Here is a 117,154-nt window from a genome sequence, read left to right on the forward strand (position 1 = left end):
ACTGCATATTGCATGTAAATTCAGGTGATCGTTTAGTTGGTCAGCGTACACTTTAAATAGCAGTTGTAATCATACATTTTTTTTCTTTTCGGATTAAATCATAAACCTCAATCTATTTACTTACTCCTTTTGCATGCCAAATTTCTCAAGAAGTTGAAGGCAGGAATTTGTTACATTTCACAGCAAAAGATTTACGAGCAAAGTGGTTTCCAGTGAAACATGAATCAGTTATTTTCTGTCTCTATCAAGAGTTTGCAAAAGCTTTACTTAGATAAGTGAGATGAAGAGAGAGAAGACTACATACGTGTTTTCAATGCCTAAGCAATATTTTCTGTGTCCAGTGTAATGTGGGAATGGAGCCCTTATGCACTGTCCTGTCCTGTATTTGCAACAGTATGTGTTTGCCTAAGTCTCAAGAAATCAGTTGCAGAATTGTTATTTATTGGGTTTTCTTATAAAGAACAGTTTTCCTCCCTGAGAAATAGCTTTTCATTACAGAAGGTCTAAGTAAGTAGATGCAATCGTGTTTTCAGAACGTATTATTTCTCAGGGAAAACATTTTATTAGGACTTCTAGTCTGTGAAAAATGTTGAATGGGAATTCTAAAAGAGTTGTGTTTGTTTGCTGAAGCGTGCTTAATTTAAGCTTAACCATTGGCCACGACTTCTTCATTACCATTCCCAGTAATGGACTTGAATATGTTAACATTCATTTCTACATTCCAAAGAAGATTTTCAGAAAAAAAAATGAGCGTTGCATTAAATACCCTATTTTCCACAAGAAGAAAAAGTTATAGTCAATTTAACATGCAAACTCCTTGTTCCCAGTCATTGCAGAGACTGAGGCAAAAAGAAAACACTTTATTTGACATTCCTCTCAAATAACTTGCCATTTCTGCTTTGTTTCTTTCTATGAATAACCTGAAATCGCCTTAATTTTTTAATTCAATTAGTAGTCAGCTAATTACCTCTGCAGAAAAGCAACTAATGAATGTAAAGGAGAAGGTTTTGAAGCCTCTTGTGGGAAAGTTCAAGTATTTCTGATGAGCTCTGAAGTGTGGAACTCGGCTCTGTGCTGGGGTGAGCACAGCTCATGCCCCCCTTCCTCCAGAAGCCTTGGAGACCAAATTGTAGTCGTTGCCCAACTGGTCTGCACGTATACAGAGCACACGGGACCACTGCAAGGGATCTTAGAGAGTTTCTCTGTTAAACGTGTGCTGTTGCCCACACCATGTGTAAGGGGTTGAGATTAAGGGACGACGTAGGAGGGTGGAACTTCCTCATGCAGGGGGCTGGAGGACTGGTGCCAGCTGCCTTGTAGCTTGGTGTTAGTTGCCTGCAGGTCCTGGGCTATGGAGAATAGTTTGCCATTCCTTGTGCCGAGGGCTGCTTTTCCTTGGAAATGTGAACAGGGCTTTTGCTATGCAGAAATGAAGGTCTGTAGGTTGTGTGAATCGATATAGCTTCTATGGATTGTAATGGCAGTCCTGATTTACCCCTTCTGGATGAGCTTGGACACGGAGGTAGTCCTTGAGCCACGTGATAGGTGAGCTGGGGAAGGAAGCTATAAAACCTAGCAGCACATGGAGCTTGGGTTCACTGTGGTACCAGCATCACAGAATTTCAATGTTTGCAACACTAATTCCTGGGGTGTGTATGAACCCAGCTAAAACACGCTCCTGTTTGCAGATTGTGCTTAATTAGGGATAGTGACACCTTAATGTACTACATAGGAGTTATGCTCTTGGTATTCTCTACTTGGAAATCATTCATTTTTGCCACATGTGAGACTTTCTGTCTTGCAGTTCAGCAGTCTTTTCTAACAAAAGGTAGAGAATATTTAGGCCTAGATAAAGTGGAACTTTTGGGTAAGCTTACTGGGGCTTTGGTCAGTGTGATTGGGATAGAAGAGCAATGTTTTATTTCTACTTCTGTTATTGATTTAATTTCACAATGAGCTCTCAGCATCTCATTTTCTTGACTTGTAAGATACAGGTCTGCTACGTTTCAGGGTGCTTGGAGTTATAGTAGGGGAAAGTGAGGTTTCTGTTTGAAGCTGCATGAAGGAGCAGTCGCACGCATCAATAAAGAGATGTACCTCCTGTGTGAAGCCATCTGTATGCACATAAAGTTACACCAAAGCCAGCAGGGAGGGCTGGGGAGGTGGGTTTGCTTCAGAATGATGTTATTCACACACATTTCACAGTGTGTTTAATTGTCTTTGTTTATTTTCTTACCTGGGGTTACTGATCCCCCAAAAAACTGAGTCAAACACTCTCACTTGCAAGGGGCAAAATTCTATTAGGGTTCAAAAAAGAAGCTTGAAAAGTCATTAGCCTTTGGAAGAGAGCTTCAGCCCTCTGAGTCACTTGCAGAGGAGAGTTTGAGGGTTCAGCCAAGGGAATCCAGTGCTGGGAGACAAACACATTGTTCAGCACAGAAGGCTCTGGAAAGAGTGTGAGCTGAAGAGCTGAGACTTCTTTAATTGCCCTTTTTCATATGTTTGGGTTTTGCTTTAGTGCTTATAAGAGGAGCTGGGTCAGACAGCTGCTGGTGCAGGTTCTCACCATCACACTGGCACAGGCAGCGTGAGCCTGAGCCAGGTCAGTTCATGCAACCCACCTAATGCAAGTTAATTTCTAAGCCATGCTGTAATATCTGTGGTGCACATCTGGTAATGACAAATGGTTCTAGCTCACTAGACAAGCAAAATAACTGTTGGCTCTGTTTTCCTCTGAGGCAGCTTTTATGGACGAGGCATCATTTTTCTGTAATTAATGTTTTACAGGATTTTAGAGCAGCATGTTTGCAATTCATTGAGGACACAGTCTTGCCCAGGCACAGGGACAGCTCATGCCTGCTGTCTTGCATAGTAACAAAGAATCATGGTTCGTGTTAATTTTTATACATCTGAGAAAGAACTGTTCTAAGCATGGCTTAGAGTCTGTTCTCTTTAAATGCAGCAACCTATACATGTTCAAGTTTTGTCTAAATCATACAGAAGCTGCAATGTGACTTAGACATGAGTCCACAAGTAATAAATTAAAGGTATTAATATCAGACAGAATAGAAAGGCTTCCAGCTTCCCTTCACTGACATGAATTTATTGGAAGAGTAAGGCTTTCCATCTCGTTTGAAAGACAAGATCCTATAAAAATCCCCAGATGGAATGAGGAAAGTATTTGGAAATTAGCCTTACTCCTTCATCACCAGTCTCTCACCCATGCAGGTGCTGGGAGCCGTCCAAATCTTCTCTTTGTCCCAGCAGCATCAATCATCAGCTGTTCCTCACCTGGTCCTTCAGATTATGATGCCAACAGTGCTGGTAAATCTGCATCAGCAGATGCTGCCTTATTCACAAATGAATTACAAGAATTGTTCACAATGCAGTCTTGCCCAAATACGGATCCACCAACAGTTTTGTAGTGCTTTAAATACAATGCCAAAAGGTTTGGGGACTTAGTTTATGAAGATAACCAAGTGAGTATCAGTTCCATGTTCTGTGTATCAGGAGTTAATTCCAGCAAAAAGACACTCGCAGGAATAAATATCAGGAGAAAATCTGTAGCTCTGTGATATAAAACTTGGCAAAAAACCAGTGCATCTGATGCATGAAGGGAAACAGGAAGCTATCTGAATTCAAGAGCAACTCTGGGCTTCAGACAAAGGCTAGAGTCTCATCTTCTTTGTGCTGCTTCCTGGGGGTACAAAACATTGCTTTTTAAGTAAACAGTTTCAAACTAAAAGAGGGCAGATTTAGACTGGATATAAGAAAAAAGCTGTTTTTGATAAGAGTAGTGAAGCACTGCACAGGCTGCTCGGAGAGCTGGTGGTGCCCATCCCTGCAGACATCCGAAGTCAGGGGATGGGCTCTGAGCACTGATGAAGCTGTGGGTGTCCCTGTGCATTGCAGGGGCCTTTAGAGATCCCTTCCATCTCAAATGATGCTTTGATGCTATGAAATACTGATGTGTACAAGACTTCAACCTAACTAAGCAGACTTGAGGCCATTGCCTTTCTCTGCAGATTGCTTGCCAGTGCAAAACTATTTCTGATCGAAAATGTATGCTCATTTCTAGCTAATTTTAAGCCACATTTACCCAACTGGAAACAAAACTAATCTGATTTCAAAACCAAAGAAATTTGTTACTGTTTCAGGAAAAAAGCTTGGTGCTTTTTGTTCAGAAAGAATGTCCCATTAAAAGAAGCAGCCTGCATTGCTATTGAAGGTGAACAAGAGAAGTGTTTACACAATGTTAAAGTCCATACGCAGTTTTGGTTTGGACAGAAGGTTTCCTTTCTACCTATCACACAACTACAAAATCCATTATTATTTCACCCCTCTATTTTACTGGCATTAGAGCCAATTATTAAAGTCTAAGCTGATAATTACAAAACAATGCACGTAATGAAAATACGTCCTTAAATATTTGCACATCACAGTGCTCGACTCCATCAGCATCTTGGGGCATACACAGAACAGAGAACACATTGATTTAATATTCACAGATGTCTGAGGGCAAGATTTTACACACAGCAGGAGAAAAGGAGAAGCATTTCACATGCAGCTCATAATTCATTTAACTTACAGGAATGATATATTTAGGGAAGCCAGGTCAGTGTCCCCACTGCTGCCAACCCTCTTCAGTGTGAACCAGGCTGCTGTGTTTCTTCTCAATGAGGAAAGCATGCTCATGGGAAAATGACAGCATGGCTATTGAATGGTTTGACCCTGTGGTCTCTACTGGCCAGGCCCATGTGGTGTTTAAAGGATTCTTTCCCTGGATGATGCACTTCAGATGATCTCAGACTCACCAGATAATGCACACACATCTGCAGTTGGACCCACATGGCTTCGTGAAGTGAAGCCTCTGTACTGGATTCACATCGCCTGAAGCTGAGGGAAAGATGGGAGAGAAAGGATGAGAGGGGAAACCCTTCCATCTGCATCCATCCGGCTGAATGGTGTGATGGGAGGCTCTGTTATCTTCCACACATCTCCACTGTTTTGCTGCAGGCAGAGAGGCATTTATTTTTATTATCTGAGGTAAACATATTGGAAGGAAAAAGGGAAATGTTGCCAATGTTTATTTAGCCTTACTGACTGATATCCTGCTACTATTGCACAGGGATTTACACGATGTGCCAAGACTTGATGAGGATGATGTTTCAAGATCAACTCAGAGAGTGGGTGGATCCAGCCCCAAGACATATTTGATTCTTCCTTGAACTACAATTTACTTTTTGGCGTGTCTCCTTGCACCGCCAGTAAATTCTGTGCTTGGAGGACAAGGTTAAAGTCAATGTTGTGAGGACCAGAGACGTGCCTGGGCAATCACTTTAGTAGCAGTGACATTTCTGGGTCAACTTGGGAGCCGATCACATCAGAGCAATAATGAGCTTCCTATGACTTATGGTAAAGTATTTGATGTCAGTGCAACACGTAAGGCAGCTATGAGAGACAGCTCTCTGTTATCACAAGCTGCAAAATATGTGTGGTCAAACTTGAGATAGCCGTTGTGCTGGATTTGTCAAGTAGATGTCGTCAGATACCACTGGTGCAAAAAAAATTCCCATCCTTCCACCACATCTGTGATGAGTTAATGCCATGTGGTATTTGCCTCACATGTCCAGTCACAGCACAGCTCTGCTGAGCTCAACCCACAACACAGCAGTTCGTTTTTGAGGATCATTCAATCATCTTAAATATTTGCTGAGAAGCCACCACAACCCCACCTACGTGGGAGAGCTCTGCAGCTGCACGGCTTTCACGTGGCAATGGAAGGGAGCAATGCCCCGTGGTATTAGGAAGCCCAGCTCTCAAACAGACACAGGACTTTGTTTTTGGGTGCAGGAAAGCTTTTCTGCACTTGACGTGTATGGAAAAGTGATGGGAAAATGGAAACCCACCCTGATAGAAACAATAGTTCTAGGGTGATTGTAAGTGATTGCTTTAAAAGCTGTGTACAATTAGTCTTTCCTTCTCTGGCAGTTCCCTCGAGGTTAATTAGTGCAATACTTTTGGTTAATCTTGTGACAGGGAGGAAATTTGGGAGAGGTAGCCAATAACGACCTCGAATTCGTGGGTTCTTAGAAACAAATAAAGAATATAAATATTCTAAAAATTATAAATATTATAAAGAATATAAATATTATAAAAAATGCTTTCCTTGTTCTGCTGTTTTCCTGAGTTGGAAAGTAACCTTTGAAGAGTGCTGAACAAGACGACCAATCTTGGAAATGGTTTGTCAAAAAAATATCATGCTGAAACACTAAAAAAGGCTGCCTTAGGATACCTATGCTAAAGCGTTTACATGGGAGGAGTACATAGACTGACTCAAGTGCTATTTTTCACTATTCCAGGGCTGATATATAAGAAAAATGCAGCACAGTGATGTATCTCCCAGCTGGCATCTGAGGAAAGCCGGACAAAAATAAATGGTATGCAGATAAATATGGAGATGCTAACTACAGGAGTCTGTTATTGGGCCTCGGTAGCTGTTGGTTGCAACAGAGAAAATCACAGTGTAGACCCAATGTTTTAACACTGTGCTGTTTCATCCCAAGTACTGAAATTGCCAAGTATTTTTAGAAGCTACTTTGCACCACAAGTGGCCCATTAGAAGCAAGGTGTTTGCAATAATGCCAGCTAAAGGAGCCTGACCTGAGCCCCTCCTTAGAGGGGCAAGTTATCAGGTTTGTATCCAGGGGTTGTTTGTGGGGAGTGCCCTGGCCAAAATATGAGCAACGAGTTGTGAGTTGTGAGCACATGATGCCCTTGTCACCGTGCACTGTGTTCATCCCATTTCCAAAATGGGCTGTAGCAATTTCTGAGGCCTAAAACTATTAGGAAGGAATGCTTTTGGTCACTTCTGATTCTGGGGCCATATGTTTTGTTTGCCATGATTCTCTCTGTACAAGGCTTGGAAAAAAACCCTATAAAATATATGGAAATGACCCTCAAGGCTTTTCAGAATGTTAGAGTTAATAGTGAAATTTAACATCTTGGACTTAACCAGAAGTGGATCTTTTCTCCCCAGAGAGTCTTGATCTCTATCCCTATACACAGTTGCTAGGTAGTTGCTTTGGTTTAGTCCATGATTGAGGCAGAATACAGCCAAGAGATGCCCAGTGTCTCCTTTAACATGCTTTTCACACCAGTGGGAGTTCAGGTTCCTTTCATTTTCAGAAGAAAAAAAAAAAACAAACCAACAGATTTCTGCAGTGTTCCATTTCTTGTTTTTCTAATGTCTGCAGTTTGGTATCTCAGCGGGGGTTGGTTCATGCACACTCACAGCATCAGTGTCTGCAGAGCCTACTCGGATGGCAATTGAAGGACACAGCTTTGGAGACCAGCCACTCTTCAGCCTCTGAGTTGTCCTCTCCAGTTTCACAGCCTCGCAGGTCATTTAGAGACAAACACCAAAATTCACCCCCTATTTTATAATGAATTACAAACATAGTTATGACTAGACCACTGCAAAGATAAGATTGTGTGATTATAATTTTTTAGATACAGCTTGCTTTAATGAAATCCATTAGCTTTCTGAGATCCAACATAGACAGCTAGGGATGATTACAAGGGATGTTGTGAATTAAAATCAGCAATTGTCTTAAAAATATCCTGTAGGAAACACTCTTTTGGGTTCCAGAGAAGCTAGGAAAACCTAATTACTTCCAGCAGTTCAAAAAAGATTTTCTGGTAGTCACCAGAGATGCAAGAAGTTTTAAACAATTCAGCATGGTTCCTCTCTGAAGCTGGACTTGATGATCTTTATGGGTCCTTTCCAACACGGGATATTCTGTGATTCTATGATTCTGTGGCTCACAGACACAACGCCAAGTGACAGAGACACATCATCAGCCTGAAGATTACAGCTGGAAGCTCTTCCCTTAGAGTTCCAAAAACTATAGAAGAGCACCAGAGTGCTTTAATCAATGAGTCGGACAAGGAGGAATATTGGAAGAATTTGCTTACCTCCATTGGTGATTGCTGCCCTTGGAGTTTCCTTCAGAGGAGGCAATTTCAGACTGGAGGATTATGAATAGCACGTGGAACCATAACACTAGGTAATGTTATTTAATTACAGAGCTGTAACAATACCCAGTGTTTCAGCAACCTTCAATCGTCTTAGTTCAGTAACCTTTAAGATCTGTTATTCTTCGCCTTATCATTGAGTCGTAACATCATCAAGGTGGTTATCTCTAAAAGGTTTAAATTTCCAATCTATTAAAGTAATTTTAGCAATCTATTATTTCTAGGCCATTGAGAAAAGGTTAAAATGAAAATTATACTGGAGGGAATAAGTCCTGTTCCAAGTGCAGGTTGAAAACATTTCAGTTGCAGAAAGAAGTAAGGTTTCAGGGGAAGAAGCACTTATCAAGGGAAATGAAATGGCTGATAACTATTGATTAAAGCAGCTTGAGTAAGGCATTGTGAAAGGATTTTTTCACCTCTAATGTAACAAAGAATTTGCAGTGCATGATTTAGAAGGCTTCTACCTCAGCGGTGCTTTTGAACAACTGAGTTAGACTTTAGCACTATATTACAGGAATGAAAAATTTCATTTTCAGGAGTAGGCAGAAAGACCAGCATCCAGCCACTCATCCATTTTAAATAAAACTGCGTGGTGCAGGAGAAGCTATAAATAATGATGTCTGAGAGCAGGAAGCAGGAGTGAACCCAGAGACTCTTTGGCACGAAGACCTCGTGTGTCTCAGCTGGACAAATAGTCTTCACCACTTAAACCTATGATGTGCAGAAATGGCAATGCTGTACCTTAGCCAAGTAGAGTGCCTTTAGGTCATGGCTTAATGCCTGCTCAGAGTGTGCCTATGGCAGCACTGGCCATTGCTTGTGGCTTTGGTGTCTCCTCCTGCCCCTCAGCCCACGGTCAGCTTTGCTGCGAGGCTTTGAAGGGAGCCAAGTGCATCCAGCACTCAGCCGTGCTTTGCAAATGAGTCTGAGATGAGGGAACAGAAACCATTTGTTCCCATGTGCAGAAACAGCAGCAGCAGCAAAACCTTGGAGAAAACCTGGTTCTTAATGCTAACTATGTTTACTTTTTAGTACAATAGCAGCAGTTGATTTTATTAATTTTTTACTGCACTGTTGGGAAATTTAATAGTCCTATAAAATCTAGTTTTAAACTCCCGTAATTGTCTTATCTCTTCAAATAAATGCATACTCTGGGAATTTAAAAAATAGAGGCTATCAACTGGATAGGCCCATTACTATGAATAATTTCCCTCTTAAACAAATACTGAGTCCTGACACAATAGACAATAGCCCTTCAATAACACCACTAAAAGGGGCGTTTTGTTCATTGACCCCCGTCTGCTGAGGGGTCCTTTTGAGCTGCCATGTGTGCAGAGTAAATTACGGAGCACCAAGGATTCTTGTTCAATGTGTGATTGCACAGCCCGTTGTTTGAAAACAAATAATTCAGTCATTTAATGTATTTTTACATAGTAAAACTGTGTAGTCTCTGGTACGGATGAATGGCATGTTCAGAAAAAGGAACGACCCACTTGGGGCCACTGGAGGTAAGTCTCCAGGAGGTGCTGGTATGGCAGACTTTACAGGAGGACACAGATTTTTAAGATGCAGAGTCACATTTTAAGCAGAGGAAAGAGGAAAGTGGATACTTTCCAAGAAACACTCAAACCCATGTTTTTCCTGATGACTCCAGAAGGTGGATGTAACCGATTGTCGCTTTTCCTTTTTCACCAATCAGATTAGTGTGTCTTTACGTAGTTGTTGTGTGGCTGTGAATACAAGAAGAACCTGGAAGACATGGACAGTCAATTCCTATCTATTTCCTCCCGTACAAAAGTCATTTCTCCAGCTGCACACACATGCAAACACAAATGTGTGCTCTGTGCATTGCCTACCTCCACTCACTTTCCAGGAGCTCTACTTTTATGGCTCTGCATGTTTTCAGGAGATGACCGAGCCCTTCTAGCTTGTGCTGTCCCACTGCTCACCCCATCAGCCTGGTCCAGCTTTATTCTGATGTGTAGCCCACTGCCCCCAGCCCATCACTATAGCTTGGGGCTTACCCTGAGCATCCTACAGATGGGACTTGTCCTGCAGATCACCAGGTTTTTTTCTTGTAGGTTGTGTTCCCATTAAATTATTCCTGCTTCTGATATTGCTTTCCACAGCTGCATTTTTTGTTTTTGTTTTTCTGAGACGAAAAGACTTTTGAGGCAGTGACTATAATGGGGTTTTGCCTTCAGGAACCATCTCTTCCACTGACAGAAGCTGTAAAATGTTTTATGCTCTGCAAAAGGAAGAATGTTAAAAGAATGAGAGCAGCAGATCTGGAGGGATGTTTCTGTCTTTCTTCACCTGATCACTTTTCTTCCCTTGCTGTGCTTGCAGGCAGGGACTGCAAGGGTGCAGAGCACACAGGTGACATGTTGTGCTTTGAAAGAGGATATCCCAGGCTCTCCCAAGGCCCCCAGGTGCTCTGCTCTTCTGAAGCCCTTGCAAAAGACCTTATCTTACGTATATCCCAAATTTGCACCAGATGGGAATGCTGTTTTTTAATTGTTACCTAATTGTGAGAATGGCAGGGATGCTACACGCTGTCCTCCTTCCCCTCTGCATGCAGAAAACCCAATAGCAGACGCACACCACACATTTTATTTTCAGAATGAAAGCTGCCATCTGCAGCATATCCCCCTGTTTATGTCTGCTGCATCTCCCTAGACTGAAAGCTGTTGTGTGTGTCAAAGTGGAGTCTCTCCAGTTGATGAACTTTTTTTTTCAGGGATGACTCACACCATAACGACTTGAGAAAGCCATTTCCAACCACAAGGCTATTTCTGAAAGAGTGCTTGGCACCGGTGTGGGAATCTTGGCTACGAGTGGTTGGTTGTAGTGGCACATGCAATACCCAACGGCAGACATCCTGATGAATTTTTGACAGAGCAGGGTGGGAGATAATTCATCCGGCAGCTCAAGGAGGACTCTGTACCTCTCTTCCAGATAATTGAACTTTAATTTATTTAAATTTAATGGAAAACCATATGGAGAGGAACAGAAAGCTAATTTAAAGCAGTGCTCAAAGCAATCAATATGTTAACAGATTCCTTCAACTTTTCACACTTGGTTGCTGAAAAATGTTTAAAATGTGTGCTCTTTTTTTTTTTTTTTTAGTGGTATTATGAAAACACAGGGTTTCTGGCGGGTTGTATTCCAAACTCAAGAGCCAAAATGAGCCTCTGTTGTGGAAATGAAAATGTACTTTGAAAGGACAAGTCTTACTAGAACTGAAAATGACAACTAAGCCATCTTATATCAAAAAATATGCATCTCTGAAGTCTTCTAGGAAGACAGATATGAATCCTAAAAGGTTCAAATCGCTGGTCTTCACAGGGCTCAGAATAAAAGCAATGACGTTGTTATATGGATTACATTAATATAATGAAATTGGCCGCAGAGCACAGTAAGGAATGCTTGATTATTAATGGAGTACATATGGATTGTTGCAGGAGACTGTAAAATCACCAAGTACGCACATCAAGGACAAGAGATAAATTTTACTAATGTTCATGCTTTGGTCCAACTCGTGGTCAATTCTTTCCACACTGACTTTTGAAAACAGACTTTCAACAGATATTCAACTGCAGGATATCTACTAATGTGTATCTCCTCTTAGATGTTGATCTTCTAAGATGTTGACTCAGATGTTGACTCTCCCATCTGTGGTTAAATGCTAATGCCATTTTGCTTGCAGCAAGTTACAAACTGATTTGATTTCATTATATATTAAACAAAATATAGGCGATATCCTAGAAAATGATAAATATTCTAATTATACATTCATAAAGATGCAATGGCTTAGTAATGTCAACAAGCTTTATAGACATTGTTTGCCATTTACATCATGGTTTCAGGCTTGAAGATTACAGGCTGGAGAAGAGTTGAAGCCTACACTTTCCTCAAGTTTATTAGCTTGAGATTGTTAACAAGGCTGGAAGCTGAAAAGGGCAGATACAACTCGCAATGAACTTTCAGCAACCCCTAAAAAGTCTTCTGGAAACTCTATAAATAGTCTTCAGTCGAACCTCTCTGAGGGCAGGTCCAACTTCTCTGTGGCTTTTTTAAGACAAGTTATTCTAAATAACATTTTGGACACTATTTTTTTGCAAGCAAATGATCCTTGCAACTTTTTTCATTATCTCAGGCCTGGAATTCATTTCAGATTTGGCAAGTCCTCTCCTCAAATTCATGACCGTGGTGGTAGAGCTCCACAGACATAGCTCCAAAGGAAAATGAGCAAATAATGCTACAGTGGCTTTTTATTTTTATTTTTATTTTATTTTACTTCTTCTTTATTTATTTATTTATTGTTAATATAAGATTATGTTTCTTCTATTCATTTGCATCTTTTCCTTCTGGATTTGTTCTGTGCTGGCATGGTCTCAACTATAGATAGAGCAACAGATAATTAAAATTCGGAGTTCCTGCAAATGCTGTATGTTTCTTGTAAATCAAGATAATAGTAAATCCCCTGGATACCAAATGAAAATTAGAGTCTTTTGAATAAAATGCATCATAAAATTGCTATAATTAAAATGTTTGTCTTCCAGTGGATAGTCTGCTGAAAGCAATTTCACCTGCAGTGGAGCACAGAGGAGCTGGAAATTATCCTTCCTATGACTTCTTAAGTCCTTATGAAAAAATCCATTGTGGTCAGTGCAAAAAGACTTAAAGATCCACCCTCAGAGGGTGAAGCCCACGTCAGTGTTCTGGGATGCCCACGACAGCTGAGCAGTTGTAGTTTGATGCCCATTTGATAAACAACACTCAAAGTGTTGTTCAATCTCTGCTGATCTGGCAGAAAATGTGCAAAACCCCTTCCCACCAAAAAGTCCTGGTGGTCTTTCAGAGTCGTAGGTCAGCAAAATGGAATTAATTACTAGCATAAATATGGTGTGATCAAAATTAATTTAGAACTACTCAACAGATCTCCTTTCAGTCCCTCACAAGGGAAACTACAATTCAAAGCCGTTACTTTCTAACTTAAGGATTCCTTTTGTTCTGGTACCAATCCCATCCATTCATCTGCTAAGATCCATCCTGAATTCCTCCTTCCTTTATGGAATTTTGATGGAGGGTTTCAGAATTTCAATGCAGTGAATAGAAACATTTCAATTCCACCCCTGAAGTTATTCAAGACCTATATACATCCACTTGATCTTGAACTACCCTTCCCGTCAAATAATTCTGATAGTTTTCCCCAGCTGATTTTTACAGAAAAGTGTCCTATTCCTTTTAATCTTTAATCTCCTGGCTTTCTTGGTGATACCTGAGCAGTTCAGTTGGTTAAGCCACTGTCCGCAAGGCGTAAGCCTGCTGATTTTACTTTACACTTCCTTACAGAAAGCAGCTCTGCTTGACCACTGCCCACTTATACCACTTCCTCAACTAGCTGAGACTGTGTTTTTGGGAGGAAGTGGTAATGGACAATCAGTGGGAGGACACTGTTTTATTTGCTAAGCAGAAACTCTGTGACAGCAAGGATGATGGCTTTATGAAATTAATGTTGCAACCAGCTTAAATTGTGAAATTGGGAAGTACAGAAACGAGTGGGCAACAAGGAGATCTTGAACAACAGGCATGGGATATCAAGGCCTTGCTCATGGGGTAAATTGTTATTTGTATTGTCAACTGGTGAGTAGTGCAGTGGTTTCTTTTATTCAACCCTCAATTAGAGGCCTATACTCTAACAGTGACATGTCTGGTAATCTAAGAAACCCATGCTTAGAAATTATTTCACAGCAGGAACACCATTTGGGATTGTCACTCAAGTGTTCTGAAATACTGTAGGTTTCCTGCCCATTATTTTTAAGCCTTCTCTCAGCTTGGCTGTACAAGTGTGCCATTGGCACTGGTAATTGACATGGAGGAAGTACAAGGGGAGAGAAGATGTAGAATCCTCATGTTTTCCTGACCTCCCCTGGAAGCCTCCCTCTTCCTCTAAGGGGTTTCTTATTCAGACTCTTAAAAACCAATGGTGAATATTATTAAAGTGATGAAGATATAATTGTTTTTCTATAAGTGGGCATCCATTCTGTAGTGACTGACTACATTTACATAATTAAAACAAACAACTCATTAATGACTCCCTTCATCCTTTGCAACCAGGCACCACCTGTCATTTATAAAGGAAGTTGGCTTTCCAACTGATTTCACCCTTTATTAGAATCTATTATTTTTTATTTCCATGGCAGAAAGTATTTTCTAGTTCCCAAGACAATTTGTGATGTGCAAATCAAGTAGTACAGAAAAATGTTAGATGTCTGTTATAATAATGAGTGTCGCTTCCATGTGCCTGGAAAAAGGTGCAGAAGTTTTGCAGAGCACAACACCTGGAAATCCCAGCCCTATATGATGCTCCATCTATCACCTCACTTGGATTGCCTGCATGGAGCCAGTCCTTTCCTCCTGTGGGACTTCCTTCTCATGTTCTGAACCTCCACTCATACCTGGAACTCACCTCAACTTCTGCATTCTTTAAGAAGCTCTTTGGAAATAATTCCTACTTCCAAATAATAATTTCCTATTTTTGCTGTTATTTCAACAGTAGTCCCTTCAGACTTTTCCAATCTGTGTGGAAAGACTGATTGGTTCCCTGTGACTCACTGTTGTTATTTTTGTGCATTTCTTCCTTGGCATGGGCGTGTGTTGGACATTACCTGGCACAGAGGCAGGGACAGAATGGGAAGGGGTTGGGCAGTGGGTCCAAACTGGGAGCAGAGTGAGACTCTGTACATGGCATAGGAACAATATTCATATCTGGAGCTCACTATTCATCACTTCTGGCTCTCTGTGGGGGAAAGAAAGGGGGAGAAATGCCTGTTCTCTCTGAGGATGGCATATTTTCAGTCCTTTCTCTTTGAATTTTCTGGGAACAAAGCAAGCCCAGCAAAAATAGCATTTGTCCTCAAAACAGTCAACGTGAAGAATGCTCTCCTAACAAAGATGGTAGAGTGATGGTTTCATCAGGAGATGAAGCTGGAGGTCATGGAACCCCCCTCCCACTTTAACAAAGAAAACTACCCTAATAATTCCTTTGGTCCTTCACTCTATCTATAGCTTTTTCAATTGTGCTCCCTCAGTGCCACAGGCTCCTAATTTATTTCTTGTCACATTGCTGCTTGTGCTCGTTTTGTGGACGAGGAGCAAACAGCAGAGACACTGAAATTTGACCTGTGAGACATGTGGGGATCACTTTGCTGGCCTGGATGTGGGTGACACGCAGAGGACAGAGAGCAGGGAATCAGAGCTGCTCTTTCCAAGTCTCTACAACCATGGCTGTGGATGTGGCAGATCAGCCACATCATTCCTACACCCTTTTGATCTGAAGAGTGTGCTAATACGGGTTGACATGAGTACTCCTCCATCACTTGGTGCAGAGTGGTTGCTTCCAAAGCTCTGCCTGTGAATGCAGCTTTTCCATTCCTCCTTGAAATACCGGAGTCCTTTGCAGCCTTCAGTCTCTCTGCACAAAGAGACCAGTTCTTGTAACACACAGCAAGAAATTCCTGTGGTGATGTTTCAAAGTGCCAGCACATGTGGACTGCTCTCTGGGCACATATTTTTACTGTTTCCATTTCAACATGATTTAAGGCTTTGGGAAAATAGCTACAAAGGGGCTAAAAACAAAACCCCAAACTCTCCGAGACGGCTGAGGTTGGGCAGCTTAATTTCATACTTAGCAATCATGATCTGCAGCAAGATAATTAGACTCAAACATGGCAAGAAAAGAGCCAGATGTTTTACGACCTGTTCAGCAGAGATTCTGCCTTTGATTGTGACAATTTACCATATGAAATAAAACTATCTATAGTTGGAACTGGAGTTTAAATTCTAAGGAAAAAATCCTGCTTCCTGATAGGAAGCTATCTCAAAAAGGAGTAAATAGCTTGTGAACTCTAGCAAGATAAAAGGCACAGTTAAGTCAAAAATTAATGAGTTATTTGCCCTTTGTAGAGCTTAAGCCCAGGCTACAACAGAGAGGCCATTGGAGTATATGACAAACTATGACTGCACACAGAGATAAGAATTTTAAAAACTCTCCTTTTGATCTGCTTTCATAACAGTAATTATGAAAAACAAAAGATGTGCATAGGAACATCCATGCCACGCCAGAAGAATAAAAGGAATATGTATGGAAAAGTCATGATGCTTTCAGTTTTTGAGTTTAGTTTTCCAAATTTTTATTTTAATACTGGGCTAGAACGAAGTCAGCAGTTGCACTTTGAATGAAAATCTCCACCCATTTAATATATTTTTTTGTGGCCCAGTGCAACCAAAGAGTTTGTTGGAGGATTGAAGTAGAAAAAAAGGTAATTATGACAGCAGAAGCTAATTAGGATTCTGGAGCATTGGAAAGACCCCATGTACACAGACTGTGAAAGGTCAGGTAACTAAGAGACAGTCCAATTAAATTTACTTTCCCCTTCAGCTTTCCAAGAAAACCTCCTCAGCCACTGAACATTTCAGACTCAAAGGAAAATTGCATGGAAATATTAGATGCACTTTAGAGAAAGGGCTTATTTAAGAGCTTTCTCAAGAGCACTGGAATATTGCTGTAAGCCAGACAGATCTTTGAATTGCAAGAATAGAAATTGGTAGGAAACCAGCACATGTAGTAATTATCTGGTTGCCCATCCTTACACAGACATGTAACAAAAGCAGAGTTGCTCAGAATCCACTCCGTGGCTGACCCTTCACACTGCAGAGCTGTAATCCAATAACTTCCAATAGCTAATGTGAAACGTGTGGTCATGAATGAAATCTCTCTGGACTGACCAGGAAGAAGAATGACTGTACTTTTGCCAAGAGGAATCTATGGCCTCACGTTGTGCCAGGGGAGATTCAGATTGGAAACGAGGAAAAACAATTTCTCCAAAAGAGTGCTCAGGAGCTGAGGTGGGCTGCTCAGGGAGTGGTGGAGTCACTGACTCTGGAGGTGTTCAAGGAGTGTTTAGATGCTGTACTGAAGAACATGGTTTAGTGGGTGCAGCAGAATTGCCAGGTCACAGCCTGAACCTATCACTGAGCACCAGGCTAACCCAGAGAGTTCAGGTGCAAGCAATGCACCTAAGTGACTGCAAGAGGTAGAGCATAGATCCATCCCTCCTCACCCTCATTTAAGGGTCAGCAGCTGAGGGTGTAGTGTCTTTTTGGATAGAGATTGTACTCTTCTTGAATTACTGCTGGTTGTTGGAAGGGGTGAGTCAATTTTCCTTCTTTTTTACCCGCTGTTGGTCTGTGGGGTTTGCATCCTGCTGGAAGGCTTAGTTATTGCTTTCTTTTGCCATACAACAGGAAATACCTGGTGATAGGTGGATTATCTTGGAGGTCCTTTCCAACCTTGGTGATTCTATGATGTACCACACTGGCTGGCTTGGGGAGCCAGCCATGTTGCATGCAGTACTTTTGGTGTTGGAGCTCATCCTTCAGCCTTCAGGCATTGAGACTGGTGACCATGTGTGTGAGCTGTGATGATTGCTTCCCAGTGGGATAATTGACTGAGGAAACACAATCCATTACTTCATAGTAGAATTGCATATGATAATGTGATTTCCTTTCTAGTAACATCTGCAATTCAGAGGCAATTTGTATTCAGTATTACTGTTTCCTGATACAATATCCTACTGAGCAGTTTCTACATAAGGTCAAAGATACAGAGAAGGATTTTTGTAATAAACTATTGCCAAATAGCATAAATATTTCTTGCAGCTACAATTAACCTGGATAGGTCAGCGTCTTCAAGCAATTCTTCCCAAGCTGTTCCTATTCTCCAGCTTCCTCTTATAAAGCATGCATAACTGATTTCAATGCACATACTAGGGAAGTCCACCTAAGGTCAATTCTTTTCCTAAGCAAAATGGAGCACTGCTCCTACAGAGCAGGATGTAGGTGGCACACCTTATGGATCGCTGCAGTTTCTGGATCAAAGGCAGCTAAGACAGACTGATAGATGAGAATTCTTTTTTCACAGATAGCTGAATGAAGCCATGAAAGTAGCCCAAATTTTCTTTCAAGGCTTATGAATAAGCCTTTTAAAATGTGAATCATGGAATACAAAGTATCTGCGGAGGATATTCTCTTCAGACCCTTGAAAAATGATCAGCATTTTATGAGCCTATATCATCTGCTGACATGTGTGCAGTTCTCTGCTTTCGCAAACAGAAATTTCCTTTCTGTATTTCTTAGATATTGAGGTCAACACCGAGTTTTCCCCGAGTCTGAGGAATGGAATTTGTTCTTTTATGGTACCTCTTTGCTGTTCAAAGTGATATCTTTTCACTCTATTTGGTTAGAGATCACAACTTCCTGTGAGCTAGGAGGGAACTGTCTTCATTTTTCAATTAGGATGTCTCTGTTTTGGAGGTTGACTTACGTATGGTCACACAGTGTGGCAGCAGCCGTGCAGAGGCAGACTCAGACCACTTAATGTTCAGACCAATGTTGAAGCTGTTAGGTGGGGACAGCAGTTGGATTCTCACCTGCAGGATATCCTGTTTTATTGTGGGTCAACTGACATAGAAAAATACAGTCAGAGAAAATTAATATTTAATAAATTAGTAAGAAGAGAAGTTGATTTTAAAAAATACTTTTAGTTCCATTTATAGTAGGAGAGAAAGATTTAGGCTTACTAAAAAAAATAAAGAAAAAAAAATGTTTTTCATGTGGCTTGAACCGCAACAGAACTCAGGTCTGATAAGAATCTAGCCAGAGATTAGGCACGTCTTATTTATGTTATTTATTTTAATACAGACTTTCAAATTCTTGGGAACCTGTCTTCCTAACCATATGTTTCCAAAAAGAATCCATGTAAAAATGCATCCATTCATCTGTATAACTCTGGTAGCATGTGATTTCTAGTTTTCACTGGTCTTACAGGCAAAAAGTAATTGGATAAAAAACCTTCCCAGTTTGACGGGTACGAAAATACAGTCTCTGTATAATTCTTCTTTTTGGAAGAATGCGTTTAAAAATGTTTCACTGCTGGACAGAGGAGAGTGTCATTTCTGATAGTCCAAATCTTTTAGTGAAATTCAATAAACATGTATTTACGTCACGCATGGCTGTACAGGAATCTTCTTAGTAGGACTGCTGGGATGCAAGTTCTGACATTCAAAATTCTAGGGATCAAAGTCATTGTGGATGTACAACCTAAGGCTTTCATGGGTGAGGATGAAGGAAATGGGTTTAAGTTGAAGAAGGAAAGATTTTGACTGGGTATCAGGGGGAAGCTCTTCACAGAGAGAGTGGTGAGGTACTGGAACAGGCTGCTCAGAGAGGCTGTGGATGCCCCGTCCCTGTGGGTGTTCAAGGCCAGGTTGAATGGGGCCCTGGGCAACCTGGGCTAGTATCAGATATGGAGGTTGGTGGCCTTGCATGTGGCAGGTGGGTTGGAGCTTGATGATGTTTGAGGTCCCTTCCAACCCAAGCCGTTCTATGGTTCTATTTCATGATTCTATACCTATGGGGCAGCCACCATGTTGTAGCCTGAATGAGATCTGAAGGATGGCTCCAGAGGTCACCTGTGGTCAGGTCAGAAGCAGCTTTTCTGGCAGCTGGCTTACACAATTGCACAATCTCCTGGTGATGAGTATTTGTCTCTGACGAAGGAAAGTAGATGCAAGAGAGGACTCGTCACAGGAAGCTCGCGCAGTCACCCAGGGGACCAGCAGCTACTGAGGGTTGTTATCATGAGAGATGAAAAAACAAAACAAAACCCACAAATCCAAACCCAAGCTCCTATGCTGCCTGAGTGCAGTGTGCTGCAATGTGCCCATCTGCTTGGGGAACAGCAGTGCTCACGTTTGCTCCTCTAGCAGCCACCACTTGGCAGGCGAACAGGAGAGCAGAAGCTGCACAGAGCAGCCTACTTCCTCTGCTCATTTTTCTCTCCCTCTCTCTCTGCAAGTTTTCATTTTGCTCTTGCAATTGCTTTTTGCAATTGCTTTTTGTAATATTTCACTTTAATTTTACAAGCGTTGATTTCTTCATCTCTCTTTCTCTACTCTCAAGCACATTAGCATCCAGCATCCTGGAACTTAATTCTCTCTGAATCCTCTTCCCCAGCCCAGATTTGACCTCTTCCTGCATGACTGAAGTTTATTCACAAAATTTGCTATTCCTGGCCAGTTTCTTATTCAGACAGCTGCTCTTCTCTTTCTGTCTGTTTCCCATGCAAAAACAAAACAAAACAAAAAAAAAACACCAACAAAAAACCTCAGACTTCGTGAAGACAGAAACTCTCACAGTTCTGCTTTTTACTTTCATGCTGATCAGCACCTTCTTCAGCAAAGGAAGAAACTCCAGATCCTCCCACCCTTATGGGATCACCCAGTTTATCCCATATATCTTGTGATGAGGTGCTGGAACAGAGAAGCTGTGGGTGCCCCAACTCTGGAGGTGCCCAAGACTGGTTGGGGCCTTGGGCAAACTGAGCTGGTAGGGAGCAACCAGCCCACAGCTGGGCATGGATCTGGTTGGGCTTGAAGCTCCATTCAAAACCAAACCATTCTATGAGTCTATGGTCTATCTAATCTTTCAATTTGAGATTAAAAACAGTCTCTTATCTTGAGAAACATTGGTTCCTTCAATTCAAGAGAGGCATGGCTGAGACGCTGAAGGCTGTAGAATTGTGAGCTGAGCTCTAGCCATGAAATGCACTCATTCTCCTTCCCAGTACCCTTTACTTCACTACAGATATGATCTATGCAAGCAGTTCGTTTTTCAGCAAAAATCTGCTAAACAGGCATTAAACATCCTTCTCAGCTAACAGAGTGCCATCAGCACCGTTTAAAGTAATGAGGTGGGAATGTGTAAGGACATGGCACCAGGCTCCCTGTCGTTATTTGCAGTTAATTGGCTAGTGGGAGCCCTGGCTCAGGTCTGTATCCCTACTTTTTAAATTGGTGCATGGCGAATTAAGCATTAATAGGGAATAGGAGTCATCATGAGGCAGAACAAAAAGCCCCACGTGTTGCTATGAAAATGTAAGTTTAAGTATAGCAGCTGCCAGCAGAGAGATAATTAGGTGCACTTCTGGCCTTATCTGTAAATCCAACTGTACAACAGGCTGTTAAAAGCCATCTCTCAGCAAAGAAGAGCGCCTGCATCGTATTAAGCTGTTTAAATGGTGCACTATAATTATGCTTACAGATGTTTTAAGTGTAGGAAAGTAGAAAATGGCAGGTCTTTAATTATAGGCTGGCTTGCTGTTGGAGAGCCCAGCTCTGCTCAAAGCCAGATGCTACTGCCCAGGGTGGCCTTGGGAGGTGCTTGGGTAGGAGCAGGAGATCGGCCCCTCCTGGCTTTTGGTTTTTCATAGCAAACACAGTTTCCCATAGGCACATCCAGCTCTTGCGGCTTCCCATGGCAAACACAGGACTCGATGCCCCTGGCACCAAAAGAAGGCTGAGTGCTGGAGCTGCCCAAAGTGGGTACCCTTCATTTTCTACCTTTGGGATTCAGCTGCCTCATGCAGGCATTGCCAATGGGCAGCTGAGCAGCATCTGCCAATGGGCTCTCCTGTCCTTCAGTTTGGATATCAGGAAAAATTTCTTCTCAGAAAGAGTGGTAATGCTTAGAACAGGCCACACAGGGAGGTGGCAGGGTCCCCCCTTCCTGGAGGTGTTCAGGAACTGTGCAGATGTGGTACTGAGGGATGTGGTCATGGGCATGGTGGGATGGGTTGGAGTTGGTGATCTTAATAGTCTTTTCCCACCTCAATGATTCTATAATTCCTGTTGTGAGCTTTTACTTTCCCAGCTGCTGGATGAATCCAGCCTGCAGAAACAACAAGCACACTCTAGTGCTGCTAATTACAGGGTACATGACATGATCATTTTTTGCTCGGTTTCCTGGGAAGCACTTTCTCCTTCTCCCTGTCGCCGTTTTGGCTTCCTGTGCCCTTTTCCTGTGAAGAGTGCTTCAGGGCAGTGTCCCTGTCTGTGCACAGATGTGCAAAAAATGTTGTGAGTGAAATTGAAATGCATTGACAATAACTATGCCAGCGTGCTTATAAGCTGCTCAACCAGCAGCAGTGGCTCTATAAAAGTTGGCATCTCACAATGCAAAGTGATGCACCTCTTACACATCCAGTTACAGATCAACAGTCAAATAAGCTGCTGTCCTTCAATTAAATTTTACTTCTACTAGCCTGGCTGAGTGATGCTACCTGAGGATGGGTTCTGTTGTGTGGGAGCCTGGCCAGCTGTGATGATGGGTTTGGAGCTGCAGTACCAGCTCAGCACTGGGTCCTACCATGCTCGTGTACTTTTCATAAAGTGAGATCTTATCTTCACTGTCTTCCTGTTTTCCAGTTATAAACCTATGGGCGTAGCAGTTAATGTCTTTATTAAGACTAAGCACCTTTTTATTAAAATGTTTGAAGACAGCAAATACCAGAGAAGAGAAGCAAGTGAAGTGAGGATCCTGCTCACAGGGCAGCAGGTATAGGCAGTAAAGGTGACATCAGAGGATTTCACATCTACTGAGATAGTGTGAAGCAAGTTGAAGTTCAGAGCAATGTTCTCCTGCTCATAGCAACTCCATTAGAGGCTGAGGGAAGCATCTCAGCAATTCTCATCTTTTCATACAAGAAAGCAAACTAATAAACAGGAAGGAGTCTCATGTGGAGAGACCACAGCAATAGAATGAAAAGGGAGAAAAGGTTAGAGCATACTTAGCAAGCTTAAGTGTGAGTGTTTCCAGACTTTCTTGGAAGTGGATGAAAGACACTGATCTCCTCCAGGCTACTCTCAGAGTTCTTGGTTCACAGCTGAGAGGAGCATTACATAAAAGCATGCTTTCCTGCAACAGTTTCATTGTTTCACCATTTCCTGACCTTGAAGAACAGAATAATTAGACTAGATCCATTGCTTGGACGTAGTGATGCCTGTTGATAACCTGTAGCTCATCCACACTTAAAGCTCACTGGCTATGCTAGCTTTTACCAGCAAATGCTTTTAATGGCAGAGAGATGTCAGACGTTTAATAGTGGGCTCCTTTGTGGAGCAGAGCTGCTGTCTCAGTTCTTGAGGCTTTGCTAAGGAAAGCACACTCATACAGGACAGAGGAAAATCCTATACTTCTCTCTAGTGTAGACAGTCCTAGCAGGGTCCATGCCTCTGTTCCTCACACACTCAGAAATAAAATATTGGTGCCCAAGTACCTGAAGTTCAGGCCCTGTTTCCATTTTTTCCCCCATATGTGTTGCCAATAATTTCAGTTCTTTCCAAAATATTTTGTTTAGTATTGTCCAGAGAGCAGCAAATAATTGAGAGGAAGACCTTGGGGTGGTAAACATGGTTAAATCTTGGAAGGGTAGGACACCTACCATTTGTAACCCATGTGAATTTTGGAAAGGATCCTAAAGTCACAAGTAATCAGGCTGTGTCTTTCATTAATCAGACCATCTTTCTGCCTGGCTCCGGTGCCAGAATAAAGACAAGCTTCAATTTCACAATTTCTGTTGTGAAACTTCTGCATTTTCTGTCACCTCAGTCCTCCATGAGCGCTAATTTTAAGAGGTCAGTGGTGATGCATCCGCCCACAGAGGGTGGTGAGGAGCAAAGCTAAATAGAAAAGCCACAGATGAGGCACAGAACTGCTTAGATAGATATAGGATTCAGATCTGGTTATTATCCTTTTGTCCTAGTCTATTGTGTATGGATAAGAGCCTTTTAATTCATACAGCAATGTTACTCACAGCTTGCTTTAACCTGAGAAAAGTTAACTGCTTTAACCAGACAATCTCAATTTTCTTACTTCCTTGAACTGCAGTTGACGTAGAAAATTATAAGCATGGATCGTGAAAGCAATTGTGCAACAGAGACCTGTGTTCGCCCTCCAGCTCCTGCAGAAAACAGGGACTACAATAGGAAACCAATTCAAGAATAGCATCTATAAAATCTTCCTCCTTGGCTTTTGGGAAGCGAGTCTTTGGGATGACATAGCACACACCAGTGAGGCTGGGTTGCACGTGAAATCAAAGAAGTAGGTGGGCATTTTAACTACCATGTCTTTTAAGATTAAATCTTCTCTTGCAAGTACATGTTTCCTGTGGGTTATGGCTGTGAATAGCTCACTCTCTCTCCCTTTTCCTTCCTCTATCTCTCTCTGGGGTAGGTTTGATTACCAGAATTTCTAAATAAGTCGGGTGTTGCATACCTGGCATTATAGTGAGCCGTAAGTATGTGAGGCTTTTCTTCCTATAGCTGAATGATGGAGATTTGAAAAATAAGTGTTATAAGCCTGCAGACTTTTCTATGCAGGAAGATGCAGTAATGTCAACTTTGCTCATTAAAATATCTATTAATTTATTTATAGAATCATAGAATCACCAAGGTTGGAAAAGACCTAAAAGATCATCCAGTCCAACCGTTCACCTATTCCCAATAGCTCCCACTAAACAATGTCCCTCAACACAACATCCAGCCTTTCCTTGAACACCCCCAGGCTCGGTGACTCCACCACCTCCCTGGGCAGTCCATTCCACTGCCTGACCACCCTTTCTGGGTATATTTCCCTTTCTCAGATATATTAACAGAACTTCTACACATTCCTCAGCAGATAGTGCTCCCACTATTTTCCTTCTTTGGTATCAAGCAGGCATGTTCAGAAGCTTCCAATATTCAAGAGTTTATGAGTACAAAACCATCTGCAGATATCTATAGGTATGATGAACAGCCTGCATGCATCTGCTGCACCAAAGCATCCTTCTAAAGCAGCAACAAGCTGGAGAACTGTCCAAGTTACGCAGTGCGCACTCAAGAATCTCAGCTAGAAGATACCCGTGCTTTATTGGAGGTTTTCCTCTTAGCTTGTGGGTGTGTAGAAGGAAGAAGCTCCACTTGGGAAGTTAGGTAGCTCTTTGGCAGCTCTTCCTGTGGGTGACTTCCCAAACTTTAGATTAGTTAACACTGTAACTAAGCACTGGCTTGAAATGAAAAGTCTAGTCTGGGTCCGCACTCCATCAAAATCAAAGAGCTAGTGCAAAGGGATTTTTAATTTTAACTCCATCTCTAATTTCATCTGTGAATCTGAAGCTCTTGGGTTATGAAATGGCAGAATCATTAAATGCCTGCAGGTCTTCAAGCTTCAACCTGTGTTTTCCAGCACCATGTGAATTTTATTAATTTCACGTCAATTTTCACAAGTGCTGCTTGAACCCTCACTTGAAGTGTTTCTAGAACCATCATAGAAAGACTTGAGCCTAGCAGTGAGAAATCATATCGAGTGAGACAGAAATCAAAGCTCCAATGGAAATTTCAAAGCTGAGGCACCTCCTTCCTGATACCACTTCTTACTGGACTTTTCCTGGAGTTTCCCTCCATCAGAGAATCATTAAGATTGGGAAGACTGCTAAGATCATCAAGTCCAACCATTGACCCATCACCACCACACCACTAAACCATGTCACTCAATGGGACATTGCCCTTTTCTTGGACACCTCCTGGGATGGTGACCCAACCACCTCCCTGGGCGCCCTGTTCCAATACCTCACCATCACTCTCATGCAGGCTGGAGAAGCTGAAGTGAAGACTACAGGTGATGCAGTAGAACCATTGTATTAAACAAAATGATGGGAAAAGTTAGTCTCTTTGTTTAAACAAATTCCCCTCTTTTTGTCTCAGTCATGGTATTTCAAGCATGATCATCTAGAGTTCAAGTGAAGCAATAGCTTTTTTGGAGCAGAAAGTTTATCTTATGTTGGATCAGCGTAAGACAACAGATAAGCACCCAGGCATGCAAGGCCAGACATCCTGAAAGGAATGGCTTATTTGAAAAGCTTGCCCTCTCTCTCCAGTTTAGTTAGTTTGTGTACAGAGAGTACTTCTCCCTGCAAAAAAGCCTTGGCCACCCTTGAAATGCTAAGAGGAGTTCAGGACATGGCAGTTTGGATTCCCTGTCAGGAAGTGCTGCTGGACAGTTTTTGAAGAGCTGGAATGCCAGCTGTAAACATGAGTTGTACAGAGGTCTCAGGAACTTGGATGGGAGCAAATCTGTGTTTTGCGCTGTGGATGCTCAAGGCCATTCCTTGGCCATGTTACAGGAGCAATATTTATGCAAGGATGAAATGCAGCATTGTCAAAGCATTTGGACAAATTGAAAACTTTGTTTTTCCTCACTATTATTTATAATAGTGCTCTTAAAAAAAAAAAAAAAAAAAGAAAAAGTTTTTCGATGAAGGAATTTTAATTGGTTTTCGTAGCAGGACTGAGTGACATTGTGGCCCTTTCTCAAGAGCATAGGGTCTGGGTTTCTTCATCCCCAGTGAGAAGGGAAGTAGACTGTTACGAGTTTTATCAGTGGAAAAACAGCACTAAAGAGAGGTCAGTCCTGAGACCTAGCATGCTTCACTGCCTTGCTCTAGCTTCTTGGACACTGTCCTTCCCATCTCTGTGGTACTGCAGTCCCTCATATGCTTCTTCAGACCCAGTGATGAAGACACTCTTTTGATGGCAAGGTTGATAAGCTCTATGGCATCACCCTCTCAATGGGGAGGCAACTGGTTCATCAACTGTAGAACCAAGGAACCTGTATGGCCCAGGGAAAGTGGAGGCTATCAGTGGACTACTATGGTCTGAATGAAGTCATGCCACTGCTGAGTTCTGTGGTATCAGACATACTAGAACTTCAATACAAAACTGGAGCCAAAGGCAGTCAAGCACTATGCCACAAATGATAGTGCCAGCTTGACTTCTTTGAGAGAGGTGTCCAGTACATCTGGAACTGACTGCTCCAAGGGTGGAAACACAGCCCTGCCTGGCATTCTTCTGTGAACTGAGGTAGCACACCAACATTCATAAGCTGTTTTTGGTAACCTGCAGGTGACTCTTTTTGAGTTGCTAGGGAGTAAAAGATATGTGTATGATATTAAGGTGTGATCCTGTCACTGAATTCATTCCTCCCTTTTGACTTGGTTCTGTCTTTGATAAATCATCTGTTCTTGAAACCAAACTGCTCAGACTCTTTCCCTGTCTGTAGCTTTGCTTTGTAGGCAAATACTGGAATTTCTTCTTTTCTTTTTTATTCCAAAATAAAACAAAAAGTTATCATTCGGTGATGCAATTGTAATCAAGAAAAGCTGTTGTGGTGCTGTTGAAAAAAGAAGAAACAACAAAGTTAGCAGCTTATCAAAATAAAATAGTGTTAGTTTCATTAGGAACCCAATAGATGTAGTAAGAATTGATGCATTATCTCAGATTGTTGCTACAAAACTGAACTTATTCTGGTCCTGTTGCACACCTTTACTAGCAAAAGCTATGGAAGCCACACAGTATAGAGCTGTCCTGCAGCTTACTTTTCTCATGTGTTAACAGTGGAGTAAGAATTTTCCAAGAATACTATTGAATCTGCTGGCATCAGATGCTCTTGTGTTACGGTATGCTATGTACGGGCAGTTATGACTGAGCAGGCAGAAGCTCTTTCTGCCCCAACACTGTCTACCACAGGATATACTACACTGTCACCTTTGCGCTGACATGTTTTACTCATGATAAAGCCTATTTCTTGGAGTCTGGGCTATTTATGTATCTTTCTAATCCTAACCTCACTGTCTTCTGCAAAAGGCAGCTCTCAGATTTGCAAACTTCTGATCTCAGCTCAAGTTATACCTTCTGCTGCAATGAAGCAGTAGTAGGAATGGGGGGGGGAAATGTTAGAGAATAAAGTCTGGTATAGAGAAGGGTGAGCCAGGTCCCAGAAAGTCTATTTTGCTCCAGAGCTCTTTTAAGTGAAAAGCTTCATGCATTTGTTCTTGCTGACAGAGTTAGAAATGTATGAGGCTGTCAGAAACAAACTCAGAAGCAATGTTATGTCTGTCACCATGTTGGTGGAGTTTAGATATGACTGAGAAAAAGAATTTGTTTCCTTGGTAGCAGAAAATTGCTTATTTTACAAGATGCCTTGGAGAGTGTTATCTAGTTGGGATTTATGGCGTAGAGGCTTTAATAATGTATTTCAGCAGGAAAGGAATATTTGTTTTATGACATGCTTCCCAGTGTGGTGGTTGGCTTTTAGACACACTGAGTCTTGAAAATTAATAATGCACATTTCAGAGAGTTGGGAAATCACTTGCCCCAGGGGCAGGAAGGATTTGTGAAGGGGCTGGCAGCTCCCAAATGAAGGTCCTCAAGGCTGAGGGCACCATGGCCACTGGGCACCCTGGTGGGACACAGCCAGGAGCAGAGCATGAGTGCTAGCAGAAAGTACAGCTCGTTATTTTGGCCAGCACCTTCTGGTGTAGAAATGCCATTAGCAAGGGTGGTGGTGTTTGAGCCATAAAATTATTTCTGCATGGTAATACTGGGATCTGGTCCCGTGGTACACAGCTCGGTAACATCTGAAAGTTGTTGAGAGATGAGATAGCAGATGAGATAGCAGAAGATTTCAAGCTAAATTCACTGAGGATTAAAATGGTGCTGTTTTTTTTCATACTAAAGCCAGAGCATCAGAAGGCATAACGTGATTTACAGTTATTAGACATGCATTGGTTCTGTCAGCTGAGTGGAACTGCCACACCAGGCTGGGAAGGGAACAAGGCAGGCACGTTGTGTGACAAACACCAAGTAGGGGCTGAGAGTTATTTGTTGCTTAATGAAGAGCTTCCTGAGGTTAAAAATGGATGGTTCTTACACTGTTCTGTTCTGTGAGAGTGCACAATAAAAATAACCATTGACTAGACTGTGGGGATGGCTCAATGCACAGGGGAAGTACTGCAGACCTTGAAGACCTATGGCATAAAGTTATATTGACGAGAGGAGGCAGACTTGGAAGATGAGCATTACTGAGTTCCCTCAGACCAATCTGCCTCATGATTTCTACCACCTTCTCCACCTTCCTTGAGGGAAAGGGCCCGGTTGAATAATAGGAATCTAAACTGGATTTTGGTGAATGTGTTCCAGGCAGGAATGCAGCACCACTCTTTCAATTCTTTGAAAGGGTAGATAATAGTAGGACAAGGGGAACTGGTTTAAGTTGAAGGAGGGAAGATTGAGGTTGGATATCAGGGGGAAGCTCTTTCCTATGAGAGTGGTGAGGTGCTGGAACAGCTGCCCAGAGAGGCTGTGGATGCCCCGTCCATCCCTGGAGTTGTTCAAGGCCAAGTTGGATGTAGTCCTGGGCAGCCTGGTCTAGTATTAGATATGGAGGTTGGTGGCCCTGCATGTGGCATGGAGGGTTGGAACTTCATGATCCTTGAGGTCCCTTCCAACCCAAGCCATCCTGTGATTCTGTGACCACCTCTCTACACCATGTTGTAGCTCCGGAGAGGTAAATTACAAAGAAAACCAGGTCCCCTGTGGTTCGAGAAGCAAAACTTATGTCCTACTGACAGCTGAACTTGATTTTCTGAGGTGGCTGGAGTAGCAGCAGAGTCACATTATCGGCCTGTGTTTGGCTTCATCCCGACCCCCTCTCCAGGCCAAATTTATAAATAACGCTCATTTCATTATACTTTTCATTTCCTGGACTAGCAGATCAATAGTCCAGGCACATAGAAATATAATCCAAATCTTCTCTTCATTCCATTTCAGTTCTTATCACAAAAATGGCTTACCCTGAAAAGAACTTATACAAAAGATTGTTGATTCTGCCAGGATGGATGAAAGCTAAATCTGTAATATGAAGAGATGAGAGAATTCGAATAGTCAGGAAAAGGTAAAGGCATCTGGGGTACAAAATAATTGTGCAATTTTAGCGGTAGCTCTTTCACCTCTGTTTTCTTGTGTTCATATTATTATTATTATTATTATTATTATTATTATTATTATTATTATTATTATTCTAAGTAACATCTCAGACACAAAATGAGCATAGTACCTGAAATGGGAAAAAGATCAGAAAAGCTACTCAGAACCCTAAAAGAAACATTAGTATAATTTAGAAACTATTTACTGGATCAGTGTTTTTAAGGTACATGTGAAAATAGTGTGAGTTGAAGTGCTGAAAATGAAGTTGTGATTGATGTACTGGCTTGGTGCTGTGTCCCATTTCAATTGCAGCCTTAGGAAGATCTTTCAACCCCTCTGGAAAGAGTTCCCTACAGAGAAATTGTACTCCAAAAAAAGAGACTGGTCAGTGGGGCTTCTCTGGTTGCATCTTCCAAAAAGTTCAGCCACTTTTGTCAGAGAATCATAGAATTATTCAGGTTGGAAGGACCACTAAGGTCATCTAGTCCAACTATCAGCCCATCCCCACTGTACTGCTAAGCCATGTCACTCAGTGTGACTTCTGCCTTTGTTTTGAAAACCTCAGGGATGGTGACCCCCATCACCAATAAAAAGATTGCATCTAAATCTGCTAACATCATATTAAGACCAAATAAGGCCAGTTATTGTTGTCCTTAACACTTTTTCTGGAGACTTTGAAGAAGAGAGGTCATCTGGAGCAGCTGATAACCAAGCTGCACTCCTCAGTTCCAGCCCAAAGTTGCAGCAAGAGCAAGATGGTGTTTGCCTGAAAAATTGGCTAGAAGTCACTTTTTCATCTGTCTCACAGCAGAAAGCACCAGGAGCCCCAGCTCAGCTGTGACCAGTAGGAAAGGAAATCAGAACAGGCAGTAGGAAGTCTCCAGCCATGCAGTGGGGACACAGTGTGACTGTTTGTGTCCTTTTGTGTTGGGAACATCAAACCTTTCTGTCGCTATGAGCTGTAGGGGAAACATCTGAGCACATGGTTGGCCACTGCTGAAATAGAAAAGTGCAGAGATCAAACCAAGCACTGGGTGCAGAACCAATGGGAAGGGGTTGCAGGAAGGGGAATGAGGAAGAAGGGCTGCAAGGCTGTGCCTGGGCCACTCACCAGCAGTGGAGTCTCCATTTCTGGCAGCATCCTGCTACAGGAAGCACTTGCTGAGTCAACAGGAAATGACAGACAAACATGAAGTATTGGAGAGGAAAGCAATGTTGCAACTTGGGATGCAGACAGCAATGTTTTTGTCAACGCCGTCACGTTGGCTGCAAATTGCTTTTATTGAAAGAAGGTTGGAAGATGGAGAGTTGATCCTGCTTCACACCTCCCACCTCCAAGAGATGTGCACAGAGTGAGTTTGCAATGCCCTGGTGACTGCACGGTGCCCCATGAAGTTCAGCATCAGTACTTCTCTGTTGCTTGCAGGTCATAATTGACAGCAGAGGTTTAATTAAATAAAAACAGCACAGCCGTTTCTTGCTAAAGCAGCAGACCCTAATCATCTGCTAGAAATGGATGCCTCCCGCTCTCACTGAGGATAAACACTTGGAGCACTTGCAAATTCTGATAAGTGAGTTCAAGCCTTCATTGTTATCTTGCTTTTTTTATACTGCAGAGTTGTTGGGAGGAATAAAAAGAGCCAGAAATCTTTATTATTCTTCCTTAGGGATTCATTGCATTCTACTTTACAGTGCATTGTTATATTACCAATTGTGACTGTACATGTTCTTAATAAATACGTAGTGTTACAAAGATAATAACACTCTTATCTCATTAATGACTTTGCACTAGTGTAAATGAAAATGATTATTAAGTTAACAGTAACCTTGATGCAGGGAAAAAAAGATTCGATGGTTATTTCCTTTCACAGATCAGTGTCGTTTCTCTTACTAAAAATATCTTCTCAGCCCCAATTCTTTCCCGAGACAGTTCTGCTGCCTATCAGCACTGCAATGAATGAAGACACCATATGTGCATTCCTTCCAGCAAGTACACAGGTCTTTAGGGGTTCGGTGTGAATACTAGCATATGGGTCAGACTGATATTTCTCTTTTTTGATCCAGAATCAAAAAAGAAATGGTGTTACAGCAGACTTCCGAGACAGTTCTGCGTTGTCTCGTCCAAACAGCTTTTCCTCTCTGATTGCTCATTCCTCAGGGTCATGGGCCAGTAGTGCATGCAGCCACCTTTGCTGCTGCCTGGATGTGTCAGACCACCTTCATTGCCCCGGTTTTGGTTCTGCTCTGTAAAATAGAGCAAAGCTGGGGTCATGTCCTGGGGAAGTGCAAGCTTCCCAGGCGGGCTCAGACGTTGTGTCAGAGGGGGATCTGAGAGCACACAGCCAGCTCAGGTGGTGTGGGGTATGTCCAACTGGTTGCATCGCTCCATCCCATCTGTTCAAGACACAAGCACTTGGCCTGGCACAGCCTGGAGAGACTGAGGTTGCTGCGATGTTCTTTTGATCTCCATGACTGCAGGAGCCATTCTGTGAGTTCCAGAGGTCATGTTGCTTGGCATGAGTCACTGGGAGCTGTGCTGAAGGGGACAACACCCTGCAATTGCAACCCATCAGAACAGAAAATTTTGTGGAAGCAAATGCATCGTGGCACTATTTAAGTGAGTCAAACAGATCATTAGGTCATCCCATGTTCTTTAAAAATAGTCACCTCCAAGTAAAGAATCAAATGCAGAGATTTTTGCATCCCTGTATATATTTCTCAAACATTTTTTTTCTGTTCAGGAGACAGCTGAATTTGGCATTGAGAGCACGTCAAGCTGAGTACCAAAGCTTTTTGCATGACTTTACTCCACTGTAGACTGCGCTGACCTAAAAACCTCCTATAGGAGCAATTAATACCAAGCAGTAGTATGTTCTACAGCAGAGAGAATAATCTATTCTCCACAAATTGCTCTCAAACATATGGTACCTCCTTAGTCTGAAATGAGAGTTAAGCCGAAGTGCTGAATGTGCAGTCAAAAGGAAAAAAGATATTGCAAGATTTCAAACGCTGAGCATGGATATCCTAAACTTAAAAACCAAGAGCTTATGTAAGCTTAAACCTTGAGATTTTTAAGTCTGCAAAATCTGATAATTTTAAAGTTATTGTCCTTCCTACGCTGAACCCTGTCACATTGCTCATTTGCTTTTATAGTTGGTGGACATTTTTATACACTAAGGCATAAATTTAACAGAATAAACACTGGTGTGATATACTACAGATGGCAACTGCAAAACAACCAAGCATTGGTTCTCGCAGTGAATTTAGCTTCAGAGTTTCCTGGTTTAACAGATGGCAAATGTCAAGGCTGATGTTGCACTAATGTAGACTTGTTCAGTGTAAACTTTTGAGGGAGGGAACTTGTGGTCAAATTCACAGAAAATCTGCATTAAGTGGTGTCAGTACGTTACCCAAAATATTCACTTGTGGTAACAGCATCTCAACTAAGAGTATATTTGCATGGATGTGCAACTCATCTCAGATATTTGGGCTTGGCTTTCCAGTTTGGTGCTTTCTGGGATTTATAGTGGGATGGAGACTATCTACAAGCACCTGGTGGCAAGCATTAGGAGAGATTCAAAATGGAGAATAACTGATTGAACCTGACAGCCTGGAATAGTGTGTTTCTCTATTTCTGATTTGTAAATGTAAAGAAGATGGTAAGAAGATGTGGCTGTATCACTATGGGATCCTGCAGTAATTCAATCAGTGATCCCTGGAGAGCTTCATGAATGACATGAGAGCTTGACTGAGCTATCAGCAAAGCCCTGTTTCTTGCACTATTATGACAGTGTTACTAGACTTGGGTATAAATGAAATGTAGCTGAGTTTTACAGAAAAACATGGATTGTTTGTTCACCTTTCCACACTGGCATTGCTGATCTGTCTTTCTTCACCACTCTGATTTACAGCACTCCATAAAGTGTCTACTAAGGCCTCCCATGATTGTTATCTCAAAGTCTTTTTTTTTTTTTTTTTAATTTTGTCTTGCTTTCAAGCCACCAGAAGCTGACAGTTTTAAGTATAAGAATGGATTGAATAAATTTATAATGGTCAGAGGGTACCGTGACATTCAGAGGTGTGGAGGAAAGTGGCCAGGTTCCCAAACACTGTGAGTAAATATGGCAATATAACCTTGGCAAGTTAATGCAGCATCAGTTGCCCATATCCAACATGATAATTTTACTATTCAGAAATACTCTGGGGAACTAAACATACCTCATGATTGCCATTCAGAAACAGAATGGTGATGAAATGCTGAAAGTCTTGGTTCTTGAGCAAAGCGCATCGGTATCTGGGACATAAAGCTAATTTGTAATGCGATTTTAATTCATATAATCAACAGAAAGACTCTGAATACCAAAGTGAAGGTTTTCTGAAGTGAAGATTGAGTTCTGTGCCAGTCCTTCTGTGTGAAACCAACAGAAACTGTAATTATTGTGGTCAAGAGTGAATATTTTGATGCCTTAATATCCAGTAGTGTTTAACAATGGACAGTTTGCCAATGCAACAAGAAATAAGCAGTAGAGATGCAGGTTTTCCAAATCTGATCTCTCCAGTGGTGCTCCTCTGCTCTCACTTTGAGGAGTGCCGGCTCAGTGTGCATCTCTGTCCTCAGTACTTTTGGGTAAGAGTCAGAAAATCATTAAGGCTGGAAAAGACCTTTCAGATCCCCACGTCCAACCCCCCACCATGCTCACTAACCATATCCCTCAGTGCCACATCTCCATGCTTCCTGAACACCTCCCAGCATGGGCACTCCATCACCTCCCTGGGCATCCACACGTTTCATGCAATCTGCGTAGTAAAGCTTGACGTTAATATTTCATTTTTCACCAGAAGCTCTCAAAGCTCTTTTCAAAGCTAATTAAGATTCACCTTACCTTTAAGAATGGGGCAGATATCCTCATGGCAAGAAGAATAAGGATGGGAGAGGCAAAGTGACCTACTCAATGTCACACAGTTTCAGTCTTGAGCCTGAAACACAAAGAGCTCAATTCTTGGTAGTTTGCTGTAACCACTAATGAATAGTAATGACTGACCATATTGATAATTAATAGCACTTTCACCATGCTTAGCACAGTTAAAGTGCTGCTGAAATACTAATTCATTCACCCTCTCTGAACACTGAGGGTATGTAAGAGCTTCATCCTTCAACTCGCTCAGCTTTGCACACATGGGAGACCGCTGACTTAATCAGTGGAAAGCAGAGTGTGGAAGTGATTGAAGGATGAGAAATGAGAGAGGATGCTCACATTGTTTGGCACCGACGGAAGAGTCTGATGTTGGAGTGCTTGAGTTAAGAACTTACCATCAGCAGAGAGAAGCAGGCCCCATCAGATGGCCATTCAAGTCATCTAAATGAGGAGCTATTTCTCTCCGTGGAGCCACTGGAGAGCCCAGCATTAGAAGTCTCGAGCAAGATGTGTGAATACTCTCCCTTAAGTGCTGATTATTGTTCCCAATTTGCAGGTGGGTGAACTGGAAAGGACGGGACTGTGCCAGGTGAGGTGAACTGCCTGCAGTGGGGAGGCTCCCTCCTACCCCTGGAAATGTGGATGAGAAAAAAGAACACAGAGATGAACAAACCTCAAGGGAACACGTTCAGGCTGTAAAAATACTGAGGCAGTACCAAGATATCTGGAAGCTCTGTTGGCATACCCTGTGAGTCATGGGCGCTGTATATTACATGCTCAATGCTTATTCAACAGAAGTAATTTCTCATGCGAGACCACGGGAGTCAGAGAAATTGGCTTTGCACCAAGGTGCCTGATTCAGCAAGATGTTACCAGCACGGAGGCTCTGCTGCTTCTAAACACCGGGAGAGGGGAAGCAATCATCATGAAGAGAAAACAGGAGATCCCTTACGGCTTTGAGCATGGCAGTGTTTTAACTGTGTGAGTATAAACTCATCAGTGAAAAATATGCAGTAAGAATAGGCAATATACACACGGGATTCATCCCTCCCGTGCTGCTTCTTTGTATGATGCAGACTGAATGCTGCCTCCCTGTTTTCTGCCACCTCTGGCACTCCCCCTGAAGTCAAAATTCTGTTGCAGTGACGGCAGTCATTAAAAATGATGAGATAAGAAAGTGTTTACCAGTTTTATTATTGCAGATGTACTGGAAGAATGATTGCACCTCAAAATGTCTCTGTAATGAAGCCTGACTTAGCGGGGAAAAAGGCAGAAAAAAAGGCAGAAAACAAAAGGAATATTCTTTTTTTTCTGAAATTAGCAGAGAGAATTACACTTGGAGAAAACATTTATCAGTATGTCAGCAAGGAGGTATGTGGTTTATCTTCATAATAATGGTTTTCATAACTTTGAAGGTAAAGACAGCCTATCCAGCTCAATGTTTTTCACATCACATCTAGCAAGTTAAATGACTTTATTTGTGTACACAAAACAAAGGCAAACACAGCAAAGCGTGCTAGCAGCATCACCCTGCAGCTGGATAGGGTCAGGGTTCCTCACCCGGCCTGGAGGGAAGGAAGCATGGCATGAATTGTTGTTGCACAACCAAACCCTCTTCTAAAGGGTCTGACCTCACGCACTAACCTCATCGTGACTTCAGGCCTACGGGAACTGCACTGACCATGCCGTTCCCTGCACCCAGCACCATCAGGGGATGCTGCCTGAGGATGAAACCAGAGCCTACAAAAGCATTGAGAGGCCTCAGCCTGTGGTTGGGCTCTACATTTTGGCCCCTCTAACCTCATTGCAGCCAGTTAGCAGAGTCTTGCCAGCTCTGAGCACCTCCTGGATCCCCTCTCATACAGGCACTGGATTTGCTCTTCGTATATGGGATTTCTATTGCAGCAAATGGCAAGTCCATAGAGTGACCATCATCCCTAAGTACTCCAGTAAAAAAAACAACCCTGGTAATTGAAATATTTACACATCATGGCTAAAAGAAACAGTCTTTTTCATTTCATTATTACCTTTTTCCCCAAGCAATATAAAGTGTTTATTCAGAATGTGAATGTGAATAATTCTTAAGATGCATGGCCTGCATGGCCTGATTTTTGGGTGGTCCTGTGTGGAGCTGGGAGTTGGACTCAATGATTCTTACAGGTCTCTTCCAACTGGAGATATTCTGTAATTCTATGATTCTATCACTGCATGTTTATTAAATGTGCATGAGATTCATGCAGTCTTTTTTCAGTGCTGAAGGTGCTGTTGAAGTTTGGGGTTTGGATGGAAATTACCTTTAGGCATGAACAGATGGCAAAGGGGGAAAAAACAGGGTATGCAAACTTACATTTATAAGATGTATAACTTTTTATAAAACACAGTCAGTCTGATTTTTCTTGAGGCAAAATTGTCAACATGATAAGAGATGCAGAATCCAAGTATTGCTTAGAACATGTACCTGATCAAATTTTAAATGTTTCATTTTGAATCCAGGAGATGAAGGGTAATAATGTATCACATGGAAGGAGAAATGCTGGGCAGTGGAGTGCACACAGAATGTCCCAGTGACCTACAATTCCCTGCCAAAGGCACAGGGGTAAAGGATGTGGATTTTATAATGTTCCTGGAGATGTTTTAAATACACGACGCAGAGGAGAAAAGATTACTGCAGCACAGAGCAACACTCTTCCCTCCTCACTCACAAAAGCAATAGGCAATAATTGAGCTGTGCACGTGGGGAGACTTATTTTCTTCATGAAAACAAATAATTTAAATAAGAGCCAAAACCAGCCAAATGTTGAGCCTCTTGGCTGCCAGCTCATGCATATACCACGGCTGTGAAGAGCCCTTGGTTGGTGCCACACTCTTGAGAGGAGGAGCAATGCAAATCGGCACACGTGAGCTCTTTGTGGTGCCAATTGGAACCCATCTCCACTTTCTTCTCAATCCAACTCCTAGCTCGTATTCTTTTAGAGGATCACAGAGCACTGAGCTGAAAATTTCACCTGCTCTAGGAGCTAAAGGCGCATATTTCCAAAAGCAGCAGGCTTCAACCAGCTCCAAGCCTTCTCGTTGCATGCGGAGACACAAAAGCATTATGATAATTCTGAGCGCTGAACCATTTAAAATCTATTCTAATTGATTCCTGGCTATTCGTGATTCCAGCATGCTGTTCAATGAGTGGTAGATAAAAGTAGCAGGAGGTAACATCTTCTGTACTGCTGCAGGGAGATCACGCCTAAAATACAGCGTTCAACTCTGGGCACCTCATTGCCAGAGAGATGCAGACAAATTGGAAGGAATTCATAGAAGAGCATTAAAAATGATTAAGGGTCTGAAGAGACTGAGTTATGAGCGAAGATTAAAGGAACTTAATATGAATCACTTGGCTAAACGATGACTAAGAGGGAAACGATACCCTTCAACAAGTACTTGGAGGGCATAAATATCACAAATAAAAAGGAATTATTTAGGGCGCTGAAGGACGTGCCACTTGGGATAAAAGGATGGTGTTAGGCAAAGGGAAACTGGCTCTGAATGTACATCGTTAAAGTCTAACAGACCATTTAAGGGAAATCCCGACACATTTGTCTAACTCTGCTGCAGTATTAATTTTTGCCTATGATAGTAAAAAATATCCCATTATCTTCAGTTGAAGATTGAGAGAGGACTCCTAAATGCAGTCCAGGGATGTATGGGAAACAGGCATCACTCCCAATGGCAAGTTGGGAAAACAGCAAAGAAATGTTCAGAGCTTGATATACCCTTTACCCAGCACCAAAGGATGTATAAGACATGAAACCAGTGATCTGAATTTTAAGAATGTGTCTGTTGCCAGGATACCATGGGGAAAATAAAAGTAATAACGCATTTCTTTACAACATACACATTCCATTAATTCTGGTGAGAGCTGTACCAATATTTTAATGGGAAAACAGTTCACAAGGAAGAATAAATCTTTCTCTAATTTTCTCCTAGAGCCATTGTGCGGCTGAAAGAAGTGCCAAAAGGGAAGAAATGCCATGGTGTGGCAGCCCTGACCCCGGCCTGTCTTAGAAAGCAACTGTGCATTGAACAGGATTGAATATCAGCATGAAATCAGACTTGGGCCATGCCTTGATCAGCAGAGCGGATCAGCGGCGCAGCGCTGTGATTCCTAAAACTGCTACCACGTATATCTACATACATCACCTTGTGGTTCTTTGGGCTTACTGCATGGAAACTGCCCGGCTGCAGCCAGAAGTCCCCAGCCAGGGGGCAATCCCAACCTGATAGCTCCTGCAGATCGGGGGGCTTTCGGTCTTTCTCATTGCACTGACACCCAAGGTCAGGGGATGGGCTCTGAGCGCCTGATGGAGCTGTGGGCATCCCTGTGCATTGCAGGGGGTTGGACCAGATGGCCTTTAGAGGTCCCTTCCAACTCCAACCAAGCCTTGAGAAAGGCTTTGGAAACAGTGCCTGGGAGGTCATGGGAAAAGGGCTCCCCAGAGCAGCAGGAACAGGAAGCAAAAGCCTCTGGGGTGGTTATGGGCAATGAACTTCTCCATTCAGTGCATGAGGCACAGAGCAGAAACATCAGCATTTCCACCTCTCTTTGCAAGGGTAACCTAAAAATGCTGACACTATAGTGCAGTCCATTTCCCCAGATTAGCATCCCATCAAAACTGTGCTCTGAGGACACATTCCTACTAGTTTATCACAGAGTTACATCTGGCTGTAAGTGTGCAGCTCTATGGGCAAACCCAGCCAGTGAGCCTCTCCTCCAGGCCTCTGCCCCCAGCATGGTCAGCAGCTTGAGACGACAAGGGCGAAGGACTGGCTTACCTTTAAAAAATCACCTTTCACCTTCATACTTGTGCACTCCCAGTTGTACTTTTCAATGGGAAAGAAGGCTGTCCCACCTTTTTCTGCTAGATAAACTTGCCCAGCACAAAGGAATATGTTCAAACTTGTTTGAGCAATGGGGTGATCCTCTGTGTTGCAGGGTGAGCTTGGAAAGCAGCAGAACATGAACAGAGGTGGAGGTCAGGAGGTTTTGTTTTGTGAAAACCAACCTTGATGGAGACAACGTTCCTATGATTTCTCTGTTGAAATCTGTATTGAAATTGAAGGGAGAATGCGGCATTGAGTGTCATGGTGAGTGGGCATGGTGGGGATGGGTTGGGGATGGGCTTGATGGTCTGAGATGTCTTTTCCAACCTCTTTTGTGGTTCAGAAGAACTGTAGTGCTTCTATGATTCTACAATCTTGAATCACTAGAATCAAAGCCCAAACTTGGCTGTATAAGTGATTTATTCTGATTGCTCTTTTTTTCCCCCGAGTATAATTGTCCACAATAACATAATTAGTTGCTGGAAAGTGACTCATGATGCCCACACATGTTGGATTTCCCTCTCCACCTCACCAGATAGCACTGAAAATACACAGTGAAGAGACAACCTTCGGGGACCATCTGGGACATTGTGGATGCTGCAGAGAAACATTGACTCCAGGTGTCTGTTGGTAGAGAACAGCGCTACAGGTCATTCCCCAAGGAGCAAAGATTTTGTTTTCCTGGCGTTTCTTTGAAATTGTTTAAAATACATTAAAAGGAAGGAAGGGAGTATAATTATGTAGTGATATGACTGCACGTAATTGCAGTTCAGAGCATCTCACGAGGCCTAAAAAGGCCATGAAGGGCAGCATGTTTAACCCAGGGCAGGAACATGGGGTGTGTGTGAATATTCCCAAAGTCACAGGTTTCCCTCAGTCAGCTGTTCTGCTCTGGGAGGATTTTGCAATGAAAAATCAGTGAGATTCCAACGTGACCCGAGCAGAGGTTCTCTAATCCATCCTGAGCTCACTCACACCACAGGGAAGGAAATCTGTGGATGCGTGTTTTTAAGTCCAACCCTTCATTACCTACATGTGGTCTCACAGGTGTATAATCAATCACCCATTGGAAATTCTTAACCTGCTTGGCTCCAAATCCTTAGTTTGGAAGGCTCTGTTTTGTATTTTACTATTTCATCATTTGTGGTTTCTTATACTATTAAATTTGTATTTTACTGTGGTTTCACTTCAAAGGATATTCCCACAAATGGATGTTTTAGATGCTTCTGAAAGGGAAAACCTTGTCCCAAAATGCAGTATCTTCACGTTTAGCTCATGCTTCATTACATCAACTTGTTGGCAGTAACACTGCTGAGCTTTAAGCGTGTGGATTGAAGCCCATCCGAGGCTTCATGCAGTGACTGGAGGGCAGCGTGGAGGGCTGCACACACTGGGATAAGAAGCAGCACGTTGTGTCCCAGAAGGTACGTGCACAGGTTGTGTGGATGCGTTAATAAACGGCTGTGCATTCACATAAACATGTATACATACACACGGCAGGGTACTAATGAAAACGTTGTACTTATTGAGTACTGGCTTCTGGCTTCTTAGTCAGTGTTTGTGAGCATTTCATTACAAAACTGACGATGGCGGTACCGCGAGGAGGGATGGGGACCCGACACGAGCCGCGTCCCTCCTCGGCTCTACCTCCCCCCTATTTCCCCCCCGCCATGCTCTGCGATGCTCTGCGACGCTCTGTTCGCTCGGGAGGGACGGAATTTCCTGCGGGATCCCTCGGGAAAAGCCCATCTCCTTCGGAACGCTTCCTCCTCGGAGCGCGTATATGTGTGTGTATATTTGGAGGGGGGAGGCACTGCTGGGGACCTCCTCCCCCGCGGAGCAAAGCACGCCTCCTAATGGGCTGCGCAGCGCGGCCGAGGAGTGGCGCGGGGCCTCTCCCTCCCTCCCTCCCTCTTTTTCTTCCTCCTCCTCCCCCTCCCGCAGGGCAGAGGCGGCGGGTGCAGCGCGGATGGGCGGCCGGAGCGAGCTGCGGGCGCGCCTCCCGGCTGCAGGGAGAAGCAGGAGGTAAGAGATCACCGCCGGGTTTGGGGCTCCCTGGGTCGCCTCTCCTCAAGTTTGGGAGGCCAGCGGGGACTTTGCGGGAAGTTGGAAGCACGCACTCCCCGCATCGCGGAGCCCGGAGGGGGCGGCCACGGGGGTGCGATGCTGCTGCTGCCGTCGCCAGCCGGAGGAACCGCGGGTTCGGAGAGAAGCGTGCCGGTACCCCCGTAACCCTCGCCTTGGAAAGCGGGGTCTGGGAGCTCCCCTCCCGCGGGTGGGTGCTGGGAGAAGCCGGGGGGATGTGCCCACACGTGGGGCGCGGGGAATGGGGTTTGCCGAAGGGATGGTGATGGGGATAATGGGATTTGTTTTGGGGACGGTGACAAAGATTCGCTGTCGGCTCCTCGCTGGCCGTGCCGATTAGGGGAAGCGCTGTGCCGGTTGCTGAGATTTGGGAGAGCGGCTGCATGAGGGTTGCATCCCATTCGGGCAGCGCGTCTCTGGAATGAAGCTGTGGATGGATGTTGCCATTCTCCGCTGCGTATTTTTAGGTGAAGAGGGGTATTTCTTAAACGCGAGCTGTTAGCTGGTAAAAATAGCTTCCTGCGCGCATCTGCCGAGAGTGCTGTCAGGGTTTGGGGATGGGTTTTTATGGGTGAGAGGATCTTCAGCAGCAATTCTCCACCTGAACTTTGTCGGTGTCATAAAGTGAGTTGTTGGGGGGTGGGTTGGTCGGTTGTGTTTGTTGTAACACTACTCTGCAGTGCCCTGGGATGACAGAGCAGGATGACAGAGTTCAGTTCTTAGATGGCACATCTCAACACTGACCAAACTTTCAGATATGGAAATATAAGTTTTTTGGGGTTTTTTTTTTTTTTTTCATTGTATTCTATGGTTTTGGGCCCAAAGGTGTCTTCCTATTGATTTATTTGCATGTGACATAAGGAAAGTTTCGCTTCTTGAAAACTGTGAGCATCCAGAGAACCAGCGTGTGCCGTTTGTGTGTGGTGAGCAAGAAAAGGGCAGAGCGCTCAGCTGAGCACATTGCAGGTTAGAACTCCAAGTTTGCTGGAGCTGTTCGTGAAGGGTAAATATTTTTAAGGTCTTACTGAAAACTTTGTGCTCACAGGTGTAAACAGGTGCCTAAATGAACAGCATTGCACTTCAGGCTAACTGGGGAATGCCTGATCTCTGGCAAGAAGGGAAATTTCCATTAGTGAGATGTCACAGCATCTCTGTGAATCTGTGTGTACGTTTATATCGTTGATACTCATATAAATTGATACAAGTATTTCATATATAGAGACACATACACGTGCATACACATATATATACTCACACTTGAACAGTAAATACTGATGGAATAGGTGTCCTGGAGCTTCTCTTTGATAGCAATCAAAATGTTGTCCCACATCTCTTGACTTGAGAGCTCCTCTGCTGCTGATGCCACCCCACTGTGTTGGGCACTGAGTCAAAGTATTCATCTGGCTCTTCGTGTGCCACCAGGAGCAAAATCAATTTGAATGCAGAAAGGATGAAACTACCTCTGTGGTGATTTAGTAGGGAAACTAATTTGTGGTTTTTTTTCCCCTTTAAATGGCACTTAGATCCTGTGCCTCCAAGTGCAGCCAGCATGCAGTTCTGACATCAATAACAAAACAGTTTTATGGTTCAAATTTTGTAATAGGAAGACTAATCTCAAATTCAGAGAGCTTTATTTGAGGGTCTGGAATGGGAACATGATGAAACAGTGGAGATTTGCATGACAAAACACTTAATTCCACTAATGCAGTGGAAGACAGTAATGGATTTTATCTTTGCTAAACAAAAAGGAGTTATCTGGGAACTCCAAATGAGCAGGTTGGAGCAGGCTCTGGTGTTTGGATAATTTCGTGTGGCTGAAGTGGAAGGATAAAGTTATATAATCCACTCGCAGCATTAGCAAGGATGGGATTATGTGGGCATAATCAAAGAGAGGCAAATAAGATCCTGCTGATATTTTAAAGCTATTTTAAGCAACGCAGACATTGTGCTATTTGTACCTGGAGGCAGCGAGATTTGGGAGCTGTCGTCTTAAAGTATAGAACATTGCTCTGTAGTTACTGGCTGGAATGGGTTGATTTGCTAGAAGCAGGCTGGTAACTGTCAAATGAATATAATCTGAGACACATGGCAGGTTTTTATGGTGGGAAAAATGGAAATAGCCAGAAAGTCATAGGCCCGCTGGACAAAGTAAATACGCCTGTGCCAGAAATGGTCACAAATTGGGATGAACAATTCTAATAGTGATTGATAAATCATTATTTTTGTGATTTATCGTGATGCTAATGACCTCACAGTGCCTGCCAGCACTCCGTAACAGTCTCAGACTTTGCTGAATTGTCATGGAGGGTGATTTTAGCTTTTGTGGGCTGGTAGCAGATGTCTGTGGCAGGAGCTGCATGAGAACCAAGTGCTTCAATAGGCAGAGATGGCAGCCCAGGTGATTTCAGTGGGTGTTATTTTCAATAATGGAACATGTCCCAGCATTTTTGCCCAACTGTCATTTAGTTAGGTGGATGGCAGTGAGCTCCAACATTCACGGGGCGTTGTTAATTATGACAGTACATCCCCATCACCATGTAAGGGTTTCTTTTTTATTAAAGTCTATCTGCTGCCTGGATGGGGGATCCTTCTCATTATTAAAAAAATTCCATTGTTCAAAGATGCAGCATATTATTTGGGTTTATATTTATTTATATATATATATATATATGTATATTTGGGTTTATTACATGTTTACATGGGTTGATAGTGATAGGACAAGGGGGAATGGTTTAAACTGAGACAAGGGAGGTTTAGATTAGATATTAGGAGGAAGTTTTTCACACAGAAAAGGTGGTGAAGCATTGGACCAGGTTGCCCAAGGAGGTTATGGATGCCCCATCCCTGGAGGCATTCAAGGCCAGGCTGGATGCGGCTCTGAGCAGCCTGGTCCAGTGGTTGGCAATCCTGCACACAGCAGGGGGTTGGAACTGGATGAGCCTTTTCAACCCAGGCCATTTTGTAATATTAAGAAGCTATAACTCAATATTGTGTTACTTCTACGTTTTGGGTTCTAAATGTTGTTCAGACACTTCCCATAGGGAGAGAGGCAGCAGCAAGCATTGCCCAAATGGCATACTGACTCAGGGAGCTGCAACATCCAGCTGTGTTGCTGTTTCAGTACCGATGCATCGCTCAGGCAAAGAGAGCCATGACTTAAATAGGTGCCAATATACTCCTTCTACCTCCTAGGTCTTAATTACACCTGCAGTTACTCTGTCCTTAAGGGCTATGTATCCTGCTACTAGAAACTGCAAGGAAATGTGCTGTTAAATCGCTCAGTGCTGCTCTGAAAATTCAGGTGATGTGAATTGCCCCATTTCCAACAGCTCAGAGTTTACAGGAGCCTCCCCTGGCTTGAGCTGGGCTCTCTTCAGGCTCAGTCCTCCCCCACCTCACCCATTTTCCTCCTTACCTTGCATTCCCACCACACTTCTTGGCTGAAGAATGCAAACCACGATGGAAAAAATAAGGTACATTTCCAATAAAAGAACAAATTTTTCAGTGTTTTCCCCCCACAAATTAGTATTATTTATTTAAGCAATTAGTGAAGTGCAGTGTTGCTTTTTAACTGAAGAGCTGTGGTGCCAGATCGGAGTCTAAATACAGCTATTCACACGAGGGGACGGGATCTGTAAGCTCCCACAAGCTCTTACCTCAAAGCAGCCTGAATTACACTGATCTCTCCACTTTTACTGCCATCTCACTAAAGCTGCCTGGTTATGTGTAGCATTGTTGACCCGCTCCCTTAAAAATATGTTGGGCTGCCTGTGTGTATCTAGCAGAAAGCACACTGTGTGCTCAGCCACACTGGCTGTTTGTCTGTACGACCTTTCCATTTGTGTTTCTGATCCGAAGGACGTGATTACGATTCTACCCCAGTTGCTTGATTTGGTTTTTACATGCGAGGGAGAAGGGAAGGCTCGCGAGGAGCTGGAGAGCAGCAGACTTACTGCAATGGGAGCTCTGTAATCCTTTGATTACACAGCTGTGCCCGACATGCCACTAAATAGCACTTTAGGGGCAAGCAGTTAATGTAGCTTTGCTGTGCAGTATTTATTGATTTATGTTACACCTGGCTTCCAGCAGCTGTTGGATGTGGCTTGCAAACACACCTTAGTGGGGCATGGCATCCTTGTTAGAGAGGTAAACAGGTGAGGTGCTTTGTGCTTTGCAAGAAGAAACACTTGAAATGAAGTCTAGTTGGGTAGCAATGGGTGACTGTGTCTTCTGTGTCCTCCTGTGGCTGCACACTGGAGTCACTGGTTGGACAACACCAGCCCATTGCCTCTTCCTGTTTCTGGACCCAGATGAGGGTAGTAGTAGAGAAAAGCCACAGGCCTTGGAATTTCATGCTAAGATGGAAGTGAAAGATTGAAAGACACAATTTCTAATATGGCACCCGCAATCTGGTAGAACCTAGGGAGCCTACAAACAGGAGGGGAATCAACTCTATGAAAGGGTAGATAACTGCAGGACAAGGGGAAATGGTTTGAAGTTGAGGGAAGGAGGATTTGTTTGCTTAATGAAGAGCTTCCTGAGGTTAAAAATGGATGGTTCTTGCACTGTTCCGTTCTGTCAGAGTGCACAATAAAAATAACCATTGACTAGACTGTGGGGATGGCTCAATGCACAGGGGAAGTACTGCAGACCTTGAAGACCTATGGCACAAAGTTATATTGACAAGAGGAGGCAGACTTGGAAGATGAGCATTACTGAGTTCCCTCAGACCAATCTGCCTCATGATTTCTACCACCTTCTCCACCTTCCTTGAGGGAAAGGGCCCGGTTGAATAATAGGAATCTAAACTGGATTTTGGTGAATGTGTTCCAGGCAGGAATGCAGCACCACTCTTTCAATTCTTTGAAAGGGTGGATAATAGTAGGACGAGGGGAACTGGTTTAAGTTGAAGGAGGGAAGATTGAGGTTGGATATCAGGGGGAAGCTCTTTCCTATGAGAGTGGTGAGGTGCTGGAACAGCTGCCCAGAGAGGCTGTGGATGCCCCGTCCATCCCTGGAGGTGTTCAAGGCCAGGTTGGATGGGGCACTGTGCAACCTGGTCTAGTATTAGACATGGAGGTTGGTGGCCCTGCATGTGGCAGGGGGTTGGAGCTTGATGATCCTTGAGGTCCCTTCCAACCCTGTCCATTCTGTGAGAATAAAGCATTGTGGCCCTTCCCTGGACTGAAACTTCTCTGCAGTGTCCTTCTGGCAGCCCCAATCCAAGTGCAGCTTTGGGCTTTCATTCCATCCTCTGGAAGCAATCTAAAATGCAGGAGTCAGTGTAGGTCCTGGGTTGTAGATCCTTAAGTTGTGCATTTGAGTGCAGTGTTAACTGTGTGGTGCCTAAGCTAGGATGTAGTGACCTGTGAATACCAGAATTTATTCTTTCAATGAAGAAAAACTGGTATAGCCAGAAGGTCTGACTGTAAAGCAAGGAATGGGAGGAAACCGAGAGGGATCATTTAACATTAGGAATATTTATCATATAATGTGATTGGTTTGCCTGCAAGGCCAGCTCTTCCCTAGGAAGCTTCATTCTTTGAAAACTCTTTAAAAAGTCTTAAAGCCAACACTTCTTTTGGAAGGCCCTCACATGGCTTACCTCGAACTCCTTTCCAACCTCTTGGACTTTGGCTACTTGTTAGATCAGAAATCTATCTTCCAACAGACATGTAAAGATATAAAACAGATCATGCGATGCAGACATTGTTAATGTTAAATAAGTAGAACATCTAAAATTTCTGAGACTGTTAAGGAACATCTGTGAAGAACTGAGGTTTAGATCTGTTTTCACAGTGGGATGCCAAGGGTTGTGCTTTTCTTCCCTCTGCAGTCGTGGTTAGCACGTCAGTAAACTGCTGCTGTGTAGAGTTGATCCTTTTGCCTTGATTGCTGAGACTTTAGAGAATTGCTTGGGGTCATTTCTGTAAAGCATTTTGGATGCTATTTTGTTGAAGTGGAAGAGGGGCAGGCTGCACGTGTACATCAGGCTTTGAGCTCATGCAGAGCTGATGGCAAGTCAGCTCCACAAAGCAGGATGGGTTCACGCTCTGCAGCTTTGCTTCAGGAACTCCTTGCTAGTTCACTGGCTCTCTGGAATCTTAACCACGATATTTGGATAGTAGTTTTGGATTTGTTGAAAATGCAGAGCTCAGATAAAGTGAGTTTCTCTGGGTGAGAAGCTACCAGGAGCAATTGCTGCATGAGCTGTGGTTGTCTCCCTGTATAAAAGGACAAAAACTTGTTCTTGAGCACTTCAGCATTGACTATTACAGCTTCAGGCCTTGAGCAACTCGTTGGACCTATTCATAAGGAAAATAACTTAGATGAGAAAAGAAATCATAAATTATAGAGCTATGAAAACAGTATCTCAGGTTGAGGATTAACTTGCCTGAGGAAGAGATAAGAATAAATCAGAATGAAACCACTCTTGCTCTTGACATTCAGTATTAGAATTACTTTGCAAAGCTATTTATGTCAGCTTTAAAACAGTTTGAACAAGAAATGAGATGTGAGAGGTGAGCAGAAGGGATCAGTGGATCCTAAACTCATTGCTCTCATTACAAGAGGGAGGAAAAATTGATTTGTCTAACATCAGGCTATTTAAATACCGAAGCATCTAGTTCTTCAGAGGAGATACTCGGAACATTACTAAGGAAAGCAGCCAAATTAAAAATATTCAGTGTAATAAAAAGGAATGTGTATATATATTGGTATCCATGGAAATCCCACATGGGTTTCTCTTGCATTGGGGTTGGTCAGGAGCAGCTCAACTCTTGGTGTTCATTGAGGGGCATGATGTTAGTGGGCATGGTAGTGATGAGCTGATGTTTGGGCTTGGTGGTCTTTTCCAAACTTTATGGTTCTGTGATGTAAGGTAAACCAGTATTTGGCTCTTCCAATCTGTGTGCAACGGAAATATTTTCCAGTTGTTTTGGAGATGCTCAATATTGACTATGTGAATCAGGAGTGGATTGGAGCATTCTCTGGTGCCTTTAATGCTGCTAGACAGTGACAGCAAGGAATCTAAGTCTCCACTGCCTTTTTTCTTTATTATTATTTTTCCTTTTTTATACAGGTTTCAGTAACTCTTTGGATAAGGTATCCTTCCTAGGTGGCTTCAAGTCATCTGCTGCTTATTTCTGCCTCCAGCTTCAAAAATAGAGAAATAAAAAAATAAAAATCAGTATTCTTGCTGCTTGAAATAACAGTTTGTGTGCTGCAATAACTTGTTTTTGGTCTAATACAGTGGAATGCATAAAAAGCTTCTGCTGTGATTTAATAGCTTTGTCTTTTAATGGTAGCCATTAAGTGGGTGTAGTAATCTCTCCAGTTATGTAGGTTTTCATCTTGCTATACTGCTACGTTGGATAATAAATGACAGAAATACTGAAAAATGTACTTTGAAAATACATGTAACTATGTAAATACCAAAGCCATGTAAATGGCTTTTGTTGGGCTATTGTAATTCCTACGTATTTTGCCAAGGCTTTTCAGTATTAGAAACTGAAGTGAAATTTTATGACAACTTATGCATTAAACCCACTTGCTTGTCACTGAAACAAGACTCTCCCAACCATAATCCCTAAAAATGTTACATTGCAATAGTTTAATAACTTTATTTGTGCATCTTGAAGGTAAGAAATAATTTTGCAATAGGCAGTATCATTAAGCTGCATTTACCAACAAATTGCAGGGTTTCAAATTAGGTAATATAAATGCTGTGCTCATTCCAGCACAGCAGTTCTCAGGATAAACTTCTGGCTTCATCAAAATCAATGAAAACTCTTCCTGCTGACTTAAGCATGCCAGGATTTAAAAAATAAAAATAAATTGAAATGAGATCTTAAAGTTTTCTTGATGAGTTGCTGAAGCTGGAGTCATGCAGCTGTGGATTTCTGTGCGCGTGTTCCTGAGTTCAGCTGGGAAGTCTGAAGGTGGAAGTGATGTCTGCTGGGGTTGAGAGCATGTGGAAGGGGATGATGCTTTCATTTGACAGCACCACTACTGCTCTGTTATTTCACAGAGCATAGGGAATGTCCTCAGCTGGGAGGCATCTGTAAGGGTCATTGTGTCCAATCACTGGCTTCAAACATGACCACCCAAAATCCAAACCCTGTGTCTGAGAACATTGTCCCAGTGTTCCCTGAGTTCTAGCAGCAAGGGGCTGTGCCCTTTGCCCTGTTCTGTGCCCACTGCTCTGGGACACAGCTTTTCCCCATCCCTCAGTTTTACTCTCTCCTGATGCAGCTCCATGCCAGGGGTCCCCTTTTTTAATGCACCTTGGAGTTGTGAAGGTTTCAGGGCTAAGGGAAGCTGAGTGGTGTTCAGGTGGACTTCTCTGCTATGGATATTTAGGTCCTAAAGGTGATGGCAACCCCCAGAATCCACTTCTTTATTTAGACAATTGCATTGCGTGGATGGGAGTTCAGCCTTTTACATTGGGGCAGCGTTCAGGAACAGTCTTAGGGCCATTTTTAGTGCTGTCCTTTTGGTACCAAGGATTTTTTAGGCAACAATTGAATAGAAGGAAGGAATTAATTTGATTTAGTGATGTCAAACTGAGAACAGAGTTCCTCCTAGCACATCCATCGAAGAACGCTTAGTGGCTCTGGATTTAGCCTGCCATCCGCTTTACTTCACAGAGATAATTTTGCACTTCCTTTGCTGATAAATATTTAGACTCTGTTTATATTCCGTCTGATTTTCTGCTAGATAGCGCTTACTGACTTTTTTCTTCCTGTAAATACTTATTACTGTGGAGATTGGTATCACAAGATTTGAAAGTGTGCTGATGGCAGTTTTGTAATTTTAACCGTAGCTGGCCACATCTTTGCTGATTATCCAAGAGAGGCTTATTATTTTCTAAAAGGAAACGATGTTTCTGGCTGCAGGAGTTGGAAGGGCAGCTCTAATTGCTTCGCTCACAGTGCAGGTGTAGGTGCAGAGGGCATGAATGGATTAGATGGGACCATTGCTGAGGATTGAGAAGGGATGAAAAGAGTGAAGACTTCCAGGTTTGTTAAAGGTTTAGTTATCAGCATGTTGCTGAACCCAGCATTCTTTCTTTCAGTTTTAAAGTTAGCAATCTAAAATCTAACAACGTGGAGAAATCCAAGTTAATATTCAATAATTTGAGTGCCTGAAGGATTTCCTTCTCAAAACTGTGCGTGCAGCCTTTCCTTATGCCCTGGCTCTGCAATGTGCACCGGCGTAGCTTGGCTAAACCTCAGTGCTGTTTTGCTATGCTTTGCTGATTCCTTCTTGGAATCCTGTTTTTTTTTTTTTTTTTTCCCCCAATGCAAATGTGACAACCCCACTTTAATTAGCTCACAGCAGTTGTCACTATTGCTGGGGATCACAGTAAATGACAGTCTTAGAAGTATCTATGTCAAAATAAATAAATAAAACATCTAAGAAGCTTCAGGGCTTTACTAGGAAGCAATAAACTTAACCAAAATGGTTAACAGCCTTGTGGTGACTTGCTGACTTATATTACAGCCTGTAGCCACCAGATGTCACTTAGTTTGCGCGCTGTGCTGGGGAGAAATACGTCCCTGTGTATAGAACATTACAAAAAGAAAAATAGCAGCTTGCTCTAAATGAATTTGTTCCTGTTTGTACTCATAATTGGCAAGTTGCCTTCCTTAATAAATATTTTCATCTTAAAATAGATTGTATGGTTCTGTTTCTCACAGGCAAGAAAGACATTGCATTTTTTATGAGCCTTAAATGTCAGCAGTGACACTTTGAATTCCAATCCTTAAAAGCATAATTAATAGGCTTACTGAATTTTCAGAAGGATGAATGTACATTTTATGGAAAGGGCATGTTCTTTTATTATGAACTACACAATCATTAAAGATGCTTAAGCAGGACTTTACATCAGTGGTCAATTTAAAAACAGGGAGATGAATCAAAAACTCAAGGAGGACTGAAAGCAACGTGGAAGGATGCAAAGATGGGAAGGGCCACTTCTAAACTGGAGAACAGCATCCACTCATCCTCTGGTTTTAAAGTCTTTAAAGCAGAATGTAAATATGGATAGATATATTCTAAACTGTAGAAGAAGCGCTTGGTGCCTAATGTGAAACTGCTTCTTCCATCCCCAGTGAGCATAACCTGTCTCCGTGAGTAGAGTAGGATGTGATGGCTGATTGGTTATTCTCACTGGTGGGAGAAGAGGCTTCATTTTTGCACACTAGAAAGTCTTTATCTATTGGGTGCTCCACTTGTGTTAGTGCCAGAAGGTGGAGAGTTCTGGGTCCTTGTGTTAAGCAGTGTTTCTTCTCTCCCATTACCGGTGATGCTAAATCTCTGCTGCATACTTGGTCTTTTTCCAAAGGCAGTACTGTGAGAAAGTAGAAACTGAATTTACTGGACTTGATGCAAATAGACTGAAAAGAGGATTTTTTTTTTGGGGGGGCGGCGGGCGGGCCGGGAAGTAGGGTTAGGGTTAGGCTTTTCTGATTTTGTTTCTTTGCTGTTGTTTGTTTTGAATGTTTTAAATGTTTCTACCATAGATTTCATTTTGGGTTGGTGTTGTAATTGTTTTGTGTATCTCGTGCAGATTGGAGGGCACAAACCCATTGTTTGACGTGAACAGGGTTGTTTCTCTCCCATCTTTTCCTTTGAGGTTCTCATGAATAGCTGTTTTGAAAGACTACCTACTTTCATTTTTCATCCATGGTGAAAAATGTGCTCTAGTGTGGCATCCAGTAACTTGAGGCAAGAGTATATGACGCAGACCTTTCTTTTTTTTTTTTTTTTTTAGTGCTTGAGCAAAACCGGAGAACAGCACATAATTTAAGAGAAACGGCGTTGACTAATAAATGGGGCAAACTGGTGTTTTAGCAGCTAATACGAAACTGATTATACTAATGAGGGCTCCAGTGTATTAACTGACTGCTATTTACGAGCCCAAGGGTTTCACTTCCTAGCTGCAGGGCTCGCCGCAGTAGCTCCGAAATGCCACCTGCGACCGCGACCGGGGCGAGGGGCGGCCCAGCGCGGGCAGGGCGGGCCGGGGGGCGGCGCTCCGCTATGCCCGGTGACCCCATGGAGCGCTCCGTGCTGCCGGAGGCGGTGCGTCCCGTCGGTCGCTTAATATGAACGATCTGCTTATTCTTTGAAGCTCGCAGCGAGACTGGTATTTGCCCAGTTTAGTGTGGCTGCTAGGGGGAATTAAGATTCAGTGCTGCTTTAGATGGTTTATTTAGAGTTTGGTTTGCCAGCGCTTGTACGGTGCTTATCTGATTTTTGGGTAGTGTCCCTCAATCCCTGAGTAATGGGTTTCTGGTTGGTAAGGATATCTAGGTTGTTCTTGGACTTCCACCATTTTACACCACATGGCAATATAGGTAACATATATCAGTACTCAGTCATTTTGTCATCCACAAACCAGAGTACCTCTGCAGTGCATCTGGCATCTGCCACTGGGTGATGCTCCATGGAAAACAAACAAAAAAAAAGTCTGTACCATGAGGATCCGATCAAACCTCTGAGTACGCGTGAGTGCACTCTATCATCCTCCCAAGTCTGCTGCTTAGTCATAAGTGTTTGCAGCTAAGAATATTGTCTTTACGTTTTTAATTGTTCATGTCTGGAGAATGCATTTTGTCTTTTCCGTATTGGTTTTGCTGGTGTAGCTTAGCCCTGTACAAGCAGCCTCTTCGAGGAAAACACAGGGGTGACTTTCAAAGGAAGGAAAAATTTAGAATTGTATGGCTTTGTTTTGATCAACTTTTATTATCAAAGTCTAATTTATGATACTTAGTTATGCAATAAATAAAATGAGGAACATTATCAGCATGTAACTTTTTTCATGTAGTGAGGATAGCTGTGAAATTGTCTGGGTTTATGGATTATTCAGAACCTGTGGAGGCACTTAGTTTGAAAGTTTTAGATAGCGAAGGCATTTTCCAGGATTTAAACAAGTGAGAGAATTATAAATTAAATTGAATGGCAAATGACGAGGCTCTCGTTTCTGCTGTGCCACTAGGATGGTTTTCTAGCTTATTTCTCCACTGGTTAGGTGCTGTAGAAGCAGGAGGTGAGTGACTTTCACAACAGGCGTCACTTTTGCACACTAGAAAGTCGTTATCCATCGTGTGTACCACTAGTGTTAGTGCCAGAAGGTGGAGAGTTCTCATGAGCAGAAGACCAAAGCAAAATGATTTAATAATCATAACTAACCAGTTTGGCTGACAGCCTCACTGCTTGGACTAGAGACCCCCACATGTGGGTGATGATGTTCTGGCTGCCCTGATGATGGAGGTGCTTGTAGACACAGAGGGATGACATAGTTAGCTTTACACCTCTGTGCTGCAGGGCTGCTCCATCTGAGAGGGCTCTTGCTGGCTGCTGAGTCACTCCTGGGGCTGTGATGAGAGATGTGGCATTTAGCAGCACTTTATTGCATGTTGCTGACTTTGGGTGTGGGCGTGGAGTGATCTTTGCAGGAGACAATGATTGATATGACCTTCTGCAGCACACGGTGTGTTTTGTTAACAGCATTCTTGAGGGTGGAAAGCATTAAAGGAAACAAAGCGCAGACCGAGTTGTACAATGCCATATTTCTGAAACCATAAAACTCCTTCTGGTGCCCTTAATAAAGCTGGAGGCGTAATTCAATAGCATTATTTATAGAGCAGGTCAGCACGGAGCCCTTTTTTCACATTTCTCTGGTCTTGAGGCACTAAAACAAGGGCCATCCGTGGAGCTGCAGTTTGATGCATCAGCTATAGCTTGCGCTTCCACTGCCAAGTGCACCATAACAGAAGCATATTTCCACACTGTCATCTGCCTAACACACACACATTTTATTTGTCCTTGCTTTGTAGCAATGAGTATCACTCTTGAGAAATGAACCCTGCTTTCCTAGAATGCTTGTGTTGTCATTTACTGACAGTATTTTAGGGATTTTTTTTAATGATGTCATTATTTATATCATAGTAGTGCTTAGAAACCATAAGTGGGCTTGGAAGCCACCTCTTCTAGCCCTAAGACACCCTTTTAAGCTTTTATTTCAGTGTAGACCTTTCTGCAGACATATATTAAGGAATTCACAGTTTATTTCACATTAAAAAAAAAAAGAAATATCCCCTCCAAAAGCATCTGTATGCTCCTGGTGCCTGAGTCTCCTGGGTGTCTGAAGGCCTCGAACACATTAACAACCTAAATTAAGTTATTGCATTAAGCTCATAAAATCAAAGAATTGTGTTTTTAATTCGAGGTAAAGTAAACACTATTGGAAAAGGAGAAATCTAGCAGATGGAAATGCATTTCAACACTTCAGAGGTGCTTTTGCTGGAGCTTGTTTTGATTAGATACGTTAATTTGGCTAAAGTTGAAGTTTATAGGTCCGCACAAAACATTTCTCAAGGTGTTTTTTCTGTAGGTGCTTCTTGTTCTTTGTGGAGTTTTATAACGCCTATACTCTAATGACAGAAAATTTGAGATAGAAACTAAGCTTTTTATGCTCTCATTACAGTCAGGCATCTGTTCTGGAGAAACTGGCCGCCAACTGTAGTTGCTAGAACTTCTCACTTTCCATTTTACTGTGAATTGCTTCAGTAAACGATTCATTACAAGATGAGGAACCCGCGCTTGGTAACTACTGTGGGTCTAGATTTCAGCTGCAGTTTCCCAAGGAAGATCTGTCCTCCTCTGAGCTTCCCCCTGGTGCTCAATTAGAGGTGCCTTAAGGGTGAGATTTTTGTCTTTCATGTTCTCAATGCAAAGGTTTTAAGAAAGGAGTTTTGAGCCCTTCCTATGTGACTTAATTACTTAACATCTCCATTGGGAAAAGATTCTCTTTGAGAGCTTGCCTTGGCTGACTTCTGCGCCACAGATAAAGACTGTCTGGATTGCTGTGCTAAATGCTGCCTTTATGTTAGAGAAAACTTTACAGAAGAGGAAAGGTGGGGAGAATGCATGCCAAGTTTCTCTTGGTGCATTCATCCATAAGCAGAGGTGGAGGTTGTTCTCTCTCTTTTTTTTTTTTTTAACCTGGTTTTCAAATTTTTATTGTTTGTTCACAATCTGCAATCTGGCTAAGTGTGACATAAAGCACACAGAAACATTTGTGCTTATATTCTTTCCAAGAGGAAAATAAATACAGCAAAACCAAACATGGGCGAAATCTATAGGTGCACACGGCCAAGTCCAAGGAACCAGTGACCCTGTGAATGAGGAACAGATTTATGGTATTGTTGTTCTGGGTATTATGGTGCGTGCTTGCTGGGAACAGGTTGGTCCCATACATGGCATAGCTTTATTTGTTGTTCCATTGCAAACTGGGATCTTTGTGCTGTTAAAAGATCACTGGGCTAGTTTTCTGAGCTATGAAAGCCTCATGAAGAGCAGTGAATTTGTGAGAGGCTGATGAAAGACTGTTTTCTTTGCAGTAGTAGTAAGTATCAGCAAATGAAGGTATTTGAATTTCCTCTTCAGATTGTGGTCTGAATGTTGTCCTTTAACTGTGGTTATCTGAAGAAATGAGAGGACGATAAGCGTTAAAGCCATTATCAAATGGCATTAGGTTCCATATCTATCACGTGCTCTGCCTCTGAAGATACAGATTGCTATCAACAGGTAACAGAGTGCAGTCATGCTGTCTTCATCAGAAAGATAGCATCTTGCAGGCTGGTTGGTAAAAATTAGTATCACTTTTGTGTAGTTAAAGCACGTGTGGTATGGATGAAAGCATGGGATTTGGTGAAGTGCTTAGGAGGATCAGTAGAAGGCCTTGGAAGTAAATGGTGTTTGACATATGCAAGGATAAACATTTTCTAAGATGCTGAAAGCTATGAATTTCAACAAAAAAAACCTATTTCCTAGTTAGCTGTAGCTGCAAGTTACCTGGAGGGATTTTAGGTAGAATCACAGAATCACCAAGGTTGGAAAAGACCTACGAGATCATGCAGTCCAACTGTCCATATTATGGGGATAACTAATTAGCAAGTACTGGATGATACTTGGACTTTCTCAGGCTCTGAACTGTCCTTACTTTGGAGCAGATGTGTACTTTCATGGTACTTTAGCTGGCTGAGACTTATCTGCTGTATCATTACTTAAAGAATGCAAGTTATTGAGCGTTTACAGAAGTTACTGCTGCTCTTGGAACGCTTATTTCTTTTCTTTATGTATTGAGACAAAGCCACAGTTGTGATCTGATATCAATGAGTAGTTTCTGTTGACTAATTTTTGTTTGAATTTACAAGAAACTGTAATGACAGACTCCAATACTCTGTCTCTTCAGGATGCAGCTGTGTATGTTTCCTTTCACGCACTCAGCACTAGATGAGAGATGAAATGCCCTATTCATGAAGAAGTACTTACATGGTACTTATGTACAGATGAGATATGTTTTTCCATCCGTTTTAATGCATGTCTCATGGAGAAGGTACCATACATGAGTCACTATGGCAAATTTCAGATGACAGGGTTAAGATAACAAAGTTCATGGAGAAAATTCAGTTTGGAGGTGGAGGAAAATCCCTTTTCCAGTCAGAAAATCAGTGAGCAACTGCTAGCATATACTCTAGAGTTGTCAGAGCAATATTGTGTTTAACTATTGCATCATAGAATCATAGAATGGCCTGGGTTGAAAAGGACCACAATGATCATGTAGTTTCAAACCCCTGCAGTGTGCAGGGTTGCCAGCCAGCAGACCAGGCTGCACAGAGCCACATCCAGCCTGGCCTTGAATGCCTGCAGGGATGGGGCATCCACAACCTCCTTGGGCAACCTGTTTCAGTGCATCAACAAATCCCCTTCAGAAAGGCTGCCTATTTATTGCAGCGTGAAGGTGTATCAAATGGATTCTAGTAGATGCCTTTTTGTAGTACTATTGTAAGCAGATAAATTTCACCATAAGATGAACGGGTACTGAAGGCATCATATTATGCATATTCTATTTATTCCATATAATGTCATTCATCCCTCAAAAGCATCCTTAAATAAGCAGCTGATTTCTCACAGCCCACAAGTTTTAGCCATTTCTACTGCCTACCATTTGCAAAGTGACAGAAAGTATTAGATTTCAGATGGTGGAAAGAATATGTTTCTCACTTTAAATCAACTTGAGGTAGCAGCTGCTACAATCAAGTAAAATCAAATGTGTAAAAAGAACAAGATGGTAATCAGAGCAACATAACTGTGAATGTCAGAGTAACATAACTGTGAGTGCCCACTGTTTGGCAGCATGCTGAGGCTAAAAATGCTTGGCAAGTCCACTGGAAATACTCTGGGAACATTTATCTCCCACGTGTTGGTTCTGGACCCGTAATCAATGCAGGAGACAAAGACCCATGCTGAAAATAACTCTTCAGCATTGAAAGATCTCTTCCTGCAAATTCAGCTGTGTTATACTCTGTCTGCATCTCTTTCTTGAATAAGAGTCGTCAGATGCTCTGAATGTGAAGATTTATTTCTCTTCATCCTGGTGAAGCTTTGGTGTGCATCTCACCTTAGGGGTGTGAACGGTGTAAGCCTAAATCTGAGACAGCCACTCGACTTTCATGTTGCAACCAATGCTAGGAAAAAGGCTTTCCAAGGATTTGGCTTTGCTTTTCGCTGCTCCCAACAGGTCCATTGTGATTGGATTGTGTATAGGTTTGTGGCATTTACTTTCCTGATGAATTTCATCTCTTGATTTTTGGTTCTCTGAAGTGGATCTTTAGGTGTGAGTGCATGCTTAGGCTGGATGTGGCTCTGGGCAGCCTGGTCTGGTGGTTGGTGACCCTGCTTGTGGCAGAGAGGTTGAAACTAGATGATCATTATGATAGTTTCCAACCCAGGCCATTCTATGATTCCATGACTTTCAGCTCAAAAACAAATTTGTCAATGTTTTTGAGGAAAACTAAAGTATGGAATTGCCAGATGGATACTCGGTTTGGCTTGCCACCCAGTGTAAATTTATAAAGCTGCTAGGTTAAAATTAGATGGGTTGAACACACCCAGGAAACGTTTATTTTTTTTGAATGAGTTCTGGATTGTGCAGGCAGATACAAGCAGCGTTGCTTCTGTAGGTTAACGCTCTAATAATGTACATTTCAGAGATGTTATTTTTACTAAAGCTTGGAGAACAGACTTTTACTTGCTTCTCTGCATTAATCATGCTCTTGTTTATACAGTTTGGTAAATGGCGTGAGACTGCTGCACTATAATCTAAATTTATGTATCTCTGATGTTAGGGTGTCTGTATTTAACACATTAGATCTTGGAAGGAAGTAGAATGCTTGAATATTAGGAAGACTTTATTCTCTGAAAGAGTGGTGATGCAGTGGCATAGCTACCCAGGGACTGGTGGGGTCACCATCCCTGGAGGTGTTCCAGAGCCATGGGGATGTGGGCAGGGGTGGGCTGGGGTTGGACTTGGGGATTTGAGAGGTCTTTTGCAAGCCATGGGGAAATCCTATTTGTCTCAGCAATAACAAGACAGTGCTGGGGATATCTTCTCCTTCCAGGTTATCTTTGTTGTGGGTTACGTGTACTGCAGTTTTAAGATTGGTGCTTGCCCAGTGCTCAAGAAGAGCTGTTATCTGCCCAGGGTCTTGCTGTGTGCTGTCTGACTGCCTTGAAGGCTGTGCAGCCACGCAGTCTTGTTCTTTGGTGAAAGAAAGAGCTTGACCCAAGCTCACTGCTGAGCTTTACTCTTCGTGGCTTGGAAGCAATCACTGCTGTAGTATCTGTGTGTTCTGTACTCACCGTATCAGGACTATTTGGTGTCCTGCTGTGAGCATGGAGAACAATTTTCACGTGGTCAGATAAGATGATGGAAACAAGCACACTGCCCTCACCAAAGCCAGCTTTGCAGGAATGCAAAAGGCGTATCTCTGTTGAGCAAGTTGCTCCAGCAGAGCATTTTTAAGTGAATCACAGCTATGCCTGTCCAGGGACTCAGACAAGAGAGCAGGCTTTGGAGTCTGAAAAGAAAGTGAGATGGACCGCAGCCAGAAAGAAGTGCATGATAAAAAATAGCCTGAACTTAGTAAGTGAATTCTTCCAGTACTACAGCAGCTCTTTGCCTCTGGAGCTTTCTGAAGATAAGTACTTATTTGTTTTTGATTACAGCTCAACTACGGGGTGTATGGAAGCTGTATTTAGATATGAAAGCTTTTCCTACCTGTCTCTTCCCACCTCCTGGATTTTGGTGATTAAAAATAGTTGGAGTGGAAAAATCCTGTATCAGATTAAACCCTTGTTTCATGTTTCTGTGTTTAATTAGTGCTTTTAGAGGGAATACCATTGATTTGCAGGGTAACGGTGTGATTTATTCCTTGAAAGTGCATGTAGGCAAGAAGTTTTGTCATTGTGAAGTACTATGATAATCCTGTACTGAAAATGAAACTTCAAGGGCTGTTTAATCTTATTAAATACATAACAAAGACGCTTGTGGCACAGTCAGGCTTATCACTTCTGCTGTGCCTAAAAATGTATTTTGGGTGTTCTCTCTGCTTCTACCATGAGTTCCTTGATTCTTTTCTTTTGCTTCATAACAAAAGAAAATGCATATGGCAAATCCATCCTTAAGAAGAATTTTCAGTGATATTAAACTGCTGAGTGGTTTAACCTCCTGTCTGTTCTGATCATATAGTTTATACTGGATGTTTTTCTGGAGATTTAAGAAAACATGGCTTTTTTTCCAGAAAGGGATGAAAGTTAATTGACATTAACGCTGGTACTTTGCATCACCTCTGGCTTGTGGTGATTTGGTCGCATTCAGTGAGGGGCCAGCTGCTTTGATAGCTGTTAAATAGATCTGATTTCTGCTTGTATACTGAATGCCACGACTTTTAAATCTGGTTCCTTATTTTTGGGAAAGGAATCTGTGAGCCATACAGAATGGATGCATCACTTTCTCTGTTTTTGTGGAGTGACCTCAAGAACTGTGTAGGCTGTATCAGGAGGTTGCTTACTGTAACCAGTGAGTAATAATAATAAAAAAGAATACTGAACTTTGACCACGCGTGATGTTCTAAGCCAGATTCAGAGTTAAAATGGCACTTCTGTGAGAAGGCATGCACTGCTGTAATTAATGTAAAGATGAAGTTTTTATACAGTGCACGACTTTTTCCATATGCAGTATAAATCCATTAGTGTTTTTCTAGCAATCCGCTATGTGAGATGAATAGAAAGTAAGTGAGGCAAAAGATGAATTGCTGGAGATGTTGCACATCACAGCAATGTGCTTTGATCAAGTGCTGAGCACCCAGTGAGCACTGTAGGCAAAATTGTGCTCTGAGATATCCTTATAAATACGTCAGCACAACATTTTGCTCCATACTTGGGGAGGAGGAGTGTCTTAAACACAGTGGTGTGAGCTCCATCTGGATGTGGATTCTCAGTGCATGGGACATGTGGGGCTAGCAGCGTGGTGGCTGGACGTGGTGGTTTTTGTTCTTTTAGGATAAGTGTTCTTTACAGATAATGCCCCACAGAATCACAGAACGGCCAGGTTTGGAAGGGACCTCAAGGATCATCAAACTTCAACCCCCTGCCACATGCAGGGCCACCAACCTCCATATCTAATACTAGACCAGGTTGCACAGTGCCCCATCCAACTTGGCCTTGAACACCTCCAGGGATGGACGGGGCATCACAGCCTCTCTGGGCAGCCTGTTCCATGCCCCATGACTCTACTCTTTGCTTCAGCTCTAATCTTTGATATAAATCTTGCATGGGAATTGTTTTTAGAAAATGCCCTTGTGTGGATCTGCGGCAACTACTGACTGGGCCTTGCTCCCTGCTTCAAATGTGGAGGAATGCAGCCCTTGTCTTCTAAACCTTAATTCTAGTTTAGGTCTAACTGAGAGCCCATGATGAGCTTTGGTGTTTATCAGTAGGACAGAGGCTGGCTGTCCTCAGATCTGTTTGGTTTTTCTGTCTGGACATTTTGATTTGCACTGAACTCAAAGAAATGATGGGCCTGATTCTAGGTCAAGGTAAAACAAGTGAATTGTTAAGATACAGGATTTTTTTTTGTTGTTGTGAAAACTTTTAGTGATGTGTCTTCTACTGGAAAATAATTTGACTTAAAAGTGGACAATATCAGGCTGAACAGTTATTTTCACAGCAGCAAGAAGCCTACATCATTTCCAGGAACCTGCAGGAGACTTCAAATGTAGTGATGGATTACTGCGGAAGACATTGCTCCTCTTTCCACATCTCCCTTTTTCTCCTTGCTTCCAATAATCCCTTTACTCCGACAGTGTTGATGCCCTAATTAAGTGGTGACTCAAACTTAGTAACAATTTCCTGAGTGCTGCTGGACAAATAATAGGAGTGGGTCCTTATGTGATTGAAAATACTGCTGTTGCTATGATTTTAGAGAGTTTGCAGGTTTTCTGCAAATAGAGGGTTTTGCTTGTTGCCATTTTCTAGGGAAGTCCCTTGATGAGTCAGGAGCAGAGTCTGTTTGGTTTAGATCTTGAGGAAGAAACCATCTGGGTTAGGGAAGAAGCCGCAGTTACGATTTTGGCAAGATTGCCAATTTTAATTGGCAATTAGTGTTGATTCAGGAGGTTTGCTTTGGCTCTGAAGGCTTTAGGACTGTATGCCTTGAAGAGTATTGTGCTCTTGAACAAGTGTTCAGCAGTTGTTCAACAGACTGAGTGTATAAGCATGGGTTATGACCACTATATTCTGGCTTTTAAACTGCAACCAATTGTCAAGTGATTGCCTTAAAAACATCTGTGGTGGCTTGATGTCATTTCTTGGCAGTTGCATTTATTTTTTTTTAATATATATAAATGTATATACATTAATGCTTTTGAGCAAATGGGGGAACTACACAACTTCAATCTGCAAGAGACTGCTGTGCTTTTCTAAAACCTCTGCAGGAGCATTTTTGGATTATTCTTTTATTTTACACTTATTTGTGTATCTTGCAGGGAGGCTGCAGAGATCACTGAATCAAGATCCTCATTTTATTGACTTATCATTTTTTTTGGCAGCTGCTTGATTTCTTTGAGGTAAATAGGGGAGAGTTCAGGCAAAGTTTATTTCCAGAAGTGCTAACTTGAGCAGCCAAATGTGTACAATAAGCAGAACAGAGCAAATCCACAATTATTCCTCTCCTTTCCTGAGCTTGTTTTTTTTCCTATAGACCCATTTTTTATTACTCATACTTACTGTTTGTTTATAGAATGGGTGCCTCCTGCCCACTGACAGGATGAACTTCCTTGCACTGCTTGCACAAATACCTTGGCTTGCCCTGATGAGACTGTGTGTTTGAGAGCAGAACCTTTGTGCAGCTTCTAATCTTGGCCAGTCCTTGTCTTTTTCAGTAAGCTTGTATGGGGGGAAAAAACTAGTGGGTCAACAGGCGATGTGGGAAAGGGAAATGAATGGTGCAACTGTGCTGCAGTGCTTGGAGTATCAATTATTTTTCTTATATGAAACTTTCATGATGATTTCATGGTACTAGCCTTCTTTTCTTCCTTTCTCTTTTCACGTGAGTCGTGGAAGTTGATCAGAGAATCACCAAGGTTGGAAAAGACCTTCAAACATCATCCAGTCCAACTGTCTACATACCATCAATATTTGCCTGTTAAACCATGCCCCTCAGTACAGCACCTATCTGTTTCTTCAGCACTTCCAGGAAGAATGGCTCAACCACCTCTGTGGGCAGCTTGTTACAGCTCCTCACTGCTCCTTGTCATGATATAGTTGTGAGCTGTTTTGCTTAAAGCCCCACATCTTCTTGTGGCTGCACAGGAGCTTTGGGCTTGAGCTGTCACTAGAGGTGAACTCATGTCTGGAGCTTTCCTGGAGGATGTGGGATCAGCTTTGCTCTGAGATCCCAAAAAGCCTTAAAAGCACAAACTGTGAATGTGAATTGCACTGATTTTCTGCAAGGAAAGTACTTAGGCAGACAGTATTTATCCAGGCTGTTGAAAGCAATCAGAAAACTGTAGATAGAACAGTATTGCCTGCTAACCATGCCCCTCTGTGCCACATCTCCACAGCTCTGAAATGCCTCCAGGGATGTAGACTCCTACAATTCCCTGGGCAGCCTGTTCCAATGCATTGCACTCTTTTGTCCTAATACCCAACCCAAAATTAAGAAGATTCATTAGGGAAAAAACCTTTCTTTCTCTTGTGTTTAAAAACAAAACAAAAAAAATCCACACACAAAAAAACCAAAAACGCACATCAGCAGACAAAACCTTAGCATGCCTGGCATGGGTGGTGATTAGATAAATGGAAAATGGACTGGGAGAAAAGAGAAAATCTCAAATCTCAATTGCTGAGACTGCAGAGCCCATCTGTGGAAGGTATGTGAGAGGTGTGCTTTGGCTGGATTTCCTCTCATCTGGCCTGTGAGTTGGTGGATGGTTTTGTAATTTGTCTTAGACATTTTCAGGTTGTGACTTGCCTAACATGACAACCTTCCCAGGTTGCATCTTCTAATGGTACTGATGTCTCTGGCCATGGCCATTAGTGAGCATGGCCTTACTCAGTGAAAGAATGGTATGAGCAGATATTTATAGATTACTCCCAGCCCCAACTCTTCAAGCTTGTGGGAACTGGGGATAGCAACCATCAATATATTAATTGTTTAGTGTCTTCTAAATGCTTTCTAACTTTTGGCCTTGCTGAGATCCATGTTTTAATTATACTGTGTGAAGAAACAAAGTGATGTGGCTCCATTGATATCAAAGAGGGAAAAACTGTTATACGTCAATTTGGAAATATGTTTCTGGTCTACTTGAGGTGTGTTTACTATGGGTTTGTAGCACGCCACTCTTTGATGTGGCAGCAGGAAAAGCTGAGCATATCTAAAGGATAACAAGGCTAATAGAAAATGCAGAACTAAGCGTACTAGCAAAAATTTGTCTTCCTTTTAAAAAAAAATGGGAGAAAAGAACAGTACATTAAAAATTAAGGACGGTGACCTGAAAAGTAGAAGCTGTATGCTGAGATGTCCGGAAGATGTGTGTCCATGTTTAAAATCTATTCCATCTGGTTTGTGTTATTCTCAAGGAAGGGGATTTTGGTTATATGACTGAGCATATGAAAGTAACTTCTTTTCATAGTCATTTTGATTAGTCTTCCCTTACAATCCTTTAAAAGAGAGGAGGAAGATTATATGAAGTTTTATTTAAAATAAATAAAAGGAAATTTCAAGTATTTTCTAGATGGCATTTGAAAATATACGAGTATTTGTTTATTCTTGGTGGTATCTATCTTTTTATCCTATCTAGCTGCCCTCTGGGCGAGAATTAAAATATGATGGATACTCCATATTCAGTCTACTGGCTGCCCAGCCAGCACAGTATGGGGCAGTTTTACATAAAGAAGGAGTTGTACAGAAAAACTAGCAATACAAAATCTGGTTTTAACAGTCCTATTAAATCCTCTGTTATCTTAGCTGGACTCTGCTTCAGTTTAAAGAAATAATGTGGGACCCGTTGTCTTCAGCAGGATTTTATTGAAATTTGAGGTAGAGGTTCTTTTTTTTTTTTTTTCCATTCTGATGTGTTGTCTCTCTATTATATTTATGTCTCCTACTTAGGAGATTCCCCCAGATATTTTCATTTTTAAGAGGAGAGTTGATTTGGCTAAGGCACTTGAAAAGGCTTCTGTGGATTCCTGCTTCGTCAGCTGGTATATATTTATTTACATGCATAGACATGATCATAAATAATTCACCATTCATCTCAACAAGAGGAAATTACATGCTACATTATTCAAGAATGTACAAAGACGCTGCCTGTTGTGTAAAGAGTGTAAGATTCTGCCAGTGAACCAACAGCAGTTTCGCAGCTAAAATAAAAAGACATAAATGGTTTATTATCAACTCAAGTCTCATAGATTTTTCTTCTGTCTGCAGTTTGCTTCCTACTTCAGTCAGTACTGAAATACAAAAAAGGTAAACTGTGTCTGTGATTACAACTGCTGGAAATGCTGAATGAGAGGAGTGACAAAGAGATGCTTTGGATTGCTTGCTTTTGTGGCATGAATGAGGAAAGCTTGGGCTGCTTACGCTGGGGAAAATCCTGGCGTGCATCCTGCACTGCACAGTGAAAGAATGGGGAATGAATTTAATTAAAACCTCTGGGTGAAAAAAGGGAGTGGCTGTAGGGAATTATGTTCTGGCTTTCGTGTGTTTATTACAGTGGGGTTTTATGGCATGAACATGACAGTGGGAAATCATATTAAATGTAAGCCTGCAACTAACACTTACAGATCCACCTCTCTGTGTTCTGTTAGCTGAGTGCTGCCATACTGCCCTGTGGTAGGTCTTCATAGATCATCTATTGAAGCAGCTTGTTGCAGTGTGTAAGCTGGCAGAGTTATGGTTGCTGGTGAACTGCAAATTCTCCCTTCTGACTGGTGTGATTAAGATCTCATTTATGCTGTAGCCTAAGCATATTTCTTTTTTCTTTTGCCCTTGTATGACCTTTCCCATAAAACATTTTCCTCAGCTTCCAAAGATGTAGTTAGTAAGACTTTTCTTTGAGTTTATAATATATTCACTGCACCTGACGAGGGTTCAATAAATTCCAGTCCATTTTATTAACATGCAAACGGACATAAAATTGTATGGAGAAGCTTATGCAGCATTTGTATAATCCTGTACTCTGGTTCCATTAATGCATCTCAGATGGCTCTTTTAAGAAGTTTAAGAATTAATGTCAAGTACCCAAACCTTGGATTGATTGTGTGGGAGTGTCTCAGATCAATCTGTTCAGCCACTAACACCAAGTGAGTTTTAGGTCCCAATTAGAGGAGGACTGGAATATGAAAATAGATTTTTCTTTTAGCAGTGCATAGTAACTGGTCCCTCTGAGATGCGGGTGGATTGTCAGAGTGGAGGAGCTTAGGGAGGAAGGACTGCTCAGAAGTACATGTGTATCACCTAGTATGTTTAATTGTACTGATCACACAGAATCACAGAATCACCCGGGTTGGAAGGGACCTCAAGGATCATGTAGTTCCAACCCCCTGCCTAGCAGGGCCACCAAACACACATTCAGATCAGGTTGCCCAGGACCCCGTCCAACCTGGCCTTGAACACGTCCAAGGACGGGGCATCCACAACCTCCCTGGGCAGCCCATTCCAGGGCCTAACCACTCTCCTTGTAAAGAACTTCCCCCTAACATCCAACCTCAATCTTCCCTCCCTCAACTTGGATCCATTTCCCCTAGTCCTGCTGTTGTCAGCCCTTTTGAAGAGTTTACTCCCCTCCTGGGTGTAGGTTCCCTTCAGGTATTGATAGGCTGCAATGAGGTCACCCCGCAGCCTTCTCTTCTCCAGGCTGAACAAGCCCAACTCCCTCAGCCTGTCCTCATAGGGGAGGTGTTCCAGCCCCCTGATCATCTTAGTCGCCCTCCTCTGGACCCTTTCCAAAATCTCTCTGTCTTTCTTGTACTGAGGACTCCACACCTGGACACAGTACTCCAGATGGGGCCTCACAAGAGCCGAGTAGAGAGGGACGATCACCTCCCTGTCCCTGCTGACCACCCCTCTCCTGATGGAGCCCAGGATCCCATTTGCCTTTTGAGCTGCCAGAGCGCACTGCTGGCTCATGTTAAGATGCTGTATAGTTTTTAGATATATGTGATGAATATTATAGATGCTGTATATACTGATGCTATATATATATTTTATATACATTTTTCTAGCTACCCAGATGTTATAACTACCAGCATAACCTGCTGTCTGTTCTTTGTGCACTTTTTTTCCAAGAGGTTGCTGCTTTCACCTCCGTTTTCTTACTGAGGCCCTTGTTTGCATCTCCTCTTTATGGGCAGTGTTGTTTGTTTGTTTGCCTTCTAATGGAAGGATTTCTGTTTTCATGATTTCTCCTCTTGGAACCTCTATTCCATCCTCCATGAATGATATCCAAATCAGTCTTCCTTCAGTCTCCTCCCACCAACCTTTTTTCCTCGGTGAAATTATCTGCTCAGGTGCCATATTGCTGCCAGAACAGTTGACTGACAAAGTGGAGACTTCTTTCTTATTGCCAAAACCTCCCTTCCTTGTCCTCCCGCTCTCCAGCAATAAGGACTGTCCATGTCATGGTGTTGGACTAGGTGATCTCCCTGATGAGAGAACTGCTGACCTTTTTCCCCACTTCAATCTTGTATCCTCCTCTCTCCTTGCCATTATGTTGGTGCTGAAGAATGGAGGTGTTGGGGGAAGCGGGTGGCTGCTCTCACAGATGTCCACTTGGGGACAGACAAAGGGTGTCAAAGTGATGGAACCATTCTATCAAAATCAAGTGACAAAAGCCAAAATAAATGTTGACCTTCAAAGGCATACATTACAACTTCTTTTTTTTTTTTGGCTTCTATTATTTTCCTTTTCAGGTTTTCTTAAGTTTGCTACTTCATTTTTTGGGTTTTGAAAATTGCTTTAAAATATTTCCTGTCTTTAGTTCTCAAACCAAAGTAATTCTTAGGATTCTTAGAAATACAAAATGTAAGTATTACCTGGAATATTGAAGCACATGTATCATCTGTCAGCTTTTGTATTCGATCATTTGTCTTCTCCAAACAGAGATTTGCTTTTGACCTGAAAAACTGGGTATTCCCAATAAGGGATTTAATACACTCCAAAACCAGAAAGTCTAGAGGAACTACACCTTAACATGTGCTTTAATTATGACCATCCCTTGGAAGGCTGATCACTTGGTAGTGCATTTAAGTGTCTGCTCTGAGTTCTGCGTGCAATCACAGAATTGCTCAGGTTGGAAAAGACCTTAAAGATCATCAAGTCCAACCGCAACCTAACCATACTACCCTAACAATGCCAAATATAAGCACAAACAACTCTGAACGCCTCTGGCCACTCTTTGGTTGTAAGCAACCGTGGTGCTTATTAGAGGCACATGCCTTTTGCAGCATGGTCCTTCAGCCTGAATGTGGCACCCACAAGTGCTCGGAATGACGAAACATCCACTTGAGGGGCTCCTGCACAACCTCACCTGCACTGAAGTGCTGGCATTTGAGAGGGTTTGCTGGGTCAAGGCTTTGTCTTGGATTTGCTGTGCTGATGGTACATTTCATTTGACTAACACATCTTGACGTTTTTTATTGAGCGGTATGTTTTCAAGATATATTTGACAAGAAATGCTGAAAGCATCTTGCTGACTTTTCTCTGTGTTACTGGTAGTTGCTCTTGTCCCAGAGCCATTAGGTACAGAAGCCAGAGATCCTGATGTGAGTTTTTCATTACATCTGTATTTCTGCCCTTCAATTTACTGAATGCTTTCCTTGTGGCTTCTTTGGTTAGCTGTTGTTTGACCTTCTTCCCTATGGTCTTGAAAGCAGGCTGTTGCCTTTTCCCTGCCTCATCTTCTGACCTGAGTTCCTGCCTCATTTCAAGGAAGTTAATGTAAGGCTGTCGTGCACAGAAGGTGGGAATTTAACTTGTGTTACTGGCTGCTACCCAAAAAGAACAGATTAAAAGCTGTTACAGAGGTCAGTGACCAGATGAAGGAGAGACAGTGGTGTTAACTGTGGCTGCCACAACTATTTGATGTGGGCAGGAGCGTGGGTGGAAAAAAAAAAAAACAGCAACCCATTGTAGACCTGAAGCCAAGCACTTCCCAGGTTTAATATCGTGAGTACTGTAATTAACATCCTTAGCATGCAGGAGACATCTTTCAAATGCTAGCGTGAAATTGCTGGTGATGAATTGTAGTTCTGCCATAACCTCAAATGAAGGTGAACATGAGTATTTCTCAGTTTGCTCTTCTGGTTGATGGTATATATGGCTTTGTTTCTTTAGGTTACACGGCGCGGATCCTTGAGAGCATCTCTGGGATGATGAAGCTTCCAGGAACAGCAGCCTGGTTTGGAATCTGAGTGCTTTAAGACTATCTGGGAATTTCTACCCACATTTGCCTATTCCAGTGTAAATCAGAGGACAATGAATTCATTTCATTTTTTGCATATTGTCACACTACATAACAATTTTTCTTCTTTCCCATTTTGTTCAATGGGAAAAACTTGAGCCAATGGTGCAACTTTGCCGCGTTCGTCCTTCTGAGCCAAATTCCTGGAAACCACGTCTGCAGTGCATCTATTTTTGAAGCTGATGTTCTTTTTTCTGCATATGCCACACGTGGCTTTTGGAGTGTTAACTATTCTGGGTTGAACCTGCCCTTTTATGTTGAAGAGAATTCATAGAATCACTCGAGGAATTCAATAATTTCAGTCTTTCAGAAAATGACTCATGCTTCAGAAATGTTTTTGTGGCTGTCCTTGGCTTGTTAATGCAGGAGTTTAACAGTATTAATATGAGGCATTGCATTAATTGTTGCATACACTTATTACCAAATGACTTGAACAGACAGTGTTTCAGATGTCGTGGCCATAGCCACAATAACCAGAAGTGTCCTGTTTGCAAAGGAGAGAACGGAATCCCTTTGTACGCTGATAGCAAGCAGATGAAGTTGCTTGCAGTTTTGGAAGTAAGGACTGATCACAGTGAAAGCTGGAATGGATTTTTCTGCTTGAAGAAGGGGAAGCTATGCAGCTTAATATTTGGGTTGGTTATAATGACTCTAGTGATGGCATCCTATGTACTGACTGGAGCCAAGCACAGCCTGTTGTTAATACCATCTCCCTTCCATTACGGAGCTTTTACTAGCAATCCAAGTTTAATGGACAATGAAAGCCTTACTGACATGAAAGATCATTACCAGCCTTCTAAAATTAATATTTCATATGTAAAGGATTATCCAAGCATTAAATTAATTATTGACACTATTACTTCAAAGATAGAGTTTATAACGAGACAGCGCCCTGGTTTAGAGGAGCTGAGGAAACAAGAGCCACATGTAAGTATGAATTAAAGCATCTGAAACTGCTGCGTGTTGGTTTGTTTCGAGGATTTGGGGTTGATCTTCTGAGATCAAAACTGTGCAGCTACTCTGATGTATGCATTGTGATTCACACCACCCAGAGCCTCCTGATTTATGCCTGTTGAAAAGCTGATATTACAGACCACATCCTTCTGAGTCACAGGCAAAATGGATGGGCTGTCTAAACGTTCTTGACACCTGAAACAGAAAATCAGGCAGTCTTCCGACGGCTGTACAATCTAATTGAATTGAGAACCTTGCCTCACTCAAAGTCATTCTGAGTTAGTCACATTTGCCAGCAACCTGAAATGATAAATAAGAAAGCAGCCTTTCTGTCAGCAGTATGCATTCCTGAAAAAAATGGACATTGCAGACTTTGTGTAGTTCAGATTGGAAGTTAATCTGAGCATTACAACTCTGACTTGATAAGTTAATTCCTGGGGTGGCAGTGAGGTGGGGAAGTATGGATTCTGGCCTTAAAATCAAAGCCTTTCCCATTGTATTCCTCTCCCACTCCAACTGTTTGTACTGGATTTGGTTCCAATGCCACTAGAAGAAAAAAAGTTGTTTTTTTAAAAAGCTAAAGAGTTATGTCCAAATATGTTTCTATTGTTTGCTTACTGTGCTATGTTAGAAAAATAGAGTTGCCATTTTCTTGCTGCCTGTACTGAAATTGTTGTTCTTTATGTTGCAGATGTTTTCAGTAATTCCTAATAAATTCCTTCCAAATAGCAAGAATCCTTGTTGGTATGAAGAGTACAGAGGAAACACAACCACAGACCCTTATACAACAAACTCCTATGCACTCTATTCAAAGCGTTTTCGAACCATATTCGATTACCTCAGGAAGGTGTTTTGGAACCACTTGTACCATTACAAGGACAAACACTACCGGCTGCGCTGTCTCCCCCATTTCTACATCATTGGGCAGCCCAAGTGTGGGACGACGGATCTGTACGACAGGCTTCGGCTGCACCCCGACGTTCGGTTCTCTGCCATCAAAGAGCCTCACTGGTGGACGAGGAAGCGCTTTGGTGAGTCAACGTGCTTTGTGGTATTCAGGAGAGCTGCCTCTATGAAGCTTTGATGCTTCTTGTGTGTATGCGGGATTAATTTGCTGGATTTGTTGCATACTGATTTACCTTGTTTAAAAAAATGTATATCCAGGTGACAGATGCTTTTGTTTGGTGATATTTTGGGTTAAACCTTTGGAGATGATGCACATGAGGGAATGAAGGGTCTGGAGCACAAGTCTTAGGAAGAGCAGAGATTGTTCAGTCTGGAGAAGAGGAGGCTCAGGGAAGACCTCATTGCACTCTACAACTTCCTGAAAGGAGGTTGTGCTGAGGAGGGTTTGGCCTCCTCTCCCAGCCATCAAACAGGACCCAAGGAAATGGCTGCAAGTTGCGCCATGGAAGATTTAGATTAGATATAAGGAAAAGCTTTTTCTCTCAAAGAGTGGTCAGGCACAGGAAGGGGCTGCCAAGGGAGGTGGTGGAGTCACTGTCCCTGGTGGTGTTTGAGAGGAGTCTGGATGAGGTGCTTCAAGATATGGTTTAGTAGCTTAGTGGGTAGCATTGGTGATATTGGGATGGTTGGACTGGATGATCTTGTAGGTTGTTTCCAGCCTTGTGATTCTATGACTTTACTTTTCATCTGGTTTGTTAGCAGTGGTTTGGAAAATCTAAGGAAAAAAAAAAAAAATTAAAATCCTGGATAAAACTGATGCTGTTTTGTAAAAGCAGGAAGAATAATAGATGGGTTGTGATAGGAGATTTTAAAGAATAGCAATAACTGTTTTACTTTGCAACGTTTTTCTATAAAGCCTTTTTTAAACGAATAGTGCTGGGTTGGTATTTGATACATGGATTTCTTCAGTCCTTCTGATTCAGTAAAGTACAGCTGGTTTTGGTAGCTGCTTTGCTAGACAGCTCTCTCCCACCGAGGAACCTGGACGTATTTCTAATGCTTTTCCTCCTGAGTGGTATCAATATTTCATGACGTGACTCTTCATCTCTAGAGGCAGGCAGCAGCTGAGGTTATGGTGTGCTGGAGCAAGGCACATCCATCTCTTGTGGTCGCTTTTTCAAAGGGTGGCTGAGAGCCATGGGCCTGACTGCATCATTTTATCCAACTGAAGTGTTTATGTCCTTTGTGTTCTCTTTCCCCTGGGTGCCAGCACAGGTCAGTCTTGTGGTTAAAGACGAGATGAGACTCAGCAGCTCCAGTTTTAGATCCTGGCTTTGTTTTGTGCTTAGTGCTTTCCTTAGTACTCAGTTTATTCCATCCAGGAACACTCTGTGTCTTCCCACTGTAATGGAGGTGGGGTCCAGCTGCTCGGAGCTGGGACACTGATATCAGAGTTCACAGGCTTTTCAGTGATATAACCATTTCCAGAAGGAAGATGCTGGTTATCTATGCTTCTATTATAGGAGTTTTGATCTTCACTGCTTGCTGGGGTGGGCTCAGCCATGGATCTGGGATTTCTAACCTATACACAAATGGCTTTGTTTTCTTCTCTGGATATGTATTTTCTTTCTTGGCAAGTGCTGTGAGAAAGTGGTTCATTTCAAACTCTGAGTGGTAGCTCGTATGTAGCATAGCACAGAAATAGCTCAGAAGCAGTGAGCTTGGCTTTCTTTGTTTTGAATACAACTAACCCTCTTCAAAGTATTTTAGACATTGTTATAAATTAAGAGCTAAATGATGAAAACAGTTTTGCTTTTGACGTAACTAGCTCCAGTTCTGGAGATGCTGGAGGTACCAGTGTGCAGTACCAGGGCTACTTGAGAACTCAAACAAGAGCCATCATGGTTACCAGGGAGCCTCATGGGAAGGAGGTCATTTTGCACAGGCAGAGGCTGGCTGAAGAGGAATTGATAAGAACTGCCTTCTGGACTGAGGGAGGAAAGTCAGATCAGTGAGGAAAGTGGATTTGAGAGTTGGATGCTGTGAGTGCCACACTGCTTCTCTGTGGGTCTGAAGGTGCAGGGTCCATCAGCAAAGCCATCTGTAGAAGTTTGTTCCTTCCATGAGAGTATCTTGTCCACGACAACTTTCTTTTCTTTTTTTTTTTTTTTTTTTTTTTAAAGTTTTTAATTTTTTTAAAGCTGAAGAATGAGGAAAGCTTGCAGAACTCAGGATCTGGTGGGAGGGAGATCAGTAGAACTGACCTGTTCATCATTTCAGGCTGTCTGCCATTTGGGAAGACGAAATTTTTGTTTCCTCAGCAGTACTTTATCTGGTGGCTGCTATTTGGATGGGGAGGTGCATAAAACAAATAGTCCAAGCTGTGAAACTGAGTCAGCACCATTTAAAAGCCAGCTTGTGGGTATGACTCCTATGCTGCTGGCTATTAAGTCGTTTAGTTTCTAACACTTATCTGGAGAAGAAAGTCTCTTTGTTCCATGGCATTCTCTAATTCAGTGATTTTTACAAGACTGACTAATTTCAGCTAAAGCCAAATAACCCTCCTGGGAAGGTCTCATTTCACAAATCATAGCTTTCCTGTTCTGCTGGGATGGCTGATGCTTGGCAGGACTTTGTCCCAGCTTGACTGTCTCTCTTTCCTGGCCCTTAGCCACAGCTTCTACTCACAGGTGACAATAAATGACACTGTGCATGCAGGGAGAAGGCTGGTGTCATTGAACGTGCCCTGGAGAGTGAGGTGAGAGAGGAGAAGTGAGGTGCCAATGTGTAGCCTTGCTTTCCTTCTTCTGAAAGAGGAGCACATAAATGATTTCCCAGTTCTGATTTTGCTGAGTGCGGGTTGGTTTGCATATTTGTCGTTAGAGTCTGGTTTTAGTCTCAATACAGTAACTCTAGTGGGAGTCCATATTACTCCGGTTTATACTGTTGTAAATGTAAGCAGAATCTGGTCTTTCATATTCATTCTTAAAGCTAAATTCAGAAGAAAATAAATACAAGCTATTCATGCAGGAGCTGTAAAACATATTACTTAAGATATCTGCTATCATTGTGAATGTATGGCTTAATCGTATAGTGTCTTGCATCTCTGCTACTTCATTATTGGCACTTCTGAGTGTTACACTTCATGGCTCTAATTTTGTGCTGCCGTTAGCTGGATCAGATCCAGAAATGTTAACGAGGCTGTCTTCATCTACCCAGCAGTTAATCTTGCGCTGCTATATATGTATATGTATATATTTAACTTCTTTCTTTTCACTGTTTCTAGGAATCATTCGTCTCAGGGATGGATTTCACGATCGCTACCCAGTGGAAGATTACCTTGATCTGTTTGACTTAGCAGCTCATCAAATTCAGGGTGTGCTGCAGAGCGAGGCAGCAAAAGAGCACAGCGAGATGAATAACATCATAATTGGTAGGGCAGATACAGCTTCTAAAATATTTGTATCTGTGGGCTTGTAGCATCTGGAATTGACTGGAGAGGGGCACTTTTAAGTGTGACTGATGCACTGCATGGGGCTGCTGATATTGGTTTCCTCTGCTGTGTGTGCATAGTGTGGAAGTTGTTATAAGATGCCCTAGAAAGCAGAGCATGCCTGATGAACATCAGCGTTTAATTATATAATACAATAAAAAGAGAACAAGGGAATTTCGTTACTCCTTCCAACATAGTTTGTGTTTTGTTATTGTTACAAAGGGTTTGCCTGTAGCTTCAGGTTCAAACACTGCAGTGGTATATGTTTCCCCCAGGCATAGCAAACAAATTATGCCATTTGTTTTTACAGTCCCGTAGAAATCCTGAGCAACGCTTTCCATGATAGCAACACAACTCCAGTTGGTTCTTCTCAGGCTCCATCATAAGAGATGTGTAGGAAGGGGCCGCCCTTTTGTGTGCCATCGTCCCTATGTAGCCTATGGTGGACTGAAAGAAACTTAGTGAAACCCTTGAGCTGTCTTGTTACCAGCAGAGATAACACAAGTTCCTAGCAGGAAAACATAGGGTCAAGCTGAGGCTATCTAAGAACTAAGAAGCACGATACAGGATCCAATCACAAGATAATTTTATGGCTCCAGTTGATATTAACTTAGCATTAGAAATGTAAAGGTCCAGTTCAGAAGTGCAATTGTGTTGCCCTGTGTGGAAGCTTGCGATCAGATCCAGGCTCCATGAAGTGTGCCTGGATTTGCTCTCCACAACACGTGGTAGCCAATGCACTATTGTGCAACTGGATTATGGTGCCTGTGACGAAAGTCAGCAGGTATTCTTAAGTTCTGGTTTTGCTTTCTGCTAGAAGCAGAAAACCAAAGGGAAGACACTTTGGCCTCAAAATCAACCAGGGAAACTGGATGTTTCCACGAAAAGGCTGGTTTGTTGAAAAGAGACTTTTGAAGTAAGCTGAAGTCCTACAGAAATTGGGGTTTTTGCTTCCCTCCCTTCAAGGGAACACCCTCAGAATCTTCATCACGTTCTGACGCAAGAATAATGAACCTGTTGTTGACTTGATGAAATGGTGACATTGTCTTCCATTGCCCAGCCTTGGCTGCAGTCATGTCTGTGTGACACCACCTCAGCTTCTGTTGAAGTCTGCCATCTGAACTGTCAAATATTTGGTGCTGAGCAAAACTCGTAGGACTAAGAAATATTGCCATCAAGGACATCTGCAGATTTTCCTCCTACTTACTCCTCCTGCCCTTTTATGGGTGAAGTGTTTATACTAATTATATTCCCTAATCTAATCAGCACTGTACATCTTTGATTACTTACCTCCTGTTGTAGCTTTTTCTGGAGCTCAATTGTGTTTCTTTTTCCTGTAGTCTCATTTCTTGTTTCGTTAAGGTTTCTGTTCACCTTTCTTATTAAGTTTACAGCAAAAGTCTTGAATGATTATTCTCATTAAGTCATTTTTTTATTACCTTGGTTCAAAAAAAAAAAACCAACAAAACCAAAACACACAACCCACAATACTGAAACAAGGCTAGCTTGTCTAACTTGAATTTGTGTGAATATCAGGTTTGCTTAGAATCCTCCTCTTTCTTATTTTGAATGATTGGTAACAAAAATCTAATTAAAGCTGTGAGCATTTCAGTTGTTCATCATGCTACATGATTTTGAGAACTTCAGCTTTGTTGGATATTATTGGGTAATAATTGCATTTTTGCAAATAGAATGATGTCTGCTGAGAGATGAACCAGAGCGGATGGTGCTGCTCTAGCTTGAGGCATTCTGAGCAGGGCTTGTTTATCTGTGATCATTAATAGGATGAGTTCACAAGATTGTCTTTAGAAAACATAATATGATTATAATCCATTAGTGACCAAATACAGAAGTTATACATTTATTCTTTAGGCAGCTTATTAATTCATATTTTCTTTAAGTCCATAAGAAAAGATAATTTTTTTGGTTGCTGTGCAATAATGAGATGTAATTGCCAGCAGTGTTTAATTTATCTCATGTCTAGTATGGCTCACTCTTTGCAGATATTAAATCTGTATTATTACACAGCAGAGAATACTGTCAAATTACTAGGAGGTGGGTTTTTTTTTTGTTTTTTTTTTGGATGTATCAGAAAACTAAAATTATAAGAGTCAGGAGAGACCAGAATTATTTTATTTATTCATTTTTCCCCCTTTTTTAATTCCTGATGGCCATCTTGTTTTGAGAAGAGTTGCCTTGTGGAACCCAAGCTCTCCAGGGCTGCATGCATTAGGGCAGCACCTTTAAGCTTCTGTTAATGCTTCAGCATTGTTTGGTGTCTCTAATTGTCCTTTGCTTCTGCCCCACTTGTGGATGCTGGTAGTGGCAGCTGATCCAGCTGAGATTATTTCTGTGGAGTGTTTTGGTCTGTGGCAAGAATAACATCCCATTTATGACTAAGTGCAATGACTTTATTTGGTTCTGCTAGCATCTGTGTATGCAGATGTGTTCAGCTTTGTTCACTCTACGTGAGCTAATTAGGGAAAATCCTATAGAGAGCATCAAATATGATCAGAAGTCTTTGGAGCAGTGGAGTATGAAGGAAGATCAGAAAAAAACAGAGAGGAAGAGACTGCGTTATAAGAGGATGTGGAGATGGTGGGGGTCTACAGTGCAGCCAGACACTTATTGTGCAGAATGCTTCCCATTGTAAGGACCACCAAGCACAGGCTCTTAATGAGGTTCTAGACTTCAATTATCAGCATGATTGAGACAAGTATTGCTTAGGAAGTGTTTTCAGCTCAGCCCTTGCTATTGGGGAGATGTCGTGGTGACTGTCCAAGGCCCTTCCATCCCTGCAGCACCTTATTCTGTTGCTCTGGGCATGCCTCGTGTCCTTCTCTGCTGGCACAGGTACAGCTGTGCAATGCTTCTTGGCCTGGCCATCTCCTCTTGCCTTCTCTTGGGTCTTTTATGCTTCTGCTTCGCTCAGCGTGAGATCTGGGCTGAGTGCATTTTAATTGACAAGTCAAAGCATGCTGGTGATCAGGCAGTGCCTTGGTTAATTAATTTAGAGCGGAAAAGCAGAGCTGTTGTGGACACCCAGCTTTAGCCAACAGACCTGATCTCCCTTTGAAATGAGGCAAAGTGAACATGACAGAAGATTAATGTGTTTTCTAACGACTCCGAGACTTTACTAATGAATCACATTATGCTAAGCTGGTTTGGAACAAATACCTAATTCACTTTGTATTTTGGCAATCTTTTAAAGTCTTTATTGGACTTTCCCAAGAGATGAAAACAAGGAAAATCATGTGAAAGTCTACAGGTCTGCAACACTGTTATTTTTTTTCATCTCATTACCTTTGATTGAAGGGAAAAAAAAAAAAAAAAATAATGAAAAATCTCTTTAACAAGAATTAGCTTTCATTAAGCTTTCAAAGTCTGGAAGTTGCCAAAAGGTTTTTATATATGTTTTGTTAACATATCCATGCCACGTGAATGCCAGTATGACTTCAAAAGAATGGGAAGGTTGAACCATTCAAAGCATCATACCAGATCATTTATTCTAGTTGGAGCATCACACACCTTGCTCTGGCAGGGATGCTGCTGTTTGTGCTTCTCCCTGTAGCACTGCTTTGAGAGTAAGTAGCTTAAGAATCTAAGAATGTAAGAATCTGGCACTTAACCGTGTGCTAATCTTTAATACTTGACTTCTTTCATAAAGGGATGCTTCAAATTGCAGCGACTGAATTCAGTGCCAGTGCTTTTTTTCGTTCTGTATTTCCCACGTGCTCTCCAGCTTTCCTGTTTCTGTTCTAAGCAATACTGATCCACTGAAGTGCTGGTTTCCACTTCTTGCACTGGTTTGTTGCAAGCTGTAGCTTGCAGTGTTCTGTCACTGGGGAGCAGCAGCCAGAGCAGCCTGCAAGAACCAGTAAAGTGTGCTGGAGTTTGCAGCTTTTAAATGGTTTATAACAGCAATCAAAATTCCACTCTGATACAAGAAATGAAATGACTTACCAGGAGAGATGCTTTCTATTTCCAGGGGAAGCCAGTGCTTCCACCATGTGGGACAACAATGCGTGGATTTTCTTCTACGACAACAGTAGCGAAGGAGAACCTCCCTTCTTAATCCAGGATTTTATCCATGCCTTCCAGCCAAATGCCAAACTTATCATCATGCTGAGAGATCCTGTTGAAAGGTGAGCAAGGGTTGTGTTGTAAAAGTATGCGAGAACATTTACATGCCTCGGTGTAAGTAATCCTGTGAAGTGTTTCACTTCATATTAAATAATAAGCTTGATGCCTTTGAGGACATACCACTGCAAATAAATAAGATTGCAGAGAGCTCCAGGATCAGCAAGTGATAAACTTCTTCAGTAATAAAATGCTTAATGCACCACTCAAAGCTCACTTAAGACGATGTTATCCTGCTGAACTAACAACTACCCAGGAGCTCACCCTCTGCCTTTCCTGTCTTTGTGAAGGAAGGGCTCTATCTTTGCAAAAGTGTAAGCTGCTTTTAAATGGCTTTCCATAGTTTTGGCCACAAATGTCCTTTCCATCTGCATTTTACTTCTCTCTCCCGTCTTCCTCCAGTCTTTTAGGGGACTTCTTTCTGCTGTGTCCTCTGCAGGAGGAGGAGGATAGATATTGGGGAGGGTGGAGGAGGCCTTTTCAGGTGCCTATTCAGGTAACTTGGGCCAGGTCACGGGGGTCCTTGTCCCTGGAGGTGTTCAAGAACTGTAGAGATGTGGTACTGAGGGACGTGGTCAGTGGGCATGGTGGGGGTGGGCTGGGCTTGGTGATCTTAGTGGTCTTTTCCAACCTATGACAGAGGCAAGCAGCATGCAGATGTCAGCAGGCACCTACACATGAGTTGCAGAGCTGTGCAAGTGCTTCCCATCTCCCATGGCAGCAAATACAGATCTCAGCTTTCAACTGCTTCTCCTGACGTCAGGATTGAGCAGATGATAATGCTATGCAGGAGAAGTAGTTGAAGTGGCTCCCTCATGTAAATTAGCAACAAATTCCCTGATTGCTTCATCCTCCATAATGTGTTTGCCATCTATAATAAGGATGAGATGGAAAGTGAGCTTCACCTCCCTTATTGTCTTCACAATCAATGGCTTCTGTTTGTTTACAATTCCCAGTGCCCTTGTTGGTGACTGCTCACCTGAATGGCAGAAGGGGCACCTGGGGACAGTCATCTTGCAATATTTGGGAGGGTGAAGGAGCTGCACAGAGCCTGGTGCATGAGAGGCCCCCCCAGAACGGGGGATGTTTGAACAACCTCAAGGTTTGGGGCGGTGAGCATCTATATCCCATTGTAATGGATGGGTATAGAGGGTAATGACTTTAAGGAGCTGGAACAGCTGAAATCCCAATCAGTGAAGGTTTTATTTCCAAGCAGATGTCCCCAGAATCAAAAACAGATGGGAAGAAATATAGAAAAACTCTTGCTCTGCAGAGAGAGAGAGAGAGAGAGCTTGTCTTCAATATTGTAGCTTTCCGTAAGATGTCAGCAAGTCTTTAACAATCTGGGCTTATTTTAATGGATGACTAGAAATACTGAGTACTCCTATTAAGCCTTTCAAACAAGTGACGTCCTGCCCATGCTGTATGTGATGCCTGCTCTGCCCCATATCTCTGTCCCAGCTCATAGTTGGAATCCTCAGGCACTGCTGGGCCTCAGTGTCTTCAGCACTGCATAGTCTGCATACTGTGCTTAGTACTGTCCCTCTGCTCTGAAACAGAGCCCTTCCATTTAAATACATTTTTTTCCCCCTCCTTTTATTGCTCATGAAACAGGACCAATCCTTAACTTTTGTGGTAATTTTTCCAAAATATGAAGCAAACTGCCAGTAAGATATTTCAATTTTTTTTTTTTTTTCAGGCAATCAGCATTAAATTAGTATCTGTAGGATATCACTGATGCAAACAGTCTGCTGAGGTGTTTCTCCAAGCAGTTCTCAAAGCACCATGATCAAACACAACATGCAGTGCATGGTATGGCAGAATAGTGTTAATTCTGTAAATGGAGAAACCTTTGGGAATTTTCTGCTTATAGCACAGAGAACAAAGGTGGGATGCAGTGGCTGGAGCTGTGCACTGCCTGTGCAGCTGGGTGTTCTGCAGGCTGATGCCAGGCAGTATCACCTAAGCACTGAGTTGGTATCTGCTGGTTGGAAAGGACTGGGCAAAGATCAGGATTGTCATCCTTAATAGTTGTGGCATTGGGTGCTACTGCTTCTTTTTTATAGTTTGCCATGACTTGTATTTTAAAGGGTGCAAAAAATTAAATGAAAGCCAGTCTGCAACATATGCATCTCTTTTCTTCCTTTTTAAGTGAACAGATAGTTTTCATTTATGTCATGTGGGAATTAAGATCCTGTTGTTGCAAAACACCAAAACAAATAAGTGCAAAGGGGGGCTATTCCTGTGCTTAAGTGCTTTGCTGGATTAGAGCTGAATCTTTCCAAATAAAGTGATGGATTTTAAAGCACCTGTGGCAATCTAGGGAAGTTTAAAAATAAATAAAGCTAGTGCAGTACAAAAGGCTGCCACAGCAATAAAGGGAGCCTGTGTCTTTTGAATGAGGCTGATAGGATCAATGGACTTGTGTTGAGGGGTGGTGCTGTGGAGCTGTGATATGCTGCAAACACAATGGGAAAGCAACTCCTTCTCAGGTGTTTCAAGGTTGACTAAATAAGAAAGAAAATGAAAACACCGTGTTCCACAGATGGCTCACTGTCTTAACATTGATGCCACGCTACAGCGTCTGCCTTGTCTCTTTCAACCAAGTGTTGTTGGAAGAGTTTAATCAAGTTCTTAAGGATTAACACACAAGTCGATCCGTTGTTTGGATCTAGGTTCTAGACTGTTTTCCATTCCACTTTCCCCCCAGGGACAAGATTTTTGGTGATCTTTTCTGAGCAATGTTAAACAACCATAAAGCATGTGCTAAGAGTTATGCCATGAGGGGATACCTCCTGAGTTTAGAGGAATTCTGCTGCTGGTGGCTGACACAAGGCTCTGCTCCTGCCAAGAGATAGGGCCATGTCCTGCTGTCCTCAGAAATGGAGTGGGACTGGTAATTTGGGGGGAATTTTGAGAAGTTGATGTGGAAACTATTTGGGATTTAAGGTGGAGTAACTGCAATAACTGGAATTTTTCCTATTTTTGATTTTTGTTAGTACCAGTTTGGTCATTACAGAAAAATCACTGTTTCTAACTCATCCCATTCCTCTTTTGGTCTCAGCTGTAAGCTGTTTCTATCCATAGCAGTGTAGAGCATGTGGTACAGAGGGGTACTAATATCACCTGAGATCAGTTCTAACATACACGTAAACTATGTATGTTCACTGGAACAGGCTGGCACTTGAGCATCCCCTGAGATGGGACGCCCGCAGCACATTTGGATAACTTGCTCAAGGCCAGACTGGATGGGGCTCTGGACAGCCTCAGCTGTTGGATGGCAACCCTGTACAAAGCAGGCACTTGGAACTGAATGTTCTGTAACGTTCCCTCCGACCTAAGCCATTCTACATGACCAAAATGATGCATTTAGAAGGAAATACTTGCTCATGCAATTTACTAGGGTGTGGATTTCATATGGTGCTGACCTTGCAATCAGGGATGAGGGTGAGCAGCTCCCTGGAGTAACTGCCATTCTGAGCCAAAACCCATCAAAATGAGTACAAAACGTGCTGTTGCTGCGCAGTGCAGGTGGGGCAGTGCTACTCACACGTGGCTCTTCTCTCAATTCATGCCACTGATTGCAATTGTTCTGTAAATAGATGGTCTTTCATTTCCTTTCTCATTTACTCGCGCATATTTCATTCGCAGATTGTACTCCGATTATCTGTACTTTGCAAGTGCTAATAAATCTGTGGAAGATTTTCATGAAAAAGTGGCGGAATCGCTGCAGCTGTTTGAGAATTGCATGCTGGATTACTCCCTGAGAGCCTGTGTCTACAACAACACCCTTAACAATGCCATGCCTGTACGTATTCCCAAAGCCATTGGATTCCTTGCTTGTGTAACAACATGCTGTGTCGAGGTTATTAAAATGCCCAAACTGTGCCTATAAGCATCAAGAAGTAAAACTCTCTTTTCATTTGTAAAGTGGATGACATAAATATACATGCAGGCATGTAAAAGCTGATGTATCGGCTCAGCTGTCTCACCAGTCTGTTCCCTGATGAATGCCAACAGCAATAATATGGTTGTTCTATTGTGCAGGCATATGGAGAGCACATCTAGTGAAGATTGCAGTTTAATGTGTATGCTTTTTGCAGAACTCTCAAAAAGTAGCTCTGGCAAGGATATTCGTGATATGAAATTGCCTCAAAATCAGAAAAAAAACTGTGTATTCTTTTTCAAGGAAAGGCTAGCAGTAACTAGATAAAACTTTCTTTTTAGAATTGTGGACATCCAAAAATGATGAGAAGTACAGAAACTGCTGCCAGGAGATCAGAATGCTGAGCCTGTTGTACCAGAATTCACATGTTTAGTGTAGAACTGGTTTCAAATTTTGCTTGAGGATGAGGAGAAAGGCTTTGTAGAATAATATGGAAGAGATTGGCTTGAAGTATCAAGTCTTACTAGTTTGCCATTCAATCCTGTTTTATTTGCTGAGACTTCAAAGGGCTTGGACGGAATACTGCTTTCTTTTGTCACCAGGGTGAAGCTATTGCCTCCTCCAGTCAATAAAATAACCATAAATAGCATACCACAGAGTTGTTTGCCAAACTGCTGTAGGAGCTGCAGGATATTCCTCTTCCTTACTTCAGCAGGTAGATGGGAGCTGCCAGGCTTGGATGGAAGCCTCCAGGACCTCACAGATATGAGCTGCTGCCAGGCAGCATTATGATACTTCCTAGCCATCTGATTGCACAGATGTCTTCTAGTGCAGGGAAAGAACCATTTTTTCTCTCTTCTTCTGAAGCACGCTTCATTTGTTGTCTTAGGCAGCCCACAGAAAATGATATGAACACAGGCAGGTGTTTGTAATAAAACACAGATGCTAACGGTTCCTTGATGGACCTCAGCCTCTTCTTCAGCCAAGTTAATGGGCTCTTTTATGTGCATCGTTTGCTGCAGGCGTAGGGATTATTTTCCCCTAAGAGCTCATTCGATTGCCAATTTTGACTTCTTGCTAATTGTTGTAACAGAAAAGTTTTGTTCTGCTACTGGTTAATATGTTCCTGAAAGAAGAGAGGCGAATGTCATAGATGTTGTCACTGTGAGTGATGGGTGCCAACGTGTACAGAAAGGGATGCTTGTTGGCTTGTCCTTGTGGAGAATCAGTGAAAAATACGTGAATTGGAAAAAGGCATGCAGGGCCACAGTGATCAAATAAAATGTGCAGATGCAGATGTTATGGGAGGGAGAATGGCTTGGGAAACTAATGCCTTTTGATGTGCAGGACTGGGACTGGAACACTGGGACTTAGGAAAGGATGTAACGTTCTGAAAGGGTAATGGTGAAAAAGAAGTCAGTACAACATACTACAGGATAGAAAATTAAGATTCTATAGCCAGGAAAGCACATTATGATAATAATGACTTTGCAGTAATTCAAAATATGGATTATTTTGCTGGAATTCAGATGTCAGTGTAGGTTTCATGAGTCAATGTAAGAAACAGAAGAGACTTGTTACCTGCTTTCATCAGTTCCGTGGAAATGTGACTTGAAGTTAAGTATCTTTTACAAAAAGCACTTATGATTTGGGAATTGTGTTCCTCTCTCTTAAGCCTGAAGAGATTTGGAAAAATATTCATAAGCATAGCCAGAGGCTGGACTTCTAAGAATGTCAGACAACCCTTTTAATACTGCAACTTGTTATGTAAAACCAAGGTGGGGAGACAAAGACCAATTAGGTCAGGACAAGCTTTCCCATCCATTCTTGTCCTCTCTGGTGTGCACAAATTGGTGTGTCTGCCATTTGGAGTGCATGGTCAGGTCGTTTGTAAAATGATTTCTTCACCCTGAGACCATCTGCAAAGATTTCTGTAAGCTGCACTGAAAACAAGAGGAAGATTAAAACATTTTCAGGTGCTGTCTTCTCATGCGAAGACCTTCTAGAGATCAAGTCTGGGAGTTTTGCCCACAAGACACGGGCAAGTGCTGGTTTGTTACTGCTCAAAGTACTGCAAATGAATTCTTTTCCTGTTTTTCTTTCTGTGCTTACAGGTGAGGTTGCAGGTTGGGCTTTATGTTGTGTATCTTTTGGACTGGCTGACCGTTTTTGATAAAGATCAGATACTCGTTCTTCGCTTAGAGGACCACGCATCAAATGTGAAATACACCATGCACAAGGTGTTCCAGTTTCTGGATCTGGGTAGGTGTTCTCTGGCTGCTTGGAGATAAGTACACGCAAAATTGTTGTTGTCCTTCCTCTAGGTCACTTTTGCTTTATCCGCAGACAAAACAAATGTGTGAATCTATCTTGAAGGATACATTAATGTTGTTGTCTTGAGTGAAATAAAATTCCCAAATTCCCATCAAACAATTGGTATTAGGAGAACTTAAGGCTGCATTAAGAAAAAAACCCAAAACTTTGCACAGCATGGAGTGAGTTTACCAGAAAGAAGCCAGCCCTGCTTCTGAAGGCAGGCAGGGCTTGTTTGCCGTGGGCTTACATAGGTGCAAGATCTATCTCATGCAGCTTAAGTAACTTGAAGTGCTACCGGGTTGTGAATGCTGTTGCCAGCTAAAAATGATCCAGCATCTAAATCTGCATATGATGAAAGGTTGTGTTTTTAGCTGGGAAGAATGGGGAAATCATGTTCTTGCTATGTTGACTGAGATACCTGTTGCTAGTCCCTAGGCCAACTGTTGCCCAGTGTTGATTTGATAGTAGCAAGAGGACAAAAATATGGCTGCAAAATAGTCTGGCTGGTCTAGATAATGAGAAAGTTCGAATGTAGCAGATTGAACAGATGAAGAGCTTGGCATCTTCTTGAGAATGGTTTATGTTGGAAAAGCCTATGGGTTCTTATCCTTCTGTCATACATATTCCAGGATTACATCTCAGCCCTTGACTATGTGTATATACAACCATAGCTGTGTGTCAGTTTGATCCCAGTGACAGCCTCAAAAACAACAACAAAGGGCCTTTCATGACACAAGTGAGTCTAATGGAGTTTGTACCAGATATTAGACAACTCACCTCATAAAAAGAAATAACAGCGTGTAAGAAGTTTGTGCAATGGATGGGGATTTATGCTCAATGTCTTCGTTGTTTTCTGAAAACAGATCTTTTCCTTCAGAAGTGATTTATATTGCTGGTTTTAGAGATGATTAATTAATGTGAAAGAAAAAACGTATTATTTCCATATTTACTAAAAGTGATTTATTTTACTAATCTAAGCCTGCACTCAGTATTCTGAAACGTAGGCTCTGCTAACACAAATTCCATTTATCTTCCCTTGGCAAGCCTTCCAAGTTAGTCATTTGTCTTTTTTAGCAAGGGCATTGCTGGTGAAAGATATTAAGATAGTATTCTGTTTTACCACAGGACCTCTGAGTGAGAAACAAGAAGCTCTGATTACAAAAAGTCCTGCGTCAAACACCAGACGACCTGAAGACAGAAGCCTGGGACCTATGCTACCAACAACAAAGGGAATTTTAAGAGATTTCTACAGGCCTTTTAATACAAAACTGGCACAAGTTCTTTTTGATGATGCTTTTTTATGGAAGAGGACATAATCTGTAAATTTAGTGCCACAAATACAGTGCTTAAAGGAGTTTTTATTTTTTTAAATTCTATTTTTGTGCGTGGATATTTACATGTTGTTCCCATTCCAAAGAGATGCTGATTGAGGAGATGAGACTCCTTCAGTCAGCACACTTCACGATGGCTATATCACATTTTTCTCGTGAGAATGTAAAGCATCTTGCTTATCAGTTTCTTGCAACTTCTTTTACCCCAGCAGAAGTATGGAGTGGAAATGCATTAGTACAAAGGTGATGTCTTACACTCTTGGCTGGGATGCTGAAGTGTAACCTTATCTAAGATGCTGCAACACGGAGTTAGCATCATTTTCTTACAATTACACTTATAATCTCATTTTCAATATATGTAATTCATTCTTTTTTTTTTTTCAAACTATCAATGTCATATAGTCATTAAATTTTTTTAATTGAATTCAGCCAAGATTTTGTTGTTTCTTGTTCACCAATGGTCTTCGCTCACACTAGGATTTCTGTATCTCCTTCATTCTGAAAGTAACCTTAATAGATAATCACATTTGCATACACTTCCAATGCTAATTTATATCTTTAGTAAATGGGCTTTCCTAACCACAGTTCTTGTGGCTATCTTAAAAGAAATTTTCTATTCATGTAAGAGTGAATGATTGAAATTTAAGTAACTGGCCATCTTCAAAGTTTAGAGTAACAAATCCATTTGACTTTGTACTTTGTTTATATTAATACAAATATATATAATCTATTCATATCACACATTTTCCCAAGGAACAGCTGTTGGGCTTGATTTTACGTCCAGTGCTGGCCATGGTGAGCTTCTGTGTAGGAACCAGAAGAAAACTTCATAAGTGATCTGAGCAGAACGCTCAGCACCATGTGTCCTCATGGGGAAGTTATGTTAGCTGCTGAATCAGTTGCATGTTGTATCTTTCCCTCTCCTGAAAAGGTGTGTATTAACAGTTAAAAAGGGGCTGGAATTAAGACTTGATGAAAAGCTATTTTAAAAACGAGAAACTTTGGATTCATTCTGATGTTTGGAATGGCTAAAATAAGTAGTTTGGGTAAGTAGTTATGGATGACCAGAATTGTTTCAGGAGTGCTTACAGATGGAGTTCTTAGAGAACTGAGGGTGGATTACTTTGTGTTCTCTGGGTTAGAATCAACACGGTATGCTCAGGGAAGCTGAACTCTTATGGCCATGTATTTCTGTTGTCAGCTGGACCCATGATCTGATGGACTTGATGATCTTCAAGGTCTTTTCCAACCGACTGATTCTGTGGTGCTCTGATATTACCTCACCAGTCCTAAAAGCTACTGAGTTTTATTATTGTTTATAGTGTGTATGATTTGTTCACGAAATTAGTTTGTGCCATGCTGAGGCATGATGGTGAATTTCACTACTTGCCAGGGAGGTTCTGTCCCATTGTCTGTGTGTGCAATCCAAATTAAAACATGCTGCACGGCCAAAATTTCTGCTCCAGGTTGGATCAGCCCCAGCACCCTTCACAGGTTCCCTGTATGAAGGTGGATGGTGATGGCCACGTGTTCCCAAGTGTGGGTAAGTTCAGCAGAGAGCTGTGCTCTGCATGTCGCTGTGTTGTGTGTAGCCCCATAACTTGAGGAGAAGGAGCCATAACTATCAACAATATGGCAGGAGTCTGTAGTCCTTCCAAAAGTGAAGTTTCCAATGGGTTTGCTTTTGCATCACCTCTTCCCTTTCATGAGCTCCAGAAAATCACGTAACATTTGATTTTTTCGAGTAATGGTGGGTATTGGGCCACTCCCCTGCACCAAGAGCATCGCTGACCTTCAGCAGCTTCACTCTGGACTCACAGCAGGCCCATCCCAAGGTCTTCCACTTCCCTTTACCCTTTCTCTTGACAGCTAGAGATGCAAAAGAATACAGTATCATCTTATTATTCAGTGCAGCACTGAGATGGCCTACCTCCCCAAAGCAGTAATTTGCCAAGGAACTGGACGTGCTATCAAGACGGTGCGTTCTCATGTATGCCAAATTGCAGCAGTGGCTCTTCGCAAAGAGCTCAGAAAATACATTCTTCACTCTGTTTGCTCTTATCTCTGCTGAACGAAAGTAATCAGGTGAAGATGCAGCTTTCCTGAATCAAAAGGCACCAGGGAAAGGGTCAGTCTCAGATGTTTTTTGCTGCTACTGCAGAAGAATGTGAAATGTGTTCTCTGTAAGACCTTGCTGGCTCGGGCCAAGCACACCGGCTGGAAGATGCAGTGAGAACAAAGGCTCTCCTGCTGAGAAAAACAGGCTGTGATTTACACAGAAACGTTGTTATCTGTTGAGTCCAGCGCACAGGTTTGTAGGCTTCAGCTAAATAAGATAAACAGCGAACTTATCATAGTACTGAATATACTGTTCTACCAAGAAATTAATCCATCTTGTAGCCGGTGCTGTTTTATGAGAGTTACGAGGTTATTCCTACTGGATACCTCTCCTCAGTGGTGTCTGTTCTGAGCTGCTGCGTTCTTTGGACAGAAACCCTTGTGTTGCAGTGCCATCCTGTGGTAAACGTGCACAGTACTTCGTCCTTTGGACGTGTAGTTCCCCTCTTCCCGCCCTCCCCCCCCCCTTTCTTAACAGTGAAAACGCATACCCTTTTAGGATCCCCAGATTTGCTGGATCACTTGATTTTCGTAGTATTTCTGGGATAAAGGTGTTCATAAAAGTCCTGGTTTGCAGAGATGCTGCTGCAGGGTTTGGACCGTGCTTCTATCTGTGCTAACTCTCTGACATGGTTTCAATCAGAGATGCAATATCATCAGCAGAGGAGGTTTGAGAGGTTTTGGCAGTGTCCTGCTGGGTACTTTTGCCTTTAAGTCACAGCTCTTATGGAAACTGACAGCTTTCTGTGCTGCCTCCTTCGGTAGAAGAGTGCTTAACGTGATTGCCAGCGTGGCAGGGGTTTAATGGATTGGCAGGCTGAAATGTACCTTTGGAAATTAGAAGCCTGCTGTGTGCACACTAAGCCACAATTAACAGAAAATAAGGCTTTGAGGAGACAAAAATAGTCATCAGTATTTTGCATTTCACAGGAAGGAAATGCTTCCTGTCCCCTTTTCTCTCGGCTGCTGAGCATTCATTTGCTCGGTGGAAAAGCTTAGGGTGGTATGCTGTGTTAGTGTCTCTGGGTCTGGGTGGGGACAGAGAGACTGTGGGGACAGAAGGAGTCCAAGACCACCTCCCCCCACCTTCCCAATGTGCCAGTTACATCCATCTGATATGGATAATCTGGAATGAAGATGCTGGAAATATAACAGCAGGGGCTTTAGAAGAGCTATTTAGCCACCATAGTAGCAGTTGCTGGGCTAACAACTCATGGCATGGTGCTGGTGGCATTGTATGTGCATCTTAAGCAAGGAATGCACAGGAAAGCTATCCTTAAAGGAGGCCATTCTCAGACTAATTCACAGTTATTTTCTTGGTCTGGCTATGTCTCATGCAGAAAGTGATCTCTTCTTCTACTTTAATAATGAATGGGAACGAGCAAAGAGAAGGGTTGTACTTGCACACACAGCATTACAGTGGAAGGCCAAACCCAGCCTGAGAGCAAGCTCCTAGAATTGTACCTGTCCTTGTCAGCAAGCTGAAAGTTGTCCCCCTGTCCTCCCATTTGTGGATGGTGGGGCCTACACACCCCTACTCCTCACCTGGTGTGCTGAAATCAAAGGTAAAGTGATGAAAGCTCCTGTCTGGTGGCACCTGGGGAGAGGACCAGAGGGCACAGTAGCTGCAGGAAGGTGTAAGGAGGGGTGAGAAGGGAATCCTGCAGTTGAGCCAAATGAAATCCTGGAGAAGTGAGAGAAATCGATCAGGTAAAATTGCACTGAAGAAAATAAAACCAAGCAAGGTATAAAAAAAAAAAAAAAAAAAAAAAAAATGGACAGAGAAATAAGCAGAAAGAGGAGAGGCATTTGGTTGTCAGACAGAAGGAGAAATAGATTTTTTTTTTATTATTTATTTTTTTTTCTGAAAAGACTTAGGAAATGAAAATAATGATATAAGTGGGTTTAACTTGTTGGTTTGGCTGGGAAGGTGTCAGCTGAGCTCACCATGAACTTTGGTTTTTGGGCACCTCTCCCCTAGGCTGGGTGGGATGGGTCTGCAGAAGGGCTGCAAGCTGCCTCTGTCTGACCCGTACAGCAGAGTCCAGCTCTGCAGTTGTGAATGGGGAAGGGAAAAACCTTTTTAAAGGGAGTAAAACAACTAGATTATTGTGGGAAAGGACGTAAAACAAGTGTTGTTTGACTAGGTCTGAGAGAGGCTGTATGCTACCTGTATAGCTAAGAACAGGGAATGTCAGCATTGAGAGAGTTTTCTTTAGTTTCCCCCTGATTGATTATCTGTAATGCACAGCAGCAGAGGGCTGCAGCTGCTCCTCGGGGCTCCCCAGGTGGTGATTCTCCACCAGAGGGCAGCGCACGTCTGAAATTCAGCTGCGGCTCGCAGGGACGGAGTGCTGTGGGACGAGGAGAGGGATGAAGGCAGTGCTCTGTGCACAGCTTGTGATTTGTAAGAATCTCTCCCAGAATTGCGCTGAGCGATAGAGGGAAAGTGATTCTCAGTGCTGCATAGAGCGAAGGTGTATATGTTCACTCGTATGCAATGTAACTCAGGATAGCCCAGGGCAACTGGAGAACGGAGTGAAGAAACAGAACATGCACAGAAGACCATCTGTGTGTCAGAGGGTATTAGCAGTATGTGCTAAAATGCTGTTTGTATTGTGGCATTAGCAGTGAGATCCCCTTTTGCTCTCCTGGTGGAGATAAGCAGCACTCTTCCTGCTTGCTCTGACCCAGGCTGCCAAGCACAAATCCCTTCTCAAACCTCAGCACAACACTAAGGATTCTGAAGGGAGCAAAAAAAAACTCCCTATCTTATCGTGATGGGCATCCTACAGCATCATACATTGGGAAAAGGATGGTTGAACAGTTTTTCACCACTGAAAAATGCTTTTCTGGCAGTTGTGCACTAAGTGGTTTGTTCAGTATTTATTGGACCACTTAAAGATATTTGTTAAGTACAGTGTTGCCTTATGGTAGTATCACCAAACCAAGGGGAGCTGCAGTGCTTTCTGCATTGATAGTACTACCAAAGCATGAAAAAAAAAAAAAAAGTTATTAGACTGGAAAATCCACACATTTAAGTAACACCTCTTGAACAATCATGTATGAGTCAGTCTCTGAATCACTGCGTAGCAGTAGCTGCATCATCCATCCCAAAGTGAATCCTACAACATCTGTTCCCAACCCAAAGCCCGCAGGGGCATGATGCGTGGCTAATTTAACAGCTAATGCTTGTGCTTCCCCATCAGATGGCAGTCTGAGTGCATTTGCAGCAGGTGGTGCTGTGGAGCAGTCCTGTCCTTGTAACTGTGGCTGAGCTATTCTCATACTGCATTTGAAAGTACTGAATATATACATTTACTTTAAGCTGATTTTCCAATAGTTTCCCATTCTCTTTGTGTTACAGATGTCTGTGTTGTTCAGCGAACACCCCCGTGTTGTGTAATTAGAGGCTGGGGGGCTGCAGGCAGCACAGCGGGGACTAACGCAGGTATTTGAGGCAGAGCAACCCAGCAAGCAATCAAAACTCGAAGTTTCTGAAGCCAGAAGGTTCAAAGCACTTGGACCAACCTCAGTGTACTAGCAGGAGCATGATAAAACCTCAGGAGGCAGAAGCTGTTGGTGTCTGGCGCTGCAGGAGGCAGGCTTTGCTGCAGTTAAACTGCTGGCAGAGCCAGGGAACTGGAAATGTTAGCACTTCTGAAGTGCTGGAGAACTCTGGACAGTGAGAGATGAAACGTTCCAAGGGCAGTCCAGTAGGGTAGGAGTGATTTGCTTTCTTTTATAGAAACTGGAGTGGATGCCAGGATGTTGAGGTCCTCTAGCTGCAATAGGAGCCAAACAACAAGATGTGCTCACTGGTTACTGCTATTGTGGCAAGAAGCTAAATTTTACACATTACATCTTCAAAACCTGATGAATCCTCACTATGGGTGCTGAAAATCTGTTCCTGCTCTTAGGACCTCATTTTTGAAGAGTTACCTATCCTTGATTGTCAACGTTTTCTATATTTTCAGGAATGTTGTGCTACACCAAAGATTTGCTTCAAATAGTAACAGATCCAGTTTGGGGCTGTAGTCACCAAAGCTAAAGGAAAGGAAGATGGTCTTACTGCTAATGCACTTCCTTGGGACTCAGATGATGGTAATGACTGTTCTTTGGAGCTTGGCAAGGCCTGTGTGCAGACACAGAGAGGAATTCTCATGCTGCAGAGATCCAACCTGGTACTTATTTTACTGATTGCTTTCAAATAACGAGGCGAAGAGGAACACGAGTAACCTAATGAATTTAATTTTCAAATTCATTGAGGTTTTTACAAAGCTTTGTGAAGGCAGTACAAAAACCTGGTGGTTTCCAAAGCCAAAAAACAAGGAAATATTGGGGTTGTTTCTAATTTTCTGTCATTAGAAACATTGTTCAGGAAGTGTGATTTTTCATGCTTCTCCCTTTTAGCCATTCCCTCCTCTCTTTACCCTATCACCAGTGAACAGATTCTTACTGCCTTTCAAAATAGATGTCTGCCATCTAACTGGGTAACATAAAAATGGTGAATTTTCTGTGCTAATAGTTTAGATGACCAGAAAACGATAAAGGGTATAAATCTGTAAAACAGTTTTCATAGCAAATGTGCGAGGCTTACAGGTAGTATAGATAGTGCTGTGATTAACAGCATCAGTTACCAGTGCAGCACCTCTAGTTTTCTCTGTAACACATTAATACAGATGCAGGATCTTTCAGCATTAGGTTATGCAGTGTTTTAGCAAGTCTGCTGATTGAGATGAAGTTATGATGTGTCTACCATATGCTTTGGGTGATGGGTTGATGGTTGGACTAGATGACCTTAGTGGTCTTTTCCAACCTTAATGATGATATGTTTCTATGATAAGATGGGGGAAAAAAAAACAGTTTCCTACAGAACTTCATAATGTATTGCTAATCTATTTGCACCACATCTTCGTTTAGCTATTAAGGCCTGGTTTTCCTAACACGTTTGTCCTACTTTTCTCCAGAGCAACTGATTTCTAGGCACATTTTCTGCTCTGCAGCTCATGGAAGTCCCCAGAATAGCTGAGCTGGTTCCTGGTTGTCCTCACAGCGTTGTTACACTGGCCCAGTTTTAATGAGCAGATGTCACAGTAAGAACACAAGCTCAGGTTTGCGTGTTGGTGTAAGATGCCACCTGAAGAGGTGCTCAGTATAATATATCTCCTAATTGAAGTGTAAATTGCCTTTAAACACACACCAAGATTACTGGGGCCAAAAGTGAGCATGCCAAGCTGGACACCTGGATGATGACCTGGCGTTCCCTCGCTGCACATTTTGGTGCCAAAAGTCTTCTCCTGCACTCTGTGACATAGAAGGTAAAAGGCTAAAATAACAATATTTTCCCCTTGAATTATAGCCTTTCAAGTTACTCCATGTTTAGTATATGGGAAGTGTGCACACTGAGATTAAAAAAAAAAACCCAAAAAAGAAAAATATCTTCTCTGGGTGAGTCACAAGAGGAGACTTAACTACACTTACAGTTCAGGCACTTACGTTCATTGCAGTCTGGAAGTTATTTCATATGCTTTAAGTCAGTTTGGATAGCGCTGCAAGGGGCAGCAAGATTTGCTTCTGCAGCACAGCTTCTGCTGGACCCTGTGCTGGTGGCCGTGGCCCAGCTTAGCCTGGTGCTGCCTGCCTGCAGAGCAAGACTCAGCAGGGGTGAGCAGAAGCCTAAGGGTTGTGTTCCTTGGTCTGAGGCCAGCCTCAGGGGTCCGAAGGGCTTAATGAACCCACGCTGTCATGCTGTTACTCCCCTGTTTTGAAGCAAGAGGAGAAATATGCAAGATGAAAGCCAAAGCCTGAGGAGGGCATCTGTCTGAAGCTGTAGGGGATCTAGGGGCAAGCCTGTGACTTCTGCTCCAAAGCGCTTTGGCCTGTTGTCTATTCTGATTGTTGTGTGTCCACATCAACCTGTGGAGAAACATTGCTCTGCTGTTTCAAAAGATGTCTTACTGGCTGGGGATTAAACAGAAATTCAGTGGGAATCACGAGGCACTGTGTCAATGGCAACTATTTCTATTTCACTCCAAAAATAAAGAACATGCAACGTAACATTGCTGACTTTGCACTGAAAAATGGAAAAATATAATCTAATCAAAGTAAAATGAGTAAAAAGGAGATTCCTCTATATGCTGCCACTAGCAGTGTTGAGGTGCTGGGATCTGCCCTTGGATAGATTTGTGCCTACTGGGACATGCTGTGCAGGGATGCATCTCCTCACCCATGTAATTATGACTCTAGGAAATAATTCCAATCCACTAAAAGAAATTAAATCCACTTAAATGCCTTCTGAGTGCAAGTTGGCAAGACCCAGGTGGCTGCAGAAGGAGAGCAGGAGAATTCAGGTTGTGCCAAAATCACCTGCAGTGAGAACAGCAGAGCTCCTGGGAAGACCTGGGCTGCCTCCCTATGCTTTCCTCCCCCCCCCAGAAAACCTCTCTTTTCAATTCTCTATTTGTATGTGGGGTTGGGATGGTGCAAATCCCAATCCCTGGACCTGTTGGGTGCTGAGCAGTAGCAGGAGGTCCCACTGTGCCTAGGGGTTTCTTGGTGACGGTCTCCATAAATTCCCAGGTCCAAAGAAGACAGATGTGCACCCAGCACATCTGCTGTAGGCATCCGATGAGTGGGAAGGTGCTGGGCCTCTGCTGGAGCAGGATCTCGTTCTTCCCAGCCAGCAAAGCCAAGCAGAAAGCGTGGGTTGCTGTCTCAGCCACGTGAACAGATTGACTGAAGTGGCCTAGTTTTAACTGGAGAGGCACTTTCAGGTGAAAAGTTGAATCCTCTCAACCCCCCATGAGAACACATCTCATCAAAATTTCACGTGGCCTTGGGATCTCAGCTTTTTATAAGCAAGGCTTTTCCAGACGTGTAAATGAGAAGAGGTGGGAATAGCAGAAATTGTTCATCAAGGGAAAGACATAAAGGATGAAAGAGAAGCACGGGAACTTACCTAAAATAAGTGAAAATTTATATTTACATTTGGGAGTTTTATGTAACAGCAATACTTGCTCCTGCAGGGACCTATGGCACCAGGGCTGTACTGCATCTTTCCTTCTCTTTTCCAGGGAGATTTTATAACACAACCTTTGAGCTGGGATCTTGAATGTGTTGCTGGGATAAGCTTTAAAATCAGCTTGAATGGGGTTTTAGAGACACTTCTGAACTAATCATCCATTTTATGACCTTTTTACTTTACTTAGAATTAGGCTTGGTGCCCCAGTTGTTCCTTCCATCTCTGTGTGAAAGAAAACCAGTGGAAGGAAAGTGTTTTCTTCAAGGGCACTTTTAATTGCCGTGAAGAAATCTCTTAAGTTTCTCGAATTATTGTCAGTCATAACGCTGTAATGTTAAAATAAGGTTTGATCTCTCTGTGCTTATCATCCTCCTCCCTGATGAAAACAACATGCCTTCCCTTCGTATGAAAAATGAAGCAAAGCAAAAATTGCTATTTGTGATGTTTTGTTTTTTTTTTTCCACAGCCTGCCTATGCAAAATAAATAAATAAATGAATGAATCCAAAAACGACAGAATGTATTTCGAGCCAATAAGGAAAGAATATGAGATTTTTGGACTGGTATTGCAAGGTCTTCAAAATTCTACATTCGTTCCTATTAATTCTATTCTTCTTGGATAGGATTAATAGTTCTGTAATAGTTCAGATTCCTTTCTCTGTTGTTAATTTTGCCTGCATTTGCAGCTAGGCATGTTAGTGAAGGAGCAATGCACTGCAGTTATTGTGCTGACATGAGGCTGCAGAGGCAGCTCTGCTTGGGGTCTTACTCTGAGTGCTCTTTCAGTATGGGTTTGGATTATCATATAGCCATATTATCCTTGGCAGGCAGTGATGTACAGATTCTGATCAAACGATCATTGCAAGTTCTAGAAGAAAAATGCCTTTGCTTTAAAAGAACAAGATCCTTGACTCCTTTGGATAACCACTTCTACCACCTACTGCAGAGAGGCTGCTCCTCTGTCTGGCTTAGCTCTCCCACTATTTAACAGGTACAGCTGCTCATCTTGCAGCAGTGCTGCAAGAGCCCCTGATATTCTGTTACCCACTCAGCTACTTGGTGAACCTGGAAGTTACAGAGTGCTGGAAACTGGGACGATGCTTGGAAGTGCGCTTGCTTGAAAGGCTCTGTGAGGTTTCTGTGGCCTGCTCCCTCGAAATCCCAATTGCTATTCAAACTAATTTTGATGCGGATGTGAAGTTGCTCTGATATGAATGTGGTCCTGGTGGTCCTATACTGCTGGGAGCTGACATGTTTTGTCATAGAGAGACACTGAAGGAAGTACTTCCCAAATGAAGGCACAGTGAAGGCTGCCAGTTTTCATTTGTTCAACAAGCAGAAGGGTCAGCACTGATTACAATGCACCATCACATCTCTGGTGCAGTCCTCGAACCACAAGTGGAGTCTCTGCAATAAATAGAAATAAAGCTGAGCAAGGGCTTCTGAGGCATAGATAAAACCGCCTGCTAAAAATCGACCTGACTTCCATTGCTAGAGTGCTGCCTAAGACAGAGGGTGGCTGCCAAATGCATGGTCACTACTTTCTCCTTTGCTAAGAGGTCAAAAACAAGCATTTCCAAACCAGGAGTGAATCCTTCTTGCTTAAGGGCTGAAGAATCAGTTATATCACAGTTCTGCGTCACCTCCAGCAGAAGTCTGGCAGCTAAAAAAGGGCTGTGGGATGCACAGGCTGACAACAGGCTGTATGCAGTATCCATTGCAATAGAAATCCTCATCTGTTAACCTGTTCCTGAAGATGCCTGGTGGCCAGACTCTGGTCTTTTAACAGAAGACTGTTTTTTGTGGAGCTCTAGTGCATGAAGTATGACTTATACCTTGGTACCTTGTCGGGAGTTAAATCAGTCATTGCAATTAATAGGAATGTAAAGTTTTAATGAGAATGATCACTGTGTGCCTTGGATACCCATCACTTTGCATGTAGGTTGGGATTGTTCAGTGCCAGCAATGATCTCTCTCCTTTTGTGATATATGCCCTTTACATTTTTAGGGATGTCGTATGGAATGAGAAGAGAGAAGGCAACCCTTGGCCCAGGCTTACTTATCTGGAGGAATTCCCAGATTTTTGTGATTGAGAAGCCCAAAGCACATCGTTAAAAAAAATAAACATAGATATATATATTATTAAGCTGAGTTATTTACTAAGATTTTCAAAGACATTTATATGTGGAGGAAGACTTCCAAGATGTTCCAGGAAGGATAAAGAAATCCTGTGAGTGGAGTAGACTTAAGCAGCAAACAGATTCAACCCTTTCTCAAAGTAGTAAAATCAGCTGAGAGGATAAGTATCCAAATGTTTTCAAACTGTTCTGCTAAATTTGTCAGCTCAAAGGCAATATTTGCAGGAGTCGATAGTGGAAGTTCATTTGCCATCAGCTCCTCCATGCTTACTTCTGAGGTTTTGTCTACGAGATTTAAGCTACATTACTGTGTCTGTTTGTAAGATGTTCTCTTGACATTACAGACAAGTTTTAATTTTCCTTTTATAAGGAAGCTGCCTTTTTAAGGTTCATTTTACTCCATTGGGATTGGGACTTGTTTGTGTTCAACGTTAAATTCACATGTTTCAAAGCCCACCAAGATTTTGTTTTAATTGTGATAGAGTACCATTCGGTATGACTTCCAGATATTGTTGAGGTGGTGGAGTCACCGACCCTGGGGGTGTTCAAGGAAAGGCTGGATGTTGTGTTGAGGGACATGGTTTAGTGGGAGCTATTGGGAATAGGTGAACGGTTGGACTGGGTGATCTTTTAGGCCTTTTCCAACCTTGGTGATTCTATGATTCTATGATTCTATGTTTTTTCATTATTTTAATTATGCCTGTCATCCTCAGTGGAGGAGGAGGAGCTGCACGAAATTACTACATCAAACAAAAGTTTTCCAGATGTTGAACCAAGTAGCATGTCAGTTCTGTGCATGGCCTAGCTGAAAGCATCATGCCAGTTTGTGGATCTTCTGAGAGGGAAAAAAGAGGGCACTTCCTGATCAATTCTGGGTTTATCCAGAAAGATATTTTCACTCATACAAAACAAATGTTTCACCCGTACTGTCAGCAGAACGTCTCCTTCTGCAAAGGTGCTGCTTCAGACCTCTGATAGATGTCAGTTTTACTGAGCACTCCAGAGATCTCTGCTCTTGGATCGCGGTGTATGTCACACTCACGCAAGAAAACAGATAATCTCTAAAAGCAGTCAACCACACAAGAAATCCTAGAATAATTCAGGTTTAATTAAAATAAGAAAAATATTATATATTACATGTGCATTGCTGCTAATCCCATATATTAAAAAACGTGACTCCAATGCCGTGAAATGTGAGAGAAATTAAAATAAAACATTTGGGCTTTTTCTGAAGATTGCATTTTGATCCATTGGTTTCTTATTTCATTTTCATGTTTGCCTTCCCAACCATGTGGGCTAGAAACAGCTTTTTTTAAAGGAAAGTTGAGATTCTTGCACACTAAATGAGTTAAGCTGGTGAGCCTCTAAAGAAAATATTCATTACCAGGCAACTTTTAATAACACCTTTCGGTGGCTGCACGGTGTTGTTCTTGGGCTGGCTCAAGTGTTTGGCCCACATTGCTCCCAGGTGACTGGCTGATCTCAGCCCTCAGCCAGAGTCAAGGCAAATGCTGAAAGCTGGTGTGACTGCAAGGCAGAGCGTTGGCCCCGTAATGCTGCAAGTGTGTTGGCTGCTCTATGGGTGGCATTCCCACAGCGTTGGGAACTTGTGTCAAGTATGTGCATTCATCTACTGGGATAAGAGATTCTGTTTGTGTTTTTGGCCTTAAGATAATGCCTTTCTACGCTTTTACCATGACAAATACTACATAAATAAAAATGCATTTTTTTTTCCTAACGCTTGTGACCGTTAGGAAATACCACATCTATGCCGAGTTAAAAAAGGGGGAACTGCCTACCTAAGAAAATAAAGCAGGCCTTGAACCAATTAGCACCACATGATTCCAGTCAACAAATTTATTATGGTTTCTAATAAAAAGCCAGAACTTGCTTAGTTACATAATGCTATCATTTTGCAGACAACAGAACTGTAACTGTTTTATAAAACATATTATTTTGGCTCATGATCCCATGAACAACTTTCTTGCTTTGCTTCTCTTTCTATGGAAGCAGGCCAAATCTAGAACCGACAGCCTAGAAGGAAGCAGGTACTCATTTTGTGTAACTATTTGTGTACCAACCACTGAAGTGAAGTGAGGAATGCACGGCCACATTTACAGTTGCCATCACATTGAGTTGGGTACCACTGATGGAGGAAATCAGTGTTTTGTCCCACCTCTCCATCCTTGTGACTTGTTTTTTTCCATATTGAGTTATACATTTATTGGTAGTTTTGTATTGCTGCTTACAAGCTTTCCATACACATTTTCGTGTATGTTTCCAGATAATGTACCATTAAAGACTTTTAGTGTCTAATACTTCTCTTGATGCCTGGCAATTTTATATCATCCTTTTTCATGGGAAAAAATTCACCTCACAGTTCAGGACAGACTATACCTACAATACCCTGAGTGTTGAGTACACAAGTTCTTGCCTCTCTCAATCTAAACTAGTTAAAAGGGCCTGTGGAGTTTTCACGTTATTGCCTCTGAATTCCTGCAATAGTTACTGCACGCTAGCACATAAGATAATTGTAGTTTGCAAATGCTAATTGTTTTTAAAAGTTAGATGAAGATTATATTCTTGACATGCAGACAACTGGAAAATTACCCCTTTGTTAGAACTCCAACCTGAGGAGAAAAACTTTGACTCAGGACTCAGAACATTAAGAAATGTAATAGGATCTTTCCTCCTTTTTTAATTTTCTCTCTTTCTTTCAGTAATAATAGTAGTAGCAATAATAATAATAACAGAGCCAGCCATTTATAAACCTGAACATATTGCCTTGATTGTAATGCAATGAGATTCACTTAGATTGCCTGGAGTCAACGTGGCATTTATTTCTCTAAATTTTTAGTAGCAGAGCTGGGTTTCTGTTTTTCTTTTATGTTAATCAGAAAAAAAAAAAAAAAAAAAGATGCGTTTTGCTTCTTTTCAAATGAAAATAAGACAGGCAGTTTGCTGCAGCACCAACACCACCACATTCGTTACGCTTGATGTGCACTGTGTTCTGGCACGAAGGGCTGCTAATGAAGATGTCAGACGTCAAACTGTCACAGGTCCCACATCTTTGGTGACACATGCCTCTGTCTGTAGCACAAGGAAAGACTCCATGGTCTTGTTCTTCAGCAAGCAGCTTCTCCTCCCAGGGACCATGGATGGATCCTGGTTTTGGTCAGAGGAAAGCTTTGGGATGTGTCATCACCTCTGTTACACAAAACTTGGGTTCTGTTGGCACCATCATGGCCTGCTCCCAAGAAAGAGGCCCTGCATGCTTTTCCTCAGCATGAGGGTGAGTCAGTGCCACTGAAATCTCACTGGTGGGCTGCTCTTGCTTGTTTTTCTTCACTTAAAACACGTATTTGGACGTGCTATTGTTACTGGAACAAACTCTGGAAAGCATATGACGACTGCAAGCAATAAAACGTATTTTATTAATATCCTATGGGTGATTATCAAGACAGTTGGAAATTTGAAAAAATCTGTTTTTATTTAAATATAATAAATGAAACAGGCCTGAGCTTTGCAAAGGTTGTTTAATAATATTTCTTTTCATAAGCATGCATGTGCTCATGATAGATACAAAGCACAACTTCATGCAAGTTGTAATGGAGAAAAATGAGCGTAGGAGGGAAATTAAGGAAAGGAATCTGAAGCATTAACCACAGCCTCATGGTATGGGGAAAAGGGAAGAATTCTTGCAACTTTTCAGAGAAATGTATTCATCACACTGACATTTTGAGGCTGTAGTTGGGGGTGCTTTGAGAATAAATATTATTATACAAGGAAAAAGAGTTTGTAAGGTCCTGACAAAAGCAGATGCCAAGAACTTGATTCATTGCCTCAAGCAATTCTTGTATGTAAACAGAAGCTCCCAAACCCACTCCTACATACTACTGAATACATTCACTGTTTTGTTTAGTCAGCTGTTGAAAGTCATATCGCAGTTTGTATAAAGAAAAAGCCTTTTGTTTCTGAAAACATATTCTCCAGGAAATCACAAGAGACCAGTCTGTATAGCAAAACATGCAACAACCTGAGATCCACGGAAACTCTTACCCTGGGAATATGAGGGTAAACAAAATACATTTCCAAAACAAAATATCTCTAGCTTCCTTGAATATATTGTGCCATGAACCCACCTTGTATGTAGCTTATAAAATATGAGCAGAGATCTTAAAGGAAAGAAACATATTCCATTAATTTTGGTCCTTTGAGGTCTCTCCTGGGGTGTTACTTATTATTTCTATTGCTAGATCCATATCAACAGTGTTTGAATTCACTGATACAAATGTTTCTACCATTTCTGAGAAATCTAAATACATCACAAATGTTCTGGTAACTTTCTTTAGAGGGGGACTTGACTTATTTTTCCTCTCTACCCTAAATATTTAAATTTACCTGCAACTTTGGGATCTGCCATATACGTTTCAGACCCATCATTTACCACTTAGCATGTGATGATAAAAAAGACTAATGGGCCAGAACAGTCCAGCTCCTCACCATAATTAGAACAACCCAGCTACAATTACCCTGCTGTATCTTGGCAATCACTTGAATACTTCTGGTTTGGTGATTTCCCAAGAAGTCAAAACTGTCCAGACACACTAATAAAAAATAGAGAACAATGTATTTTATTTCTATCTAGAGCAGATCAGAAAACATTCTTGTATTTATTTTCCTTGTCTAAGTCTCAAACAATGTCCCTAAACTGTTCTGTTTGCACAAGACTAAGTCAGGCAAAGAATGAAAAGCAGAGAAATATTGAATAAATATTTATCAGGGTAGGTGACTGTGATAGTCCATCCATGAGAACACCCTGGCCTACAGTCTTTTTACTCTAAGGGAGAAAAATTTTTTTCCACAATTGTTTTCTAAAAAAAAAAAGATTTATAAAATAATTTAAAAACCCATCTAACCCTATATTAAAATCCTGTAATTGTTAAAGAAGTCCTAGGTACTCTCTGATTAGCTGAAAATAGAGCTATTTTCTTAATCTTTTTTTTCCCAGTTAATACATAATTTTTGCTAATGAATGGATGCGTCCATCAGAATGTTTCAGCAGCTTTCTGTCTTCTTTTAAGACTGACTCAGTATCCATAAAGACAGCAGTATGCCATCAGCTGCATCCCCTATGGCCTGGGACAGAGTTCTGCCAGTTTGCCATCCCAGTGAAGTGCTTTTGATAGAGTATAAAGTACAGGAAGAACTTGTTTCAAAAAAAAAGAACCCATAATTGAGACAGGCCATCCTGGGTAGGGGACGATAACCTAACTGAAGACACTCCAACTAGACATGGTTTCTCATCCATGCAGCAAAAAGTCCAAGTTAGCCAGGTTTTGCTTTCATCAGTTTGCATTCAAAGCACACTCATTACTTTTTTTTTTGCAAAAAGCCTGAATGCTTTGCAGATAGCAGGCTGAAGTCTGTCTTGCTAAGCCTTTTTCAATAGCGGTCTTCACGACTATGTACTAAGATTATTTTCATTTCCAGAGACAGCAGGAGATTGTTGTTCAGATACAGCGGCCTGAAAAGGCAGCTGGAACGTCCTCACCCAGTCATTAATTCCTTTGTGCCTGAACCTCAGATTTACCTATTATCCCCTTAATTTACCCATTGGAAAAATCTACTGAATTTCATAGTTAAAGCATTTTAACAGGAAGATGAGAGAGAGAGAAGACAATGGAACCAAAGGGGTGAAAATCCTTCATCTAATCCTTATTCACCAGCTGAGATGCTTATTGCCTCACATGCTTACACCCTCACAAGTCTGAGAAGTGCTCAGGTCTCAGCTCAGCTCCAGTCCTGCAGGTTACGAGAGGTGAGGCATGGCATGGCATGGTGGGTTGCTGCTCCAGAGCCAAACCTCCCACAACTGCAGTTAGAAACAGCCGTGAGGTTCCTCCCTTTGTGCATTGGAATGGAATGAGCAGGAGTGAAAACTGCATCTTGGAAATGCAGAGTTTTCCCAAATCACAGAGGAGGAAAAGAGAGTGGGCAAAGAATAGCTGGTTGATGATGACAACCACAGTGGCACAAGGCTGGCGATGGAGATAAAGAAAGGTTTCCTGCAGACTGCAAAACCTTTGTCACTTTGACAGAAGATGTTATTTTCTTTCACACTGCCTGATGTGATGCCAGAGACTCCCCAGGGCCCATGGGGTCTCTGAGCTGGTGAGCTCATGATGCTTATACTTTCAATAATCAGAAAGTATTCCCAAGCATCTGCACTGATTGACAGACTGGCAGGATCTACCTGCAGGGTAGGAATAGCTCTGACATCATAACAGCAGCCCTGAGGGATTGATGTGGCGAGGTGCTGGGTAGGTTTGCTCAGCACTGGTGCAGGAAGAGCAGTGGGCAGAGAAGAAACAAGCTTGTCTTTTCTATTTTTTTATTCCTATATTTTCCTGGAAGCCCTTTTAGATGAGGGCTTTGGTTGTAAAGAGTTCAAAGTAGTAAGATTATTTACTTCTTTTCTTTCTATTAGTCCATGCCTTTCAAGAGGCTTAAGCCTCACAATGGATTTCTATCTGTTTCAGCCATGGCAGTGCCACCGTCAGGGGGTGGCTCATGGTGGCACCAGGAGCAGTGTCCTTTGGGGATTTTCAAACCTCCACAGGCTTCTTCTAGGGCAGCAGGACATCCAAAACTACCAATTGGGAACCATTTTAGACACCATAAGAAGGTGGAACCTGTGCACTGCAGCTAGGAAGCCTGTGAACACAGATTGCAAGTGGGGACATTGTTTCTCTTCCCCATCATCTCTGCCTTTGTGTCCAGCACTGGCTGTTAGAAGTAGGAGCTTTCCTCCCTTCTATGTATTTCTCCTAACTTCTGCCATATTCAGCATGTGGATATTATTGTTCATCTTGTTGCTTCTTCAGTAATGCTGTATTCTTCTTATCCTTTGAATTTCCTGGGCTTTGCATCCTAGAGGAGTGACCATACACTCTGCTTGTGCTGGTAAACCTAAGTTACATCTCTAACCCCATTTGTATGGAAGATTAGTAGCAAAGCGAGCTGTAGAGAGATGGTGAGTCAATCATTGAATTAACCTCCTGGTTAAATGCCATAGTATGTGACAGCACAAATGCATCATGGTCCCTCTTTGTTTTAGAAATGCAAATCTCAACAAGGGAGATTAGTGCAGTTTATAATGACCTAAAACGTTTGCCTTAAAAAAATGATATTCCAGATGCTGGCTGGCAGACAAGGATTCAGCTTCTTGAGTCTCAGCAATATGCTTGCAACATGAAAAATGTGCTCTTATCAAGAAGTGAAGACTCCAGGCACAGTATTGATTTAAATTTATGAGTATATTTCAAAAGGAGCAACAGGTTTACTTAGTGTAGACGACTGGCTGAGAACAATGTTTACCTTGCTTCCCAGGGCCAGCAGAGGTAATACTGTATGTGCCAGGATTCCACCTGGAGCAGAACTGCATACATCCCCTTAATGTACAGGGGAAACACAAATCCATCCAGTCAAGTGACAGAGCAGAAAGACCACCCAACAGCCTTGAAGGATCAGCTCTGGAACAGAATTTTCACGGAGTCCTCCTGTGTTGCTGGGGAATCAACAGTGGTGGCAGCTGGTGTGTGGACAACTTCAGTTTTGTGTCTGGAAGGAGAGAAGACAGCTGATCCCTGGAGACACTTAGATGAGCTTCTTTGCTCATTAGTGAGTGCTGAGGAGGATCCCATCCCTTTCCTTGCACTTGCAGACGGGATGATTTATGACAATGACTATTCAGTACTGCAAATTTACTGCAAGCGTCCTAGTTTAGCTGTGGGTTGGCCAGCTTTGGCACAGAACTCTTTCTGAAGGCTTGTTCTTTAAGTGTCTATCATGGATTATCTTATGCCATCCTTTTCAGCAGGCCCACACTCTTTGCTTTAGCTGCATATAAATTAACTCACTGGTTAGCAAGAAATTAGGCTATTCAGCTTGTATAAATATCCCTCATATCTTACTGTGTATTGGCTGATGCAGAGTTCTTATCTCTCTTTTAGGACAAATGTTACATATGTTTTAGGAAGGATTCCTAACTGATTGAAGCTTGTACACACTTACATAAGTTTTTAAAGATTAAAAGAGGGATTTGGGATTTTATTTTACAATTAGAACCTTTCCTTCTGCTTTTCAAGATCTCAGCTATTGCTTTTCCCAAACTCTTCAACTTTCCAGGTGTGCACTCTCCATTAGATGGCGTGTGTTTATCTGCAATAAAATACTGCAGTTGAGTTCTTAATAATTTATTTCACCAAATTTCCTCTTTGATCCACGTTTTAAACAGCTGCATACAGCCTTAAGAGAGTTTTTAAGCATCAGAAGAAAATAAGAGCATTCTCAGTACAAGGGTTCTTGACATTTCTAGGCTGTTCTAGGTTGATCTAAAATTTTTAGAAGTATTTATTTCCACGACCAACACATTTTCCACAACTGGCATCTTTTTAAGAAAGAATTTGTTTTATGCAAAACGAAAGTTCATCTGTAACCAATACACCACCAGACAATAAGAAAATACATAAATGGATACATCCCTTATGGCAGTCTAGGGGAGACTTAGAGGAAGGGAAAAAATGAGATTGAAAATCTGTCACGAAACATTAAGCTTCTTACTTAACACCTTTATAACAAGAATCTTTGCTGTTTGCATGGTGTTCATAAATATGACAGGGAAATACAACAGCTCTGTGCATTAGCGAGTGTGAAGTGTCTGTCTTTTAAGTTGGGACCATTCTCTGAAGATAAGAAGTGTTATGACACAGGGATGTGCCAAGCTGACTGACACATAGATGTGTGTATTACATTCTACACTATATTTTGCAAATGGACCCTGAAGAAAGAATTTCGCACTTAAAGGGAGACTAATTATATGACCTTTGTATTTTGAGGATCCGTCCGGAGAATTTTAATCACTCAGACAGCATGAATGATTCAAGTCAGCTCTACTTACAATCAATTCCATGTAAGCAGCTTTACTTGTACCATAAAACAAACTAGCAAGGAAGATATCTTGACAGAAATTGCACTGTTTGCACTGCATGCTAGAATACACATCATGATTTCTTAATTTCCTGATAGTAATCAGGAAGTCAGGACACCAGTCCTGCTGAATGTACAGCAGCCAGGACAATGCTAGGGCAGGACGGCACCGAGAAGCAATATGTTTTCCAGTTTAAGAACATTGATTTCTTTTGTTCCTTTTTTTCCCCTCTTTTTAAGGTTTTGTGGGGCAAGCTGTGCTCTTTTGTGCTGCAGTTCAGTGTCATAAACAACTTCAGCATCTTTAGTACAATCATCCTGCTACTCGAGCCGCAGAAGCCAAAAATGCCCAAAGGACTGGCACACCATGCAAGTGAGGCAAATGCACACCTGGAGATTGTTCTTAAGGAGCTACAGTGGGGGTTGCAGTGTCACACGTCAGCTACAAAAGCCCTAGGCATTTTATAGGCTCTGTGTTACACAGAAACTTTGCCTATAGTCCCTTTTGGACAGAGAAATATAGCGAGTTGGGACAGGTAAAGACGGAGATAAGATGTATAGAAGAGAAAGACTGGATGGAGAAACTGGTGGAACAACAAGAAAACATTTGGAGCTGCTGTAATCATGAGTTCAACACTAAATTTTGATCTTATTATCTCGGACTGAGCAGTGTAATTTCTCTTAATTTGAAGTCCACTTGAAGACATTTTTTCATCCTGTGAATAAAGCAAACTGACAAGAGCCAACAGGCCTCTATGTCTGCACATCTCTCCTGTTTTCTGCTTTTCTGATGAGGTGTTGAGGCAGTTCATTAAGAACTACTGAACATTTGTGTGAACTTGATCTAAAAGGTGATTTCTCTATCCGTGTGCCAAATGACCCCTTTGCTGTAAGAACTTTCTGTAGCACATCACAAGGCTTTGGCCAGCACTGCTACAATGATGGTGATCTGTAGTGGCTGTAAAGCCAGCACATACATGGTCTTTGCAGAGTGTGTAGGCTGGAAGTTGCTTGGAATCTACTGTTCCCAATTATCTGCATAATTCTAGGGACACCACTAGCCAGACTTTGAACATTTCACTGCTATAGAGCATCAAAACTGTTAAAATCCTAAAAAGATGAGAACTAAACCTTGCTGAACCAGCAGCCATAATTTGATACATTTTGATTTCCTTTCTGAACACAGGTCCTGCTGTCTGTTGGCAATGGACGTGAATGAAGCTCATGGGGGACTAAGAACAGCATTTATAGGATTAGCATTACCCAGGCCTTGTGCCCCTATTGCTGATCGTGTTGAAAAACATGCTGGTATAGCTGGAGGCCATATAGAGATTTCAGACCTAGATTCCTATAGGGAAATTAAATAAATAAATTTCTGTTTCAACAGCTGTAGGAAATGCTTAAATGTGCCCTTTAATTTCTCCCATCAATCAGTTAAGATTGTTTTTAAATGGGGATCTTAGGGGAACCATATGCTTAGAGATATTCCTAACGTTGTTCAGCCCAACAGAACTGAGCTGGCTCCTTAGGAGGCTAATTTTTCACCATAATGTTGTATTCTGACTGAATTTCCTAGCAGTGGGTGGTCGGTTACGCTGTACATCAAGGGCCATTTCGATGAACTCCAAAGGAACGTGGCAGAACAGCTCTTATCTCACTTTCTTCTAATTGCTTAAACCATCTCCATATGTGAATGGTAGCACAGAGGCTTTGCAGCAAGCAGCGATCAAGGTCTCATCAAAGCAGGAGATTGTTGTGAGATACTGTCTTCATTATAGGAAGGAAATCTTTCCTTTGTCACACTGACTCAGAAGAGGAACTTATGTACAAGCTCTGAAAAAAATTAAAGATTTGAAGGTGATTGTGTGTGGAGGTCCTGTCTCAGATCCCTTTCTGTGTGAAAAACTCCTTCCAAAAGGAGCAATTAACTCTGAAAAGCTGCTGGCACTGGAATGGCAGAGATATCCACAGACATCCATATTTTATTTTCCCAGCTTTCTATTGTTTATGAAGGAGGCCCTTGGAAACAGAATGAATCACCTTTCAAGTCAACTGTAAACTCTCCAGCTCTGCTCCCAAAAGTTGCCTCTTGTTACAGGAAGTCTGAAGGCTGGGGCTGACCTCCAGCCTCTGCAGCTGAGCATGTGGACATGGCACACAGCTCTGTAGTACATTGGAAAGATGCAATTTATGGTGTCAGCTCACCTACAGTGAAATGCTCTAAAATGGGAGAATTTCAGTTTTGCTGATGTTATCTCTTTCTGTGAAAGGAGAAACACTGAGCTCAAAAGCGTATATCGAATGGATCAGCAGCAAAGGAAAAGTCTGTGTCCTGACTTAAGGCCAATAACTTGTTCATATGTGTTCACAGCTTATTGCCTGGAAAGGGAGGGTGTTTGGGAAGTGAGGGTTGACTTGCTCTTGCTCTTGAAAGGGAATAAGCTTCTGCATGGGCCTCAGACCAGTGTCCAAGAGCTAACAGGACACATTACCTCTCAGGAAGAGGAGGATGAACACTCTTCAAGGCTAATGGAAATGCTGGCACTGGGCATTGCACGAATATCACTTGGTTCTTCTTTCAAAAGCATGTAAATCGAGACCAAATCCATTCTGAGCAAGAGATAATACATTAAAACTTCTGTTCATAGGAGGAAAAAAAACAAGATCGCTGCTTCTTTTGCTAATGGCTCTTTGCAGCCTTTGGCAACAGCTCAGCTTGGGAAATACTTTATATAGCAACATCTGGTTACACAGTGCAAATTAAACAATTTACACAAGGGCATGTGAGAAGATTTGACATAAGGTATTTATTTATTTGTTTCAAAGAATTGCCTGTATTTAGTTTCCATTCAGATATTCCATATATCCCATGAACAGACCCCATATGGGTTGTACAGAAGACCAGACCATTTTGGTGTATTTAGGCATTAAAATAACTGCCAATTGGCAGACTCAGGTTAAGCAGAGACTCATTACAATTTTCACATAGCACAGAGAAATGTGGCAATTTTCTGCAAGAAATATTAGCAGTAAATTCAGACTGGGAAAAAAGTCATCACAGTTCATAGTAAGAGGTTCAGCACCAAATACAGGCCATCTAATTTATTGTAAAGCATCTCCTATAGGGGCATTAAGCACCAGCCATTAATAGCAAGCTTTGATCTAGAAGTGACGTGGAGTCTTCCATTAAGTAGAAGCACCTTTTATTGTTTAGATGGAACATACAACATGGCATTTTCCTAGTGCTTTTCCTCCTGAGAGAATAAAAAGTGTGCCTAATAAGATAAAAGTCATAGCTGTGCACATCATTTAGTTCAGTTCATGGTGATCGACTCAGCCACGACAAGCGTGTAAACTCTCCACATCTACATGCACAGCTGTTCATTTCCGCTCTTATCTTCCAAGATCCTGAGTATACAAAGTGGCCTCAGGAGTAAAAGATGCATGACTTGATTACTAAATTACAGATCTATAATGTCAACTGCATGTCCCTGTGGGAAAAAAAAAGTATCATTTTACAGTGATCAAGAACAGTAAGTTAGCTAATTTCAACTACTTTACTCTGATTTCTTTCCAAATATTAAATCCAAGCCTCAGATGGGATTTCCAAATACTTTGTAAATATACCGAGCCGGTGAACTTGCATAGCTGAAACTCAATGAAATGTGAAAAATCTGTAGACAACATTTCCATCAAAACAAATTTCCAGAGCAGCAACATATGAAGCCTAAAAATTAGAATCATATTAACCCCAGATCCTCATGTCATGACATTGCCCGTAGAAGAATGAGAAGCTGTGAATTTGGAAGCGATTTTAATGGTTATCTGGCTTGACATACTGCACAACAGAGACTAGAAAGAAAGATTGTTTAGATTATTTCTACATCAAAATTCATAATTATAAAGACATTCTCAGTTCTCTACTACATCTGTTACCATTTAAGTTTTTTTCCAGTAAAGTTAGCCTTGCCATTAAAAACTTGCAGCTCATTCCTATTATGCTTTTTATTTATCAGTTGTTTTCAGCTACTAGAGCTGATAATTCTGGCCGTTGCTGAGCCAAAAGAGCCCTCTGCTGTTTGAAACCTACTTCCACTCAGGGGACTTCCAGCCCACAGTCGAGTGTTCTGTTGCACAGTGTAGACAAACCGAGTTTTCAGTTTTTGGAAGGCAATATTTCTTATTCTCGTGTTCTTCTTGCATCTCTGTTCTGAAATGCTTCAAAAATTGCCAACAGTTGCGTGGGTTGGCATTGCAAATACTGGCTTTTCGGTGAAAGTACTTTCAACCCTCTCTCCTTTTCTCAAGTTTTTAACTCTCAGATTTCACCTTCAAATAGGTATTCGTTAGACACTGTCTTTGGTGTGAGCTCAGCCACCACAGAAATGGAGAGACGTTTCACTGGTCATCCTTACAGAGAAGGCAAATATTGTTTGGACTGTGTCTCACAGCACAACTACTTCAACCAGAGTAGAAGAAAGAAGGATTTTAAAAGGCAAGATGATAGTGCTTGCAAACTCAGTCAAGTCTAGCAACACTCCAATGAAGCCTTTTGTAAATGTAATTTATTTCCATGGCTCTCACAAAAATGTGGCTCTCATTAGAAGTACAGACTTTTAACGCAAGCTCTGCTTTTGCTGAGTGAAAGCATTTGGCTTATGTGTCATGGTGCATTGTGTCCCTGTACCCACCATAAGCATTAAGGGGACATCAAGGAAGAGAATGGTGGCTGCAGTATGATGGTTTTGACAGTACAGAGTAAATTCACTCAATGGAAACCAGGGCTGGGTAGTCCATTCCAGCCAATGCAGGCAGCCAGGATGAAATACTAGTTTTCTTCATAGCTGATTTTCAGCAGCTTAAATGTGTGCTACAACCTCCTGTGGGCAGTCTGAAGCAGCTTGCCTGGTGAATGGAGCTGATGGGACCCAGCGTGGGCCATGCTGGAGGCTGGGTAAATGGACATGAACCGTTCTCACAGCTGCTTTCTTTATTAATTGTAACGAGCATTTATATACAATGTCATTTAAATGGATCCATCACACCTGAGAGAATTTCAAGGAAATGTTCAAGAAGCTAAAAAGAAATTATGCCCCTTGAGCTGCATGGGCTGCCCCTGGCTCTGTAACTGGCACAGCAGATATCTCCGTGGATCTTATTTCATAGTACCTCCTGCATTAATCCATGCCTCAGAGCTGATCTGTTCAATACTCCACTCACAGGACCTTCCTCACCTTTGCCTGACAGTCAAGGGAGACCTGAAAATTACAGATTATTGCCCCAAAACCTCACAGCATGTTAATTGAACACATGTGATCAGTTTTATTAGTGCTCTGGATATTGTCATCAAATCCCAGATTGATTCTCTAATTAGCCTGTTTTTTCAATTAATTAGGCTTTTACATCCATACTGCCAGAACGTTTCCTCTAATAAATTTTCTTCCCATTGGCCAGACTCCTTGGGTTGCAACAGAGAACACAGAGTATGCAGAGATTTAAAGTCACTGCTGACTTCCTTTCCCACACGTTTTTTTGGTATGAAATACAGATTACCCATGCTCTGGGTGAGGAACAGGCCATAGCTTGAGCTGGCTTCTTCACAAATAGCACAGAATTTATGTGGGGAGGCACATCAGGAGTAGCTCTGTCACAGTAAAGCATCATTTATTGTCATTTTTGTTGCAGTGGCTGATAACGTAGTGTAAATGCCCAATAGCTTCTGTTCTGGTTTTGAGGCAGATTTTTTGCCTGATTTTGCACTGCTGCTACTTCCCAGCCTTTGCAGCTCTGTTCAGCCTGGCCAACAGAGCCCAGGGAAAAATCAGCAAGGGAATGAATGCAGCTGGGGATCTCCACACCACTGAGGGCCATATGGTGAAACCCCAGAGGTGTTATGCAATAACATATCGACACAAGAGGGGGGGGAAAACTGAAAATTCAAAATAAGGAAAAATAATTATCACAAATGAACACTACAGCAACACGAAGGAAATGATGGAAACTCATTGCTTACTAATGCAGACTTTGAGCTGCCACATTAGCTGCTTTGGAAATAGGAATAGTGATGTGGTCTGAAATGACTGGCAGGGAGTCTCCATCACACAACACGATCTGTTCCCAGATTTCCATTTATGGTTTAAATTAACGTGTCGTCCTGGATGTGTCACAGCACTCAGGCTGGGGGCACTCAGCAGGCTTAGGCAGAAGGGGCTGTGATCAGAATAAGAATCAACCCACAAGCAAGAATCCTCCTAAAACACCATCTACCTACACAGGGATGGGGATGCTCACACTCTCCCTCTAATAACTCATCGTCATTTCTTTGTTATACTTAAAGGCTGGCTTAGCTGTTGCTGCTATTTATTTGGCATTATGATCTGCATACATTTTGGGCTGTAACAGTAGCAATTCAAACTAACCCATTCTGACAACTATGGTGTGACAGAAGCGTTAATCTTCAACTCTCCAGAGAGACTCAGACAGAAGAGTTAATTAATAATGTTGACATCCACACACATTGAAGGAAAGCTGCATGATGTCACCAAACATCCAGAATGTCAACAGGCATTTCTCAGAGTTTTTATGCAGCTGTTGCCCAAGACCGCTCAGCTCCTCTGAACTCCTGTGAAAGGAGTTAAAAATCCAATTATAACAATTTTTGCCATCCAGCTCAGGAGCTCATTCCTCAGAATTAGCCTGAACTCATGATAAGCTTGGAAGAAGTTGCACATCATTATCAGCTGCATGTTTTTCTGGACAAAATCCCGAATCCCTGACCTCATTTTGAAAACTCTCATTAGCAGCACCTGTAAAGGAGATCAGCCTGCCCCATCCACAGAATTGGCTGAGCACACTGGGGCTATATGGCCAGGGGCACAGTGTGCTGTCCATCAGGCTCCCAGAGCAGCATCACCTCTTGCTAATGCTGGCAGAGAATCAGATACCAATCTGAAGTCTGAAATGACAGTGATTCAGAGCAGGTGCATTCAAGAAATCAACACTGATAGAGCCAACTTCTTATGAGGAGCACAGTTTATACGAACATGATCCTATTCTGATATTAACCCTAAATTTGGAAATGATGAAGTTTTCTGAAAACTCTTAAGTTTTCCTTCTCAATTCCTTTCTCCTTCACATCTCTGCATTGAGGGCAAACAACAGCAGCAGCCTCTCTAAAGCAATCTGCTAGCAAATGCAGTCCACCTGTGCTCTCCCAGCTTTTCCCATAATAGTTAGCACAGATGGGCTTCCTAATACTCGTGTTGTTAAGTAGTTGTAAATGGCTACACACAATTTACATTACAATTCTAAATTTACACAGACACAAAATCCATGTTCTATTTGGGTGTGATGGTCTTTAAGGTCCCTTCCAACTTAAGCATTTCTATGATTCCATCTTAAGTTGTTTAGGTTAGAAGGGGCTTTAAAGATCGTTCTGCTTCAACCTCTCTGCTGTGGGCTGGGTGCTCCAGGGTCCCCTTCAACCGGGCCTTGGGTACCTCAGGTAAGAGCAGATGAAGAAAGTGAGTTATGAGAGCTGCAGCTTTGTGGTCATGGTCACAGAGCACTAAGGAGCTAAAGGTAGGTCTTGGCTTTAAATTTGAACTCCTATTCCCTGAGATAATTGCTTTTGGTATTTGATTTACAGAACTACAGAATGTGTTTGTAATCCAGAATTACAACTATCCTATTGTGATGCTTGTTTATAGCACAGGTCATCTTAATCACAGTGTTAGAGAAAGGGAGTTGTGAATTGGAGCTGGGAGCTGCTTGCATGAGGCCGTTCATTTTGGGATGCTGCTGCAGGTGGCATCTGAACCTGTGTACAGTTTTTCTTCCCGAGTGGCTGCAGTAGATGAGTGAAGAAGATGCTATGTATACAGAGTACTTAACTACTAGGAAGTTTAAACCAGAAGCCACCACCACCATGCTTTCATCGATCTCAGAAATTGAAAAGTTGTTTGTTTGTTTTTTTCCAGATCAGTAACCATTTGTAGCATTGGGCTCTCTATCTGGAATGTATGTCTTTGCCTTCTTCTGCCCTACTCTTTTGTTTTAAGCTTCTGGTGTTTTCCAGAGCACTTTCAACATTGCCTTATAAGTAGTTTTTTCTTTCATGCCGAGTAGGCAAGAGGAATTTACAAATGATTGGGTGAAATAACATAAATATTTTCCGTTGCAATTACAAGATTGGCCTCCCCCATACAAATTATTTATGGAAAAAAATGCTCTTAATGCTGTTACCCACATTTTCCAAGATAAAAGAGGATGAAACTGAGGTTGCTGCACTGCAATCCATTAGCCTGGTATGTATGATGGATCACAGCTAGATGCAAACCACGTACCAAGGAGCTCTAAGTGATCCTCCAGCTGACCCTGACTATTGAGGCTTATTTTCCACTACCCAGGTGCTACAGCCCAACAGAACTTTCTAGGCACGTGGCATCCATCCTCCCTGCTGAGCTGGCCCTCAGCTAGCTCGGAGGCACTTTGCTGTGCAGCTCTGGACTCTGCAGGTGATGTGCATATGGGAAATCTCATGACGTGAAACACTCCACACTGGAAAATGTAATGTTGGGAAACGGTTTGTCTGAGTGGATTCCTGAGTGAATTTCAGTTAATGTTGCCCTGCAGTACATTGCTGGATGTGTGCAGGGGCACGTAGAGGAGGTGACTTGCTGAGCCAGCCAGTATCTTTCAGGGCCCTCTGCTTCTTGTCATCATAAAAATTCAGGAAAGATACTGCTTTCATATTACTTTATGAAAGAAACTAATCATGGTGCATGCTCACAGGTGTTAAAAAAGCCCAGAAATTCTTAGTTGTTACCCAAGTTCCACAGAGAGCAACTTCACTGTGAATTAGGACAAACTTTGCAAATGCAGTTTCTTTCCTTCTTTTTACATAAGATGGATTCTATGTGATTTATATCAAATGTGCCTTGGAAGCTCCCTGCCATTTGGTGATGTGCTGCATATGTGCCTGGAGCCCCATTAGAGAAGAGCTTTGGGCAGTCTGCCCTCCTCCCTGCTTGCATTGTGTTACTGGGAATGTCGACATGCCGGAAATGTTGGTGCAGAAATGATGTTGAACCGCTGCTGACTTTTGCACAAAAACATCAGTGATATCTGCCCTCTGTGGATGGTGGATTTTTCCCCCAGAAGAGACCCAAAACATGGGTCAGTCCGTGGGCTTGTTCAGGGACAGTGGGACAAGATGGCCATAGTAGTCTTTGGAACAAGGCTGGTTTAGAAGAAGAAAACTGAGCTGGAGCTGTGTGCATGCAGAGAGGACACTGAGTATGATTCCTTGCTGGTCTCCATCCTGTGACCTTCTGCAATGACTCGATGCCTCTGATTGCCCATCACAGCCAGTCTGGTTTCCCCTCATGTCTCCTGCTCCTCCATCCGGAGTGAGTACTTTTGGCTCTTTTCCACACTCTGTAATTGCCATCTTGGCAACAGGATTTGTGTGCTTGGGTTGTTCTGAAAGTGTCTGTATGTTGGTAAATGAGCTCGCTAAACATAACAGAAAGTCATTAAATTCACAGTGCAGTTTTCTTCTCGAGTTCCTGGCTTGGTTGTTTGCACACCATTCACCCAGTTTTCATGCTATATGAAGTGAATTTGGCTTCTATGTTTGGTTGGAATGAAATCCACCAGGGATTCAAGCACTGTTAGGAGTAAGGCAGTGCAAACAGTTGTAGTCTGGGAGGACCAGAGGACAGACAGTGCAGTGAAATGGGACAAGTGCTCTACCAAATGCTCTACCACAAAAATCACCTTCCATGGGCCTGAAGGGAGAAAAGAGGGTAAATGGTGCTTCTGTAACAATCTGGATTTGTCAGAGGTAATCCAGATGTATAGAAAGGGTGTAACATTGTAGGTATAATCACAGATTTCAGATGAGTGTTTCTAAATGACTTGTACATCATGACCTCATAAGATTGTAATCTCTTGTATTAAAATACTAAGTACTCTTGAATTCTAAAGCTGTCACTCAGTATTAAATGATCAAAATATCTGAATGCATGACAGAGTTCTCCAGAGACAGAGAGAGAGGAGAAAGCTTTCTCATTTTTCCTCATTTGCTGGCGAAGAACTTTTGGTAATGTTCCCTGTAAGTAATCTGGAGCTGAAGTGAATGAAACCTGGATGATGAATGTGTTTGAAAATGCTTGTTTATGTTAAAAACAAACAAACAAACAAAAACATTTAATATTGCTTCAAACCACCTGTGAAGCTAACCAAGGAAGATAATGGCAGTGCAGTGTTAGTCCTCCATGAATCAGAAGCCAACTCTGAAGCTCAAGAAGTGTCCAGTCCCTGGATCTCCCATTCCCAGCCTTGCTGTCAGTACAGGCAGGAGC

General features: G+C 42.2%; 1 protein-coding gene and 1 long non-coding RNA gene across 3 annotated transcripts; both read left to right on the forward strand.

The window, feature by feature from the left end:
- Positions 1–33,745: 33,745 nt before the first annotated feature.
- LOC122160311 lies at positions 33,746–38,761 on the forward strand. Its single transcript, XR_006168777.1, has 3 exons — positions 33,746–33,852; positions 35,214–35,638; positions 38,636–38,761. It is a non-coding gene; the product is annotated as an uncharacterized LOC122160311 (long non-coding RNA).
- Positions 38,762–41,474: 2,713 nt separating this feature from the next.
- On the forward strand, positions 41,475–86,946 carry CHST15 (carbohydrate sulfotransferase 15). Of its 2 annotated transcripts, none has more exons than XM_042818556.1 (8): positions 41,475–41,554; positions 69,366–70,419; positions 71,138–71,477; positions 74,639–74,785; positions 78,834–78,990; positions 82,637–82,793; positions 84,986–85,133; positions 86,313–86,946. In XM_042818556.1, the coding sequence occupies exons 2-8, from the start codon at positions 69,853–69,855 to the stop codon at positions 86,501–86,503; spliced, it is 1,707 nt and encodes a 568-aa protein (XP_042674490.1). In that variant the 5' UTR covers positions 41,475–41,554; positions 69,366–69,852; the 3' UTR covers positions 86,504–86,946. The 2 variants fall into 2 exon arrangements, with proteins under 2 accessions (XP_042674490.1, XP_042674491.1); XM_042818557.1 differs by lacking the exon at positions 41,475–41,554 and adding an exon at positions 53,655–53,669.
- Positions 86,947–117,154: the final 30,208 nt, after the last annotated feature.

Source organism: Centrocercus urophasianus, unplaced genomic scaffold (genome assembly GCF_019232065.1).
Source record: "Centrocercus urophasianus isolate 14NV4802_14NV808 unplaced genomic scaffold, USGS_Curo_1.0 seq_17, whole genome shotgun sequence".
NCBI lineage: Eukaryota > Metazoa > Chordata > Aves > Galliformes > Phasianidae > Centrocercus > Centrocercus urophasianus.

Excerpts from the sequence above, each read along its gene's own strand:
- CHST15 (XM_042818556.1), top strand. The coding sequence starts at position 69,853 with ATGCAGGAGTTTAACAGTATTAATATGAGGCATTGCATTAATTGTTGC. Across the intron at positions 71,478-74,638 it reads GTGGACGAGGAAGCGCTTTG|GAATCATTCGTCTCAGGGAT; the intron begins GTGAGTCAACGT and ends CACTGTTTCTAG. Across the intron at positions 78,991-82,636 it reads CTGAGAGATCCTGTTGAAAG|ATTGTACTCCGATTATCTGT; the intron begins GTGAGCAAGGGT and ends TTTCATTCGCAG.